Consider the following 137,374-nt stretch of genomic DNA (forward strand, 5'->3'; position numbering starts at 1 on the left):
TGGAGATGGGAGGATGAAAAATTGCAAAGGGAAGAGGCGGCAGCAGGGAACGGAGCAGGGAGCTCAGCCGTGTCACATGTATCACATCCCCGGAGAGCCACCGGCCACCCCGACAGCCCACCGAGGCCACCCGGGACGATGCAGGGAACCTACAGGGGGCCAGTCTCTCGTGGGCCGGGGCTCTGCGGGGAGAGGAGACAAGGGCTCGGCTCCTCAGGACATGACTCCTGCCTCCCAGAGTGCTCCCCACTCGAGTGGGCTCTCCCCCAGGCTCCCCCGGCCCCACCAAGGTGGCCACAGCAGTGACCGCTGGGGAAATGGGGGGGCCACAACGAGCGGCCGAGGGGTCCCCCGGAGGTGTCCCTTCCCCGGATCCACCTGCCGCCAGGCAGCCGGCGCCCGACCCACGCCCACGCCAGCCCCTGGCACCCCCCGGCCTCGCTCTCCGTGGGCACCCGAGAAACCCCATCACCCCGAGCGGTCCCCAGGACCACCGATCCTCCATCCCGGAGCCTTTCCGCCCCGGCCGGCCAGACAGCCGCCTCCCTCCCGGCAGGATCCAACGCCGGCTCCGGCCCAGCGCCCCCGGGCAGCGGCAGCAGCGGGGACACCCCCGCGCCGGGCTCGCCGCTCCCATCCCCGGGGCCGGTACCGGCCGGGCAGGACCCGGCGCCGCTCCCCGCCGGTGCAGCCGAGCCGAGGCTGGCGCACCTGCCCCGCCGCCCGCTGCCGCCCCGCACCGAGCTCCCCCGGGACCGGCCGCGCTGCCGGTGCCGCTGCCGGTGTCGGTCCTACCTGCGCGGCGCCGCCGTCCCCGTCTGCAGCCGCCGCCGACTCGCGCTGCCGCGGGGGCGGGCAGCGGGAAGGGGGGGCGAGCGCCCCCTCCCCGCCCCCGGCCCTGCCCGGCACCGGCCCCCAGTCCGGCCGGGGCTCCCCGCCCCCTCCGCAGCCTCCCCTGGCCCCCTCGCCCCCCCCCCCTGCACCGCCCGACATCCCCTCGGGACCCCCCACTCCCGAGGCCGCTCTGAGCACAGGAGGAGCCCGGCCCGGCATGGGGACACAGCCCAGATGTGGGCCCGGCAGGGAGAGGCACAAGGGGCCCGGGACAGGGATGCCCACCCTGGGAGACAGACCAAAACATCTCAGGGAGGATGGAGCACCGTCACCGTCCTCTTTCCCGTGTGCTTCCCACTGAGCAGTGGCAGGTCCAGGGAAGGGGCTGTGACTGTCCCCACACTCAGGGCAATGGGGTGCTGCAGGGGCATGCTGCACTGGTGATGCAGCTCTGGGCCCTGAGGTGCACTCAGGTCCCACAAACCACACACACATGAACACCCCTCCGTGTCCTCCAGCTGGGTACTGCCACCTCTGCCAAATACTCCCAGGCAAGTTGGCTGTCACCCACCATCCTGGGTGATACCAGCTCAGAGGGGACGTTGGCATTGGTGTTGCACCCCATCCACATACACACGTCCCCCTTTGATGCCTCACAGCTGATCTGGCTCCCTTTTCGTATCTGAGGGCTGGCACCAAGGTGGCAGAAAAACCCAAGGGAAAGCGCAGATGGCACCCAGGCTTGGTCCCATTCATCCCCTGCTCACTCCCAGCCCCACAGTGCTGCTGTGCCAGGAGTGTGGCACAGATGCCAGGCTCTGAGCCATGGTGGCAGAGGTGGCCTTGGGGCTTGCCCTGGAAAAGGATGGGGACGGCAGTGTGTGGGAGCTGTGTCCCACAGTACCAACCCCCCGGGACAGCTTCGAGCTCCACCTTAGCACCCTGGATTCACTCAAGCTCCCCTGCCCCTCATGTCCCCAGTCCGAACCCATGCCATTCCTCTAGCATTAATTAAGCCATTAATTAATAGATTGGAGATATGGCTCAGAAATGCCCCTCTGGAGCGAGCTGGAAGTGCTGCAATTGGGATCACAGCGATAAGCAGGTTCAAGGAGGAAGAAGATAAGTTAATGCCAGGGCCACTGTTTAATACAGGCGATTCCTCCCCAGGCCGCTTCTGGAGCCCCGTGCACACCGAGCACAGGCCCGCAAAGAAAAGCGGTGCGAGAGATGAGCCGGGTCTCCCGGGAGAGGAGCCGGAGCGGGGAGAGCGGAGCCGCGGCTGCCGCGCCGCACAGAGCCGCCTTTCATTACAAAGGGCCGGGAAGCGGCTTGGAGCTGCCAGCAGCACTGACACGATGCAAGAGGGGATTTTTTCAGGCTGATGCAGCAACAAAGGCAGTTAAATCTAGCCAGGTAAGAGGCTTTCGAGGTTAGCCGGCTGTTCCCACAGCACAGGCTTTCTTTTCTTTTCTTCCTTCTTTTTTTTCTTTTTCTTCTTCCCCCTCCTCCTTTTCTAGGGGGAATTATTTTTGGTAATCCATGTGTTGCTGCTCGTTGGGCGCTGGAGCAGAAGTAAGCAGGTAAGCGGCACTTTTATCCCCAACCCAGCTTCCCACCACGGCCGGGACTCCAGTGAGAGGCTCTGAGCCTCAAAGGGAAGCGGTGAGGCTGGGCCAAGGCAGCTGGAGCGGCACTAAGCTCACAGCAGCTGGGAATTCCTTCTCTTTTTTTGATTGAAATGATGGCAGTGGGGGGCTACCTGGAGAGGAGCAGCTTCCACAACAAGCACCTGCTGCACCAGCGGAGGCTGGGTGCGCTGAGGCAGCACTGGGTGGTTCGGGGTGCTGGCACCCACCTGGAGTCACTCGCTGCCTGGCCCTGCTGGCAGAACAGAGGGGTGCTGGGCCTGGGAAAGCCACCCATGATGCCCACGTCCATCACCCTGCAAGGAGCCCAGCACCCTGTGCTCCTAGGGCAGGAGGATGCTCCCATCACTGGCTCTGCAGTGAGTCCAGGTGGTTCAGGCATCTCGGTGGGATATTGTGGAGATAGACCAGGATGAAGCCCAGATGCTAGAGCCTGTTGAAGGCCAGGAGAGTGTTTCTGAAAGGGATTTGTGTTCCTGGAGACCTGCATGCCAGCCCCAGTGCTCCCTAGGAAACACCCTGGGCTGCCCTGAGCAACTGTCTTCCCAAAGTCCTGCCAGGTGGAGGATGTGCCAGTGGCCCATGACTCAACACCTCCTCCCAGTGCTTCACATCAGCAGGTGGGATGTGACACGACCCCGGAGGCTGCAATGAGCCGTGCTGGCAGAGGCAGTGCCAGCTCAGTGAGCTGTGCTGCTGTGCAGGGACCCACGGCCCCTCACCATCCCAGGCTCACAGCCGTGACAGGGGGTGGCCACAACTCATCTCCCTGGTGCAGCTTGTCATCTCGTCCTTCTTCTGGTGGCAGCTCCTCAGACATTGCCCTGCTGAGCCCAGAAGACCCTGTGTTGATCCAGCTGGTGCAATGATGTTGTTGCTCCATTCCCTCACGATGCCTTTGCATCACCCTGGGCCATGTGCCACGATGGTGCCATGCAGTGCCGGCTGCTTCCTGTAGCTTGTGCCCACACCGTGCTCTGCTTAATGGTGCAGCCACCACCACCGAGGTGCCCAGCACCCTGCTCAGGGACCTGAACCCTGCCTTGGTGTGGGGTGAAGGCAGCTGAAAATCCCTCTTTCTTCCCATCCTCCTCCTCTTCTCCCTGCCCAGCCAGCATCCACCACTGCAACAAGATTAAACCAATTGCACCGTTATTTGTTTCATATTTAATAAGGGTTTGAGGAGCAGATCTCCCAGCAAGCCCCTGCTATCAATCAAACCCGCACAGAGTCCCCCTTTGCGCCCGCCTTTCCAAGAAGAAAGAAAACAAAATTGGTCTAATTTATTATTCATTTGTTCATTAAGTCTGTATTAACCAGATATATTATAAAGGAAAACAGGATTGCGCGTTTTGATCAGCAAATCCTCTGCTCATGAATATCCATGAGGCTCCCCCCTATCCCAGCACCTCTCCTGTGTGTGGAGCCAGCCGATGGAGGGTGTCAGTGGTGGGTGCTGGCACCGGGCTGTGTCCTGGCACACCACAGGGCTGGAAAGCTGCTCTCAGCTCTCTCTGCTTGCACAGCATTGGGGATCAGCTGTGCCATGCCACAGCGCTCCAGAGCTCGGGCCACCCATGGATGCCCACAGCTGGGAGGGAGAGGCCAAGCCCTGCTGGGTGCAGGGGGCTGTGGGGACATGCTGGGGGACACTGGGGCGATGGGCTCCCCTCCCTTCCTGCCTGGGGCTGAGCAGGAAGCTGAGCAGGTGGTGTTTCCGCGGCGTGAAAAAGCAGCATATGTCCCTGGATCCCTGGCGCGTGGCGGCGCCGGCGATGCCCGCGACTCCCCCGATGCTGCGGGGAGGCACAGAGGGACCCCGAGGTGCCAGTGATGCCCTGCAGGACCAGCACAGGACTGGAGCAGCATGTATCCCTGCTCCCCGGGGCATAGTCCATGAACCCCTTGGTCCATCCTAGGGAGGACGGGACAGGGCAGGATTGGGTCCCAGGATGTGTTGCAGGGACTGGCTGGCACCAGGTCATAAACTCGTGGTGACATTCACCCAGCCAGCAGCACCTCTGGCAGCAGCAGAGTGTGGAGAGCCATGTCCCAGCCCAGCAGGATGGTGGATCCCAGCCCTGCCCAGGAGCTGTTGCATCCTGCAGCAACAGTGGGCATACACGGAGAAATGCCACATCTGCATGGATGTCCATGCACCCATGCAGTCCAGCCAGACCTGAAAATAGGTTGGTTTAAAAAATGCATCACTTTGAAGTTATGTAAATGAAAGGCAGCGGCAAACAGAGCATGCTGGCAAAAGGGTTTCCAATTTTTTTTCCTCCTCGCCAGCTTCCTCCGGTTAAAATTGGGTTGCAATTCATTAATAAAGGAACAGTTGTACTGAATAAGCTCCCGTGCTTAAATCAGGACAGAGAAGCGTAATTAACCCAGCTCCAGTCTGATGTGATGGAAGAGGAAAATGCTCTTCTGTTTTGGTCCCTTCTCTTAAAAGCCCGCTGCGTTCTCCCGGCCTCTTGGGAACGGAGCTGAGCTTCTTATTTAAAAATGAAGCTCGCAGCCTGACAGAGCGGGTTCATGTATATATATAAAAAAGCTGTCATGATGATATTTTATTCATACCCCTCTTCCCCTTCCCTTTGCTTGGAAAATCCAGGAGCAGCCAGCAGGCAGTGTGGAGAGAGAGAAAGCAAGAATCCCCTTTTAAAAGTAAATTACAGATGCAAGTCACATTAGTTGAAGCCCCACGAGGCGGCAGATTCCTGAGTACCAGGGCTGGCCCCGGCGGCTTGGCCAGCCCAGACCTGGCACACCAGCTTCCCACCCCGAACGCCACCCGTGAGAGGGCAGGAGGGGACAGGCGGGGGGTGGCACCGGCTTTACACCACTGGTCTGTACAAGCTGAAGGTTTGTCCTCACTCCACCTAAATTAAAGCCTAATTAAGGGTCACAAAGGGCTCCCGCTGGCAGGTCCTAGAGGTGGGATTCAGCCCATTGTCCTGGGCTCGATGTGAGGGGCTTCCTTCTCCACCATTATTTCCGGGGCTGAATTTCCACCTTTCCCCGCAGCAGTTTGTCTGGATGAGCCAGACGCTGTCCGGCCACCGTCGAAGTGGCACGTGGCTCTGCATGTTGATGGAGCATCCCTGCGGCTCGGCTCGGCTCTGCCTGGCCGTGCTCCCCCCTTCCTCCACCGCCGCTTCCTCACCTGCTGTAAAAAAGAGCTGGCTGATGGCACGGGAAGGCAAACTGTATTTTGGGTGATCTTTGGGTGGGCAAGAGCTGCCCACAAGGGTGTTGGATTTGCTGTGCGGGACAAGGAGTCTGGTGAGGCAGAGCAGGGCAGCGCAGTCCATTAAAGCTGGGAGTGCTGCAGGACTGGCTTGATGCGAGAGACAGACGCTGAATTCCACATGGGACCAGCCATAGACCCATCAACATCTCCTGTGCTCCTGCTGAAGCTACACCGTGTCACCTGTCGCTCTCCCTGTGTCACCTGGGGTGAGCTGAGGTGAATGCCCTCAGGGACGCAGCCGGCCAGCACCAGCGCTGTGGGAGCGCTCCCACAGCGGGGTCGGGCAGGGGCAGCCCTGAGATGGGGACACGCACAAGGACCTCTGCAATGGGGAAGTGCAGCAGTACCCCTGTGCCACAGGGCTGCCCAGTTACCCCCGAGTATGGAGCTGGAGCAGGGGTGGCATTGCTCCATGGCACCACCGCCCCCACTCCCTCAGGGACCTCCCTGCGGACCTTCTCCCTATTTCTTCTGCTTCACTCCCAATGCCTGTCCATGTCCACTCCTTGTAGCTCTACCCCAGGGGATTTTGAGGCTTTATTCATTTTATTAAAACTAACAGGTTGGTTCGCAGAGCACAGGGATGCTGGACCCTGCCAGGAACCCATCACACACCCCATGAGTGGCTGGGCTGGCACCGCTGGGTACTGGCATGTAGGAACAGGGGCATTGCCAGGGCTCACCCTGCCCTGCCACACACCAGTGAGCCTGGAAATCCTTGGTGGGGCAAACTGAATCCCTGGGGCTGGAGGAGATGTTGGTGAGGGCAGCCAGCCCTTTTGTACCAGAGATGTTTCTGGTGAGGAGAAAAAAAAAGAAAAATCAGTGTTTGTTTCTTTCGGAGAAGATTGCTCTCTGCGCGCTCCTTGTATTTAGTTATTATTAAAGGGTTGTTTTGCTGTCAGTGAAAGCCTGCAATTACAGGCTCTCGCTTTTTTTCCTGGCTGTCACTATTCCCCATGAAAGCATTGCCCACAATTTTAGCATTTCTGCATTTCAATGTAAAGAAAAAGAAATTGAGATTTGGGCTGACGCTTTCCATGTGCGCGCGGCTGATTTCAAACTCCTCTGATTGTCCCCCCGCCAAAAAACATCATTTTGGGGGCTCAGACCAGAGCAGAATGTAGCTGTGCACTAGCAGAGGCTGTTTGGTCTTTACCCTCTTGCGTGTTCAACTCATATCCAGGCAAAAACTTTGCAGGAATCCCATCAGTGCCAACGCTGTGGTCAGGAAACCAGCACCACCTCACCCTGCTCCCATAAGCATGCTGTGCAGAAAAAAATAAACTATTTTCATTGAAGATCCTTATAAATTTCCCTTGGTCAAATAATTCACGGCTGATGGCTGGAAACACACTTTGTGTCCTGTATCTGTCTGTGCCAGCTCCGCACTGTGCCTCCCACACCACAAATCCCTTCCCTGACCTCATGAAACACGGGATATCCCCAGCCAGAACCAGCATCCCTCGTGGAGCCAGGGATGCAGCAGATGGGGCAGACTTGGCTCCGCTGGACCCCAGATCCTCAACATTCCTAGAGGAATTCCCCCAAAGTTAATGGGGACATTTCTCCTCCCTCCGAACCCTCCTCCCCGGCTGTATCACCGCTAATCTAATGTGGCTAATTTTAAACGAAGCTGCCCTCCCTTGACATGCATCTCCCCGTGGCATTGAAATTAAATGTAGGCTGTAATTTGGCATTTGAGAAGCGAAAGGGATGGTGGCCCTAAGGGAAAAGATAACAGCTTGGCTGTTTGTGTTAAATAGCTGTCTGCGAGCTTCAAACTGCAGCCGGAGATTCAGCTCACCGCGGGCAGGCTGCCAGGCCCCGGCCTGCTTTTTGGCTACAGCTCCTTCACAGCAGGAAGCTCAGAGGGGGGATCTCAGCCCCGACCCCCCCACTGCATCTCACAGGGCATCTGCTTGTTCCCCACCCTCTGTGGCTCCTGCTAAAACTGTCTCGCAGGCTCCTTGCTCCAGCGCCGTGGCCACCAGGAAAGCGCCAGGGAGGGATGCACAGCCACGGGGAAGGAGAAGCACAGTCCTTTGGGGCATTCTGAACCCAGCATGGGGCAACACAGTCTGGCAGGGGCATCCCAATTCCGTGCTGCACCTTGTGTGGTGGTGGCAGCCCATCAGGGACATCCCTGCCAAATGCTGCACCAGTGTGGATTTGCAGCTGGCGATGTTGGGATTTGGCCTCAGCACAGCACAGAGGTCTCTAGATTGGCTCCAGACCCCAGCTCTCCTTGCAGGGGAGAGCTGCCTGCCACCTGAGGACTTGGCTTTAAATAAAAGTCTGCTTTGCTCAAATCCAATGTTTCTCTTGGCCTGAAACAAAAATAAATTCTAATTTCAAGCTCGCTTTTTTTTCTATTTTAATGGATGCTGTTAATAAAAGGGAGACTTCGAGATAGCAATTTCCAGCAGCGGAACATGCCTGTTTTGGGGGCAGTTTGTTTTAAACTGGAAAAATTTGCCGAGGCAGTGGGAATTTGCCTGGGCTCCCAGGTTCCCCCCAGTCACCTGTGCAGGGGACACTGGGGCAGGCAGGGGATGGAAGAGGCAGATGTCCCCGTGGCCAGGGCCAGCTGCAGCACAGGGATGGGGCTCCCCGATGGGATGGTTACCTGGTGTACCCCACAGCCCTTCTCCTTGCCAGCCCACCCACCTCCATCCCTCTGCCCTCCTCCTCCTTACCCGCACCCAGTTACCATTTCCCAGGAGCTGCTCATCCCTCCCAGCCCTTTGTACCGCTTGTCTCCATCCTCCCCTTTGTTTAGCATTTTAATTATTTTAATTACCTTGTTTGCCAGCTTATCGCGGCGCTCAAACCCATCTGTGTGCGCGCAAGCAGACACAGACTTTTATCTGCAGCCCGCCGTCAGCCCCATTAGCATTTTTACTCCGGCTTTGGTGGAGGAAAGGAGAAATTAGCATTTCTGCCTGGGCCGGTGGGGCTGGCACGGTCGTCCCTCGCCTCGCAGGGTCACTTCATTCTTCCCAGAAGAATGGGACTAATTTATCTCTCCCCCCTCCTTGTATCCATTTCAAATGAGAGATTAATATAATGACAAACATGAAGCCCGAGTGGGGGCGATGCCTGAGCCCTGCCATGGGGTTTTCTCTCTCCAGGGAGGCAGGCAGTGGAGTTCAGGTGAGGTGGGTGCTGTCCCCAGGGAGCACCCTTGGGTTGCCAGGAGAAAGGTGTCTTTGGGAAAAAGCTTCTTTCTGTTGAATTTAGATGCCAAAATGCTGCTTGGTAGAGGCAGAGGTCAAAGGCAGGGATGCTGGACCCCACTGAGAGTGGGAGGGGATGGGGACAGGGCCGGGGGCTTTGGGCTGTGGTTAAAAGAGCCGTGCTGCTGCAGTGGCAAGGGCTTTCCAGGTGGGCTGCATGGCTGGAGCACCCCACTCTCCTTCAGGGACAAATGAGAGATTTCACTGCTGGAAACGCTCTCTCAGCATCCTCTTAGTGCTGCTTAAATGCCTCTCCCAAAAAGGCCCAACTACCAATAAATCTGTATCAGCTCACCTTCAAACGCACTTCAGTGCCCTATTTACTCTGCACAACAACAAATTAACAGCCCCAGTTTTGGGAATGGCCGCCAGCCCCCGCAGCAGGGCTCCCCTGAGTGACCCAAGACCCCTTTTTACTGCATCAAAGCATTGCTATAATCCTGCTGTGAGCTGCCTGTGGGGAGGGGGGTGTAGTGACGGCAAGGCTGGGTGAGCAGTGGTCCCCTGGGGAAAGCTGGGTCACCAGGGGTGTTCATGGATACCCAGTTGTGCCATGGTGTGAGCAGGGTGGAAAACATCCCACAGAGTTGGGCTGGGCAGCCAGGAGCTCCACCTCAGACAGGACATCTGTAGGGGCAGGACACCTCATGGAAAAGGAACATCCCGTGGGAGAAGATGTTCTGTGGAAACAGAAACCCTTTTGGAGAGAGGACATACATCCAGGTCAGCATAACCCCTGGGGACAGGATGTTCCTTAGGCATGGGACAACAATTTAGGACAAGGTGTTCTTTGGGAATAGGACCCCTGCCCATGACAGAACATCCATTGGGAACAGGATCCCCTGTTCCAGGATAAGAATGCCTCTTTGGGACAAGAGTCCCATCCAGGGCAGGATGTGCCTTTGGGACAGAAATCCCCTTAAGGACAGAATGCTCCAGAGGACAGGCCAGGCCCTTTGCTGACAGGGCAGCAGCCAGGACCCTCAGATCCCCCCCAATATCTGCTTCTAAACCCTCCTTTAAATACTCAACACACTTCAGTGTATAAATAAAGGGTTTCACACCTCTGATTCGAGTCACCAGGAAAAATGGAGCAAATTAACCAAATTCCAGAGCAGAAGAAATCTCCTAAAAGCCTGCACACCTTTCCTGCACACAGCAAAGCCCTTTAAGACCCAGAAAAGGCAATAAAGGCCAATTTGTTGGTCCCGAATCTGTTAAACAAATGAGTCAGAGACAAAAGGATCCATCAGTCCAGACAGTCTTGAGAGAGACTTGCAGGGACATGGGATGGTGTGCAGGGACAGTGACCCCAGCAGCCAGGGACCCACCATGTCTCTGCACCACAGCCTGCCCGGGGAAAGCAACAGGCCAGTGTTTTGCTGAGGTTTGGGCTGCAAAATTTAACAAGGAAGAAATTAGAAAGAGAAACTTCACTAAAATAGCTTTAGAAAATCATCCTACCAAAGGAATGGGACGAAGAACAAAGGAAGGAGGGGGGACCAAACCCAAGGGAAGGTAATACTGGGACATGGCACCGTTCATTGAATCTGTTACAGTGATGAGGAGGAGGGGAAGGAGGAAGGACTGCCCCAGCACAGCCCGGTGCCACTTGCTGGCAAGGCCATTGGTGGCATTGCCGTGTTGGTGGTGGCATTGCCGGGCAGGTGAGAGAAGAGCACCAAGCCCCCAGTGTCCAGCCATGCCATGCTGTGGGAGACAGCCGCTTCCTTCACAAGCACGTCACTGCTGCTGGAAAGCACGGGAGATTCAATCTATAATTTACAGGCATATCCATCTGGGAAGTGGCTCGACAAGCCTGGGAGAGCAGCACTGCCCTCCTGGCTCCTGCTCTTCTTCTAATTTAAGAATTCTTTACATTGAGGCATGGTATGAATAAGGGCCAGTGACAGGCGCCATCCCCTCCCTCCCTATCCTGTCACTGCCTCCTTGGCTGGCCACAGCAGGTTCTTGCATGCTGCTTTCAGCCTCCCCAGGACACAGTTTGGAGCTGTTGACTCCTGCACGTTTAACACAGATGCTCGGGACAGGCTTTCTTAGGAAGCCCCCAGAGATGCTGCAGCAACCAGGGCTGGGCTGGATGATGCTGGTTGCTGTGGAAACAGCAAGGCCAGATCCAGGGACCGCAGCATTTTCCCTGCACCTGGTACCAGCTCCTCTCACCTAGTTTGCAGCTGGAGAGCATAGGATGCTGGAGAGCTGTTCTGGTGGCATTGGGCTGTTCCCAGCCCCAGTCTGCTCCAGTCTCACCTTCCCCAGGGATCAATGGGCTTGCTCCCTCCCACCCTGTGTATGTCATGCACGGGGTGTTTCATTGCATGGGGCTCCCTGGGATGGGACACAGTACTTTGGACCAGGGCCACCACCTCTTCTCCAGCCACCTGGGGGCCAGATCCAGCCATCCCCCCAGGAACTGCATGGCACAGTCTGCCAGCACATCCCAGGAAAGCCTTTTGCACCAGCACCATGACTTCATTCAACCAGTGCACCACCACAGGCTGTCTTAAATGTCACCCAGACCTGCGGGAGGTGGGACACAGTGGGACAAGCCACACAGGGTCCTCCTTAAGTGTAGCCAAACCCTGCCATCGGCCAGGCAGGTGCCGCTGTGTGCCAGGCTGCCACCCATGCCAGGCTCATCCTCGCTCCACTCACAGGCAGCTCAGCTCATTACAGGGATGCCGGGATGATAGAGTATCCTGCCGGAGTAGAGGAAGCCAGGTAAACCTCTCCATCCATCAGGGCCCCCACTTTCTGCCAAGCACATTAGGGGATAATTAAGTAAAAATAGGCCTTCCGACCAGTGTAGCTCATTAAGGGCTAATTAAGTTAATTAGTGCCAGGTGTGGATTGCAGCGCTTGCGCGTGTGGCTGTTGTTTGCTGTAATTGCATTTTCTCAGCAGCTTCCTCCGCCAGGCTGGAGCTCTGCCAACAAGGAAGGGATTCAGTGCCCGCTGTTGGTGCAACACGGGGCAGCTGATGGGCACCCAGCAATGGCACCGCACCAGGGACAGTTAACCCTTCTGTCCCCATGCCCCCCAGGCGGCTCTCCCACCCCAAAGCCAGGGCCTGACCGTGGGGCAGCATGTGCTGCCCCTGCCTGTCCCTCTTGGTGTGCTCCTCCTGCCTGTAGACAGGGGAGGGACAAGAGCCTGTGCCATAGCAGTCCCCAAAAGCAGCCAGGAAGGCAGAGGACAGCCTCCCAGGGACCCAGCATTGAGGCCAAGACTTCTGAAGGTCTGTGAAGGTGAATATGGGCAGGGATGAAGCAGCAAACACAGCCATGTATGCTGGTCATATTGGTGCTGAAAGATGAAAGAGGGATGGTGGAGAAAAGGGTGGAGAGGAAGACAAAAAGGCGAGAAGGAAACATGAGAGGGTGAGGAGAGAGATGCCAGGCTCTGATCTGTGCTTCCCGCACCCGGGAGCAATTAGAGCTGCTCTGCCTGTGCCCCGCAGAGACACTGAAGGGATGAAGATGTGACAAAGACCAGGCTATTTTTTGCTGAGGTTACTGTCACTAATAAATGGAGACTCTCCCTTGACACGTGTTCCTGTTCCTTCCAGCGTCTGGGCATTTGGCATCCTCCTCCAAGCACAGCCTTGCCGGTAGCAGCCTCGCTTGGAACTGACCCACGGTCCCTCCAGGGAGGCTCGGCTCGTAAACAATTCTGTGAAATACGGCTGAAAGGCTTTGAGGGGATAGAGAGGCTGTGCAGGCACCCCATCCCTCTCCCCATGCCATGAATCAATTCCCAGTAAGGCAGGAGCAAGGCAGAGACCTCCATCCATATCCCGGGATGGAGGCCGGGGAGCACAGCCAGCATTCTGGGGGGCTGCCTTTCCTGCGGCCTCTATCCAATGGGAAGTTCCTGCTGCCTGCACCACTGTGGCGAGATGGGGAAAAGGGAGCTGAAGGGGAGGCAGGAGGAGAGATGGGTCCTTGCATCCCCACCGTGATCTCTCAGCACCGAGATAATTGCCTGCTGGTGACAGCTGAGGTCAGGCGTGACAGATACCTCGGGAAGAGCTCCCAGCTCCGAGACCTCCCTGCAGCAACCCAGTTCAATACTGGGGCTGAGAGGTAATTTTCCCAACCTCCCCTAGCACAGGCTCTCTCTGGGTGGATCCAGGTTCAGGCGATGATCCTTCCATCATCCTTCAAACAGCACTCAGCCCCCTCAAACAGCTCCACACGTGGGCTGTGATCCCTGGGGAGGGACAGGGAGTAGTAGGGTACTGAGCCCGAAGGCTTGGAGCTCCCATGGGGTGTGGCGAGAGCACCCAGGCAGGACCAGTGCCCACCTGGGAGCCAGTGGGGCGCAGATGGACCTGTCCATGGCCTCTATCCTCCCATGACCAAAGGAGGCTTTTTCACCTTGCTCTCGCTGCTCCTTGCCACCTCATCCTCACGCACCAGCGATGCGCAGAGCACCAGGCAACCCCACTTCCTCTGCCATGGGAAAGGGACTGGAGAGGGAGTGTCCTGTAGCCCCCTTGGATGGCCAGGAGGCCAATGAGCACATCCTGGGGCTGGTAATTCATCCTCCCTTCCCTCTGCACTGGGCTCACTGCAGTGGGACTTGGCTCATCTGTCCCCCTGCTGCAGTGCTGAGAGTGGGGCAGGGCACCAGAGCTGAATGTTGGGCATGGAGAGGCCAGGATGAGACGCCTGATGCCACCAACGTGGCCCCTACAGCAGAGAGCATGTGCCCAGGCAGGGAAGGAGGCAGGGAAGCAGGCAGGCAGCGCTCCGAGGAGGCTCTGCAGCACCCTTGGCTCCCCTCTCCCCGGCGCCGGGCGCGAGGCTGACAGGATCATTACAGCCGCTATCTGGGCTCACGGGCTCATCCCTCTCCCTTTCGCCTTTTGCATAATGGATAGGCTGTGAGTAATGGGAAATGGCAGCCCAGCCGCGCTTGCTGGCAGCCCCTTAATGAAGAATATGGAAATCTCATCAGTCTAATCAGGCCAGCAAATGAAACTGCTTTCCCCCGCCGATGTGAGCAGAAGGCTAACGACCCGCGCTCCCCGGCTCCATCCCGCTCCCAGGAAGCCCCCCCTTCCCTTTTCCATGTTGACAAGTGAGCTGTGAACTTCATTTTTTCTGGCAAGCAGAGCCCCAACTCATCTTCCCTGCTCCCCTTCCCCAGGCTTGGGCCAGCAGGTATTCCTGTGGGTCAGCCTTCCGCTTGTTCCTCAAGGGCATCGCGCCCCACTCATGGCGCAGTCATCAGCTGGGTAGCACCATCTGCAGGCGTCACCCATCCCCAGCTCCTGGTCCTCCCTTGTGTCCTCCTGCTGTGCCTGAGCCTCCCAGCATCAGCTTTGGCACAGCTGGAGGTGCAAGTCAGCATCCCACAGTGGGGATGTGGGACACGTGGTCCCCCAGCTGCAGTCACCTGAGACCACTTTGTCCCTGCAAGCACTGAGGTCTGTTGGGCTCATGTCCATAGAATCCCAGCGCAACTGAGTTTCGTGGACTTGTGTCTTCTCCTGCAGTGACACCTGCAAAGAGCTACAGTGTGGAGAAACTGCTGTTTCCTCTCTTGTCTCCCTTGTCCATCACCCACAGCCTTGCGCCTGGTATAGAGCACAGCTCCATCTCCACTCACCTCCTGCAGCGTGCACCATCGCCAAGCCAGACCTTCAGTCATGACACCTGCACAGTGACACCTCTAGTTGTGCCAGAATTGGAGCATCTTCCAAGAAACTATACCCCCCAGTCACACAGGGGCCACGCTGCTAGGAGCTGGCACCAGCATGCCCCACTCCAAACATATCCCACTTTGGTGTCATCTGCAAACTTGATGATGTACCTTTTGTCTCCTCCTCCCCATAAGCACTGTCCTGGCCCTGAGCAGCCTGGAAGTGCCTCCAGTTCAGGTCCCACAGGTTTTGCTGTTGCTCTGGGCTTCTGAGCTGTTGTGTCCATGGAGCTGTGAAGTGCTGTCTGTCAAATTGGCTACCATGGTGGCCTAGAACTTTGACTTGTGTATCTTGGTAAGATGTGTGGCTGAGAAAGCCTGACTTTGTCCCTAGCGGGGCACAAGACACGGTCAGTACTGGGATCTCAGTCCACACTGGGATCTGTACAAGGATGGTCACCTTGGATAAAGACCTGAGGGATGCAGGTTCAGCCCTGCCTTGGACTCACCACACAGGCTGTTTGCCCCAAATCTGCACCAAGACTTCATAGCTGGACTTGCTGTGTCCAAAACGTGGCAAAAATTAGATGTTTGCACAGCAGCTCACATCAGCAGGTCCTGACCTCCATGGCAGCATCCTTTGGCCTTTGCAACAGCTCAGGCAGGGGAGAGCAGCAGCATCCTCCCCTGCATCTGTCTGCTCTGTGGGCAAAGGCAGGAGGCTGGCAGGGAAACGGCCGCTCGCTGGTTTGGGGGAATGTTTAATTACCGGCTTTCACAGCCACTGTGTAGCTCCTAAACTGATGGTGTGCCTCGGCTGTGAATTCATCAGAAGCACCGAGGTGGGCATAGGTTTCAATAAAATCCCCAGCTATGTGTACACCCAGGGCATTCAGCCACGCATAAATACACCCATAGCATATGCTCGTGCTACAGCAGAGGATGCTAACTCAGGGCAGAGGATGCTAACTCAGGGCTGGAGGAAACCATTTGTTTCCATGAGTTATAAGATCATATCTGGAAACACCTCTAACAAGCCAAGATCAGTGCGGCAGCGGAGCTGGCGCTGGTCCCCGGCGCGGGCTGTTTGCACACACCAGTAATGATGTGAACGAGCGGCTGTTCAAGGGGCTGATCAACATCAAACCATTGAAATTAAAGGCTGAGGAGAAGCAGAGCCATAAACATTTATTGCAACACTCTGCGTATCATCAGCTGCTGATTTGGAGGCAGTGGAAATGTGCAGCTGAAATAATAGGATTTATCGGAGTCTGAGATGAACTGTCCTTGATGGATGGTTGTAGAAGGGAAACAATGTGCCATCTCCAGCACAAGGCCATTCCTAAAATACAGCGAGGGGGTGGGGGGGGGCTGCTGCCTTTATTAACTCTAATCCCTCACCATTTTAGAGCCCACACCAGCCGTCAGACCCAACTGCAGCAGAATGAGGAAGCCAGCTTGAAGATGATGCCCTGGAATATCCCGGAGGACTGGAAATCAGTCTTGTGGTCTCTAAAAGCTGAGTGTGTAATTTGCTGGAAAGTTGACACCCTTTCTGCTTCGTCTTGATGCGTTTTCCATTTGTTTGATCCCCTTTACATTTTTATCTCTGTTCTTCAGACAGAAAAAGCAAATCTAGGAATTTCTTCAGCTGCTCTCTCTTTGCTTCCCAATTTTTTTCTGTTGCTTCGCTGACACAACTCAAGTTCATTAATGACACCGACAGTTTGCCTTTTAAAGCAAACTCCATCTTCTTTCACCCACCAAAGCTATGGAGCCCCACCTCTGGAGGGAAAATACAGCTGCTGTGCTCCCCCCAGCCAGCGGGTTAAGCAGGAACTGATGGCACTCAGAGCTCAGCTGCTGTAATCAAATCGTCTCCTGTCACCTTGAGCACCCTGTAATGCTCCTACATCTAACAGGCTGGGAGGAAGAGAGGGCTGAGAAAAGCAGTATCAGAAGAATGTGGGAAGAGAATAATTTGATAGATTTTTTAGTTTTTTTTTTTTTTTTTTACATTGATCTGAAAATTGAAGTTATGGATTGTTTTTTAAAAGGGAACTTCAGAAAAAATCTCTCTCCCTCTCTCTCTCTCTCTCTTTTAGAAGTGAACCCAGGGAAATATTTCCATGCAGAAGTCTCTGACTTACAGATCATCCAAGGTGTTTTATGCACATCAAAGTAACTAATATCTGAAACAGGAGAAAAACCCAACTTGACTTCATCAGATTTACAAACAAGTTAGCTTTGGCTGCATTGAACATCTGCTGCAGGCCCTATGGAGAGGAACTGTCTCGTACCTCTCCTGGGGACTTTTGGGCAAGGCTGGATGCAGAAAGGTTTCTGCTGTGACAAACTGGCTCTAATTTGCCCCCTAAAAAGAGGGGGGCAGCATCACAGCTAACGCCTTGTCAACACTCTGTGGCACTGACGGGACAAACCCATCTGGATCAAGGCAAGAGGAAATGCAATGTTGTCACTGTCCCATCTGAGACATCCCTGAGAGCCCCAAATTTAGTGCACCATTCATACTTCATTGGTCTCTATACTAGCCCTCAGCACCAGCATCTCTGATAAAACAAGCCTTGCCAGGAGCCTCTATCTCATTTTTCCTGCTCAAATGGGTTGCAGAAGGGACTTGCTTTTGTTTCCACCAACACAAAGCCGAAAAAAACCCTCCAAGCTACATCCGTATGGGATGTGGGTGGTTGGAGAAAAATGGGTTTCCTGCTGCTTTGTATGTCCTAAAGCCTATTAACTGGGACTCTGTCTCTACCACTTCTTGTTTTGCCTGACAGGTTAAGCCCGCGTTGGCTTGATGAGACATTAGTGGCAGAACTTTTCCTGTGCCAGCCTGACACAATTCCCACTCCCACAGTTCCGATGTCCCGGATTAGCTGCTCTTGAAGGCACCATTTGAAGATGTTGCACCACACCTTCTCACTGAGACCTTGAAGGGATCCTGTAACCCTCTCAAGATTGCATTGAACTATGTAGAAAAAAAACTGGTTTCTTCAGGGTTGATGCAGCGAGTGACGAAGGCGGAGTGGGGGAGCAGGGACACCTGAGCAGAGATTTTCTCCCTGTTCAGCTGCTTTGGGCATTTGGTTTCTTGCTGCCCAAGTTCCTCTATCATCAGCAGTGAGAACCACAGTCCTCATTGCTTCTTGTGGTCCACAAGCAGCTTTCTTCTGCTGCACCTCCTAACAGAGATGTTTGTAAGTGCACCTAAGCCTGCTTCCCCATACCTGCTCTGACCTCTTCTCTGTCCCACGACACAGAAACATGAAAAACATGAATGCTAACACTCCTGCAAATGCAAGAAAAGGGACACTTTCAGTGTGGCTTCACATCTTGAGGTTGCTGAGGAGCCATTTTCAGCACTTCAAGTTGAAGTACTTTCAGAAAGGAAAATCAATGCTGAGGCAGCCCGCCCAGAAATGAGGGGTCAGCAGGCTGGCGTGAGGGAGGTGCAGGTGACGGAGGAGCAATGGGAGAGTGCCTCCAGTGTGTGATCCCTCATTGTGGCTGAATCACTAACCCTAAACACATAAATCAAACCCAGCCTGGGGATCACGCCTGCAGGCACACTCTGTTTGATCCAGGAAGGCTCACTTCAGCCTCTTTTGGAAAGACCTTGCCAAGGCTGGACAATGGGAAGGGCTGCTGTGTGTTGCTGTTAGCATTGACACATTTGCCCCATTATTCATGGCTGGTGTGCATTTTGCTTCCTCTTGGTTCCCAGCCTAGTTTTTCACTGGGTTTTCATGCCTTTGAGGCAACCAGCACTGAAATGGTGCCAGTCCTTTGTCAAGAGCCAACTGGGCATACCCTGGGCTTCAGTTTTTGCTGGTGACAGTCCCAAGAGAAGCCGTCTTGTGGTCCTCCATCGTCTGTGTCGCCTCTCCTCTCTGCTGTCCAGCACACTAATCATTTTTTAAATCTATTAGCTGAATTTTAATTTTTTTTAGTGGACATGATGGAAGAGTAAGAGTCTCAAAGACAAGTGTTAGGAAAACTGGTGCCTGGATCTTTTTCCTCCATCCTCTTGCAGCGCCAGCTGAAGTGAAAGGCTATGATGCATGAGCTCACTTTTAATCAGGTAATCCAGCTGGGAGAGAGCAATACCATAACAATCCATTCAGGATTAAAGAAAAGCTTCTGGCAGTGTCTCTCACCATCCATAAGACACTCATTGTCTCTGCTATGAGTTGCAGGCTCTTCTCTGCTGGGCAGAGTCTCCCAGGATGTCCGAGCACTGGGACAGCACCCATAGTAGGAGCCACTCACTTCTCAACTCATCTACCCACTCAAACAACACCAGCTTGGGTTTTATCTTTTGTTTATGCCCCCAGCAGAACTGAAAAAAACCCAGTGCCCATCCTTCCCAGAATCCCATCTCTTCCCAGGCCTTTGGCTTTGCACAGGTGCTCCGAAAGCAGAGCAGTGTGGGGCAGGGTGAGTAGGAAACACAATTGTGTTGCCAGTAACAGGTCCTCAGAGTCTTCTGCCCAAACTGTGGATTTATTTGACTTCTCCCAAGACACTACAAAGTCTGAAGGCCAGGAAGAGAGTGGTGCTATGGGGTTCTCCTCTGAAATGAGCTACCTGAACCCAGGCACAGTCTGGTCAAGTCAGGCTAGAGTTTCTCCAGGGTGGTTTGGCCGCTGCTGGAGCTGCCAGCTGTGCAGGGGGACAAAAGGAAAGATCTGCTTGCTTTTCCTCCATAAAGGCACCACTTGGTCTGTGTCCACATTGCTTCTTCCCTGAAATGCAGTGCCAGGAAGGTGCTGCTTCTCTCCCAGTCGCTGGCACGAGGAAAGCAAACTGGCTGTCCTTGGCATTTGATATAAGGCTTTCCACAAACACCAGCTAATGGGAATTCCTCAGTGGTGTCCCTGGGAGCTTCAATATTGGATGTCAAGGCAGACTTTTGTCTTCTCAGCAGGCAGCTGGACCTGATGTGCTTAACCCTTTCCAGCCCGAACCAGAGGGTGAGGGACTGAGCATGGCAGGGCCTCAGAGTGGGCTGGGGTCCTGCTCCAGCTGCCTGCTGTGCTTGGCTACTCCATGCCCCGACCTCAGCTTCACACCACTCCTGCTCCTGCAAACTCAGTGCACGTCCAGCTTTGTTTTATTGTCAAGGTGCCTCGGAGCATAGGGATCCAGGAGGATTACTGAATGCCTTGCAACTTGGAGATGGCAGGCACACCGGGCACGCTGAAGGGTTTTGTTTGTGCCTGGTGAGAGCAGCTGTGGGCAGGAGTGGGTGAGTGGGGAAGTTACCAAAAGAGAAATAAGGAAACAAAAGGCAAGTTGGGGCAGGGGGGGTAATGTTTGCATGGGGGAGGGCAGGAATTTCTTTTCTTTGTCAGAAAGTCTAAAGTGCCTTTCTTTAGTGCCTTGGTCGCTGCATGGGGCCTTGGTCAATAACATTCCTCCCTCACCCTGCGGAAGGAGACGGGCCAAGCAAGACACGGCTGAATGAAATTCCTCTCACCTCACCCCGTAAACATCCCAAGAGTCTGGCCCCATTATGGCTGGGTACAAAAGTCTGGGTCCGAGGCCGAACAAAAGGATGGGGAAGAAAGTGCAGGTTGCCAGGGCAACGCTGTCCAGGCTGCCTGGTTTTATCAGCAAGGGGCCTGGGTTTTCTGCCTGAGTTACGGGAATCTGAGGCAATTTATTTCCACCGCAAGACAGAGGCTTTAGAGGGCAGCGTGGTGAGGCTCCGGCTTCGCTTTTGGTGTTCGCAGCAGGGCAGGTGAGGTGGGAGCAGCCGGGTACCCAGAGAGCCAGCAGCATCCTGGGAGGCACGGGGAGCACAGCAACGCCCAGGGAGTCCCCTGCAAAGGTTAACACAGAATGGTGACCCTCCAGGGAGTCTGTCCAATCTGCCCCTTACATGATTTGGGCTCTGTCCCGGCCTCCTCTACAACACATGAAGTCTGCTCGTCCGTCTGTTCAGAGTCCATTCATCTCTCTTGACTGAGGATGGACTTCTCTCTGCTTGGGGACCCCAGTACCCTGGCAGGCTGGATTAAATTGGGGAAAACCGGTTTTTTCAGTAGCCTGACAGAGACGGTTTTACAGTTTAATTCAGAGAGGCTTTTACAGTTTAATCCAGATGAAGGCTGGTTACTTCTAGGCCTAGTGTTGTCTGCACTAGAGATGATCTGGTCCACTCCCAGAGAGCATCAAAGTTGCCTCTGACAGGCCTGGATTGCAGTGGGAACATCTGGAACCCAGTGCCTGAGGGTCAAAAGAAGCAGGACTGCCAGGTCCCCTGGCACAGCATTTAGCAAAGCTAATGCAAAACCTTAAAGCTACCTGAGCCCGGAGGACTGGATCTGGGATGTGTTGGCCTCACATTGAAAAGGACGAGGTCAGCTATGGGAAATTAAGTTCCAACTGGATAAATATCCTTCCCCACCAGTTTTTGGTGACAAGAGACAGAATACTCCAGAGACCTGGAAGCAGTAAAGACAACATGGGAAACCAAGCTGACACCAATCTTACAAAGGGTGTTACAACACTGGGGAAAGTATCATTCAGGCATCCACTCAGCACAGTGGCTCTATTGGGCAGCAAAGATGTTCATGATGTGGCTCCCTGTCAGTCTGAAGAGGATGATAACGCTGGGTGTAGGGTCAACATGCAAGATAGAGAATGAAAAAAAGCCTGAATGGTATAACAAAATAAGGTACAAAAGTCAGACATGCTGATGTGTTAAAGCCAGGACAAGCAGGCATTTTTGGTTTCCAAACAAACCAAAATACCAAAATGCAGGTGGGATGGCAAGGTTTCCAGAGGCAGAACCTCTTGCAGAAGAGAAAGAACCACACTGAAGGTTGTGAATGTAGTACCCACTCCTTGTTTGTTTTATGTTTTTCCTGTGGGATGTGGGGAGTTTGTAGGATGGGTCAGTAGCATGCAAAGACCCGGAACAAAATTTGCAGGCCAGCTCGGTTAAACAGCTGGAGCAGAACCAGCTCAGCAGGCCATGGAAAGCATTCGGCCGAGACAGCCTGCTCATCTCAATTCATCTAGACAAATTTCTAGACAAATGCGCCAAGCTGTGCTCAATGGAGTGACAGGGAAATTACTAATTAAAGTGAAGATGGTGGGATTAGTGGGAAGAAATAGCAGTCGGGTACAGAAGCTGTACCTCTGGACAGAGGCAGTAGCAGGCTAGACAGGGTTCACCACTGGAGTTTCTCTGGAATTGATCCTGGGATTGATCTTGTTTATTCTCTCCATGAATGATGTTGTCATAAGAAGTGGAAGCGCTTAGGTTAAGCCAGCTGATGACGCAGAAGGGAGAGGCATTGTGAATGCAGAGGAGACAGGAGATCAAACAGAAAGCAGCAGACAACCTTGAGCACGGAGACGCAGGAACGAGTTGAAATTCAAGAGCACGAAATGCAAGACTAATCACAGGGTTGGGGTTTTTTGTGCTAGACAGGGAGTGTGTCAGTTGGACATGACTGAGGAGGAGGTGAACTTCGTTGTAGCAGTCATGGGTGATTATGAACCACCAATGAGCTAAAGGCACAAAAAGGCGAACGAGACCCGAGGGGTTTGGGATATTGCCAGCAGAAGCAGGAAATTATTAATAGCATTTGCGAAGTACTGACAAGACCTCATCTAGCATTGGGTAGGAGTCCTGGACAGGTAGGCTGAATTCTTGCCAGAAGCAGTGCAGAAAAATTCTCTGAATATGATCAAGAGACTGGAGATTCTGTTTCACGAATAAAACAAAAGATGGAAGGAGTTATCTTCTCCATTGGTTTGCAAGTGATAGCCAAGCACAGCAGAAAAACTCACAAATTAGAAAGCAAGGATGCTGACAACCCCAGACCCTGTGTCCCTGTGCCTCCCTCCCACCTGAAACTACCTGAGCTCTTGCCCTCCACAGGATCTCTTCTGCAGAGAGACCATTTGCACCCTCCTCCTTCCTCCTCCTCGCCTTCGTGCCTGGAAACTGATCCCCACTTCAACTCTAAACAGGCAAAAAGAAAAGGAAAGCCAGTAGACTGGGTCTTTTGTACAGCAAAGCAGATTAGGGGCCTCCCAGGGACTTGCAGCTTGTAAGAGGGAAGGGCTGGGAGATGGAGGGAGGTAGGGGGGTGGCTCTGCTCTCCTCCACAAACAGTGAAACTCAGACCTGCCTTTGGTCTGCTCCTTGCAAAGTCTTTTTTGTCCCCCTTCCTTCCTGTCCCCCCCCCCGCTTGACATTGTGGACCAGCTTTTGGGGGCTAGGATCTTTTCAGTTCCTGCAATGGATTTAATTCCTGAAACGTGTGTCCTGTTCCCCGCTCCCGTGCTGAATCAGGAAAGCATTCACCCAAACAAAAGCCAAATCTCCCTCCTAGGGGCAATCAGGAAAAGGGGTCCCTGCAGTGGTCTCTGGTTTGAAGACAAAAGGTTGCTTGAACTATAGACAAGCGGGTTAGTGCCACCATGGATTATAGAAACAGCTGTGGAAGCAGGGATTAGCCACCACCTGTGTGACAAAGGCTACAGGTCTCCAGTCCGAGGGCCAGCAGAACACATGGCAGAGGCTTTGTGCTACCTGTCTGCCTGAGCTTGACTCTTCAGGTGCTTTCTTTATTCTCAACTTGCCCTCACCAAATGCAAAGTGCTTAGGCTAGGATGAGCCAGACTTGCCTAGACCCAGGTTTGGGCAATCTTGGCCTCTTTTAATTTGAGTTGACTGATTCCCTCTGTCCTACAGCCCAACTCCTCTGTCCTACAGCCCAACTCCTCTTTGGCTGTGAGTTGCAGGAAATGACTTGGTGTGGTGAGCACACTAAGGCAGAGCAATGCCTGGGTACAGGGGAAGCACAGACCCTGCCACTGCCACTGGCACTGAGCTGCTCCTCGTGCAGCAGCTTGGTCTGCCATGGGGGACTGGCTTTCTTAAAGCCTCTTGACCTGAAGGGAAGCTGCTACACCTTTTTAAGTGCTCTGTAATGTCCTACTTGTTGGTGTGTCCATGCAGCACCCCATCCCTTTAGCCCTTCTAGGCTCAAGCTTTGTCCTCTGTAAAACAGCCATGGCATAGACCCATCCTCTGGCAGGGGACTTGCAAAGCTAAAATCATTACTAGTTTTGAAACATTCAGCTATTTTAGTGAACTCAACTGAAAAGCTTTTTAGGAGACTAATAATCCTACCTCCCTAGCAGAGATTGAATAATGTGCAGTAAATCCTGCCTCAGGCTTCATGCACTGAACAACACACTGGAAAAGCCTTGTGAGATTTTTTGCTAACGGTGCAAAGTCTGTCCTCTGTGTGGCATGAAGGAGGGTCCCCCAGAAAATAGCTTAGCTGTGGAATTAACTCTAAATGTGCTGCAACCAGATTGTTTTGGGCAACTTCATGTGTACATGCATGTTTTGTTCTGTAACAGTTGGTTATACAGTCCTTTTTGTCAACAGGTTTTCGAGTTAAACTTTAAACAAAAAACCTCACCAGAAGGGTAATCCAACACTGGAATTGTCTGCCCAGGGAGGTTGTGGGGTCTCCATCCTTGGAGATACTCAAAACCTGATGAGATGTGGTACAAATCAACCTGCTTGAGATGGATCTTCTTTGAGCCAGGCAGTCGGACTACATGGTCTCCAGTGGCTCCTGCCAACTTCAATTGTTCTTTAATTTTTAAAAAGCTGTAGAAGGATGAGTTAGCCTCTAAATTTCAGGACACAAGATTTGCCATGGGAACTGACCATCCAGATGCAAAAGCACTGAGCCTGCAATCCCTTGAGCTGAGGGCAAGGAGACACCCTGCTACCCACAGAGCATGAAAAGCCTTTTCTCTTTGCTTCTTCCATTCAGCCAAGAGAAAAAGACAGTAGTGGGGGCCTGAATTATGGCACTTGTGGGTTCTTCCTGTTGCTGACAATAACGAGGGGCAGCATTAGTTTCCAGGCAACTGATTTGGTGTCTTTCCAAGGGCCTCTGGCAGTGGGGTTTCTCACTGAGGACCCTGGTTTCTTCCCTTCCCTTTGTAAGCATTACACTCTCACCTAAATTGCAGACTCCACTCTGCTGGTTGCAGGTTTTTTGACATCCTTGCCTTTGATTTTCAGATCCTCACAGTTTTTTTTAAACATGGGTTCTCCTCAGGGAAACTCCCAAAGATGGTGGATCTGCAGGTGCAGCAACACCAAGTGAGTGTGGTCGAGATTAAAAGCTGGGCTGGTGAGGGTGGCAGAAGGCACAGAGGTAAGGTACAGCCCCAGAGAACATGAACTTGGTGCTTCAGATTGGGAAACTGGGATCAGCACACAGCTTTGACAGACCTTCATGTCTACAAACCTACAAATGCTACAAAGCCACTCAAAACAGAGCTATCTGAACTTCACCAAGTCCCCACCTTGAATCGTGGTGCTACTGCAGCAGGACCTAAGGCAAGAGACACCCATGATGCTGCTAAATGCCACAGCATATTCCCTGCTAAAAGTGGGGCTGCCTCACTGCTGAGTCTGTGGCTTCTGAAGGAGAATAAAAACACTGGTCTTTACCTGATAAAGCTCAATAAAGCTGGGTAATTCCAAGAACAAAGGAAATTAAATTCTCCAGACTGCACTGTAGAAGTGACCCACAATGTTCTGTGGTCCAAACCCGTGTAGAATTATGATTCTTTTAGGCATAGAGACCTGACTTTTTAGAATGATGGACTTTTTTTCCTGGAACTTTACTTTTAGTCTTTAAAATGGAAAGTTCCAGAAGAGAAGGAGAAATTACAGGTTCCTAGGAACATCAAGGATCAACTGTTTCCTAGCAGAAGGCAAGACAAGAGCCAAAGGCGACCCCAGTACAGGCTCAGCCCTCACTAGTCAGGGCCCTCTTGTGTTACACTCGCAGCCTGGGAAGAGGGGGAACTGGAGCTGGGAATCAGAATGTTCAGATCAACCCCAGGGAAGCAGCAAACATACCATTTCATACAACATGAAATGAGATCTAACAGGGAAGAGGAGAGGGAAGGTGGAGGGGGATCCATTATTCATGAAGGCAACAGTAGTACAACAGAGCTTGCACAGACCCAGGCAGCGCTGGATAAGGTTACTGCAGAAACAAGGGTTGGTAATGGTATGCCAAAGCTCTGCTTCTTGGGTGTAGAAAGCAGAGAGGCATTGAGTCCTTCCTTTTCCTTTCTTTTCCCTTTCTTTCCCTTCCCTTCCTTTCCCAGCACAACACTCTCCTGGGGCATATGACATCAGAAACAAGCTTCCTTGGAAAGCTCTACTCATGGTCTGTTGAGGAAGATTTCAGAAGTTAGAAACCTGTAGAACACAGGAGGAGGGAGAAGCAGACCCCAGAGAGATAGCAGACAAGTGAGATCAAGGTTCTCCACCTCTCACCAAGGCTGATTCTGATTTCCTCAACAGGGAAACCTATCAGGGCTTGGCACTTGTCTCAAATGACAGCACGTGTTTGCTATGGTTCTGTGGTTTCTCACAAAGCAATGGTTTTTTGTTTTGTTTTTTTTTTCAGTTTGCTGCTTTCTCTTTTTTCTCCTTGCAAACAGAGCTGCTGGCTCCTCTCTGGCAGGCTGGCTGTGGGACACCATTTACAGATGGATGGGTGAGCAGGTACCTGTGTAGCACTGACTGTTGCAACATGGAGGACATATCTCAGCAGTTGTCCTGAGGAATTAAACATCCCTGGATGTTTGGACAGGAAACTGGGCTCTGGCTTTGCACTGCTTGGCTTGGAAATATCCTGAGAGTAAAAAAGAGGGTGAGACACAGAGCTGGGTTGATGTGCAGAGGAAGGGTTGTAGCCCTTATAGCTCTTGATGGCATCACCTGCAGTGGTTTCTGGGGCTACTTAAACTCTGTGTGATGGGCTAACTCTAGTCCTTCTTTCAGGCAACAGTGGTGGCTGTTACCTGCATCACTGTTACTGCTGGAACTCAGTCAGGGGTGTGGGGCAAGGAAGGGATTGTTTCCTGGGCACTTGGTGGTGTGTATTTACAACACAGGTGGTGGGTAGCACAAACAGTGAGGCATTTTGCTTAAACTGGTACGTTCCTGCTCACCTTTTGGTTGATGTGTAGGGGAGAGGCAATGGGGGGACAATTATCTACTAAAAACACAATCAGATGTTGAATGTGAATATGGACTGTGGGCTACTATCCAGGGGGAAAAAATCCACCACTCAGTGCAATGCCTTTGTTTTGCCTTGAACAGAAGCAGATCTGTAATCCTGGAGGTGGTGGAAAATGAACTATTTCCTACCCTGGACAGCTTGCGCAAGGCAGAAATGTGTGCAGGCTTGTGCAGTGAAGGTGATCCCTCCACTCAGCAGCTGAGGAGGCCCTGGGATTGTGACACTCTTGTGTAGGGGCCACTTTGATGGACTAGAACATGTGCTGAATCACGCCCTTGTGCAAAAAGAGCTCTTCCTCAGCTGAGGGACGCTTTGCAGGATCAGACTCTGCTGGTGCTGCAGGAAGTGCTGACATCAAATCAGTGCATGTCATTGCCAGGCTGTGCCTGGAGGGATGTATGGCTTGAGCACACTGGCTTGGATCATGTCCCATGTGTAGTACTAGGGCTGCCAGGCACTGCAGCCAGAACATTTAGTGCTCACCTGGAATACATTGCACGATATATTTAGAATGCCTTTTTTTTTAATTTCCCATTGCTTTTAATTGCATTCAGCTATTTTGATATTTCTGCCGGTGGTCGGCCACATGGTTTTGCAAAAAAAAGCCACCATTGAGCAGCGTGTGGGCCTCATGTCTGCCTGTGAGCCAGGTCCCATCTGGCTGTAATTACTAGCTTCACATCAGCAAAAGAGTGTAATATTTAAATACAAATGTTTGATGTTTGCATAGCAAACCTCAGGATGGAAAGCTCTTGATAATCAGCCTGCAGGGAGGAGGTGGGCTTGCTGCAGGTGAGCACTGAGGTGTGTGGGATGCAGCAAGACTTTGTGGGGTTTTATGGGGATAGAGAGAAGAGCAACACTGAATTCAGAAGCCCTTCATGCCTCGCTCTGGGCAGAAGCTCCACACAGCATTGTAATCCTCAGTCTTAGGCAGATGGGCTACGAGCAGGGCAGATGTGATGCAGGGCAGATGACCCTGCCAGGAATCTCCCATATCCTCGCATTCAGAACATGTGAGGAGGTCACTGAAGCTTGCAAAATGGTAGAAGAGCTCCTGAAATCAATACAGGCTCCCTGCCCTCAGTAGTAGCCATCAGGATGGATAACAACCCTTGTTAGGTTTCAGCAGCTCAGGCACCAGCCGTGCCTGGAGAGCAGGGAGCTGGAGCCAAACTCACAGAAACATGGACAATCTATTGCACCAGCCCCTAAACACTAAGCTTGGGACCACAGCAAGCATTAGCCACTTTGTCTGGCAGAGATAAGATCCAACCCATAGTACCCTTCCAAAGAACCTTCCCCTGCTTGTAGTGAACACAAGTGTGAGATCTCTTGTGTACGGCACTTTGCTTCCCTGCTCTTCAATCCCAGTCCTTTGGGGAAGAAAAACAACAAGCTTGTACTGCACCCTGCTCCAATTGGGACGACAAGTGAGAAAACGGCTTCATCTGCTCCCAGGCACGTCTGGAAGGTGACAGACACGTGTGCTGCCTGCAGCATCCTCTGTTTAGCATCAAGGTCCAAGCACAACCGTGCACACCCAGCCAAATGAGAGTCCTGGAGCTGCTGCCTGCTGTGCCACCTCCTGTAGGGTACACAGCACCCTTGTTTTGCTCCTGATGGAGAAGAAAAGCCATGCCTGGAGATGGCTTTCGTTCATAATGCCATCACAGGGCTAGCAGCTGGCTCTTCCTGAGCTTGTCCAGACAAGGTTCAACCTGTCACAACTCGTCATTTTATAAGTGCAGGAGGCTAGAGCCTAGGATAACAGGATACTAATAGGATAACAAATGCCTCCTCACTGTCTCAGGGGGTTTGGGGACCTATTCTCTGCAGCTTGCACACCCAAGGTGAGCCAGCCCTACTGTCGTCACTGCCTCCGAGGAGCATTGCTCATCTTGACAAACTTTAAAGCTGCATCCTGACAGACCAAAATAAATCAATCAATAAATAAATCGTCCGTCTCGTCTACTGGATTCTGCAGTTTATTTCCTTGGCGCTGATGAAAAATAGTTGGATGCTTAGTATCTTCATGAGACTAATTATGATAAACAGCCCCATCGCTGCTAATATCCGGACATTAATTCCCAGATGGAGCTGCAGAAAATGTCAGGAATGGAAATGTCAGCTCTCTAAAAGGACCTGGCAGGTATTGAAGTGGGGACTGGAACGTCAGCAGAGGAGGGAGTAGGGGGAGATCTGGGAATTAGCAGGATGTCGGTACACATTTGGAAGCTATAATTCTTCTCACTTGATTGCCCAGTTCCTCCCAGCAATGCCACAACCACAGCTTTCTTTGGATTTTGCTTTCTCTGAGCTCTGCTCCCTGTACCGAAGCAAAAGACTGGCACTCACTAAACACGTGATACTTTCTTTGGGCAGAAGAAGCTCAGCCTTAAGCTTCAGGAATCTCCTTCCTGCTGGGATTCCCAGAAATGTCACCCTGCTCTGCAGGATGGACACACCAGTAATTCCCTCTACACTGGGTGTGGGGCAGGCAGGCTGACAGGCAACAAAAGGTTACACCCAAACTCTGCTTCCATTCTCCTCTGGGTTTCACATCTGCATCCATATTTACATTGCTACAATTACCAGTTGAATACAAAAATATGACAGAAAATAGCAAAAAACCCACTCTCTTAGGGTTTCTGTTTTGGTTTTGTTTGTTTGTTTGTTTGTTTGTGGTTTGTTTGTTTCTGGTTTTTTGTTTGCTTTCTACGAGCAGTTTTAAAAAGTTTCTTGTATTTAGGAGGGCTATTTATGGATAATATTCCCTGCCAAGCGAGAAGGTACTTCAATAGTAGATGGACTAGCCAGACAAATGATATGAATGCCCAACTACTGACAACACTGTGTCGATGGCAGGAAGTCAGGCTGGCACCTGGCGCAATAAATCAGCTGATGAACAAGTCCAAGAAAGTCTGTTTTGAAGCCATTTGAAATCAAAAAATGGGTTGTCCTCTCATGGTGCAAAGACATGCACTGGTTTTGCTGCTCTGTTCAGCCTGCTGGCTCAGGCCCTGTTCTGTACAGCATCTGAAACAGTGGTGCTCAGACAATGATCTATTCCAGCTTTTGGCACATGCTTTCCAGTGGAAAAAATCTGAACAGGTTGGGGATTCCTTGATCAGATGCCAGTTGGTTGAGAGAAAGCCTTTTCACAGGAGTCTGTTACTGTTTGTCAGCAAAGGCTGGAATTTTTGCTCAAAGCCAGATCGTTTCGACATTTACCTGATGAGAGGAGATTTAAGCTTGAGCCTGATGGGTCTGGTTCAGACCGCAGACTTGAACCAGAACTCTCCAAGCCCCCCAGCAAGTCCTCTTGTGGTAGGGAGCCAAGATGCCTCTGTCTCTCATGAAAAGTTTGAAGTTCCTCTGGAAGCTTCAGGGAAAATTTCCAGCTTTTCTAGAAGCAGGCAAGAAAAGGGGAAGTAGCTGCCCCATATTTGCTGTGGAGCCACAGAGCTCCAAACCCCCTGTGGATATTCTGACAGATAACCTGTCATCTGCATAAAATCTGGCCATTGATCTGTTGGGACTTCTGAGGAATTTAAAGGTCTAGCTCCAGGGGATTTGGGAGCCAGAGGGTGGGATACTTGGGAGCACCTCTGCCACTAACCGTCTCTGGAAACAAAGTCCCTAAAAAGTACATATAGGCTCTTTTTGGAAAAATCTCCCAGCTTGCTGGGAACTTGCTGGCTGACGAGCTCTTTCTGTCTGCAGCCCCATGGAGAACATGGCAGCGTTGCATTTGAGGCAGTTCTGGCCAATCCAGCTGAACCAATTGTGTGAAAATGGCTACTGCAAGCTCCTCTGCCCACCGCTGCTGAGCTCTCATCACTGAGGCTTGTTTATTTTCTCCATCCCCACCACTCCCTGCCTGCTCAGGCTTGGCCCTGGTAATCCTCACTGTCATCTTCCTCCTTCTGGAGAGCCCCGCACATTTTGTCTGTCTTCCTTGGGGAAGTAACCTCTGCCTGCAAATTCCCCGGGGAAGCCTTCTGGCTGGGTTAATGGTGTGATCCCCAGTGTGAGAGAACACGCCCTGGGGAGATGATGTACTGTGGCACAGTGGTGGAGACTAACAAGAATGTCACCATCAGAGTCAAAGTCTCATTCGCTTTCTGAAGCAAAAGCTGGCTGGAAAGTACAGAACTTGCAGCTACAAACTGCTCACTGGTCCCAGCCTGACCGAATTCAAGGTAACAGCCTTGTGTCAAGAGAGCTTTTGAAAGCAGCAGGAATATAAAGAGAATCTGGCTTGATATCACCTCCCCAGAATCAACCTGCCCCTTCAAGAGAAGTGCTCAGGCAACAAGAAGCCAGACCTTGTCCTGACTCTCCCTGCTTTATGGCTTTCTCATGGCTTTGTGTCTCGGGGTTCAATCTGAGGACTTTGTCAAAAGTACTGGCAGCATCGTCAACGTGTGGTGTTTTACGCTAGATTAATGCTGTATCTTGTGTGTGGGAACACATGTAGGTGTGGAGACAGAGAAATCTAGGGCCTTATTCTCTAGTGGCCTTGTGCTTTAAGGATCATTTACACCTTCAGCAAAATGTGTGTGGGGTGGGTATGGAAACACTGCTAAATCTGATGGGGCCTGCCACCCACAGTAGGGGGTAGGTGCAAGTGATGGAACAAAACAACCGGCACATCATCTCCAAGGTCCACAGAAGCTGGGATTTTTGCTATTTTATTATTCCTCCCATAACTAAGGGAAGGCTGTTCTCTGTAGAAGCGAGTTGTGGTGTGATATATGGTTTCCTGGGCTACTGGATTGGGATAGATGCATGAGAGACAAATGTGTGAAAGTGCAGGGCATGAAAAGTAGCTCCAACAGCTCAGACCAAGTAGGAGAAAAGCTGGGCTCTTCAGTCAGAAAAGAGCCTCAGAGACAGAATGAGCCACTAGCATGTTTAACATATTTCTCCTTTCCAGTGCCAGCTCACACCCTAACATCTACTGAAAACGGTTTAATTCTCATGTCTGGTAGCTGTGTGAAAGGAGAGTTCTCTCCCCCCCTGTGAGTCCAGACTCTGCTAACCTTTGCTCATGCTTTCACTCCAGTCGTGTGACAGGAGACAGGGAGAGTAGTGTATTCCTTCTCCCAAAACAGCCTTGCACTAAGAAAAATACTGGGTAAGTCACTGACCAGTGTGTTTCAGCAGGGACTCAGGAACCTCTTCTTGGAGAACTGTTTTCTTGGGAAGTCAGCATCACCTGTAAGTATGGATGAATCTGTGGCCTCAAAAGAGCCCATGGTAGAAAAGGAGCACTAAGAAGAACTGTCAGAAAAAAGACACCACTAAACCTTTTGTGCTGGCCCAGCTGGGGACAGGATCTCAGCTCAGACTGATATACGAAGGTGAAAGCACAGAGATGGCTTGGCTGTGCCAACCACCACCACTGCCATTTTGGACCTGCCCTTTGCAAGTGGGTACCACATTCCCCTGCCCAGTCTTCCTGGGCTAAAGGAGCACCCATGGAAGCAGAACACACTGCCAGCAAATCCTGCTGCAACACCTGGGAGCAAGTCTCTGGAGAAGCAGAAAGGCCTTTTGAAAGCGGGTCAGGGAATGGATCAGACATGGCAGTACATGGGTGGAGAGCACATGGCTCACACACCTGTCCGCTTTCTGTTCTGGCCTGATGGGTTTGTGAAGGCCCAGACAGTCAAATCAGTGGGGCTTTCACCTCCTGACTTGCTGAAGCATTTTGTGGTGAACTTTGAAAGCCTGGTCAAAAATGAAGCCCAGCTGACCACAGAGAGAGCAAGACCTGCTGTGAATCCCAGCCCATGGCAGGGGGGATGAAGCCAGCATGAAACAGATGCATATTTTTCCCATGCAAAGGGCAACGGGGCTCCACCATTGTTTCCTCTCAATCAGAGAAGCCATCTGGGATGTGACTCCAGGGAACTCCAGCAAGAGCTGTAATTATATCAAACATAATTGAGGCAAGCCAACACCACTCCTTACTTAAGTAAAGCGATGAGGCCAGCAATATGACAGAGGACGTTCACCTGGGAGTTTCTCCAGCATCCGCTGCTTTCAGTGGGGCTGGGAGCAGCTCAGCCTGGAGTGAAAATCCACCCAGAGACCTCTTTGCTGCGTGGGACTGATCCTGTGAACACCTTGGCAGCAGCTGAGCATTGCTGGGAGGGAGCTTGCTTATCTGGAGAAGCTTGTGCTTCTTCTCTGAGGCTCTATCTGTCCCACCTTTCTCTGTCCAAACCTCCCATCTCCTTACATGCACAAATGCCTCACCACCCTTGACTACCAGGCCCTTTGCCCCTGGCAGGTACCCAGGCAGGGAGAGGAGCCAGTGCTCGTGGCCTGGGCTCTTCTGCCTCCCCACGGCATGCCCCCCATCCTGGTGCCTCTTTGTCTAATTCTCTGCCCACACACAAGGCCATGTGGGCATCCCTTGGGCCAGCTGTGTTGTCCTGCTCCTCTGGCCCTGCATTCTAGGACTTGCACCTCTCCCAGGTGCAGAGCTGGGAAGCAGCAGGACTTACTGTCAGCCTGGACAGGGCCAGCAGGGATTGGGGGTCTCAAAAGAGCTATGAACCAGCCCCTGCCCACCCACCTGCCACAGCTCTCCTCCTGCAGGAGCCTCCACTCATCTCCTGTTTCATCCTTTCCTCCTCCTCCTCTGCCCTTTGTACTCCTTCACAGTAGATCTCTTATCGCTTGGGTTTTTTTCCTCTTTAAATCTTTTCCTCTCTTCTCTTCCACCTCCTTCCTCTCCCCCACCATTCTCTCTGTGGGGGACCAGCTTGTTGGTCCCTGTTCAACAGGACTCAATGCCTCAGTGCCACTTCTCCTTCTGCAAGGATGACATGTTCTCCAGGGCCAGTAGTCCCCCATCCCCACCCAACACGGTCTTTTAGCTCAAGACCTTCACGAGTACACAAGGTTGACTTAGACAAGCCATCGTGCAGCTCTACATCAGCACCCTCCCCGCCTGCACTGGTTTTGGGGATGGGATGGAGGAAGGATCTGCTGGACCTTCCTGGACAGTGGCCGGCAGGGCTGGCAGTCAGCTGGTGCGGAAGGTGGCACTGGAACAGCAGTTACCCAGCCCCTCGCCTTCCTCGCATGGGGAACGGGGGCTGTCCCCAGTGGCACTCGGTGGCTCCTTGCTGGGATGGCCGAGCACCCGCACCCTGGGGCTGGCAGCCCTGGAAGGCACGGGTTGGTGGTGGCTCGGTGGCAGTGCTCCACAGCGGTAGCCTCTGGTGGCAGCTCTGCGTTGGCCCTAGTATGGTGACTCAGTGGGAGTCACCCACAGGGGAGGCTCTGTGGTGTCCCCGTTGCGGCAACTCAGAGACGCCAGTGGCAACTCCGTGGTGGTGATTCTTAGGTGGCTCCAGGTCTCTGCGACGTCCCTGCGGCAGCAGCTGAAGTGGCACCGGGAGCTTTGCGGTGTCCCTGCGGTGGCTCGGTGGCGGCTCTGGGCGGCACCGGGGGCTCTGCACAGCCCCACGCTGGCAGCTGCACCTTGGGGCAGACCCCGCCTTCCCAGGAGGGCGCTCCCCCCCGGCTCGGGCGTGGCGTTGCCCGGCCCGCGCTGCCCCGCGCCTCCTCCGGACCAGCCCAACGGCCCGCGCAGGGGGGGGAGCCGGAGTCTCCAGCCGGAGCTTTCTGCCCGCCCCTGCTCCCGTGGCAACGCGTGCGGCGTCGGGGCGGACTCGGGTCGCTCGGTGCGTACCGCCCGCAGGCAGGGCCGGGCAGGGCCCCGCCGGCCCCCGGAGCGGGCCTGGGGCTGCGGGCTCCGAGGAGGGGCTCGGGGGCTGCAGCGGGCCCCGCCGGGCTGGGCCGGGAGGGTGGGCGCGCAGGTGGCTCATGAGGGAGTCCCCTCGTGCTTCCAGGACACTGGAGGTGTCGGGCAGGCCAGGATTCCTCGGAGCATTGGGAGCGGGGTGTCCCCGCGGCTGGTGCACGGGCTGGGCGCCGGGAGCTGCTCCTGGCGCTGCCCCATCGCCACACGTCGCACGTTAACAGCCCCTGGGCTGCTCCTCCCGCAGCCGGGGTCTTTCGGAAATGGAACCAACAGCAGCGCTTGTTTGATCCGTGTTGTGCTTCGTAAATGACACCGACGTTGTTGGAGTCGCGGTGCAAATGCTCGGAGGGGTGTCCTGCAGCACCCACCGTGGCTGTAAGCCCAGGCCGTGCCGCCGAGCCCGGGCCGTGCCGAGCAGCGCTGGCCGCCGTCCGCCTCTGCTGCTCCCCCCGGTTCGGGCGGTGCTTGCGTGGTGCTTTCCCGTGGGGAAAAGAATGCACTTAAAAACCCAGAGGAAAATCCATTTTAAACCCTTGCAAATTGTTGGAGGGAATGGGCTGCTATAAAACTCGAAATTACTGTCAACTCGCTTTTTAAGGTAGAAGGGATTTGAAGTACAGGATAATGTTTAAAGCAGTTTGTTGAGAATGCATCACCTTGTCTGAGCTTACCTTGTGTGGCTTAAATTATAGCAAGAAGGAATTTCTGCATGTTGGTGTCCAGATGGTCTAGTAGCTGGGGTTCTGGCTATGCACAGATAAATAGATTTTAGATAAATACTAGATTTCCATCTGCGGTTTTGCTTAGGGGTTAGATGATATTTAAAGTACTATTCTCTTGCTCTGTTGCCATTTTTAGCCATTTTGAACCTGATTTGAAAGAAAAGAGTCCCATTTTGTCAAAGCTTTGCATCAAAGAATAGAAGTAGAGGCAACAGATCAAAAAGCTTGTACCAGACGTTGAGCAAGACATGTGGGAGTTTGACTTTGTGGATGTGTAAAGCCTGGATTTACCGAGAAATTGTAATTATAGTTTTGCCACAATGACACACAGACACTGTAGCTAATGTTGTGTCAGCAGTGCCATAAGAATATGCTCTCACTTTGAATAGTTCAATTTAGCATAAATAGTACCTGGTATGTCTAGGAAACATGCTTTTCAGGTGTGAGGGAGCATGACTGAACTAATGCACAGATAGGTGTTTCAGCAGTCGGGAAAAGGTTTTAGAGCTGAAGCTGGGACAGCTTGGTGCCAGGCAGATGTTAGCCAGCGAAGAACAGGGAGAGGCTCCCAGGTGTGCAGGGGCCGGGGGGAGAGAAGGGTTACTGAGGAGGGCAGAGAAGCTGCTTTAAGGAAGACATCTCACCTACTTGCAACGAGCTGGACTCCTGTTTCCTCCACCTTTGTACCTCTCCTTGTCAAAGGAAAGCTTCAGTCCTGAGGAAAGTGCTCCAAGTAGGAAGGGATTGAAGGCTGTGAATGTGGCAGGTATCCGGCCTCCTGTCCCGAGCTGGAGTGTGACGGGGCACTGGGCAGTTTCACTGCTCTTCCTCAGGATCCCTCGAACAACCAAGGAATTCTTGAGCAAAAGCTATGTGGTACCATCAGCAAGTGCTGTAGCAGAGCTGGCTGAAAGCTTGAACTGCCATTGTGTGCTCACTGCAGGATGGAAGGTGTTCTCTCCTGTAAGCCCTGGCAGTCCATGCCAAGCTCTGCTGCCCAGGGATAAGGATCTAGGGTCACCCCTGGATGGAGGGAGGGGAGGACAGCCCTAGGTCTGCATGCTGCTCATTCTTTTGGGGGGTGGAAAGGCTGTTGGCGTTGGAAGCTTGGAAAGAGGGAACTGCTCTGTAGTCAACTCCTTGACTCAGTAGCTAGGCTGAATAAAAGTGAGAGGGTCTCTCTTCTTGTCTTTGAAACCAGCCTGCAGACCATTCCTGAGAGGTGGATGGGACCAGCCAAACCACCTACTAGCTGGAGGCTGGCACTGAAGCGAGCTCGCCACCATGCTCTGGGAAACCTCCCTGCTGGAAAACCCAGACACATCCCAGTAGCTGGGGTGGCAGGAGAGTAGGATTCCCTTTGTGCTTAGCAGCTCTCCCATATCTGCATCAGCTTTAGTGCTCTCAGACAAGCTGTTTTACTGATTTGTTTGGGGAATTGCTGGGAAAACTTTGGATGCTTGGTTTTGTTCTTTATTTTAAGTGGTGTGTGTCAGGTTTTATTGCAGTTGCAAACACAGGACCTCCCCTCTGTGCAGCTGGGAGAACATGATGGATGTTTTTGATCTGGACACTGAGTAGGGGTTTGTTTTATTTTGACATAAGTGCTCAGGAAGGACTTTTACAGAAGTGTGAGTGAGTACACAGAGAGCAAAGTGGCAAAGAATTAGGCCTGCTGTGGGCTGGCTTGGTACACCTTTCCCCAGTCGTGGGAACTTGTCTGTCATGGGCAGCAGCCACATTATTTTGGTTCTAGGCAGAGATTGCCAGTCCTGCTAAACTGGTAGTGGATTCAGTCACTCACCCCTACTACAGGTTCAGATGAACCTTGTGTCCTGGAGCTAGCTTCTTTAATTGGATGGGTTTAGGATTCTGGTCCTAAGAGGCAAAAGTACATGTTACCATGTTGGCCCTGCTGCCAAGAAGAGGACGCTCAGGTGACACATCAGGAGAGGCACCACAGGGTCGTTCTGCCTTGCTGCTGTTCTCGGTGCCGGTGCAGCAGGCACGAAAGAGTCCAGCAGTGATTCATCAGGAATCCTTGGATCTTGGCTGATTCCAATCAGTCCTGCTGGGCTGCTAAAATAGATATGGCCAGAGCATAAAATAGCTAATAAAAACAAAATCCTCCATGGAAAATTCATTCTTCAGGGTGTGAGGTTCCAGTTGCCATGCCAAAGCAAAGCTGAGAGGAGAGAGATTTGAGATTTTCTAGCTTGAGGGAGGGGAGGGGGTATTATTGATCTCATCTCCCAGGTCTTTCCAATCTGTTCGTTTACTCCATTTCACTTAAAAGATTCGCATCATGGTAACCTTGATTTATTATCTGATTTCTTTTTTGATTCAACCTCTCAAAATTGTGCACTGGCTTGAACCTGCAGTAATAAACCAGCACAGTTATTCCCTCTTATCTCCGGCATGCATGTAATGCTTTCCCTGTTGCCTGTACCCGATTCATTCTCACAGACAGGCAGCAAGGTGAAATTGTGAAAAGATTGCCCTCTCTCATCAAGAGTATAGGGCGAGCTGAGTTTTCACTCCATTCAAGAGCAGAGCAGAGAGGGCATGGCAGGAAGGGGTTCCGTGGCGTTGTCTGCAGGTCAGGATGAGACTCCAGACAAGTACTGTGCCAGCTGTGGCCTGCAAGACCAGGCAAGGTCTTTGCAGTGCTTAGCTGTGGGAAGCTGGAAGACTCCTACTGCAGAGCTACCAGAAGTAAGAAAGGTCCTAGCAAGGGTTCAGGAGACAAACCACAAGTCAAGTAGGGCTGGATGAGGAGTCTGGGTCTAGCCCTGAGCAGGAATTGATCAGTAAGCTGTATTGGCCTTGGAGTACCTTTGAGAGACACCATGGAGAGCTTTGACTCATAATTTATAGGAATAAGCTACACAGGTATGTGTACATCATTATATCAGTGCATGTGTGCGCAGGCTGGAGGGGTTTGTGTCACTTTAGCTGTTCTAATTAGTTACAATAGTCATCTCTGTGTTTAGACAAGCCTAAAATCAAGGGTTGCATTATCCTCCTGCCAGAAGTCTGAGAGCTGTTCTTAACTGGTATCTCTCAGTGCACAAAGGTTTTTGTAAAATAAAGATGTACAGCTGTGATATTTGCCTGGACTTGCATCTCCCAAGGTGGAAGAGCAGAAATTATTTGTGAGCTGAGCAAAAATATCCCCTGCAGGAGGAGAAAGAGGGGAGCTTCTAGCTATATTTTGATATGTGTTAGGTGATGCTTAAATATCTGTTGTGAATTATTTAAATGGAAGAGGCAGACTTAGACCTGGAAGTAGCTGCATTGGTATCCTAGGCTACTCCCACTGGAGTCAAGTGTGACAATGTTTTTAAGGGATTTGGGTGCAGCAAAAGTAGTACTTCTTCTGTAGTCCCAGTTCACTCAAATTCTCCTGGCAGCCTTTTGAACGCTGCCACGGATCCGGGAAGCCCCTGCTGCTTAAGGAAAGCAGCTTTTCTTGTGTATGCTGCTGGTCTTCCCACTCCAAACCCCATCTGGAATAATAAAATGGTCTCTTTCTCCAGAGTTAGTGAGCCATTGAGGCAGCCACGTGAGTCTGATGGCCCCCAGGCTGTGAATGCAGTGGTTGGTATCGAATCAGGGGATCGAACCTTCCGTGTTACCCACTCATCGTAGCAAGTCAAGGATATCCAGCACTGTGGGAGGGTGTGGAGGCGTGCCAAAGATACAGTGTGTGACAGGCTCAATGTCTTTCCACTCGTAGCAAGCCCAGGGTTACGTCACAGCATTGTTCTCCTGAGAAGATGGAGAAAGCAAGGAAGGAATTGAGGAATTTTCTGAGTAGGAGCCGTCCCAGTACCAGCAATGAGGCTTCTGCTGGTGTCCCTACTCCAAGAACCTCCAGTAGCTCAGGGGTAAGTGAAAAGAGCAGTTCTTTTTCCAGCACTGTCCCAAAAGGGGAAGACTGATGGTACAGCTGGTGTGGACACATATAGGTTTCACCTCAGGTCCTAGCACTTCCTTTGCTCAGACGCCTTTGTGCCTTGACCTTTACAAAGTGAAGCCATGAGGCGTATCCTGCTCAGAGCTGTGCTGCCTTCCTCAGTAGCCAGTGACAGCACTGTCACGATTGCCTGGATTTAGGATGCCAGTACAGCAGGGCAGGCTTGTGGTTGTGACTGCAGGTGATATTTGGTAATAAAACCCTAATGACTGGCTGCCTAATGAGCCCCCAGTCAACATCTTAAGCTGACATCAGGCCACATGCTGCTGGCAGATCCCCTGCCCCTGTGCACTGGGCTGAACTTTTCAAGTATTTCTGTCTCTGAGCCTTTTCTGACCACTACTCACAGTCTCAGTTGTTCCTAAAGATTTGGTAAAGTCAGTCTTAGAGTCACACTTTCTCTCTGGACTTCTGTGACCCCCACTCACACTGTGTCATGACTGTGCTCTGACACTTCTCTCACATTCCAGGGTGCTTCTGCTGGCCCGTGTGTGTCCCAGTCTTTGGTGAGCCAGGCGGACCTGGAGCAGCACACCCCTAAAGGTAAATACACTGAGGGAACGGGTGGGGCAGGAAACTGGGCTATAACTGTTTAAGGTTGTCTACAGTGGTCATGCTGGGAATTAGGCTGCTGCCTCTGGGTTCATGCTCTGCTTTCATTTTCCTCTCAGTGCTCAGGAACGGTGCTGAGCTGCTTGAATATCCCATGAAAAGTGAATTTCGTTTAGAGGTGCAGCAAAGTGATCTAAGTGGGTGGTAAAACCATTCTTCCTTTTCTCCTGGATATATCCACTTACCCCAGAGTTCAGGGTGGACTGTGCTGGTGCCTGTGGGAGTTCTGGTCCTACTGCCAGGAGAACACTGAATTTGCATGTGTTCTTACTGTGCATGGAGCCAGCAATGTCCCTTTACTGTGAAAATCATAGAATATCCTGAGTTAGAAGGGACCCACAAGGATCATCAAGTTAAACTGCTGGCTCTGCACATGGCAACCCCAAAAAATGGGACCTGCCTGTGAGAGCTGTATTTGGGATTTAGGTACCCATAGCCAAAATCACGGTCTTCTCTCATTTATTTATTCTACACCCAGCTGCACCCCAGAGCAGATTGTTCTCTCTAGATGCAAGGGCTCTCTGTGTGTACAGAGCTGCTGGTGCCACCTGCTTACAAGCACTTGTGTCATGGATGCTCAAATATAGGAACAGAGAATGGTTGAAGGTTTGCCAGCACTCTCCTGGCCCCTAGAGCACTCCTGGGGATATGGATCATAGACTGGCAGCGGGTGGGAAGAAACTGTGTGTGTGAGAGGATTTTAGAGAAAGATGGGAACTGTATATACCACCCTCCTGTGCTTAGATGTGACATTTATTTTCATGAGTGAGGACAAATGACTGCTTCCTCAAGTGAATCTTGACAAGCTAGACTCATCTTTAACAAGTGGAGACAGAACTCTATTTATGATCTGCTGCTTCTTCAAGGGGGAAGAAGCCATCAGGTTGGAAATGTAAATGCAAATGAAACACTAAATATTGACATAAATAGTTGATAGTGCACAAAGTGCCATAATGGATGGTGCATGGATTTGGCAACAATGAAGTGACTAAATTGGAACAGCTGTGCTCCTTGACAACAAGTACAAATCAGGGCCAGTCTGTAAAGACCCCAAGCAAGAGATGCACACGAGGCTCAAGAGCTGCATTTTAGGGATTCCTCAAAACTATGTTGTGGACCATGCAAGTGTTTAAGAGCACATTCGTGCCAGGCTAGCTGCCCTTCCTGAGGGAGGGAAATAGAGAAAGTGGAGCCAGTTAGTGGCCATTTCCTTTAGTCTCTAAGCAGACAACATATAGCTACAAGGGTTGAGTCAGGGGCCATTTAAGGACAAGGAATGACCTCTTAGAAGAGCCTTGCTGTACCTAACCATCCTGAAATGCCTGGCTTTAGCATTATTGGCTGCTCTGCACAATTGCTTTTAAATCAAGGGTCACATCCATGACTCCAGAAGCACATGCAATACAGTGAACAATTGGGTTCAAAGCTTGACATTCAAAATACCCAATTACAAATCAGTACCTTAAGTTTCTCCATGATAGAGTGTGAAAGTTCATCAAAGGAAAATCTCTCACTCCACTAAAATCTATTTTTAGTTCAATGCTTAGCTCTGTCTAGGGAATAGTGCTTTTTAAAGCCTGCATGCAATTACTTAATTTAGGTTAAGCTTCAAATTCCCAGTTTGCTGCTGTTCTATTATTTGCAACTTGTTTAGCAATATAAACAGTTTGGTTTATTTATGGCGTAAATGACATGGTTTAATTTCTGCCAGTTATTGGAAATGTATACTTTTTGCTTAGTCCAAATTTCTGTTGAAAACTTCTGGCCAAATGGTGAGATTGTTGGCTGTTTAACTCATTTTTTTCTCACACCATTGCTGATGTGAGTGGGTGGTTTGCTTGAGCAAAAGCTGAGAAGATAGAGGTTTGTCCCAAGGTGTGAATAGGCACTTCAGCAGACAAAGATGACCTGAGCAACTTCTTTTGCCCTGCAATATTCATAAGCCCTTTATCACCACCTTGACCAAGCTCCTCCCAGCTATGACTGACTCTTGGTCTCAGGGCCCCCCAGAGAGGCAGGGGAATCTCATCCCTTTCCGAGGGTGATGGAAGCTGTGCACTGGAGACAGTAACTTGCCCACTATCATGTAGAGAGTCCATAGCAAAGCTGGGAACAAAACAGAGCTCCTTAGAGCCGGGTCAGTGCCTTGCCCCCTAAAAATCTGCATGACAGTAATCCTCAGTGGAGGTTTCTTCTATGCCATCATTTTGATACTGGAAAACCACAATCACATATTGTAGCCGGGGGAAAAAAGGTCTGTCTTTCTGTTTCTAATTTGATGTCTGCTTGATTTCTCTTATAAATCTAGTGAAGTGACTTCTGCAACCCAGTAGACAGCAGAGTCCTCGTTTGTGTGTGAATGTAAAGCAAAGCGATGCCTGGTGGTTTCAGACGTGTGTTTCTCTTTGTCTCTTAGTTACAAAATTGAAGCTGCCTGGGAACTTCAAAAGTCTCCTGGATCAGCAAATGGTTGGACCATCCACTGAGGATGTCACTGAGTCAGATTTCCCTGTACAATCATTTAAGCCCAAAGTGCACATGCCCTTCAAACGGATTCCAGGGCAAAACCCTCGGAAGGTTGAAGAAGAGAGGTAAGTAACCAGAAAATGGCTACAGGCATCATTGTGGAATGGATGCAGCAGGTTAGGGTGTTGGTTTTTGTTTTCAAGACATGACATATCAAAAATCCTTAAGAAAACCTTATCCTTAAAGGCAATGGTCTCCAAAGTGAGGCGTGCACACATTGCAGAGGGTGCAAAAGACAATTCACTGGGATGAGGGAAGAAAATAATGTTTTTATATAGTGTTTATGTCATCTTTTTGTCATTCTTTTTTTAATTTGTGGTTTTGTGTATGCTCTATAATGGGTATAATATTTTAGTACAGTAGTACACATATATAATTTATAGATTGGAGTAACTGATCATTCTAGGTCACTTCCACTGAATTATTTTGTGCTATAAATGAAGAAATAGACATGAATGCAATGTGTACTAAAAATATTTTTACTGATAGGGGTGCACAGTAAAAAAGTGGAGTCATAGGCATAGGAATGCTTATAGGCACATCAAATGGTTATTTCCCTTCTGATTTAAACCAGGAGGAGACGGCTGTATCTCACCTTTGATATTGCTGAGCTCTTAGCCAGCAAGGGGATAGACTCTAATCAGCTGATGCCAAGGCACTATGACCCTGACAATATTCCACCTATTGAGGAGACAAAAGATTCTGTCTTTCCCATTTATCTCCCATTAAAGGTAAGAGAGCATGCTTGGTACTTGTGATCTGTCTCCTTGCTTATACCACAGGAGGTTTCTAAGGATGGCAGGACACTTAGCCAGTATTGACGCAGCAAGCAACAAAACAAGGAAATGCTTTGGAACTGTCTTGGGCTCTGAAGGGTCTCTACAAGACGCTGACCATCTTCTGCAGGGTGCCCCCAACTTTTGTCAGAACTGATAGTCCTTGAGAGTGCTCCTCATTGTCCTTTGTGTGTCCAAAGGGAAGGTGCCTCATGTTTCCTACTGAGCACAGTAGTCAGCAGTATTGCTGCAGGAGACCTTTCCAGGTGTTGGTCTGTTCTCCCCAGGAAAGGGCTGGAAGTACAGATACTGCTGTTTGGGAGAAAACTGTGACTAAAGATCAGCACAGCTTTTGCACCTGGACTGGTTTCTGTATTTTGTAGCCCGTTTAGGAACTGAATTTGAATGTTTTCCTCTCATAAAATTTTTTATTTGGGTGTTTTCTTGTTTCTGAAGTAAAGCTTAATTTCACTCATGTCCTTGCTTTTTAGGTATTTGACAATGATGAATATGACTGTCGAACTCCAGAAGAGTGGATCTCACTAGGACTGGAGCCAGGATCTTCTGATAGAAAGCCAGTGCCTGGAAAAGCACTTTTACCTACAGATGATGTACTTGGACATGGTAAAACTTGAATCAGTTACTGCTCAAGCAGGGCAACACTAACAGTTACAGGCCCTTTCAGCAGAAGGGAACATGTAGATTCTGATGAGTGTAGCTCTGAATAGCAGAAAAGCCATATCTCATTTTGATCAGGCTCAGGCAGTCAGAGCAAGAGATGAGCGATCTCACTGACTGCCAGTCCTGCTCTGGACTGTTCCCACTTTTTAAAAGTAGCCTTTGCCTTTTGACTTCCCATCAGCACAGACAAAATTTCTCTTTATTGGTGCATAGCTATCTTCATGGAGTTAGGTACCTTCCACATAGTATGTTCTGCCAGGATTTCACTGCAAGTGCAGGATCAGAAGACAAGTTCAGACTACAGTGAGCATACAAATAGTAAACCTGGGCCAAATTAAGTGATGTGGACATTGTTTTCCCGTCATTTGGAGCCTTCTCAATGAGAAGACATTACTATGTACGGTTGTACTGATGTCCAGCCGTGGCTGCAGCTCATATTAACACATCTGCAATAGCTTTAAAGCATGGGAACTGGCATCTACAGCTCTGGAGCAGCCTCCAGAGGCTTGACTGACTGCAAAACTGAAGCATAAAACATAAGCTCTGTGTATCCTTGGGCAGCCAGCATGTGATGGCTGAGTTCTGCTTGCAGCTGTCCTGGGGAACACCACACCTGATCACTGACTCAACTCCTCAGGTTGAGTGGACAGCATAATGCTGTCCTGACTTGTATCCATATTGATACCAATATAGATGCATAGCTGTCTGGTGTGTGCAAAAAGTTGGGAATTCTAAGCTGTAAGACCTAAGTTCATTATTTAATTGGTCACAGCAGAAACTATGTGAGATTGACTGAGATTCAAATGAGCAAGTGGATTTGACTGTGGCATCACCGCTCTGATCTGGAAAGTCCATTTGCTGTAGCCTCCAGGAGAATGGACTAACCCTGTTTTAATCCTTGGCTCTCTCAGAGGACCCCAAAAGCCAGGACTTGATCTACGAGTGGATTGATGTTGGTGTTCTGGATTATGACAAGGAGACAGAGCTCTACTTGGTCCATAAAACAGACAAGAAAGGTCTGGTGCGTGATGAAGAAGGGAGACCCATCCTCAATGGAGGAATAACTCAAGAAGGTGTGTTTCAAATAAGGTCTTTTGGGAGCTGTCATATAGTCTGAGAGCCAGTTCATTATCCATGCTTTTCCTAGCTGGAGATGGGAAGGACACCAAGAAGTCATTTAAACCCTTTCACTGTTATCACTTGATATGTGTCTGTTTAATTTGTCTGAAAAAAACATCCAGGGAAGAGAACTCCACACCTTAATTTGACACCCTGTTTGAGGTTTTGCCTTTGGAGACACCTTTCCTTTTAATCCATCTCCCATCCTTCTGCCTTCAAGAAAAGTAAAATGTTGTCTTTCTGGGTCAATGCCATTTTGAAAGGGAATGTGGACAGATTAAAATGAAGTACTGTTCTCTTAAAAGGGAATGCCCCTTATCTCTTGCTGTCCTCAGCTTTGGTCCCTCATTTTGATCTCCTGCACGCAGCCCAATTATCCCGTCTATCGAAAAGCTGCTGTCAGCACTGCAAGCCATTCTGAGGTTTGTTTTCCTTGCAGACTCTTGTAAGCTGTACTTTCCTTTCCCAGGAAGAGCTCCATTGTTGCCGTGTCAGTACTGGGTGCCACGAGTTTGCCTGCAGTTCCTGGCCGAGGATCCCCAGGTGTTTGCGGAGCGCGTGGCCTCTGCCGACAGCACGCGCAAGAAGATGCAGGGGCTGCTCATGTACCACTTGTACGTGGACTGCATGGCCACAGAGGGCGTGGAGAGCATCAGTGAGAAAAGCCTGCAGAGGATGAGGTGCTTGGCTATGCAGACTCCCAAACTGAGGGATGAGACAAGGTAAAGCATCAGGTATCTGTCTGGGGGCTCAGCCTTTGGTCCATAAATGTTGTGGGACTCCATAGGGCTACAAAAGAAGTGTCAGTGGAGGCAGATCTTCAGCAGCCAACTCACAGACCATGGATCTCACCTGCCTTCCATTCTGCACACAAGCACACCACTCTGTTGCCCAGAGTGGCAGCAGAAGTAGGCAGATGGCAGCCCCAGGGACACGTGTGCAGGATGGGTGGTGTGTCAGGGTTCCCAGATAAAGTAGGTTCCGTATGCAGACCCACCAAGCCGTGCTTGCACCTGCAGTTAAGTGGCCTTCAACAGCAAGAAGGTTGACAAAAATGGCATGGCTGACCTTGCTGTCTCCCTGTGCTTTGGAGGAACAGAACATTGCTATACTGATCTGCAGACCACCCATTGTCTCCACAGACCTGGCTATTGTCTGCTGGTGACTCTTCTATCTATTAACAGCTGCTAAAACAAATCAAAAGAAGATCTGCACAGGGGGAGGCAAACAGAACAGGAGATCTCCACCTGGATATAATCGAGTATCTCTTTGTGATGCAGTTCATATCGGGGAGGCATTTTAATGTCCCTGGGCTGATGAATCATGAGCCATTGGTGGTGTTGCTGGGAATCAGCCGTGACTGATTGCCCTGCTCAGAAATAGGAAGGTGTGAAGGCCTGCATGATCTGCCAGCCCGAACTAGAGAGTAGGAGAGTAATTAGTCTCCCTGAGCAGAAATACAGGGATAAAGAAAAGTACTCTGCCTGCTTGAGGTAAAGGATGATGACTTCCTAAGGCAAACAGAGCAGGGTTTCAGCACTAATGTGAGTGTTCTGGCTGAGGAAATGGACAACAAGAGATGTTCAGAAGGAGGCAAATGGGAGGCCAGCTTGGATAGCCCAACTTTTCCTGAACTGCCAGCTGTTTTCTTTAGTTTGTGGTTATTTCTCCTTCCCTCTGTAATGTTCCTCCCCAGTGGAGATGTTGCTTTGAATTGAAAGACACTTAAGAAGGCTACAGTCCCAGTCCTCAATCCCCACTTGCCTCTGTCATTAAAAGTCCAGTTGATACTTTTGCTGGCTGCTTCATTGTCTGCACAAATCTCCCGATGTGTTCAGTGGTAGATGGGCTTCTGGGTTAGCAAATTTGGGAGGGAGGGAGTGAGGGAGGGGTGGAGTTTGCGGTAAAGCTACAGACATACTTGTGCTCAAACACCATGGGTTCTCAGTGTTTCTGTGTCTTGTAACAGCATGTTAGACTATATGAGCAGCCTGGAGAAAGAAGTGAAATTAGAGTATAAACACATCATGAACAGGATCAGCTTTGACAGAATCATTGCTTCCAAACCCCAGATGTTTTCTTATGTCACCCTGCCAGACAAAGAGGAGAAGGAAGCACCAGAGAAAGGTAGGGGTCACAGTGAAGCAGTTTGAATTCAGTGGAGTTACCTCTTGTCTTTGATAGCATTCGTGGTTTGCTGTAGGAACTCTCAGGTTCATGGTCATGATTAGAGCTCGTAAGGGGCAGCAGCAGGAGATTATGTGAGACTTTTGAGCATGTCTCCTCTTTTTTAGGGTATATTTGCATGTTCATGTTACCTCACTAAAATACATTTGAACTCATCAGCTAAGCTGCAGTAATTCTGCAAGTGTACCCTTAATGGCACCAAATGTTTGGCAGTGTGATTAGTTTAGCACTGTGCTGGGGCTGACTGCCTTGCCTTTGCTGTGCCCAGCTGGCAAATGCCTCAGGTGTGGAAGAGGGCTCAGGCTCTTTTAGAGTCCCAAACAGGAGGAAAATGGCCCCAGTGAAAGACTAGGTGGGGGGAGGCATATTTTGTGCACTTCAATCTTCCAAAGGCTGGAAGGCCTTGAGGTAGTTCACAAGTGGCCTCTCACAGATGAGATGACTCAGCTGTGCCTTGAAGCCTCAGTAGGAAGTTTCTTCAGTTCCAATTTTCTTTCTCATGGAAACTTCATGAGCCAAAGCCTTGGGAAGGTCAGGCACCAAGACAGCACCTCAGCCCCTAATGGGAGGCTGTAGAAGATCTCTGCTGCAGGGCAGAGACTCCCTCTTTCATCCAGCCCTCTGCTGAAGCTGCTACATGATAAGGCCTATGCATCAGAGCAGAGTCCTTTTCACAAGTGCTTCCCAAAGGGAGCTGTACTCTAAAAACAGAAGCTGGAATGGCTGTTGCACGCAATGACATTATTTTTTTTTTTTTTGATGCTAGGGCTCGTCTCTATCCCAGACTATCCTTTTCGTAAACAACAGAGAGAATTCAACTTTCTCTCACTCCTGACCAGTCCAGAAGTCATCCATCTCCTTGCACAGGTACAGGATGAGTGCAACAAGGCAGCTGTCATGTCTCTGTTTAACACAACCTTAACCAAAACTGTCACTCTGGAGGAATTTGAAAAGATCCAGACCGAGACCTTCACTCAGGTGAGCAGAAGAAGTGTGAGGGGTGACCGCATGGAGCAGCCAGCAGTGCTGTCAGTGTGTATTACACAGATGCAGCAGCTGCAGATTGATTTTCTGGAAACTGATGAGCTGTCGAAGGAGACATCATGTTTGGGGCAGGGAGGAATTTGCATGTGCCTGTCAAATTTATTGGGGTGTGGGGAGAATGGGCTGAAAGAGTCATAGTCTCCTGGTTAGGATCAGCCAGTGCTGACCATGCTCTTAAGTCATGTGTTAAACAAGTGGCCATAAAGGGCTGCAGCCCCTCTTTCCTCTACCTGGTTTATATGCAGATATGAGTCCTGGTTGGCATTCAAAAGTTTCTCTTTTTTCCCCTTTTATTTCTTTTTCTTTATTTCCCCATCCATCCAGTTGCAAGGCACAAGATCCTTGATTCCCCCTGAAACACTCACGGGGGTAATGTTTTTCTACACTCTGTGTTCTTTATGTACTTAATTAAATTACTCTGCTTGCAATGCCAGCAGATAGAGTAGGACAAAAATTTGCAACTCTGTGGTAATGCCCACCAGAGGATCTTCACATCCTCTGATTGAGGGCAGCACGTTGCGCCCTGGATGTGGCCACACAGAGTAGGTTGCACACTAAATCAGTGGCAGAGAATGTGCTGGTCCTTCCCAGTCCCATGCTGTTTCAGCTTGGCAGTGTTGTCATCCACTCAGTGACTAAGGTTCTTTTATTACACACAAACAGCAAACTGCCTGTGGAGCAGAAGTGACACTTGGTGGTATTTTTAATAAATTAAAATACTGCAAACTGCTGCTGCCCTTGGCTTCTTCTGCTCTTTCTTCTCACTTGTCAAGAGAAGACAGCATTCTGTCCTTTACGTGCTCATCCTACTGTCTACACAACTTTTTGTGAGGGACCCTGACACAGGCAGCTCCAGGGATACTGCTCTATAGAAAAGAGAACAAAAAGGAAACAGTGTGTATAAAACAGAGAATAGAGCACTCCCACTTTTTAATATCAGGCTTTCTTTTTGTGGGTCTTTTGTCAGTGAAGGAGATATATGACCAGGTTCAGATGCCACATGTGTGGGGAAGGGGGTTGAGAGCTACTTTTAGCTACCACAGCTCTGAGACAACAGTTTCCTTTCACAGCAGAGAAAGGTCCAGCAGCCCCAGTTAGCAGCTCACCTTGCCATAATGTTTTCCCATCAGCCCTCGGAGGATTACTCAGCGTGCTTTTTTCTTTGCCCTAGGTTCAGGAATTTCTTAAGGATACTTGGGTCAATACTGTAAAGATTGCGATTAAGAGCAGCCTTAGCAATGCAGGCAAATGGTTTGACCTGGAGCAGAGTGACTGGGATGCCTACCAGAGGTCCAAGCTGTGTAAGCTGATGGAGCGCATCAGATTCATGCTTCAGGACTCTCTGCGGTACCTGGTCCAGAGATCTCTCATCAGCTTCACCCAGTTTGTGCTGGATGCTTGCCAGAGTGTCCTGAATTGCTCAAAGGACATGAAATGGGGAAGTGACATCGCCATCAGTCCCTACATGTAAGAAAGAAAGAAAAATAAGGGATGGAAAGAGCAGAAAAGTATAGTGCTGTTGTCTTTTTAACTACTGTTTTGCAAGCAAGCTTTGCTCTGTATGGGGGCTTTAAGCTGGGCTGTTTTCCCTAATCCCCCACTTGACACGTTCACTGGAGTATGGAAGAAGGACAGGGAGCTGGCTGCTCTGTTAGTACAGCTTTCCAGCTGCAGCCCATCAGAACCAAGGTCTGCTGTTTTGATGTACTGTTCTAAAGACCAGCCACCTCCAACATTCTTGCGGGAGCAAATTGTTACTGCTAGATTCTTTCTGGATGCCAGGAGGAAGAATATCAGGAGCATGGCTGCTTAATTTCATTCTTAGATGAAACCTCAGAATTAGAATCTAACCTGGGATCTCTGAAAAATACCAAATTTAGGTTATCACAGTGCCTAAAATTTTATTCCACTGGGTATTGATTTAAGGATTTTTGCTTTTTGTGGTGTTAAAGAAGGAACATTTAGAAATGGAAAGGCAGAAGAAAAGAAAAAAAAAAGCCCTGCCACCCATGAGGCCTCTTACCTTTAAGGCAGTGGAAGTCTTGACACTGACTTCAGCTGATCCTGAGCTGTGCTGGTCACATGCAAGATTGGGAAAATCTAATATAACTTCCAGAAGGTGCATTTTAGGAGTATATTGGAGATACTGAATGCCTAGTTTGAAGAGCACATGCGATTTTTCTGTAAAGCAGCTCCAGTTCTCAAGATAAGGTTATGACTTTTGGGGATCCTGATATGTCATGGTTGATGGTTCCTTCACCTATGATAGAAAAAGGTTCTCAAAGTCTTTAATGGTAAATTCAGAACACAGTGTTTCATATTTTCATCTGCATGAGACAGTCCTCTTATCCTCTGCTTTCCTTTCCTGTCCCGGAGGCATTTTAGTATCAGCACCAGAGCAATACAGCTGTGTATTGTTGTCTCAAAAAGCATCCCTGTTCTTTCTTATCTCTGCCCACCACAGGCCTCAAGGGAATCCACTCTTTGTAACAAACATTAAGCTAGACAGCAGTGGCGTCCTCTACAGCCCCTCTGTGGAGAGCTTTGAGACATCCCTCATTGCTCTGTTCGACAGCGGAATCCTGGCGACTCACACTATCCCACAGCTGGAGCAGGTGAACACTTGTGCATCAACAGTGATACAGCTGTGCACGTGTCAGTGCAGCTCAGCACAGACACCCCTGAGCTCGTACTCAGGGAGAGGTGCAGAAGTGGGTACTTGGGAGTTCAGTTAAATTAATCTGGGTACAGCACTGTGCTCATGCAGTTCTGTTCTGATAGGATTTTGTCAGTCTCCCCAGCCTCATAGCTCTTTTGTCTGGTGGTTATTTCTGCTTTTGTATTGCAGGTTCTGTGGGCACATGGACACTCTGGTTGCCCTGAGTGCATGGTGGCTGGTAAAAGCGGACTCATAAAGGAAATAGTATTGTTTCCAATTCTGTCAGTTTGATGCAGGTCTCTTCTGCATATGCATCCTTCTGTCTGCTACTGTGAAAGCCCTGTCTCCCTAGATCCTCATTCTTTGGGGAGTGGGGCACATAAAACTGATAAAACAATTCCTGACACAATGTAGAAGTGTGGACTGCAGGAGTTCCCAAAGGTGCCACCAGGGATTGCCTTTCCCCTCTCCTGAGGAGGCACAGTTAGCTCTGTTAGTCCTGAAAGACCTCTCTTCTTCCCCTTCCAGTATGTGTTGGAGAACATGGATATCACAGGCACCCACATGCTGGAATCAGTGGGTTTGCAAGAGCCAGAAGTGGAAGAGCTACGGGAGGCTCTGCGCTCTGCCATTCAGAAGACTGGGATCCCACTCAAAGCCTACAGCAAGAAATATGAGAAGTTCTTAGAGATAAATAACAATGACATCAAGTACTTCCTAAAGTAAGTGGCTTCTGACAAAACCCCTGTGACCCCAGTGACAAGCCTTTGTGGAAGCTGTTGTGTGGATGTTCATGAGAGTGTGGGGCCTATTCTGAGACCACGTGCCTCAGATGAGACATCAGGCCCCTGTCAGAGGCTGCCTTCAGTCATGGGTGACAGTCCATGCTTTTAGAGGACACTGGTGGTGGCACTGGGAATTTCTTCCTGTCTCTGACAGCAGTCACATTCCTGTCATGCTTGTCAGTATAATTGGAGATATTAATGGCCCTAAAAATGAATCATCCTGTTTGAGAATCCAGTTAGCATACTTGACTCTGACCTCCTTCATATAGTGTCTGCTCAGGCTGATAGCATTCTGTAGAATGTTTTCTTTTGTTTCAACTTCATTGTTTTCACTGCCAAAACTCCTTGCACCTATTCTGTCCTTTAGCCTCTGTTACTTTAATGGACTTCTGTTTAGGTATTATGTTTTCTCCAAACAGTGGGAATGAAGCCCTTTTCTCTTTTCGTATTCCAGCTTAATCAATTTACAAATCCCATCTGAAAAAGTCCTGTCTCTCCCCAGAACACACTGAAGTGCCTATCCTCCCCTGAAGTGCCTCCTGATGCTGTCCTGTTTACACCAGTGCTTCTATTTTGTCTCTCCCTCTCTTGTTGCCGTATTTCCTCTTTCATCTCTTTTTTCTACTCCTTTTCTGCAGTTAAAATACTTCGTGCTCTTATTCCACTCCACATCTATTGTGTAAATGTATGCCTCATTAATTTCATGTCTTGATCCTTTGAGTGGACACAAACAGCCTGGATGCTCAAATATTCTCAAATATTAAGGTCTACACTGCCATTTTTTTGTTGGTGTTTTAATTTACAGAGACTATCAAGAGCAATTTCCACCTACCCAGGAGGTGATGAAGGTAGTAAGCACGTACTTGTCTGAAAAGGAGACCCTGGACCACCTTCTACCTAGTTCTATTATCATTGGCCCCTTTCAAGTCAGGATAGAACATATTAGGCATGATCTGTCTGACAAACACAAAGCACTTGCCACTGCCATGTTGGACATGCTGGCTAAAACCCTCCATTCTCAGGTGCAGAAAGTAAGTTACCTGGTTCAGTGGATTATCTGTCTGTGTCTTGTCTTGTCCTTCTGCTTTTGAAGTTGCTGTGTTTTTGTGAAATGGCCAAAAGGCCGCATTAATGAGGATATTTTAAAGATCTCACTGGGGTGATTATTTAAAATTAAAATTATAGGGGATATATGCAAACTCAACCAAATCAAGTATTAAATATACTTAAGAAATTACATGCCTGAAAGCTGTACCTCATGAGATGAATTCTTCAAGACCTTGCCATCTTACAAAAGTGTGTTGGTGGATTGAAAAGATCTGTCTAGTAGACAACTGGAAAGTCCTTTTGCTTGCTCTGAGGATAACTGGAATATAGGCAATTGCCTCTGCCAGCTGGTTGTCTAAATCTGTTATTATCATCATTTCCACTACATACCTGCAGTTCCTCTTCCTCGTTTTTTGGCAGTCTCGTTCAGTTTGAGCTCAAATGAGATGGATGGGAAAAGACTGTGAAAAGAAAAACCAGAACAGGGCTGTGTACTCATCACTTAGACCACCTTCAGAATGGGAAGTGGGTGGATCATGGCAGGTTTTCCAGTTTGCCTATTAGCAATTGGTGACTTTTTGATGGTCTTTGCTGGGTCCTGCTGCAGATCTGTGAGGCATATGAAACGGTCAGCGTCAAAATGCATGAGAAACCAAAGAACATCGAGGAGCTGACCGAGCTGCGGGACTGGCTGAAGGGAGTGCCGGAGCAGCTGGCAGTGCAGCAGGTAGGGCAGGCTCTCCTTTGGACAGGGACTTCAAGGGAAGTGAGGAGGAAATTTGTCAATGTAATGTGTGGTGTCTCAGAAGCAGAACTCCATTTTTTTTACTTGCACGTCTTTGCGTGCAATGCCACGAGATTCCTGGCTTTGTATTTTTATAATTCCTAAGATTTGTATTTTTAAATACACATATCACAAATTTAAATATCTTTGCAAAACAAAATAGAAGTTAAAAATCTTGCCTAAAATACTTACATGTGCATTTTGCTGCCTTCATGATCCATTCTGCATTTGTATACTGAACAGCTATCTTCTAAAAATGAATGCTGTTTTCCGGAAAATCTTTCTGTTACCCAGTGCTCAAATTGCTGTTAATATATTTTTTCTAATAGGACATTTCAGTACCGAGTTATTTCAAAGTTATTTGAAGTGTAAGTCTTTTCCTAGCTGAACAAATGGGGAACAAAGGCATCAAGCTGTAAGCTGACTTGTCTATGCCAATGAGGGAACCTGGAGGATAACCTAAAACACTCGATTTCTGTCCAGCACTTTATCCACTAGGTCACACTTCTTTTCATTCCCATAGAACAGAGGGTGATGATGGCACGATCATTCACAGAACAAGGGGTTGTAAATCCATTCCCACTGTTCACACAGCACAGAAGCAGCCCACATCACGTTAAGCTTGTGTGACTAACGCTCTTCAAAGGCACCTCATGAAAATGAGGTGTACACCAGAGACTTGGAATCAGCATGGTCTAAAGGTGTCTACTTTTTGTCTCTTTCTCTCACCCTGTGCAGCAACTGATTGAGGAAGTCATGGAAGATTACAAGGTCATGGACGACTTCCTTTACAATCTTACTGAAGAAGATTTCACCGACAAGTGAGCACAAGGCATTTCTCCCACCATCAAAGTGGGACTCTTTGCAGCAATTACCATTCTCAGTGCTTCAGGGGCCATGTGTCTATCAAGGGCTCCTGCAGAACTTCTAAGTGTCTCTCAGGCTATATGAGCACTGAATTCTTGAAATGAAGTTCGTAGACAAGAAGTGTGAGTTCATGCTGCCTTCTGGCCTGGGGCAAGGCAAACTGGTAGCTATTAACCTGTTTAACATAGTAAAGCCCTTTTCTCTGGGTGGTTTTTTTTTTTGGATTTTGGGGTTTTTTTGAGATACTTGCAAGGTCTCAAAGTGTGCGGTTTAGTCTGTGTCTGAAACTAAATGAACACTTCTAAGATAGAAACACTCCCAGGGTTTTCTTAGGACTAGGAAAGAATCTGAACCCTTATTATTACTGCAGTTCTTCTCCAAGCAGCCTTCTCTTAGTTTTATTATTCAGATTGTGGCCTGACTATGCCCCAATAGCAGAGTCAGCTCACAAACACAGCTACAAGGCTCTAAAGTTTGCTCAGCCCGGGAAGCACTTCTCTTATGACATGTACTTGGTCCAGCATGTCTGCAACCTGACTGAGTCTCTGCAGAGTGCTGCTGAAACTAGAAACGTGGGGTGCAAGGTGCAAAAACCCCACAGAAGCTGCAGGAAAGCAGCTCAGCCCCAGGCCAGGCTGGCTGGAGCAGGCGTGGCTGTATTCCTGCTGCCCAGATCTGCCGCAGGCAGGACCAGTAGGAGATGGCTGCATCCTCAGGTGCTGGGAGGGGTGTGACCTCCAGTGTAATGTGCAAACCTTGTACCTGGCATTGCACACAGGCTGAGGGTCCAAATGGAGGCAGTAATAGGTGGGCTATGGCTGTGCAAGAACTGAGAAACCTGCCTGGGCATGAGCAGCCACTTTGTGCAGCCTCTCCTGGATCTACAACGCTCTCCCAAGGGCACGCTGCAGAATCCTGGGCTTCCCTGCATCTGGGTTATGCTGGCCCCTCACTGCCCTGATTAACAGGAGACTGGCTTTTTTAGTAGCCCTGAAAAGCCATAAGCCAAGAGTCTGACCCCATTTTTTTTTCAGCTCCTTGCAAATACATTCAAAGACAGACATTCCCTCTGGATGCCAACTGTTATTTTGCTGTCTCCTGGCTTTTCAGCAATGTAGTGGATTTGTTCCTTTTAAAAAGGCCCTCCACTTCTCCCCAGCTCTCTCCAGCTGAATAGCCTAGTCACAAGGACTGCATATCAACAAGACAAGCTGGAAAAAAATGTTTTGTTGAAAGCACATGTGTTTCTGTTGTTGTAAAGCTTCCTTGTTTGGTGGGATTTCGCTTTCTCATTCTGTTATTTTCAGCATTTCAAACATATGCTCAAAAAGCTTGTCTCTTTCTCCTATTTTTTTTCCCTGTTTGTTTTCTTGTATCATGTGAATGCAGGTGGACTGCCAGTTACTGGCCAGTGAAAATGTCTATGGACTCAGAGGCCATTCGGCTCCAGCACATTGAGGATGAAGAAAGATTTCGCAAAATGCAGATTTTGGATCAGAAGGCATTTCAAGACAAAATGGATGAAATGCAGGTATTAAGCCCCTGACAATGAACTGTCCATAGAAGGGGGTCTTGAAGCTCTTGTGGTCAGCCAGGTGGGAAACTTTCAGATGAGATTTTACTCAGATGAATTTCAAGGTGAATGTGTTGTTAGACCAAATATTAACACACCCTCCCTTGGTTTTTTGTTGGCTTTTGATTAAGACTTTCCATTTTGTGTGAAAGACAATACTCTGCAGAAATACTCATTTTTCATTGAGAAGGTGTTTATACAGTGTTCCAATTCTTGGTGCTCGGGCAACGCTGGCACCTCCTTTTTCTTTCTTGTGTACTCAGTTCCCTGCAGAGCATGTCCTATGATGCGCTGCCATCAAGGGGGAAAATACAGCATTCAGCCATGGAACTCATCTTGTGGGAAAAGACCCTGAAATAATTGCAGAGTTTTGGAACTGAGATACATCTGGTGTCTGCTAAAACAGTCTGAATTTTATTTTTTCCTCAGAAACTCTTAAATTCAGGGGAAAAAAGCCATTTTAGAAAGGTGTAATCATTGACCTAGATTATCATGGAAACAGGTTCCCAAAATGATAATACCCCAACACTGGATCAAAAAACCCAAGCAAATAAAAACCAAACCCACACAAAATACCAGAACAAAATCCAAACCAAACAAACCAACCCAAGTCACCAAAACAAAACACAAAATTTATTAGAGAAGCTGTAGATATGTGTTGTTAAACAATTTTTGGAAACAAGCTGAGTGACTAGTAGAGCTATCATTTGCACTTTACTGACTCTGTAGCAAATAACAGTATAAATTCAGCATCAAATTTAAGCACAGATTATTGTTCCTATTCCTTGGGGGTTAACTATTGTCACAAAGAAGACAAGCAGCTGGTCATCACATTTGCAGTTTCCTCCACCTGACCAGTGGTTATTGCTCCTCCTCACCACTTTCACCATGGTCTGAACAGAAGTTGAATTGGTTTGGGGGGAGGGGAAATCGTGAGCATAAAAATCTTGCCTTTGAATGTAACAAAGAGCACACCAGGAAGCTGAGATCTCTAGAAGCAGCACTCAGCTTCAGAGTCCCAACTTAGGCTGCCTTTTCTCTTCCAGCTGACTGTAGGTGGATTTTCTGTCCAGTCAGACGTTAACCAAGCCCATGAGCTGGCTGACGATGCAAGGGGTGTCCGGAAGAAGCTGAAGGAGCTTCAGGAAATGGCAGTTCTCTACAACAACAGGGAAAGACTCTTTGGCATGAAAGTTAGTGATGTAAGTGTCAGGTCCTGTACCCACAGGACTCTGGTCTTTGTTGGGATTTCTAGGTGGTAGGTAGAGCAAATAATGAGATATAGTTCCTCAGGAAGGAATCCTTCATGCTGTTTTGGTTTATCTGGGGAACTGCTCCTCAGTCCTGTAGAATGACTACACTGCTTCATCACTCCACTGGGCTGCAGAGGAGCTGATCCCAGGTGAACGTGGAAGGATGCTCAGGGTCTGGTATTTCCACTTCTGTGAGAGACTTTGGATACCCACAGTGAGATCTGAGGGATGTTCGTGAGGAGGAATTGGTTGAGGGAGGTCTTGAAGCAGCAGCTAGGATGCATCCATTTCTCTAAGGCTGTTGCTGCAGGTCTATACGTGTGAATGCAAGTGGTTGCATAGTGAGTGCTGGCAGCTGGCGGGGCTTGGAGCATGGTGTTCTCCTAAGGCAACAGTTTATATAGTTGCAAACACTCATTTTGCTTGTAGCTGCTCAGCTGCCAATGAGTCATTGTCATCCACATCCAGCCAAGTCTGGCTGCAGACCAGAAGTGGAGTTCACATGATGATCCTTTCCTACCCTTCAGTCTGTGATTACTTCTCCTTCCCTGTAAGGAGCCAAGTTCTGATATGATGTGTGGTGTGAGCTTTCACTGATTGTCACACCTATTGTGTGGCCTGTCGGTCAAAATCTCCTCATTCTGCAGGAGAGCTTTGTAGAGGCAAGTGGAGAGTATGCTTCCCATGCCACATGCACGGTGCAGGCACAGTTCCACTGGATGTATGTTGGCCTGAATGTGTCAAGGCCAGCTCTGCTGGTTGCTGTCCCATGGAATACATATTGTTGGCCCTGGAGAAGGTAGTTTGATATATCCTCTTGGAATACGTGTTTTATCATTGCTGGCTTCTGATTCAAAGAAGAGGTGGGCTTTTTTGGCCTTTTGACATGTAAGCTGTCATTTGGAGGTGAATACGCTTGTTGCTTATGTTGTTTTTAATCTCTTTCCAAAGTACAGTGGGCTGTCCAAGATGCTTAAGGAGTTCCAGCCATACTATGATCTCTGGACTACGGTGTCAGACTGGATAAAGTGGAATGAGAGCTGGATGAATGATTCTCTCCTTAAAATTGAGGCAGAGGAGCTAGAAAAGAATGTCAATGACTCTGTTAAGACAATGCAGAGATGTGTGAAGCAGTTCAAGGATTCACCAGGTAGATGCACAGTCTGGGGAAAAGAAGTTCGTGCACATCAGCATTTTGATGTGAGGAATGTCACAGAGTGCTCTAAACAGGGATTGTCGGGATGTCACGTGTGTATTAGAGACAGCTGGGAAAATGCTAGCAAAGTTATTTTCCACTTTTTTTTTCCTGAGACTATGATGATTCACATCTAGATACTAGTTAGATGCTTGAAGTACCGGTTTGGCATGGAAACTACCAGGCTGCAAATCCCTTTTATGCCTAATTCCCACTGAAATAAAAGCCACCCTCTGATGCTGCAGTTCGTATTCACTCATATATATATATATATATATATATATATATATGTATAAATTGCAATAATCCAGGCTAGTCACAGAGAGTTACTATGTAGCCCACTGGCTAGACATGTGGGCTTGAGCCCTCATGTAAGTCAGGCAGCAAGGGAACTTGAATCTGGGTCTTGCAGGTGCTGTTTTCTTGGCCAGTCTTATTTTCTTTATTGGCCAATGCATTTAATGGAAAGCCAGAAGAGGTCTTGATTTTGTTATGAATAAAATGAAATTGCAAAATCTGGAAATGATCTCTGCAATATAATAACAATTTCCCTTCTTGCCTGAATGTGTATGAAATTTAGATGATTGCACTCAGCCCTTGCAATTCACATGAAGGTCTTTTGACCATTTCTCCTAATAAAGCTGAAATTGAGACTTCAGTTGTAGCTTAACTTGCCATTCCCTGATTCTCAGAGATGTGTTGGTCATTCTTTAAAGCTAATTCTAAAATCTCCTGCCAGATGGCTTAGATTGAAATACATTTTGCTGTGGGTGATTTTTGATTCATCCTTTTTAACTTGAACTTGCTCTTAAACAATGCCATGAATCAGCCCCAATGGAGGAGGTGATGAGTGGATGCATGAGTAACTATGAATCATTATGATAAACAGAAATACTAAGAATACCTGCTTATGTTCATTGCAATATTCTCTGGTACCTGGTAATACATTTGTTTTGTCCTTGAGTCTGATTTGCGTTTGCATATCCCCAGCAGGGAGCATGAGGTGGTCACATCCTTTCTTTGAGCAAGCAGTGCAACCATGCAGGGTGCAATAAAAGGAGGCACATGCTGTAGCCAGATTTTGGAAAGGAAGCAAGTCCCATGTTCTTGACCTACCTGTTGTTTTATTCACAGTAGCAGAAGCTGAAAAAAGAGTAGGATGTGAACAGTGCAGAGACTTTCTAGGATGTCTCCAGAGAAAAACGCCCTTTCCCTCACTTTGTCCTTCCTGTGAGGAAGAAGTACATTTGTTTCTAGCATGGCTGTAGGCTGGCAGGGCCTGTCCTGCACACTTTCCATTTCCAGAGCTGTCTGGGATCCCAGCCTGCTTCTAGCTCCTTAGTGTCCATCTTCAATTGAGGATGATGGGAGCTGTGGTGTGAGACAACTTTAACTGCAGTCTTGTTAAGGAGTGAATATCTTGAAATGATGACTGGAACTTCTGAAATATTCACTGGCAGATGATCATGCTTCAGTCCATGTCAAGGAGTTAAATTTGTCTGCTTCTCTTCTTCTGGTGAGCTCTAGCCTAAGCCACACTTCTGCTTAGCATGGGCTTGCCTGTAACAGGCTTTTGATAACAGACAGGTCTGCTTCTGGGAGCAGGCTTGAATCCTGGCTTAGTGGCCATATAGAGAGAGCCTTCATATCCTCCTTACTTCAACCAGCATTTCCCGGTGCTCTCTCCTGCTGCTTATCTACCCCATAGCACATGACTACATGCACATCAGGTTTAGACAGCACCTAGAAGTTCCTTAAGGCAACTTCCTCACACAGTGTTATCACTGATGTTGTTCTGTTTTCTCCCTGAAAGACTGCCAGAGTGTTGCCATGGAGTTTCGAGACAAGATGGACGATTTCAAACAATACGTGCCCTTAATTCAAGGGCTGCGCAATCCCGGGATGAGGAGCCGGCACTGGGAGATGCTGTCGAGCCAGATTAAGGCTGATGTCGAGCTGGAACCCAGCATGACATTTGGTCGCTGCTTGGAATTGAACCTGCAGGACCACATGGAGAGTATTCTCAAAGTAGCTGAGACAGCCAGCAAGGAATACGCCATCGAAAGCGTGAGCGGAGAGGGCTTGCTGTGTCTCTGCTTGCATCTCAAATAGGTTCCTGTTGAGCAGGCAGTCATTGCCTTGGGTGGTGTTCCTGTTGTCCCAGAGCATTAGACACATTGTGCAGCACAAATGAAAATGAGGAATGCTGTCCTTGCAGAAGGGAGCAATGGCCACACAACTGGGTTGACACTCTAGAAGAACTTATTCTATCTTGTGCAGAATTTCACTTGGGATTAACAGCACTGCTTTATGGTTACCTTGATTCACTGCTTGGGTCTCACTCCTCACTATGGGATTAGTGACTGGTTAAGTTAAAATAAATTGATTTTCTGCACTCTGCCATTCAAATGTTATGTCAGGGGGATTAGCTGTGACTGGAAACAGAGATGGCAAATCCTTTAAACCAGTAAACGTGCAGGGAAAACTTTCTAGCTCTGGAGATTCATAGGTTAGATGGTCTTTCAGCTTCAGTTCATCAGTTCAGATGTGATCTAAGATGGTCTTGACCTTCTGGCAGCTCTTGTTCTCTGAAATCTCAGGCAAGTTCCCGATGGATAGTTCCCCTTTTGACCAAGCTGTCATTAATCATAGTCATTAATAAGCCCTTTGCTGGCAGCCTCTGTGCATCTAGAGCATAAACAGGCCTGGAGGTAAAATTGCCATTTTTTTCCCTCAAGGTGTTTGTTTCAGCACTGGTGTTGAGGTGTTGAACCTGTGGGCAAGGCAGAGGAAATGTGCTGTTGCTGACTGTGTCATGCATAAAATACACAGCTGCAATTTCCAGTGGAATCTAAGAGCAAAATCTGTCATTTTCTAGAGAGTGGCATTAAGAGAGTTGTGGAAGCTGAGATAACCATTTGCACGGCTTGTATCTTGAAATTAAATTGTTTGTCCCTCTGTTCCAGGCACTCAACAAGGTAGAGAATGAATGGAAATCTGTTGCATTCATTGTGACGCTTTACAAAGACACAAATACCTATATTCTGAAAAGCACCGATGACATTTCTCAGCTCCTAGATGATCATATTGTCCTGGTTCAGAGCATGTCTTTCTCACCCTTCAAGAAACCTTTTGAGGAAAGGATGAACTTGTGGGAAAACAAGCTGAAGATGACACAGGTACTGGTTTTTACCCACCACACACGGGTGGTGAAGGCAGGCAGCTGGGCTGGGCTGCCATGCTTGAACATGGACTGTGCAGTTGCTGCTAGGGAGCTGGAAGGACAGTTATCAAGAGAGTATCAGTCTTTAGTGAAGAATAGGGCCTGTGAAAGCCCTTTGACTCTAGGAAAGTAATGCAGCCCTTTTGCTGCCTATTGTGACATGTTTTGGTGGGCCCAGAACTCGCCCATTGCTGTGAATAATGTTGCTGGTCTCTCTAATCATACTGTACTAAGTGGACCTCACAGATTCTTACATACCCTGTGAAATCCACACTAATCTTTCGCATCTCAGTGTAGGAAAGCACATGGAAGACTGCTGTTTAAGCAGAATCTGGCAGACTGTGCCAGCACTTGCTCATCAAACCAGGAACACCCAGCAGGACTCTGACAGCAAAATAGCAGTGCTGCAGGAGAAAAGTTCCAAAACTTTTGGAAAGGGGAGTGCTAGGAAGTTGTTAATTACTTGGAAAGGAAATTCCAGCTCCTGACCCTCTAGGTAGAGTTTTAAAGTGTGGAAGGTCTAAGTGCAGCATCACTTTTTTTTTTCCTTCCTCGTATTTTTAAACCCGTTCTGGTGCACAGTTTGAATGGTTTTGTTGAACAGGTTCATAGCATGGTGTCCTAATACGCTTTTCTTGCTTCCCACTAGGATGTCCTAGAGGAGTGGCTGAACTGTCAGCGCTCTTGGCTCTACTTGGAGCCAATCTTTAGATCAGAGGATATCAAAAGACAGCTCCCAGTGGAAAGCCAGCGCTACAACACCGTGGATAAGGATTGGAGGCATGTCATGAAGAATGCTAATGCAAACCCTGAGGTATGTGCCTTGATGAAAGCCAGTGCAGGTATCTCAAACACCTTGGAGCTGTGCTCACACAAGGATTGTGTCTTTGAGTCATTGTTTTCATAACGGTGTGGACATGAGCAGCACTGTATAAACCATGTAGCCTTGCCCAGGGCATTGTGCTGGCTTTCTTCTCTTGGAACTTGGCTTTTTGTTCTGGTGTCTGAAAGGACAGAGTAGTCACCCTGTAGTGCCTTCCACCCCACCAGGTGCCTCCTCCTCAACACACAGACTCCCTGCCTCCTATGACTTTTGTAACCTGCTGTGGTTGTAATCCATAAGGTAACTCCTTCAATTCCTCCTCAAGACTGACTCTCTGAGTTTTTTAGAACCATTGTTTTTGCCTATTTTTGTGTCCTGGTAGCAGTGCTCTGCTCTCTTCTGTTCTCCAGTCTCTACTTGCCTGGACTCCTTCACCACTTGTGTTCCATATTACAAATGTTGGTATTTAGGGGAACCCAGAAATGTGCTTGTCTCCATAAGGGCTGTTTACCCTCCTTGCCCACAAAGCTTACACCTCTCCAGATCCCTGAGAATTCCTGCAAATGAGTCATTTAAATCCTATCAGTAACATCACTGGGCGACCCAATTATCTCCATTGCCTTATCTCCCACATGCTCAGGATACTGATGCTACCTCTGGATTACACATTCTGTTTTAGGTGATTTCTTTGTGCCCTGATCCAGAGCTACTGGAGAAGCTGCAAAATTGTAATAAACTACTTGAACTTGTGCAGAAAGGGCTGAGTGAATATCTGGAGACAAAGAGAGCTGCTTTTCCCAGGTAACCCCAAATTTCACTGGGCGAGATCACACTCCCTGGTTCAGAAAATATGAAAGGGGAGGCTCACTGCAGTTCATTCTGCCAAGAAAGAGCAAAACCATCTAAGCTTAGGATTTATTCATGGCCTGCAAACATAAGCCAAGCTGTGCCTTTCAATGCTGCCATCTGATGGGGAGAAAACAGGCGCACACAAGTGTGGTGAGTTAAGGACAGTCTGGTAGCATCGTTGCATATCTGTGCCTCAGGATTTGTGTAGAAAGGGTGGGGTAAAATGAAAGCCTCCAAGTAACTTTGTCTCTAATTCCTGAAGGAAGATTTCTCTTTATTGACACTCATTTAAACCCTCTTTGCTTGGAAGTAACTGACTTCTGCAGAAGGAGAAGTCTGTCTCTGCAGAAAGGGAGATGGCTGGATGGTGGCTGCTCATCTACACAAATACAAAGAGATCAGTGAGCAGTCAGAAGCAGTGTCTTTAGCAAAAGGCTTGTTCCCCATCACACCAGAACTTAGCCCTTGCTGCTGCAATAAACAGAGCCTCCTCATGCTTCCCTCTGTGTTTGTAGGTTCTACTTCCTTTCGGATGATGAGCTGCTGGAAATCCTGTCTCAGACAAAAGACCCCACTGCTGTACAACCTCACCTCCACAAGTGCTTTGAGAACATTGCACGGGTAAGCAAAGCAAGCACATGAGTGGCTTGGCCCACCTTTGGAAAGCTGTGTCATGGGAACTTGGGGGCATTCTGAGGTCTGGAGGAATGTTCACATTCTGCTGTATGGAAATGTATCTCCTGGGAACCTGTAACTGTATGTAGGCATTGCAAGGTGCTGCCTGTCCTGAAGTGGGATTCCAGCAACCTCACTTTAGACATTTCAAAGCCAGGCATCTGCCCATGAACTGGGTACCCTTCATTATCCTTCAGACAGTGGTGGGGAAATAGGCATCTGAAAAGGGTGACTTAGGGAAATCCACTTAGATATACATCCTAGGAGGAGAGGACGCTCCCTCTGGAGATGTGTGTCCATCCGACCATGAAGGCCAAGAGAAATAGCTCTGACTTAGCTGTCTACTCACAGGCACCTGGTTAGGATGGAATCCCACTACTGCTGAGAGCCCCAGAAGGGGCAAGGATGGAGCAAGCCTGAGTTGAATTAAGTTTCTGCCTTCATCCCTACTTAGGAGCTGGAGTTAACCTGGCTATTCTTCCTCTTTTTTATTCCTAATAGACTTCAGACTCCATAGCTAGTCACAGCTCGAACCACCACAATACTCAGACAGTAAAACCAATCTCCTAGTCATTAGTTTGGAAAAATAGAAAGGAAATTGGACTGGAAACCTGGTGCAAAGCCATTGGAATAAATAAGGGGACTTCCAGTGATATGCTGGGGCATCAAAGAAGCTGTTAAAATTTTACTTTTAAAGCCAGGCACTGTGACATCAAGGGAAATGATTTGAATCTGAAGAATTGAGCGGGAGTCAAGGGTCTGAATCCTAGACAGGCGATGAGAAATGTTCATCCCAGCTATAATTTGATTTGCTTCACTCAATTCACACAAGCGATGCGAATCTCTTGTTTTCATACAATCATTTTCCATTATTTGGAGAGGTCATTTTGCACGTCTGTCGCACACTTTATTATCACTACTGGCAACCAAGTTTGGCACCAGGATTATAATGAGCAAACACTGGTATAGGTTGGCTGTCCCCCAGGGGCAGGAAGGCAGGGATAGAAAGGAAATCCTCCACTCACATCTCCTGTTGTGCTTCTTCCATTAGCTGATGTTCCAGGAAGACCTACAGATCACGCACATGTACTCTGGTGAAGGAGAAGAGGTGAAGCTGTTTACTCCCATCTATCCCAGTGAGAATGTGGAGGACTGGCTGCTGGAAGTGGAGAAATCCATGAAGGCCAGTGTTCGGGACAACATAGAAAAATCAATTGGTGTTTATCCAGAGGTAAGTTTTATCATAGACTGGCAGGTCTCTGGTGTGTTAGTTGCAGGCTTGCCATAGAGGTCACCAGAGATGGGGCTGATGAACTTGGGATGTATTCTACTAGAATAGTCTATTCTATTCTGCTTTCAAAATACAGCCTTTCATCCAGTTGTGTGCCTGTAAGTGCAGAATGGGCAGCTGAGCAAGAAGCAAATGGTCCAGCAGAATGCAAACCCTGCACACTCCCTCACAGTTTCCCTGTAGCAGAGAACAACCCTGTATGAATCCATATCTGTTCATCTCTCCAGACTACTTCCTCTTTGTAAGGATCTTCTGCCTCAGCTCTCATGTCTCACACAGTGTGCTAGGGGCTGGTGAAAGTAATCAAGGCACATGAACTGTTGGTTTCAGTCAGTGCATAGGGGATGCATCTTAGTTCTGGTTTCTGTATAAAAGCTATGCTGGTGTAAAATTGAAATTTCTAATCTAGGGAGGAAGAAAGGCTGAAAAAATAAAGAGGTCTTGGATATTTCTGTTACTTTTTTTAAATTCAGACTGAAAATTTGAAAATAGGAAAGTTAGAACAGGCCAGAGGAGGGGAAACATTCTTTTGGGTCTCACAGATTCCTGCTCTTCAGCTGCTACTGGCTATGTGTAACTGGTTACTGCAGGTGGCATACTGGAGAGAAGGTACCTGCTGTACTCCGTGGCCAGAGAACCTGTGCCTGAAGATTTCTTCTCAGCAAGTGGAGGGGGAAAAAAGGGAAAGCCTCTTGCATGAGAATTCTGTGCTTATTTGTTAATCATGCATCTCAGAGCAAGAGGACATAGAAATAAATAAATAAATAAATAAATAAATGTCTCACCACCTTTTTTCCACCCTTTCTCACACCTGTTTTTTTCTATTTTAAGACTCCACGTACCACATGGGTTTTGCAATGGCCTGGCCAAGTGGTCATTGCTGGCTGCCAGATTTTCTGGACAAAGGAAGTGTCTGAAGCTCTGGAAGCTGGAGATTTGTCCAGCAGGCTTTACCCACAGCTGAGTGCTCAGGTATGAAAATGAATGGAAGGGTGAGATTTTGCCAGATGGAGACTTTTCAGTCCTCAGACCTCAGACAGGTTATAAATACAGCCAGGACAATACTGGTGGGGAAACAGAGACACATTCTTGCATAGCACTGTTCAGGTGAAAAAACAGGTTATCTTCTTAATCATTAGGATATTTGTCATAATAAACCTCAAATATACAGGACTGATAATATGATCACCACCTGAACATTATAACAAGGTGAAAGATAACTTCTCCAGGGTTACCCAAGAAGCCAAAGGTGAAGAACTGAAGTGATGGACAGTGGCAGAAACTGCATCCTTCATATCAGTTCTGTGCATGAGATACTGATATGATACATACCTGATACCTGAGAGTTATTAGCTCGGGACTTCATGGTGGCTTAACTCTTTCCTTTCACCTGAACATGGTAGTGGTTTAGGCAAAACTCAGCTCTGAGCCAGTCATGAATAGGGTTTGCTTTCTGAGCAACCATTTGTACTTCTGACAAGAGAAGAGGCAGAAGTTGCCTGAGCACAGCCTGTCATCTGAGACTTAGCATGCCCTGAGTTTGATTGCATTGTGTTGGTATAGAATGGATTGCTTCAGGGTACTTTCCTTTCCTTCCCCAGCTGGGAGATTTGGTGGCCCTGGTCCGTGGGAGACTGTCCAAGATGCAGCGAGCAGTGTTGTCAGCTCTTATTGTGATCGAGGTCCATGCCAAGGATGTTGCAGCAAAGCTGGTTGAGGAGAATGTAACGAGCATGAACGATTTTGAGTGGATCTCCCAGCTCAGGTTAGAGAGCACAGCTGTTGAACCTCACCTGGCCTCCCTGGCCAGTCTCCATTCTCCTTGCCCGTCAGCTGTGTCCATGACAGATGGAAACGGGAGTTTGAGATGGATCTAGTTTTGATGGCATCTTCTTTGGCAATATGGACTAACCCATACAATGACGTTTCACTGTGAAAAGCCATGTTTCCTGCCCAAGGGGTGCAATGCTTGATCCCAGGTCCTGTGAGAACTCCTGTCCACCCTGCTGTGTTACCTTATCCTTTCTGCTCTTGAGAGGGAAATCCCTTAACATGCAGGTCTCCAAACCTGCAGGCTATAATCTCGTGAGCTGCTGTTTTGTCTGCCAGACAGTGTTTATCTTTCTGATGTCATGTTCACTCATCATTAGATACTACTGGACGAGGGGAGACCTGTACATCAGAGCAGTCAATGCTGAGTTTATCTATGGCTATGAGTATCTGGGGAACACTGGCCGTCTGGTTATCACTCCCCTCACTGACAGGTAAAGACATTGTTTTCTGGGTAATAAATGCACCTTTTTTCCCTTTATTTTTTTTTCTTCTGGATGAACAGGATTAAACCAAGGATCTGACCATGCAGGTCTTACAGCTTAATATATGTAAATAGAATCCATTTGTACAGTAAAGGACTACCTGAGACAAGTGCACAGGAGCACCCTGACATTGGTTGCTACTGTGTTCCTAGTGATCAGTGCTCAGACTGATTGCTTTCACTCTCCTAATTCTGAATGTAGTGCTCTGACTCATATAAAATGCCTACCTGATAGCTAAGGAGCTCTTCTAGAAACCAGAAGGTAGCAGCTAGTACTCTAGAATATGCAGCAGAAATAATAGTTTTACCCTTTTGTAACTGTCCTTTTTCCAGAAAATGAATGTGTAGCCAGTGGCAGAAGGATTTATCCATGCAGGCCCCCATGAATACTAATCAAGGCCACATAGCTCTAACTCCTTTGCAGAATGCTGCATATCTAAGCAGTTTTGTAGAATAATGAATGATGGATTCCTCCTTGTCTCCAGCTGGATAGATCATATGTCTCCTTGCTGAAATCAGTAGTACAAATGCTTTTTTTCATCATCTGGTCTCTTCTTTGTTGTAGGTGTTATCTGACACTTACAGGAGCTCTGCACCTGAAATTTGGAGGAGCACCTGCAGGACCAGCAGGAACAGGCAAAACAGAAACAACAAAAGACCTGGGCAAAGCACTGGCAATCCAAACTGTAGTATTCAACTGCTCTGACCAACTCGACTTCATGGCAATGGGCAAGTTTTTTAAGGGACTAGCCAGGTACAGTGAAATGCTGAGTGTCTTCGTTGAGGAGTGGGTAGGATACTGGGATGCTGCACACTGGGAATTGTTGAGTATATTTCATAGCAGCCCAAAAGAACAAGCCCTAGCAGAAGAACAAAGCCCTAGCAAGGGGGTTACTGAGTTCCAGAATGAGCAAGGTTACAAAATTCCAGCCAGAAAGGAAGGACAGTTGATCCAATTTTAAAAAGAGAGATAAAAGGAGATCCTTGTTCATTTAAGGCAAAATTAAAATGCTTTGAGCTAATCCACAATGCACTAATCCACCTGTGCAAATGTTTGCAGCTTTAGCCTTTATTTTAATATCATCCATGTTGGACTGAGATTCAGCCCACAAGCTGCTTAATCTTAAGAAGAAGAGAATCTGCTGAGAGTATTCAAAATTGAGCAGCCAAGAGAGACTGCTCTAAGCCCTGAGGGATCCTCTCAGAGAGGCTTCTCTCTTCTCTACATTTCAAACAGAGCTGGTCCAATTAGTCTGTTGCACACTGGTGAATCTGCATTAGTTACTCTGACAAAAGCTGATATTCTTTTCTCAGATGTTTTTTTTGTAAGTAATTTAACTTATTTCTTAAGCCATGTCTTGTGGGAAGATCACCTTCCTCATATGCATGCTTCCAGCTTTATAGTTTTTCAAACTCTGAAAAATGGACTTAAGAGTTACCTAAACTGTACCTGCTACACTTACAGCTCAGGTACAAACCAGGAATTCAACAGGACAACTCTTTAAAGCTCAAATCTGTACCATGCAGAATCTGTCCCAAGCTCTTGGATCAGTTTCTGCCATGGTCACTCATTGCATGGCCTGGAATGCACAGTCAGGGTGTCCACTGAGCCAGGACACTGTGGCTGTGTCCCTGTTTGCCATGGGACATCAGGGCCCTTTTGTGTTCGTTTCTAGTCTCTGTTATGCCTACCCAGTATGTGGATATATAATTTCAAGAGCTAGCTGAACTTTTGACTGCAAGTTTGCTCCTGTGTGGTGTTCCTGATTCCCTTCATTGTTCCTTCCTTGCCCAGCTCTGGTGCCTGGGCTTGCTTCGATGAGTTCAACCGCATCGATATCGAGGTGCTGTCTGTGGTGGCCCAGCAGATCACAACCATCCAGAAAGCACAGCAGCAGAGGGTATGTAAGGAACACGGGGATGCAAAGGCAGGCAAAAAAATCTCCACTGGAGCTAGCTCAGGCAAGTCCTTGTCTCTGCACACTCCTTCATGGAGGACAAGCTTCACTGCTCAGGGGTAACTCGAACAGGCATCCTTGAGGAGAGGTTTGAACGATGTCCTAACTGTGGCACATCGTATCAGTCCATTATGCAGTCAACATCCTCAGGGGAATTTTTAACTTCACCCCAGTCTGGGCTGCCAGAGTTGCCCCTACTCTCACAGCCTGAAGTACCTCTCAGCTTGAACTGTAGTGCCAGCAGACTTTGGTGTGAGAGACACTCTGATACAGATCCACTGAGCTGATAAAAATTGGAGGTGTGATAAAGGCAGCCAGTGTTCTGCCATGAGCTGCCCAGCACCAAATTTGTCAAAATGTGTTAACCAAGCTTTGGTGGATTCACAAAATCCAGTATGTGCAGAAAGAAGTATATTCATGCACACACAGAGTTGCATTGTAAAGTGAATTGTTGTGCATTGTTGGCTTTAATGGAGATTCAGCTGTCAGCCAGTCTAGCAGCCAGCCTCTGCTTTGTTCTCTGGAGGCCCAGAAGGGTTAAGACCTGAACCTCCTTGACTTTGGCTTGGAATTAGAAACTTGCTCTGTGTAAATTCTTCTGCATTACTTTATCCCCCATCTGAAATTACTACCTACACAGCTTTAAAAAGGATTTAGGTTTCTCTTTGCCCTCTTTGCCATGAATTAATGCAGCTCTGATCTCTAGTGCAAAATAAATGGAAAGACATTTGTTTACAGCTGGAGGGATAGAAGTCTGTTCAAGAGTAAAAAACCGAAAAATAATAATTAACCTATAAATAAATCTTCAACAAGCCCAGTTTTTTATACAAGGAAAAATATTGCTGGTAATACTGGGTTCCTGCAGTGGGACCAGATTGAGTCACTACAGTTGTGGGCAGCTGTGTTTGTGCTTTATAATTTAACAACTAAAAGCCATTGTTCTCCTCTGGGAAAATTTTGCTTCATTATTTAGTTTGCAGGTCAGGCTCTGTTCTTTGAGGATGATCATATTTTTAATTTTCCAGGTGGAAACCTTCATATTTGAAGGCACAGAGATCCCACTGGTGCCATCCTGTGCAGTCTTCATCACGATGAACCCAGGGTATGCTGGGCGCACTGAACTGCCCGATAACCTGAAGGTGAGGAGGGCAGGCTGCACAGACAGAAAGAAGAGGGGCAGTACAGGTGCTGGGTGCTGCCTGGACCCAGCAGTGTGTCTGTGACAAGGGTTAGGATGTGACACTTTTGGAAAGTCTCAAGGATAACTTTGAGATTGAAACACTTGTGTGAGGAAATGGCACCGTTCAGATTGCAGTCTGCAGGGATGCTGCAGTGAGAGCTGCCAGGCACACTCATGCTGTGTCCTCCAAACAGTCTGGGATGGATACTCAGCCTTTTCAGTTTGCTGGGAAAAAAGCAAGAAATGCCAGTGTTTTGATGTTGTGTTGGATGTGTATGTTCCAGGCTCTCTTTCGTCCTGTGGCTATGATGGTCCCAGATTACTCCATGATTGCTGAGATCTCACTCTACTCCTTTGGGTTTAATGAAGCCAAAGTCCTTGCAAAGAAGATCACCACAACATTCAAACTGTTGTCAGAACAGCTCAGCTCCCAGGTAGATGCCCTAACGTCCATGAATGTTTTTCGAATGTGAGACTTTCTCAGCCTAGGCATGAAGTACCTGGATGGTTTTCTTGGTACCTTGTGATAGCATATCTCAAAAAGGTCACCACACCCTTTCTTCATCTTCCTTCTTTCTTTCTAATTCTCGTTTCTGCTCCTGTGGCTGGACTTGGATTCACCTTAAAGAATATTTAGGGTTACAGTGGCAGGACAGTTGAGCCAAACAGCCCTACCTGCTTTTCGTTCTACCTAGGATTTTTCATCATGCACTTATTCACATCTTCCTCATTCGTAGACTGTACAGCTGAGGACTAATTAGTTATTTGAAGGATCCTGAGAGCAGACTTGAATGAAGGAGGAATTGTTCTGAAAGCATAACTCTCTCATTTTTCTTTTCTCACCTGTTAACTGAGTGCATGCATAAGTTTACTTTTTTAGGTGGTGCTCCTCTATCTGATGACATTGTTTCCTCTGTGCCTTTTTCAGGACCACTATGACTTTGGGATGAGAGCTGTGAAGACTGTCATCTCAACAGCTGGCAATCTCAAAAGAGAGAATCCTGATATGGATGAGGTAAATGTGCTTTTACTTCACACTGCCATGGACTTATGGGGCCTTTTCTGCATCCTCATATGAGAGGAAAGATCTCTGAAGTCCTGAGTCCTTAAATCCTTGCAGGAGCTGATCTGCCTGCGAGCTATTAGGGATGCCAACGTACCCAAATTCCTGCAGGATGACCTCAAGCTCTTCAATGGTATTGTCTCAGATTTATTTCCAAATATCAGAGAAACACCTGTTGATTATGGCATCCTGGAGGAAGCCATCCGCAAATCCTGCATCCAGGCGAATCTGAAAGATGTTGATGGTGAGGAAAAAGGCTCTCCACAAGCTCCCTCTGGCCCTGGGCTTTTAGTCCAGCATGCTGTCCTAGGAAAGAGACTGTTCCCAGACCCACTCTGCATCATCTTCCTGTACAGGTTTTGTTACGAAGTGCATCCAGCTGTACGAGACCACCGTGGTTCGTCACGGCCTGATGCTGGTGGGACCAACAGGTTCTGGGAAGACAAAGGTATGAGTGAGACAGTTTGCTGGCCCCAGCAAGCCATCACCTACCTAGTGATGCAGAGGGTTAAGTTTCACAGAAGACCCACACTGGCATTTGAAGCTGCTCTCAGATAGAAGTCAGGGCACAAAGATACTGCCTGTTAGTAAAAATTTATAGCCATGGGGAGGTATATTACTGGTTCACTCTTTTGAGCTGTGAGATTAGACTGAGGCTTATTAGTTCTGCTGCAGGTTTCTAAGGCTGAGACGTATTTTGACCTCTCGAGGTGCTTCAGGCCTCTTGCACAGATGATCTAACTTCCTCCTCCACTGCATGCAGAGTGCTTAATTGCTGCGCTTTTATTTCAGCCAGGTATCTCCTTACTATGATATTACGCTTCACTATGTCTCTTTTCTCACTGCCTTTTGAATGCAGTTGCTGTGAGAGCAAGTGGCTTTGTCGTTCTGGAGCCATGGCAGTTAACTCTCTGTCTGTGCTGCTTTTGCAGAGTTATGAAGTCCTGGCAGCTGCAATGACATCACTGAAAGGTCAGCCTGCAGCTAGCGGCGGGAATTACGAAGCAGTCCGCTACTTTGTACTGAATCCCAAATCCATCACAATGGGCCAGCTCTATGGAGAGTTCAACTTGCTAACGCATGAGTGGTAAAGTACAAAACCTTCTTTCCTTTCTTCCAGACAGAAAACACTTTTCTGGTCTTGAGCATCTTCTCTTCAAGGCTGAGAACCGTTTGGGGTGGTGGCATAAAACCAGAAGCGATCAAGTCCTTCTCCCCACCAAGCTACAATAGCCAGTCACGGCGATTTAAGCTGACATCCCTCATTGTGTGCTTGGCCTGTCTGCCAGCACATGCCCAGACAGTTCCTGCAGCTCAGCTCGCAGCATTAACTGCAGAACAATAATTCAATAGCTGTGGAGCACATGCCTCTGCTCCTAAGATACAGCAGCTTAAAAACATTTGTGTTGCTTCTGAAGAAAAGTGACCTCTGGACTGCGCACTTGAATTGTTCTGTATAAATACTCTGGTATCCTTGAGTGATGAGGAATGACTTTGAGGCATAAAGCGGCATTTCATTCCCGTTGCCAGGGCTCCTGCTTGCTTACATGGTTTGGAAACAAGAACCAATAGCCCACTTGCCCTCTTTACAGCCAGGTGCTACTGCTTATGTTTCCATATGTGACCCAAGGTTGACTTTGCAGCTCGCTTTATCCATAAGCTAGGATGTGAGAAGCAGTGTGACTCTCCCTTTGGCCCTGTCAGCCAGCACTTGTTTCAGGGCAAAGCTAAAGACTGTGTTCTGTAAAATGAGGGAAACTAAATATGTATGAAACTAACTACCTCTAGGAAAAGTGCAAGCAAGTAAACATTACTGATGCCGTGACCAGAACTTCCCAGCTTAGGATCTGGTATATATTTACTGAAGGACATTTTATAGGAGTTCCAGTTAAGCTCAACAGTTTATTTATGATGTGACTCTACCCAAGGGCAGCACACAGGCATGTCAATGTGACAAAAAGAAAAATACAGCAGTCATTAAAATATATTTACAGACAAATCCATCTGTTTTAATCAGCTGGGCCTTAGAACAGACTCTTTTCCCTTGATCTCAGTAACAATACTCTGGAATTCACTAGTACTAGAAAAATAACAAATAAATATTTAATAGTGGGAGTAGAGTCCAGGGTCTGAATGGAAACTACACTCCAGGTTTCCATGTACAGATTAAATTCTTGTTGTCAACAGCCAGCATTCCTTGTGTCTGCTCTCCTGGTCACCAGCTCCAGTGCCACCCGGGTTCACAGGCAGCAGGGGATGGGGAACTTCAGTTATAAAAAGGGTAGGGTCATGCTCTTTAGCCTGGATTTATCCCTGTAACCTAGAGAAAAAGAGAAAAAGACACACCTCCAGAGAGCAGATAACCTGCCTATGACCTGAACTGGATGCTAGCAAGGCCTCTTTACTCTTCACTGAGGACAGAGATGTTAAAGGGAAGGTTGACATGTTAGTTAAATGACATGAATTCCAGATTCTAATGCCCAAAAAAATTGTTTTGAAGTGTCACTCAGGCTGAAATGTGTCTCAGTAAAAAAAAGAATGAGGTGGACTTTTTTGCAGCTCATGGATAACGGAGACACATGAACCCAGATAAGATTGCCTTTTGTGGTGGGAACTTTGCCATTTATTTCAGCAAAACCAGAACAGGCCAAGCCCTGCCTTCCTCCTGCCTTTCAGGACAGATGGGATCTTTTCCACACTCATCCGTCGGGGAACCGTGGCCACTGACTCCAACAAGAAGTGGTACATGTTTGATGGGCCAGTGGATGCTTTGTGGATTGAGAACATGAACACAGTACTTGATGACAATAAGAAGCTGTGCCTCAGCTCAGGGGAGATCATCAAGATGACAGAGGTAACTCATCCCTCCCGCTTTTGCTGCCTGTTTTCTGTACTCCTTCCTCCCTGCGCTGAAATACATATCAAAACCAAGCAGGTCCTTATCCTCTCTTTTCTTCTATAATTTCCAGAGCATGACCATGATGTTTGAAGTCCAGGATCTGGCTGTTGCTTCCCCTGCCACAGTTTCCCGCTGTGGCATGGTTTACCTGGAACCCAGCATTTTGGGGCTGGAGCCCTTCATTGAATGCGGGCTGAAAAATATGCCAGACATCATGCAGCGCTTCTCACAGAAGCTGGAATCTCTCTTCAAGAGATTCCTCCAGGTGAGCTACCATTCTATTCCAGCCTTTCCATGTCAGCTTGGATATCAACCAGCCCAGACTTGTCAAGGCCTGGATTTAAATGCCATTGTGGGAACATTTCATACCAGCATAATACCTATCATAGGAACTTCTCTGTGAATTTTGTGGCTTTAATAGAGGTTACTCACCGATCTCTGTAGATGTGACTAAGTCTTATTGGTCATTATAGTTGGTTTTATTTCATTTTAAAATTATCTTCTGGACAAAGCAATCCCTAGTGCAGTTTCATAGCTTACAGTGGAGTACCTCCAGGGAGAAGGTTGTACAAACAAGTCTTGTTATTTCTACTCTGCTGATAAGCCATTATTTTAATGAAGAACCTGGAGCTGCAAAGGAAGGCTCTGAAGGGAGCAAACCCTTAAACAGCACAGATAGCACAAGATGAACGTAACTGTTGCACAGAACCAAAAGGGAGGCCCAGAGGTTTCTTGGTGTTAAGACTTGAACAAGGGGTTCAGCTTGCTTTTCTCCAGACAAAACAGTAGTACTTGGGATGCAGTTGGAAATGGCAGCATTCTCAGTCACACTCTCCCTGCTAAACATAACATGATGGAGGTGAGCAAGAAGATAAAACCATAGACAGCTGTGCTGGATGGTGACACTAAGCTGTCCCTACCTGTCTTTCCAGGAGGCCATCGACTTTATACGAAGCTCTGTGAAGGAGGTAATTGCCTCAACGGACAGTAACCTCACAAGGAGCCTCCTCGTGCTCTTGGAATGTTTGTATCAGCCTTTCGTTCCCATTAAGGTAGATTTTGCTACCTCTATCACTGTTACTTGTGCCTGTAACTCTTAAGGACACTAAGTCATGGAAAGGGTTAGTCACCAGAGAACAAGATGTTGGTGCAGAAAGGTCGTGCTGTAGCTCATCTATGTGGCAGAAGGTATTACAACATCCAGGAAAGCACAAGTAAACCTGGAAGGATTATGCTCTGCCCACTGAAGGAACACAAGATAAGCTCCATGCCTACCAGGCTGGAGGGTAGAGGTTCACTTTTATTTATAGCAGAGGGAATTGGAGAATGAGTGGAAAGCAGAGATCAGAGCTGAGCAGTGATGCACTTCAGATTGCAAGTCCTTTGAGAATTAGTATTGAAGAAGGCTGGGCAATTTTCAAATTAAAAACCTAAGACTAAATTCTTCTCCCAGCTCCTGTTGAGTGACGTTAGTTCAGCAAAGAGAGTCTCTCAAGTACACCAATGAAACAACAAATTTTAATCCACAGAATGTATTAACAAGGCCTGTGAAAAACTGGCTAGAAAAAACTACATAGAAGCTAAATAGAGTTATGAGCAAATTAAGGAGAGTCTGGGGTTTGTGCACCTCAATTACACTTGAGAATTTTTCTTCTGCTTGTCTCTGGTTCTAAGGGATTTAAGACGATTCCCCGGGAGAAGGTTGCTCGTATGGGAGAGCTGATCGAACCTTGGTTTATATTTGCCTTGATCTGGAGTGTGGGCGCTACTGGAGACTCCGCAGGTCGTGAGGCCTTCAGCTCATGGCTCAGGAATAAGATGGCAAAGGAAAGGGTGAGTAAAGGAAAAGCCGATCTTCTCTCGTTATAGAAGAATTAGTAGTGAGGAATGGGGATCAGAGCTGAATGCCTGGAGGCTTTGGATGGACTTCCTCTTGGCATCTGGTATGCCACTTTCTCATAGGGACCCCTGGAGCTGGAAGTTCTGGGAGAGACCTGAGCCCCCTGGCCTGGGTAGCATCCCATTAGTAAAGTCTTCCTTGAAGTAGTGCATATCCTCCTGAGAATTCAGCTGAGTGGCAGCCAGGTTCACCACAGCTTTATTCTCACAGATCCGGTTACTCTTCCCAGAAGAAGGACTGGTTTATGACTATAAACTGGATGATGCTGGACTTAGCAGTACTGAAGAAGATGTGGATGAGGAAGTAGTTAGAGAGGTAAAATATTTCATTTTTTATTCCAAGCTAGGTAATTTAGGAGGAGGGACCAGGAAGCAACACAGTCCTACAGGATTTGGTAGGATTTTCTCATCAAGGGCAAATAAGAAAGGCCTAAAGGAAGCAAACAAGAATGTTTAAATCAAAATTAAGCTTTTCATTGAATCAAGAAGGCAGTTTCTTGCCTTCAGAGTTGTGAACCAGATCTTTCAAAGCTGAGCCAAGAGCTGGTCAGTTGAGACCTGAGTGCCCATGTCAGTGCTCAGAAAAGTCAGAGGTGGCACAGGTGTGGCTGCTGGAGGACAGGGAGAAGCTCAGACGGATAGATCTGTCTGTGTTAGAAAGCAGTGAACAACAGCAGAAGAGCTGTGTGCAGCAGAGTCTGGAGTAGCAGCAAGGCAGACAAATATTCCTTTTCACAAGAGACAGCAGTGTAGGGCATGTCAGGGTCATCTTGACTGACAGTCACCAGACTCTGGGCTAAAATGAATTTAAAAAGGAGGGAAAATGCTTCCCCTTCCTGAAGTGAAAGAAAAGAACCCTACATGAGTGTCAGATGCTTAGCAGAAGGTGCCAGTGTGGTCTCAGTGGGAAGGCCACATGGGGTGGTCAGGAATGTAGATTTTCTCCTGTATTCTCCAGCACAGCCCTGGCAGAACCTCTGTCTCATTTGTACGGTGGCCTCTGGGAGGTTCATCTGCAGCTTCCATCTAGCACAAGGGATCCATGTCTTGTACAAGTAGAAAATCTCACGTGCCTCTGAGTGCAACGTGGGCGATGGCACGGAATGGGAAGACAGGATCCCAGATAAGCCCCCTTCGGCCCTCTGCCATGGGCAGAATTCCTGTTCTTGCAAATACCACAAGTGCTCCATCCCGCTTTGATCCCAATTCTCAGGAGGGAGGGCAGGTGTGTCGCTGCTGGGGTAATAACCTCTAACTCTTGGGCTCTGTCCCTCCCAAAAGTAACGAATCGAACACTCCCAGCATTGCCATACAGAAAGGTAAGGGTGGCAAGACTCAACAGAGGGGCTGGAAACCTGAATTTCTCATCAGAATCCAAGCTATTACACAGGGAGTGGTGACAGGGAAAAGAGCAGCAATAGTTTTCCTAGAAGGGATAGATGCAATTGCCCCCTCTAAGCAGACTCCAATCTTTCAGGTGCGCTGGGAGGTGTGGCTGGATGCTACAGCAAAGTTCACCATGGTTCCAGACACCAACTTCTGTGACATTATTGTGCCCACAATGAACACAGTCCGAATGGCCTATCTGCTGGAGCTGTTGCTCACCAACTATAAGCCAGTATGTGCCCAGCCTTGTCTTCGAATTTTTGATTCAGCCTCTTCCTCTCCCAGTGCAGTCAGAACTTAACAGCTACCTAATACTTTGAGATTATTTCCCACTCCCACAGATTTGTATTCCTCTGCTCCAATCTGTGTTTAAACACTAGGAGTTATCCATTCAGTCCCCAGGCACCATGGCAGCACCCCAAAGGAATATCAACACTCAGCTGTTCGATCAAAACACAGCAATTGCTAGATAGCCCATCACCATCCCTCTTTACCTGTTTCCTACAGTTCCATTTCATATTTCTCTGGTTGGATTCCATCCACACCAAGAGACGTTGGTGTTGGGCAGCTGACCTTACTGAAGAAGCAAGGCCAACAGTCCTCTCCCAACCTTTAAATGCCTAACAGAGCAGTAATCTGCATTTCCTCCAGCAAATGTCAGAGTGCTGGGAAACACAGACTGCTTGCCTGTGATTATGCTGCATTGCTGATTGTGCTTCTAGGTTCTCTGCATTGGTCCCACTGGCACAGGGAAAACTCTCACAGTTGCAGACAAGCTTTTGAAGAACTTGCCTAACAAATACATCACCCACTTCCTGATGTTTTCAGCACGCACCTCTGCTAACCAAACCCAGGATCTCATCGACAGCAAATTGGATAAGAGGCAAGATTCCTTTCTGTGTGTGCAAGGGCAGTATCCCTGAGCTCAGTGTTTCTATCAACTGGGCTATTTAGTTTCATCCCAAGACCTGAAGGGGCCCTGAGCATGTACAGCTGTGGATAACAAGTACTCCACACAGCACATCTGAGCTGGGATTGTGAGGGCCAATAATAGCTTGTTATAATGGCAGGAAAGTGAGAAGGATTAGTGAGGGTTGGTAAAAGTTGCTCCAATTCTAGTTATTCCAGAAATACTACATTTCACAGCACAGGTGTTTGCAAACCCTGGTGTGGGATCTTTACAGAAAGTGATGAAGGGAGAAAATGTGGCTGCCCACCCGCAGTCCTACTCCCCACAGTAAACAGCTTCCATTTCGCCTCCCTGGTCAGCCGCTGGTTGGAAGTTTCCAACAGGTTCGTGGGCTCAAGCTTTGCTTTTATATGCACCCATTTACTCCTTGGCATTTTGCATAAGTAGACAAGATTTCACCCGTGCTTGGAAAGAAGCTTGGAACATTGCTCCAGATCTTTTCCATGCAAAGGCCCTTACAAAGGAGTGTATCAAGTGTAAAAATAGCTGAAACTGTTGACTCAGGAAGCATCCAGAGGAAAAAAAGATGCTTTTGGATCAAGTTAGGAGTACCTTTGCAATAGGAGTTGTCCTGACACTGGTTCTGTCCTTGCAGGCGGAAGGGAGTGTTCGGGCCTCCAGTTGGTCGGTACTTCATCTTTTTTATCGACGACTTGAACATGCCCATGCTGGAGCAGTACGGAGCTCAGCCACCCATCGAGCTGCTGCGGCAGTGGATGGACCACCAGGGCTGGTACGACCGGAAACAGATCGGTATGAGCCAGATCCTGTGCCCAGAGCTCTTGGCAAGAGTTGGCCTGTTAGATACGTGTACCTGCTGTGGAGATTTCTGGCGAGGGTTTTTAGCTACAACTCAGCATTCATTCCTGATTTTGCACTCTCCAAGGTACTTTTAAGAGGCTGGTAGATATTAATTTTGTCTGTGCCATGGGACCTCCTGGAGGGGGAAGGAATCCTGTCACCCCACGCCTCACTCGCCATTTCAACTACCTCTCCTTCACCGAGATGGATGACAGCAGCAAGAAGAAGATCTTCTCCACCATCCTTGGCAGCTGGATGGGTAAGTCCTGCAGAAAACTGCCACCTTCTCCTCATGTTGCAAGTCGACCAGATGATAATGGAGTTTGGAACGGGAGGAATTAATATTGATGATCTGATCAAAGTGTTGAAAACTGGAACTTGGAGTAGTTGCTTGAAGATGCTTTAGGGAAAGTGTTTTATGAGGCTTAGCAAACAGAGAGCTCATACACTGTTTAGTCTCAGGGCCAAACTCAGCTGGTGCAAATCAGCAAACTTTAGCTTTGGCTTTCACTGTTGCTTATGTTATCCTATAGCCTGGGCCTTTCAAAGAGGATTTTTTTTTGTGATGGACAATGCTATTCTTAACCTCAATAGGTTAAGCTGGAACTCATTTTTTTGTCTTTTTCTAGATGGACTCCTAGGAGAAAAAAGTTACAGAAATCCAGTGCGTAAGTAAGAGCAGAAAGATGAGAGAGACTGTGAACAGAACAAGCTGGTGGGCACAGCATGGCACAACTTACCTGTGCTCTCAGCAGGCAGACACTTGCCCAGACAACAGCCTTCTGTGGAAGCAGAGCCTTCTGTTACTCTCCATCTGCTGCAGCCTGTAGACAGCTGAGTAGGGTGGATCTGAGCATGGTGCTACAGCCACCATGAAAAAAGGGTTCATTTGGAGTGAAATGAGTCCTCTTATACTTGACAGGGTGGGAATTTAGGATCATCTTTGCAAATATGCCCTCATCTGCAAATATGCCAGTAGAAAGGAGTGAGAATAGTCAGCTATGGGAGAAGCAAAGCAGAGCTTTCTGAGTGCTTGCAATATTCAGAAGCACCAGTACCTGACTGTGATTTCAGGGGCACACTGAAACATCTAGCTGCAGTTTAGAGAGAAACTAAAGGATTTTTGAAATAATGCAAAACAATGCAAAATGCTGGGGTGTCACAGGGCTCTACTTCTCCAGGAGTGTTTGTAATAAGCTTCATTGGGAGAAAAAAAATAATTATGCTCTAAAACTGGCAGCTGTGTTTAAACCTTGCCAGACTGTTGCATAAGAAATTATTCCTCAGTGGCTTTGCATTTGCTGGGCATAGTAAATTGCAGGGGGTTTAGCTAAGAGGGCATTCAAACCTTCTAGCTCAAAAGTAGCTGAGATTTCACAGCAGGAATGCAAGGAGGGAGAAGGAAAATCCGTCTGGAATATTTCAGGTAGGCATCACCTGTCTGGCAGTGCCTCCTCTGTTCCTGGGGGGCATGAAGTCTTCACACCACAGAATCATTGTGAAACATTCTTCCACTCCCAAATTTGATTCACATTAGTTGATAAACCCACTGGCAGCTGTCCACTGCAGTGAGCAGGTGCTTGGTCAGGTCCCTCAGTGTCTCTGCCGAAAAAAGCAGAAAAAAGTGCATTTCTGCCCAAGTCCTAGCCAGCACCTCTGACACTCAGAGCCACCTTCCTGCACTGCAAGGACCTTCTCAGCCCAGAGTCACTATCCTGACATCCTCTCCCACTATTTCTGTCTCTGCAGCAGGAGCAGATGCAGTAAAAGACTTGAATGAGCCCTTAGTAGATGCCACAATCTCCGTGTATTTGACCATCACATCCCAGCTGCTGCCCACGCCAGCAAAGTCACATTACACCTTCAACCTGAGAGACCTCTCAAAGGTGTTCCAGGGCATGCTCATGGCTGAGCCCAGCAAGGTCGAGGTGAGTCCTCCCATCAGCACAGCCCTGCCACCCAGGGCAAGACCAGAAATGTTCTAGTTGAGGCCTCACCCACAGGCCTGAAAACAGGCTTCAATTTCCCTTTGGAGATGCATTTTGATACTGCTCAATGGGTGTGGTGGCCTCCCCTTTGGCTATTGCTTAGTACCAGTAGAAGGCAGACCCCCCTTTCATCACAGGCCTTCCTTGGCATGGTGAAGCAGGTGAGTGGCCACAGGGAGTCAGTAGGACACAGCCCACCCATTCAGGGCTGGATGGAGCCATGGGGGATCAGACAGGGACCAAGCAGGGGCAGAAGTGTTGTTCTATTACCTGCTTCTGTCAGTGGAGGCTTCTGCCCCTTCAGCTCTCCTGAGGACCTTGCTCTGGCTCCAGCCTGGCCAGTAGAGATTGAATTATCACTGGAAGTACTTAAGGCCCTAAGTACTATAGGTTCTGTGCTATCAACCAAGTAAGAGGATCTTTCATAAAACACACAAGAAAACTGTAAAAATTAAATCAAACTGGGGAAAGATAAAAACAAAGAACATAAAATTTAAATCTCTCGAAGAAAGCCTGACATATGGACAAATAGAGGAGGATAAGCTGAAGCTGTAATGAGCTCTCTGCAAAGCAGCTGTTTTGACAAGAGTTGTTTTTGAGAGGAGAAGGGAAAGCAGCTTCCTCCGCCCAGTTCTTTCTCCGCTCCAGCTGCCTTCTAACAGGAGTGGAGCTGGCCACATGCTGGGCAGGAACCAGCTTTCCTGACAGCAATGCTCATAACACTTCTCTGCTTCTCTCACGGGGGCTGTTTTGCTGGGATTTCCTACCAGAACAAAGAGCACCTGCTGAGATTGTGGTACCATGAGAGCTGCCGAGTGTTCCGTGATCGCTTGGTCAGTGACGAGGACCGGAGCTGGTTTGACAACCTAATGACGAAGAAGATGGAGGAGTTTGGCACCACTTTTAAGGAGGTCATTCCCACGCTGCCAGTTCTGTTTGGAGACTTCATGGAGCCAGGTGCCAATGTCAAAGTATACCAAGCAATCGACAGCCAGGATAAGGTAAGGACCCTGGGAATCATGTTGTGAAGTACATTCGCATCTTCCCGGTCTTCTATAAACAATGGAAAACAGTAATAGTAACAATGGCAGTGTTTTAATTGGAGGTGTCTGAAACCACAAACCCTCCCAGGGGTCTCTTGAGAAATCCTACCCCATATATGAACAGTGGCTGCATGTGTTGTGATGGGCAGTTGAGGTGGAACAAGCTGTCTCTTCATTGCAATCCTGGAGGCAGCCTGCTATGCCAAATCTCCCAAATGAGCCACACATGGGAGAGAAAAGTGAAATTTGCTGGAAAGAAATGGCACATTACCCCCAAACAATACTACTTTTGCCATTAAAGACTTCACAATTGACCTTTACAAGTAATTAATGTTACTGCCAGACTCCCTGTTGGAGAAGATACTGGGAGTACTTGGGTAGTGGTAATTAAGCAAAGGCAATGAGTGGTGCCTTTTGCTCTCATTATCAGAAACAGATGATTATTCTGTCGTCTCTCCTCTTGTGATAGCTGTGTGACAAGGACTGGTAATTAACTGAGCTTTCCAATCCCTTTCACAAAGTAGGTAGGCCTGTCCTCCACCGAGACAGCCAGACTTAGAGGCAGCTGCACAGTCCCCACTGATGCACACAGCACTTAGGCATCTAGGCAGGGATCTCAGCACTGTATGAATTCCAGCTAGTGTTGCTTTCACAGTGAGATTGGTGAGGGGGTAGGATCAAATCCCAGATGTCTTCATGCTTCATCTCCTTCTCTGGCCTGAGGGTGCTGTTGAAGAGAGCCCTGGGAAGGGCAGGAGAAACTGCTTCTGCAGCTATTCCATGTGATGGCTGGACTGGGAGAGGAGTGTGTTACTGTACCCATCTACAGCCAGTGTTGTTTTCTTCCCCGGCACCTGTGCTTTCCAGCCAGGATCCTAACCACAGGATTCAGCAGCAGGCAGTGGTCAGCTATAGAGCAAGGGAGCTAACCCAGAGGGAAGCCTTGGAGCAGTATGGATCAGGCAGCCATAAGCTCTTTTATTTTGAACTACACCCTGCTGTTGCTCAAGGCAAACAGCACTGTTGGGAACAGCAGACTATAGTCACTTGCCTGAGTCAGTTTAAGGTCACCATTGAGCAGCTACTGCCACCACCACTAACTGAATTCAGCCCATCCAGTGGCAGTTCCTTATAGGAGCATGGAGGAGAGCTGCTCCCAGACCCTGTTAAGCACCAGGCTCTGCCCTCCCCTAGTCCTGGCTGTGCCGGCAGACAGTAACCCCCCCTCCACACACAATTGATTTTATCTGGTAGCCACAACTGAGCATTTCTACCCACAGCTGAAGCTTGTGATTGAAGACTACCTGGAGGAGTACAATCAAAGCAACACCCCAGAACTGAAGCTTGTGCTTTTCATGGATGCGATACAGCACATCTGCCGAATCAGCCGGATTCTGCGGCAGGCTCCGGGCAATGCTCTTCTCCTGGGTGTTGGGGGAAGTGGGAGACAGTCTCTCACCAGACTGGCATCTCACATGTAAGTAATGCACTCCCACCTATGCATGTAATGTGGAGCAGCTCCATTGGGGCTGCCTTCAGAGAATCTCTTTTTCTGTCCTTCCCACTGCCAGTTACATGTTTTTCTGGCTGCTGACTCCTCAAATGAGTCAAGAGCTAGGACTCAATTAACATGCACATCTGCACTGGGTTTCTAGCTAGCTCTGGTATCTCTGCTTTGTGTAAAACATGTTCCTGGGTTGGTGGCTGTCCTTGGTGCATAAGGACAAGCGTGTGCTCAGGACTCACTGTGGGAGAACAACTTGCTTGAGTCCTTTCCCCTTGAGTACACAACACATACTGGGAATTGACAGAAGAGGGTATTTTAATCTGATGTAACTCCACAGGCTTCTCTTTCCTTTAGGGCAGAAAATGAATGTTTCCAGATTGAACTGTCCAAAAATTACGGCATGACCGAATGGCGAGATGATGTGAGGAAGATCATGATGAAGGCAGGCCTTCAAAGTCTACCCAAGACTTTCCTATTTGTAGACACACAGGTACAGGAGTATTAGCATGGTGGATTCCATCTTAAAAGGAGTTAAAAACACATCTCCAAGCTCAATAAATTCCCCTGCAGAGTATTAAGGAGCTTGACACAAACCAGACACAACTTGTATATTTCTTCAGTAGCCTGTATTCATCATCTTATAAAAGAGCCTCGGGGAAACTGGAGGTGGTGCATTTATTGCTAGAGGGTCTGTAGAGCTGTGTGTGAGTGGGTGGATTTTTCTCTAGCTCAAGGAAGCTCCTTTCAGCTCCATCCAAGGGTTTGGTGGGTACACAGATTTTAGCTGTCTGAAGCTAAGCACTATGTTGGCCACTGATATCAGAAGTCCTAAGTAAAACGATTCTTTTCCTTTTCAAAAATAGAGTAGATTTAGGACCTTACTCCTGCTGGTTCCACAGGATAATGCTGGCTTGTAACTGTAAACTGTAACTTGCTAATGAGTAGGCCAATTTCCACTTCTGGAATCACAGTTATGTTCCCCATAGGCTTTTTTACTGCCTTCATTATCATAGGAACCATTCCCTTGTGGCGAAGCCCTAAGCAGGGAGATGAGCATCAGTCAAATGCTGCTTGTTCCTGCAGCCTTTTCCCTGCAGTGAGAAGCATATGTGGGAGCAAAGGGGCCCAGGAGGGTACATTTAGTCAAGGAGATGGATGCTGTGTATTTCTGATTTAGCAAAGGTGGAGAGGTGAGTGTAGTGCTGGAGGGAGATCGTCCCACAGCCTGTGACACATCCCTACAATTACTCTGTCTCCCACATTGATAAGCTTTATTTTAATAATGAAGAGTTCTGTGCTGGAGGAACGAAGACCCGGAGCAACCAGGTGTCTGAGGTCTCACTGCAGAGGCAGGGAGCAAGAGCCTGAGCTCAGTTGGTCTGTAAGGAGGCACGGAATGGGCAGAAGGAGGTTTGTTCTCAAACACACCCTCCCACACCTGAAATGGCTGAATATGGCTGTTTAATGGGAAGTGCTGGACAAGAATCAGGGTGTGCCTTTCTGGAGTCAAGTGATCACAGAAATGTTTCTTATTACAGAGGCTGAGGGCTGTATTTATGCAGAAATTATCTCCATGGCATGTGAGACATGACTGCCTTCTGACATAAGAAACTGCTTTTTTTTTTTACCTATCATCTACTTAGATTAAAAGTGAATCCTTCCTCGAAGATATCAACAACTTGCTCAACTCTGGTGACATTCCTAACATTTACAATCCTGAGGACCAAGACCAGATCCTGACAGCTATGAAGCCTATTGTTCGAGATCTAGGGCAGCAGCCCACCAAGGCCAATTTGATGGCTGCATACACAGCCCGGGTTCGCAGCAATATCCACATGGTCCTGTGCATGAGGTACACTTCAGGCCTACAGCTCCATGCTTTTAATGTTAATTATTCCCTCCTTATCCTTTGCCTTGCTTCACTGTGTAATGGGATCTTTATTTCCGAGCCCCAGACTTTGGAGTGGAGAAAGAATAGGAATATGGTATGCAGAACACCTTACCCTAGGACTAAATACTTTTTTTTTTTTTAAACACTTTGCTGGTCTCAAGACAAAGTTTGAAATTTTCAAGAGTATGATTATGTGTGATTCAGATGAAACACAAGGTACCTCTTCCTCCCTGCACCACTGAGCCATTTGTTACAGACATATCTTGAATTTGGGGCTCAGTTGCACCATGTTTGCTTATGAATCTAATGCACAGTCCATAAGCAGCTTGCTCCCTTGCAGGAGGGATACCAGAAGGTACAGGGCATTCCCAGTGCAAGAACAAGTAGAAAAATCAGGCCCATGATTCTGGTTTGGTGATGTGATCCCTGCACCCACCTGCTTGAAATAAACTTCAGAGCACATTTATTTCTTATCGCTTAAGTGTTCTCCCTAGGGAGGGACCCATAAACCATCTTAATACTTCCAGAATATCCCGAGGACTGCCAAGGAATGGGCTCAGACGTGTACCTTTGGGCATGCAGCTCACTGCCTGAACTTTCATTCCCCTTTTCCCTCCTTCCCTGGGTGTATTCCTGTCCCTCTTACTCTGCAAGGCTTCAGGGTGGTTCTGTAGAAGGAAAGCTGTTTTGTCCTTTTATTTGGAGCCAGTTGTAACACATCTCTGCATGCCTCGCCCTCAGCCCCATCGGAGAAGTGTTCCGCGCACGCTTGAGGCAGTTCCCTTCTCTTGTGAACTGCTGTACCATTGACTGGTTCAATGAGTGGCCTGCTGAAGCCCTGCAGACCGTTGCCTCCTCCTTCCTGAGTGAAATCCCACTTCTTGGTAGCGGTAATGAAGATATCAGCGGGATGGTAGGTGCATCCTCGGGAATAATCTGCTCCCGTCTGTTCAGTGTGCTGTGTCTCTGAATACACCAAGACAATGGATGCAGGGCACACCTTCAAAAGTGTCCTACCCCACAGCAGAAATGTGCCATGGCAGGATCATTCAAATGCAGAACTGCATAGCTTTTGTATGCCTTGAAACAGGCTTGGCCATTTGTTACCCCTCTAGGGCACTAAAGCCCACACACACACATGAGCTCTGCTGTAACTGTACAGTTTGGTTCTTCATAAGCCCCTTTTGCTCTCTCTGGGCATCACATGGATTTGCCTTTCACATGTTCAGTGCTGAATAAGATTGCTTCTTTCCTTTCTCCTTGTAGATTCAAGTATGTGTAGCAATCCACCAGAGTGTGGCAAAGAAGTGCCAGTTGTTCCTAGCAGAACTGGGCAGACACAATTATATCACTCCCAAAAGCTACCTGGAGTTCCTCAGCATATTCAGTTCCCTCATTGGAAAGAAGCAACAGGAACTGAAGACAGCCAAGAACAGGATGCAAAGTGGCCTGGACAAGGTTTGTCCCTCATACCCAGGAAAGTTTTGAGGCCACCCCTTATGCACTCTGAGCAGTGTATTTATAGCTGCAGAGATGCAGTGAGATGTCCTACACATCCTGTGTAACAGGAAAAAATTCAGGCTAAAGCAAGTGAGAACTATGCCTTCTGCCAGGGCCAGTCTTTCTGAAGGTCTGAGTCTGCAATGGCTCTGAAAGAATAATGATCCCCAGTCTTAGGCGACCACAGACCTCTGTGTAGCTCATCTCTCAGGATGTTCCTTACTGACCTTGTAATTGAAAGCCCTCTAACAGAAACATTGTTCTGCTGCCTCATTGCCATGAGCTTATGAAATGATGCCTAACGTGCAGGTAGCATTAGGCACTACTGTTTACAAGCTCACCACAGTGTCAGATTGTTGCTTTAGCAGGGACCAGGGCAAGAGCTGTGCCTTGCACAGCCCGATGCTCGGCAGGGAGCACCCTCCAGGGCAGCACAGCCCTTTCCTAGGGCTTTCCATGGCTGCTGGCCCTGCTCTTAACTCTGCTTTGCTCCCACAGCTCCTGCGAACAGCAGAGGATGTAGCGAAGATGCAGGAGGAGCTGGAGTCCTCCCGCCCTCTCCTGGCCCAGGCAGCCAAGGACACCGAGGCAACCATAGAACAGATAAAGGTACCGCTGCTGGGCAGCCCTGCACTTTCTAACTCTGACACTCAGACTGGACTCGACACAGGCTGGAGAGGCCTGGCAGGGATTGTGCAAAATCCTGCTTGATCAGAGGTAAAAACGCCTCAGATTGGCACAGCAGATATTTGTGCAGAGCTGCACTGACAGCAAAAACTGCCTCCTGCTGGGGTCCTGCTCTGCTGCAGGTGAGCACCACTTGTTGCAGAAGCGATGGCTCCCATGCCCCTGTCTGAAACCACCACCCAGGGGTCAGGCAGCCGAGCTCCCAGCTCCCATGCCCTTGCAAGCACAGTCTAGCAACACTAACACAATCCTCAGGTGGGCTGAGCAGCTCTAAGCCAGACTGTTGTTGAACAGGATCATTTCTTCACATCCCATTCCCAGGGAGCTGATCCAGCTGCAGCCTATCCCCCATCACTGTGTGATGATCCCATACCTCAGGGATCATCACACAGTCACTCATGCCACTTCAGAAAAGGGAACTGTTCTGTGTTGGCTGTCACTGCCTTCTCTCCTTGTGTTCCTCCCTGCCCATCTCCTACTGTGGGATGGCCACACTGGGCCAGAGTCAACAGGGACACTAACATCATACAGCTCTGCATGCAGAGGGGAAAGAATCTGCAATCTCCTAAATTTCCACATAGCAGATAAGCAGATATACCTCCTGGTAGTGTTTTAACCCTTGGGGTAGGCAGAAGTGGCAGTTTTAGAAACAAACCCCTAAGCATATCTTCCTATTCCTCCATCTCCCTACAAATTTGCGGCCCCCCCCCCCCCCCCCAATGCATCCTCTACTCATGCCAGTAGGAAGATGGGTAGAGCAGCTAATTCCTGCAAGACTAACATCATCCCAGGCACAGCCAGAGCTGGAGCTTGTGGATGGTTTATACAGGCTGACAAAAACCTTCTCCCAGTATGGTGCAGGAAGGGCATCCCCTGCAGCAGTTAGGTCCCTGAGGTCTGCTGGAAGAAGACACACAAGCTGCCAGGACAGCTGTGATCCTTTCCTAGCCAAGTCAAGCTCTGCCTCCAGCATGCTTCTGAGGTTGTCTATGGTGTTGCAGGTGGACACAGCTGTGGCTGAAGAGACAAGAAGTGCTGTGCAGGCTGAGGAGGCAAAGGCCAATGAGAAAGCTCAGAAAGCCCAAGCCATTGCAGATGATGCTCAGAAGGACTTGGATGAAGCCCTCCCAGCCCTGGATGCTGCTCTTGCCAGCCTCAAGAACCTCAACAGAAATGATGTTACAGAGGTAACTGTGTCAAGGGAGAGGGTGGCAAAGCTGGGTCTGCTCAAGGACAGCCTGTCCCTTTGCAGCAATTCCCCTTCAATAGGCTTGCAATGTCCCCAGCCTTTCCCTCCATCCATCCCCCTGGGCTCACTCTGGGCAGCTGCCCATGCAGCTTCTCACCTTCACTCCTTCCGAGGCAAAATGAAGGGCAGAAAGGCAGTAAGGGGCTCCTGGGTGTTTCCAGCATGTCCTGGAGAGGCTGTGGAGGAGGGCTGGCCCCATGTGCCTGTCCATGGGGGTAGGCAGCAGGGACCACCAAGCAACCCCAAGTGCTGACTGCAGCACAGGGACAGAGCTGGCAGCACCCTGAACCTGCAGGCTCTTTGGAAAGGGACCCACCACAGGCAGAGAGGAGGTAGCAGGCTGAATTCAAGGAATGCTGGCTTGAAATAGGCTAGTGAGAGAAAGAAGGGTGATTCTGAGCCTGCAAGCATCACAGCCCATAGCCAAGAGATCACACTCAGTGAGTAGATTTCACCACACAAGGGACAGGCTTATTGATTGCTCTGCAGTTGTGAGGAACAGACCTTTTTATTCTCCCAAAAACATACAAAACCCCTTTCCCCAGAAAGTGGGGAAAGGCACAGAGAGTGTTGATCCTCTTGCCCCCAGCACCCATCCTCTTGTCAAGATGGCATGAGAGGTGTCTTGTCTATCCAAGGCTTCCAATGCCACAAGATGCATCAATTTCTTACACATCATCTAAACCAGCCCCTGGAAACTGTTTAAGGAATAAGTTCCCAGTTTCTTTTAAACCTAGCTGCCAGGTCATGACCCAAGTAACCTGTCACCGGAGCAGAGACCACCAGAGTTCTCTCCCAGTCCAGAATTAAGGACCCAGCCCAACCAAGAGAGGACACCACTACTGTGGCAGGGAGCAAGGATCCCTTTGACCTACTCCTTTCCCCTCACGGGAGGGGAAGGAAGCCGATGCCTGCTTCTCCAGCTCCTCCACCACCTCTCTCAGCCGATCCTCATCGCAGTAAAACTGCACATAAAGGTTGCGCTCTGCCTGCAGGACGGGGTTCTCCAGAGCCCTGTGCTTCACCTCCAAGTCACCCAGGAAGTCTGTCAGCTTTTGGTGGAGGTCGTCCTGCATGATGATCAATTGCTGCGTCAGCTTGGTGATCTCCTAAGGGACAGAGCCCAAACTCATGTGAACATGGAGAAATAAAGGGATTTTCCTCAGACCTGTGGAACAGCTCAGCCCCCCAGAAACAAACTAACCACCCAGCTCTGGCCTCCAAACCCTCCCAGTCCAAGGAGCAGAGGTGGCTTACTGGGACACCTTGGCTAAGGCACCCCAATCTCGACACTGAACAGCACATGTGAGACACAGTGAGAATCACCTGTGTCCCATAGCCAGCCACTGCCTCACCGGATGGTTTTTGGGACAAGGCAAGGATCAGGCCAACCTGCCCTCCCTCTGTGGCTGAGAGGCAGCGAGGTCTCCCCCCTGCACCCAAGGAGGATGGCAGAGGGGTGCAGCAGTGCTTCCTTACCGGCGAGGAGAGCTGCAGCTGGTTGGAGCTGTTGTACAGCTGGTGATAGACCACCTCTATGGAGGACTCCAGGGCAGACACCTCGGGTACAGGAGCTTCCAGCTGGGCTTCCAGTGCCTTCTTGTCCTGAACCAGCTGGGAACACTTGGCTGCCAAGGCCTCGTAGCTGCGGAAGGGCTGCTTCTCCTGAACTTCCCCCATCAGCATGTCCCAGAGCCTGTGAGAGAGGACAGCCAGCCAGAGCTGTGAGTACAGCACCAGGGCTGAGGAAGATCAGGGCTCTGAGGTTGTTGTGCACTGTAAGACTGGGATGCAAGCAGATGTGGGTCAGCAATGAGAAGACAGCCACTCCTGATGAGCATCCCATGTCATGGAGCTCTGGGAAGAGCACCATAAAGGACCAGGCTGGCTCAAGAGCCAGTGTGTGATTTCTTTTCAACAGACACCAGCACCAGCTACTCCAGAACTGTGTGGGGAAGACTGAGAAGACCCAGTCAATGCAGGGCACCTAGTCAGAGAAAGGTCTTGCTCTAAGCAGCTTGTGCTTTCTTGTGGCCCAGCTCTCCTTCTCCATGGCTGAAGACTTGCCTCTACACTCTCTACCTGAGTATTCTAGAAAAACTTATGTTCTCTGTACTCATTCCACTCTCCAAGCCCGTACTTTGCTTCTTCAGTCCAAGCCAGCCAGAAAGAAGCAGATCTGGGGAATTTCACACCACCATGGAGTCACAGTGGCTGCACTGGCAGAAGAGCACTGCTAGTCTATCTGGTAGCTTGGGTGTGCTGCCTGCCTCGGCCATTCCCATGCCACTGCCCCCACATCCAGTTTGTTCTTCGTGCTCAGACCCCTCAGGCCCTTACCGTATAGCAGTGAGGTCCTTGGGGTCTATCCATTTGCGTGGATGACCCATTTGGGAGGACCTGGCACCTCTGAAGTAGTTCTGCTGCTCCTGCAGCCTAGTCTGGGATTTCCTCATGATGGTTTCGATCTTCTCCAACCAAGCAGCCTTCTGTTCCAGCTCCTTTCTCTCCCGTTTCAGCTGGAGCTCCAGCAGATCCAGGCGGCTGTGCTGGCTCGGCAGCCACGCAGCCGCTGCCTCCTGCCTCCTGGCAATGTTCTGGAGGCGAGCAGCCTCCCGGCTGAAGTGCTCGTGCAGGATGGGCAGGCGAAAGCGGCGCCGGGCCTCTGCCTTCAGCAGGGGCAGCAGCTGGTGTGTCAGAGTGTGCGTGATGTCGAAGCGCAGGGTGTGCAGCTGCCTCTGGAGCATGGCAGCCTGGCTCCGGAGCTCAGCCTCGACCGCCTGCTGCACAGGGGGACACAAGATAGGCTGGTGACACTGTGCTGCCTGGCTCTGCCGCCCCCTCCCAGCTTGTCAGCTGTGCTCCAGTGGTCAGCAGGAGGGACTGCCTCTGCCGCAGGCAGACCCTGCCACAAAGGATGGTGGAGGAATGGGGGCACTGGCCCTACCTGGTTATCCTCAAGAGCTTCCAGAGTCCTTTGGGCCCACTCCAGTGCAGCACAGGCACCTTCCACTTTTGCTGCCGTGACTATAACCTCCCTCTGGGCACAGATATATGCTGTCTCTATTTGGCCCAGCTCCTTCCAGAAGCTGTCTTGGTCCTCCAGTAGCTCATCTTCATCAGTCCCAAGGCTTTTCGGCATTGATGTTTTTTTGGTGTCCATTCTCTCTGTGAAATCCTGGCTACCATCTCTCTCCTCCTCACTCTCCATGCTCAACACATCTCTCTCATTCCCCACATCCAATAGCAGCTCTGCTTTTGAGCCTTGGGCCAATATTCCCCAGCTTGTTGGTGCCACCCCCCACGGTGTCTTTGTGCATTCTTGATAAGGAGCTCCTCTTCTCTCTTGTGGCATTTCACAGTATGAGTCCATCTGTGCCCCAGCCTTCAGCCCTTCCTTCAGGCTTCTCTCTCCCTGTGCACTTGCTTCCCAAGCATCTGGAGCCTGGACACTCTCTGGTAGGACCTGCTGGATGAACCTCTCAAATGCATTGGTGGCCTGTTGTTCTTGCTCCAGGTAAGGGCCGAGATCTATCTGGCACAGCAGTGTTGGCAGCTGGCCCATCCCCACCTGACACTCTGACACCTGCTTTGCAGCCTGGCTGACCTGGCTCAAGACAGCTCTGGTTTTGAAGATCTTTTCTTTCAGGTCCATATGAGCCATCCTCAAGTCCTGCTTCACCACATTCTCCTCCTCCTCCAAATACTTCTGCTCCTGCTGCAGCTTGTCTGTCCAGGCCAGCAGCTTCCTGTACCTCCAGAGCTGACAGTCACGATAGTCCTTCAGCTCCTGAAGCTCCTGCTGCAGGGCCTCTTGAGAGGGCCCCTCATCTGCTATCATGCTTGGGAGCTGCATGACTTGGCAGCACATCCGCAAGGCCTCCTCCAGGGCATCTCCTTCCAAGATGGGTTTGCCTGCAGCCAGCAGGGCCTCATAGGCCTCCACCTCAGCTGGGCTCAGTACATTCTCCTCACCCACCATGCTGCAGAACCACTCGAGGAATTGCTTTGTCTCAGGGCAGTCAAAGAGCCACTCAAAGTCCTTCTCACAGAGGGTGTCTGCGTGGGGGTAGATCAGCCTCAGCGTTGCCATAAAGTCCGCTGCTCTGCTGACAGTGTCCAGTGGGAAGGCCTGGGAATATCCCCAGCTGAACATGGCAAGGATGGTCGAGCACTAGAAGGGATAAAGCAGGAGTCATCCTCAGAGGTTCTGACACCACAGTCATCTCAAGGGTGCTGCAGCAGCACTCCACAAGTGCTGAAGACCAGCTCGTGGGGTGTGGCATTGCTGTGGTGGGGTACAAGACAAACAAGAGCCCATAGAACAAGGGGGAAAGCCTGCCCATGCCCCATTTCCATACAGCCTTTTCCCTGGGGCCATACAGATTTAGCTCCTTTGCTGAGATACATTCAGCCAATAGGGACAAACCTATCAGGGTATCACAGCAGGCTCTTTCAGCCTACATTTAGTTTGCTCCATGCCCTTTCTGATAACCAGCTTTCCCTTCAAATGCCTCTGTCCTTCCTGCCTGCGTATTGCATTCTCTAAGCGTCCTACCTCTCGTCCCAGTCTCCGCTGGCCCTGCTGAGGGAGGGATGAGCACCCCATCTCCCAGAGAATCAAGTTAACCCACTGTTTCCATTTGGGTTTTGCAGGTACGAGCCCTGCAGCGGCCTCCCCCTGGTGTGAAGATTGTGATTGAAGCTGTCTGCATTATGCATGGAAAAAAGCCCAAAAAGGTGGCAGGAGAAAAGATAGGCACCAAGGTGGATGATTACTGGGAGCCAGGCAGGGCCCTTCTCCAGGACCCAGTGCAGTTCCTGAACAGCCTGTATGATTATGATAAGGTAAGCAGTGGCAGAAGGAGGCTGTGAGTGGGATAAGGTATTGCCTCACAGACATCCTTCTCACAGCAGTAACAAATTGAGCTCCTTGTGGGCAACACTGAGGATGGGGGTGTATTTGGCCTGCAAGCCCTCATGTCAGTTGGGTGCACTTCATTGCCTTGGGCACTGGGACCCAGACACACAAATCTTCACATTCTGTCCCTCTGCTCTTTTGTGTGGAGGAGCTATGTAGAAGTGGTATGGGAAGGGATTTACCCAACCCCACAGCTGTGGCTCCCAGACCTCAGCGTGCAGCAATTCGATTCCTCTTGCTCCAGTGTGATGCCTTGACCACCCTGTCAGGTCCTGGGATGCTGCTGCCTCTGGGGGAAGCCCTTAGGAGTTGAGTGATGAGCATGCTAGAGATCTGCCTGAGGAGAAGTCTCTTTCTCTCCCACCATTCTTCACAGGACAATATTTCAGACAATGTGATCAAGGCCATCCAGCCCTACATTGACAATGAGGAGTTTCAGCCAGCTGCCATCGCCAAGGTGTCCAAAGCCTGTACCTCCATCTGCCAGTGGGTGCGTGCCATGCACAAGTACCACTTTGTGTCCAAGGTCGTGGAGCCCAAGCGGGTAAGAGACTGTTCAACCCAGTTGCTTTCGGTGTTCAGGAACACAGTACCAGCTGCTCCCTTCTGCTGGAGATGCTGGGAATCACCACGTTCTGCAGGTCAGGACGTAACATCTTTGTCATCCAGGGATTGGATTGACTGAGATATTGAGATATCAGTAGCTAGCACTTATCAGCAAGTGCTTTTATGGAAAACCAGCTCCTGCTCCAAGGTCTCTGGCTTTTGGGAAAGAGCCTGACCACATGCCCAACATATCCACCATTCCTTGTGCATCTCCCCAGCAAGCCCTGCGGGAGGCAGAGGAGGACCTGCGTGCCACTCAGGCGGTCCTTGATGAAGCCAAGCAACGCCTGAAGGAGGTTGAAGATGGCATTGCCATGCTGCAAGCCAAGTACGAGGCCTGCAAAGCCAATAAGGAGGAGTTGGAGATGAAGTGTGAGCAGTGTCTGCAGCGATTGGCCCGTGCTGATGTGGTAAGGGACAGAGCTGGGTTCTGCCTGCTTATATGAGGCAACTCAATTTCAGACCACGCACCACAGTGGTGAAAACATCCATGACAATCCTAGGCTGAAGCTGCCTGCCCTGATCTCAGCAGCTCAACAGGACTGGAAAGCTAAGCTAGCCAGGCACTGATGTGAAAAGCTGCTGTCCTCCTGTGCACAGCTTCCTCAACTAGTAATAGGTCTCCAGGACAGCTGAGAGCAGCTCAGTAATCCCAGAACTGGGTGCTCAAAGCCAGACACAGAATTCAGAATATGTCAGGGGCCACCCCAACCTCTGGTCACCAAAGTCACCTGCAGCATTACCCAGAGAGCAGCAGGTCCGGGACACAAAGTTAGACCACACAGCAGCTCTCACGTGTGCAACTTATCCCACAGCTCATCAACAGCTTGGCTGATGAGAAGGTGCGCTGGCAGGACACCGTGGAGAGCCTGGATGGCAAGATCAACAACAGCTCTGGGGACGTGCTGGTTGCAGCTGGCTTTGTGGCCTACCTGGGCCCTTTCACAGTAAGTGGGCAGTGCTCAGCACTCAGCTTGCAGCTCTGCTGTCCTGGCCATGGAGAAAGGAATAGGACACAAGGGTGTGAGATCCTTCCAGGATCTCTCTCCACTTGTGCCAAAGGCTGCATAGGGCCCATTTGAATGGGAACAGAAGGGTTTAGATACTCACAACAGACCAGCTGCAACTTAGAGAAAGGCTATGATGGTGTTTCTCGTGGCAGGGAGACTACCGTACAGCACTGTCCGAGGAGTGGATGAAGGAGCTGGCCAAAAACTACATTCCCCACAGCTGGGATGCAAGCCTCATCAACACCCTTGGAGACCCTGTGGAAATCCGCTCCTGGCAGGCAAGTTGCAAAAAAAAAAAAAAAAAAAACCCAAACCAAACAATACTTGAGGGAGAAGGGACCTCGGGTAAAGAATAAAACACTCAGCTCACCACTCACTAGGATCACCTGCACCAAAGGACGAGCCCCAAACCAAGCAGCTGGATAATGACCAAGCACCTCCACACTGCAGAGCTGGAATTGCTGCCAGGCTTGGGCAGCAGCAATGAAGGCATCAGCCTTGACCTGTAAGGCTTGTCCTTTACAGCTCCCAGGCCTAGAGCCTAGCTCTGGCCACAGCCTGCCCAAGCCTGACCCCACAGCACAGTTCCATCCCAGGGCTTGCCACCATCCCCTGTTCACCCACTGGGAGCACTCAGGGGCCAGGGCAGCAAGGGCTTCTCTCTGGTCACCTATGTGTGCTACCAGATGTCCCAACAACTTTTTCTACCCTGTTAGATTGCTGGTTTACCCAACGATGCCCTGTCTGTGGAGAATGGGGTAATAACCCGATTCTCCCTGCGCTGGACTCACTACATAGACCCACAAGGACAAGCAAACAAGTGGATCAAGAACCTGGTAAGAGCTGTGGGGAGGAAGGCCAGGCATGCCAGGATAGGGGTAACAGCTTTCTGTCAGGAGCTGTGCAGAGCTTTGGGCTCTAGAGCTCCAAAACCCCCACACTGTGCCAGCCCAACCTAGCCAGTACCAGACAGTCTCCACATCCACATTCATCCCAGGCGGGTTTCCCTTCTTGGGCAGGAGGAGCCCCCACGTAAGCAAGCATCAGATTCCCACTCTGGCTCTCCACTAACATTCTGGGAGCCTTCACCTCACAAAACACCACCAACATATCCCATAATGGTTTTCAGGTTTCTAGGACAGGGAGGGATCAGGGTGACACTACCTGGCTGTTCAGCACAGACCCTACTGCCAAAGAGCTGACAACACTGACCACCACATCTTCTCCAGAGACACACTTTACTGCCCTTTTGAAGGATCAGGCAGGAGGCTGAGGCAGCTGCTCCTGTTTTGCTCCCTGAGGGCTTTTCCCACCCACCTGCTCTCACTTTGCAGGCTGTGCCCTGAGTTAGCAGTGTGGGGCTCCAGAGGGGTATGGCTCTGTGAAGGAAATTCTCCCTATTTCCCCACTTTTCTCCTGCCTCATTGAGCTGCCTCTAGTAGCTGCTGATGGGGGATAAACTTGCCAAAATAGCCAAAGTCTAGCTGAGCAAGAAAAGATACTATTTCCACTGCAACAGGGAGCTAAATCAGTCCAGTGAGAGGTGTACTGTGCACTGGAGCTGGATGTGAAGGTGGCAGGACACCACAGAAACACTGTCCTCCCCTGCTGCCTTTCAGGAGAGAGAGAACAGCCTGGAGGTGGCCAAGCTGAGTGACCGGGACTTCCTCTCCACTCTGGAAAACACCATTACCTTTGGGAAGCCCTTCCTGCTAGAGAATGTCGGCGAGGAGCTGGATCCAGTCCTTGAGCCTGTCCTGCTGAAAGAGGTCCTATGTCTTACCTTGGCAAGGAGAGCAGTGGGTACCTGGCTGAGCTGTAAGGGGCCATCTGGCCAGGGTGCCATGGGGTGTGGTGCATCCATAGGTCTCCGTGGGTGTGGGCAGGCAGAACTCACATGGATGAGTGAGTCCCATGCCTTGGCCAGGGCTCCAGCACTTTGACAGCCTCCTGCACACACTGGTCTTCTGCCAGCAGGCATCCTTGCCTGGGAGGCAGAGCCATGAAATACAACTGCTCTCTTCAGGTTCAGGCCTTCAGTTCTGCAGGAAAGCTTGGAGCTCATCTGTCCTGAGAGCCTTCAGAGCCCAGGGCACAGCAGGATGCCTTCTCTCACAAGGGATAGCCATCCCAGTCTTTCTGTATTTGTCCTTCTCTGGTACAGACCTTCAAACAGCAAGGCAACACCGTGCTGAAGGTGGGGGATACAGTGATCCCCTACCACGATGATTTCAAGATGTACATCACCACCAAGCTGCCCAACCCTCACTACAGCCCTGAGGTCTCCACAAAGCTCACCCTCATCAACTTCACCCTCTCACCCAGGTACCTGCTTTTACCCCATTAGTTGCCCATGCTGCTCAGCCTCAGACTTCCTTGCAGTCCTCAGATCCTCGGGCCTGTTGCCCCCTCACCTGCCACCCTCACTTCCATGGCTTTCGTTGTAGTGGCTTGGAAGACCAACTGTTGGGAGAAGTGGTGGCTGCGGAGCGGCCTGACTTAGAAGAAGATAGAAACCAGCTAATTATTAGCAATGCCCAGATGCGCCAGGAGCTAAAGGAGATAGAAGATCAGATCTTGTATCGGCTCAGCACTTCTGAAGGAAACCCTGTGGATGACTTGGAGCTCATCAAAGTGTTGGAGGCATCCAAGCTGAAGGCAGGAGAGATCCAGGTCAGAGGTGAAAGGTGCTCTCCCCTTGCAGCTGTGCATCCCCTGCCAGCACTCCACTAACCGGGACATCACTTCTGTCCTCCAGGCCAAGGTGGCGGTCGCAGAGCAGACAGAGAAGGACGTCAACATCACCCGCATGCAGTACGTGCCTGTGGCTGTCCGCTCGCAGATCCTCTACTTCTGTGTCTCAGACCTGTCCAACGTGGACCCCATGTACCAGTATTCACTCGAGTGGTTCCTCAACATCTTCCTCTTGGGGATCCGTAACTCCGAGAAAGCAGGTGCCTTCCCAGAACAGCCCCCTCCTGTATCCTCTCCCTCGCCCCACATCTTGCACCAGGTCTGCGTGTGAGAGCAGCATCTGTCCTTCCCGGGCAGGGTGTGGGTGTGCCTCTGTGACCAGGAACCCAGAGCTGACGTGGAGAACACCCTCCACTTCCCCTGAGGCACCCACCACCCTTGTCTGGTTGTTGCCTTTTTTTCAGAGGCGCTGACAGAGCGGGTGGAGAACATCAACAACTACATCACCTTCAGTCTCTACTGCAACGTGTGCTGCAGCCTCTTCGAGAAGCACAAGCTCATGTTTGCCTTCCTGGTCAGCGCCCGGATTCTGATGAATGAGGGGCAGATCGATATGGTGAGCAAGTCACCTTAGTCCTTGAAGGGATCCCATCAAGGCAGCTCAAGCACAGCCTGTTCAGCCCCTAGAACTGTGTGCTGGGTGGAAAAGGAGCCTTGTTCCCTGGGGTTAGGGACAGGCTTGACAGCCTGCTGGGCAAACACAGGGCCTCTGTCCTTATTCGGCTTTCAAACTGTTCTCTGTGTCTACATGCAGAGCTGCCTAGCCTGAATCACCTGCAGCTTTTGCCAGCTTGCTGCCAGACTGCTGCAAAGGTTAATGAGTTCAGAGGGAGCAGACAGGGGTTAGCAGAGAGTGGCAGCTGAGCAGTCACTATGTTGTTCTCACCAGACCCTCCAGCTCACTTACTGCTTGACACACACACCTGGCAGGAGAGCAGCCAGAAAGATACTACGGGATTTTAATTGGATATGGCACCACATGCCTTGGGCTCAGGTGTGTAGGCTGTTATCCATGACCAAATTGTGTCCTGTTCCCAGGATGAGTGGCGGTACCTGCTGTCAGGAGGGGCCATAAAGGAGATGAAGGACAACCCAGCTCCAGCCTGGCTGAACGAGAGAGCGTGGGGAGACATCCTGGCCCTGAGCAGCCTGAAGAATTTCTCTGACTTTGACAACGATTTTGCAGCCAACCTTGAAGGGTTCAGGGCCATTTTTGACAGCCACAAGCCTCACAGGCAAGTGTCCCCTGCTTAGCTCTACTGCACATGACATCCCTGGGAGAGCAGGAGGAGCTGATACAGCCACAGTGCCAGCTCTGCTACCGGTGCAGTGCCACACAAGGGAAAGGGTGAGGCACTGCCTTTTTCTCTTCAGGGGTGACCATTCCTTGCCCAAGACAGAGCCACACAATGCCTTATCCTAGCAGTATTTGCTGCTTCCCCAGTGGAAGCAGTTCTGGCTTGCCCACTGGTGGTTTCAGAGCTACAGACAACAACTTCAGCCAAGGGACTAGAAGGTCCTTGTCCCTTATGAAGCCCTAATGGCTGCCTGCAGGCAACTTGGGTACTTCTTGTGGAGTGTAGGATCTGGCACATCCCCCCAAAATGCACCCAATTTCTTTGCAGAGAGCCTCTGCCTGGGAAGTGGGAAGATGGGCTCGATGCCTTCCAGAAGCTGCTGGTTCTGCGGTGTCTGCGTGGAGACAAGATCACTAACGCCATGCAGGACTTCGTGGTGCTGAACCTGGATCAGCGCTTCATCGAGCCACAGGTAACCAGCCAAGAGCAGGTGCTGGTGGGAGGGGAGCAGGAGGCCTCAAGCTTGTGATAAATGGGCAGTGAGGGTGATGGTGTCCCTCTGCAGCCACAGTGTTCCTCCCACAGCTGGGGAAATACCTGTGCCTTAGACAAGGGATAGCCTTTCTGATGTCCACCAGTTAAACCACACTGGGAGGGGCAGATACTGCAGGTGTACAAGATAAGGGTTCGAATGACAAATGGGAAAGTGGTTCATGCCCTGACCCTAATGCAGCCAGAGGAGAGCTGTACGTGGTCCTCACTGAACGTGTTCCTGACCTTGGCACCCAAGAGGACGCCGGTGCCTTGGAGGGGAGCTGGAGGCCAGGAAGGCTGAGGAGGTGCTGTATGGTTCCACTACGGGCTCTCCACTCTGACCAACTCTCTATTGCAGACCGCTGACCTCTCAGTCGTGTTTAAGGAGTCCACTGCCACCACCCCCCTGGTGTTCGTGCTGTCCCCGGGCACTGACCCCGCTGCCGACCTCTACAAGTTTGCTGAAGAAATGAAGTTCACACAGAAGCTCACTGCCATTTCTCTGGGCCAAGGACAGGTAAGCTGTCAGCGCATACCTGGAACAGCAGTGTCCTGGCACTCGTCAGGACACTCACCAAGCTCCAAGTAGGTCAAACACTTGCAGCGCTGTGAAAACACCCTCGTGCCCCAGGGCCCTTACCAACCTTCTGCTTCTGCCCCGTTGGTGTGGGAGCTGCAGCAGCTCCCACTACAGTGCCCTCTGCCTTCCTGAATCCATCTGCAGTTCTTCCATTCCCTCCGCCCTTCCTCACAGGCTTGTAAAAGCTGTAAAAGTCCTTTGCTGTGCCATCAAACAGCAAAGATCCGGCTGAGCCATAGGGGCAAAGCCAGGCCATAGCTCTGGACAGTGGTCCTTCCACCCAGCTCCAGGGAGCTGCCTCCCAGTCCAGCTCAGCAGGACACAGCGTGCCATGGGACAGGGTCTCTGAGCTCTCTCTCTCTGCCTCTGCAGGGCCCCCGTGCTGAAGCCATGTTGCACAGTGCCATGGAGCAGGGCAACTGGGTCTTCTTCCAGAACTGCCACCTGGCTCCCAGCTGGATGCCCTCACTGGAGAGACTCATCGAGGGCATTGACCCCAGCAAGGTGAGATGTGTTACTGAACAGGTGCCCACTCTGAGGATAACAGGCAGGAGGCTGGAGCCTGGGAGGACCCCAGCTCTAGTTCAGTCCCATCCATAGGTTCCTCACAGAACAGAGGGTCAGTGCAGGAGCTGCAGGGGCTGTGCCTGCACCCTCTGAGCACTTGCTGCCTTCTGGACTTCAGGTGCATCCGGACTTTCGCCTCTGGCTCACCAGTCTACCAAGCAACCACTTCCCTGTGTCCATTCTCCAGAATGGCTCCAAGATGACCATCGAGCCCCCCCGTGGGGTCAAGGCCAACCTGCTCAAGTCCTACGTTAGTTTCAGTGATGACTTCTTGAATTCTTGCTCCAAGGTAAGACCCAGATTGTGCTTTGGATTGCTGTCCCCATTCCATGCCTGCTCCACTGTATGCTTTCCACCTGGATGTTGCTCCTCTCCAGGCATAGATCTTCCTCCCCATTAGAGAATCCATGTGCTAGAGAAGGAGGTATTTCTCATAAACTCACGCCTGTGAAGAGCAACTTGGACGTTTTACTTTGAGAAACAGAAACAACACTATTTTGGAAGCCGGGCATAAGGCACTTGCTGCAGCTCTCTTTAAGCCAGGAGTGGGCCATGGCCTTTCCCAGCACAGCAGCCTGACTGAGGTTTCCCCCTCTCCAAGCTCCAGCTGGCACTCCTGAATTGGCACTATTAATCTGCCAGGTCCCAGCAGAACCTGACTCCCTCCAAGGGTGCCTCCTCCCAAGCTGAGCAACTCCTCTCCTTGCTTCCCACAGGTCACAGAGTTTAAATCCTTGTTGCTCTCACTTTGCTTCTTCCATGGGAACATGCTGGAGAGGAGAAAGTTTGGGCCTCTGGGGTTCAACATCCCCTATGAGTTCACAGACGGAGACCTCCGCATCTGCATCAGTCAGCTGCAGATGTTCTTGAACGAATATGCAGAAATTCCCTACAAGGTGAGAGCTGCCCCTCCTGCGAGGGAACAGGCTCACGGTGCAGACATGGATCAGAACCGTGGTGGGGTCTCTTGCAGGTTCTGAAATACACAGCTGGGGAGATCAACTACGGCGGCCGCGTGACCGACGACTGGGACCGGCGCTGCATCATGAGCATTTTGGAGGATTTCTACAAACCTGAGGTTTTAAGTCCTGACTTTTCCTATTCCGAATCAGGTATCTACAAGCAGATCAGTACCTCTTCTGACCTCAATGTAAGTACTCAAGTCACAAATTTCAGCTCATAGATCCAGGGGGATTGTCACAGTGCAAAGGGGATCTCTCCTCCCTGAAACCCACTGCATTTTCAGGTCCCTGGGGGAATATAAGTTTGTAAGAACCTGGGGATCTTTGGCTGCTCTTGCCCTCAGAGTCTGTGTGGATTCCTCTCCAGGGCTACCTCCAATACGTCAAGGGCCTGCCTCTCAACGACAGCCCGGAGCTCTTTGGTTTACACGACAATGCCGACATCACCTTCGCTCAGAACGAGACCTTTGCTCTGCTGGGGGCCATTTCGCTGCTGCAGCCCAAGACCATCACGCTGGGAGGCCGCAGCAGGGAAGAGGTGGGTGCCCCAGTCCTGTCGGTGCTCTGGCAGCCAGTGCCCAGTGTGGGCAGTGACCACAAGCACCGGCTCTCAGCAGGTGCCACCCTGCCTGCTGGGTGCCAGCAGTGGCACTGCCATCCCAGCGTTAGCTCTGCCCCTTCTCAGCAGCCATTGGGCTGGATTAGAAGGGTGCTGCCACGTGCTGCCTTCCTTGCAGATTGTGGAGGAGACCTCCAATGACATCCTGGCAAAGCTGCCTGACCCCATGAACCTGCAGGAGGTGATCCAAAAATACCCACTGCTCTACGAAGAATCCATGAACACAGTGCTGGTGCAGGAAGTGATCAGGTAAAACTCCTGTGGGATCACATCCTGCGGAACAGCAGAGAGGTGCAGGCCCCTACTGCCACCCACCTTTGGGGAACCTCAGTACTGAGCACAGCAGTGGGGTTGGCAGTCACACTAACAACTGTGTTGTCCCAGCCAGGACCTTTGGCTGATCCTGTCTCCATCTGCTACAGTCAGCAGTTTAGGGCTGGAGAAGCAGCTGTGAGACCCTGTTGAAGAGGATTGGGGCTGGGGGTTACATGGAGGAGCTTCGCTCTTGTATAAAGATCCACACCCTCTCTGGGCAGGCAATGGGCAATAAACCACTGCAGAGAGTCACTCTGCTTCCTCTGCCCTTTCTCTGTAGGTACAACAAGCTCCTGGAGGAGGTTGCTCAAAGTCTGAAGGATTTGCTGAAAGCTCTCAAGGGTCTGGTTGTGATGTCCTCTCGGCTGGAGCTGATGGCCACCAGTTTGTACAACAACAGTGTTCCTGAAATATGGAATGCCAAGGTACATGCCCCAGCCAGCCCAGCTGCCTGCCAGAGCTCACCCAAACCAGGGGAATGGGTCATCAACTGCCACTGGACTGGGCTGTCTCATGTGGAGCTGGCTCTTGGTCCCCTGACATGGAGATGTCTCCTGCCTAGTGCAGCTCCCAGTTGTTCCCAGCCCCTGGGCTCTGGGCAGCCTCAGCAGCTGAGGCACAAGGTCTGGGCTGTCCTTGGCTGCATTCAGCACCTCCCTCTGTGGGTGCCCCACAGGCCTATCCGTCGCTGAAGCCGTTGGCATCGTGGGTGAACGACCTGGTGCAGCGGATTGAATTCCTGCAGAACTGGATCAGCCATGGGATCCCCTCTGTGTTCTGGATCAGTGGGTTCTTCTTCCCCCAGGCCTTCCTCACCGGGACACTGCAGAACTTCGCCAGGAAGTCTGTCATCTCCATCGACACCATTTCATTTAACTTCAAGGTAAGTAAATCAGGTGGAGGCTCTGAATTTATTTGGAATCTCCTGCTAGAAGGCCACAAAGGCCCTGGTCTGCCCAAGAGGTGAAGGCACCAGGCTACACAGCAGCCTATGGCCCCATCATCCTCTTTGTGCTTGGATACACCCACCCACCCACCGTGCCAGACACCTCCCCAAGGCTGGCAGAGGCTTCTGCTTCCAGAGCTGCTCACATCCCCCTCCACCAGCTCTGTCACAGGCTGCCCGACATGATGTGAGCTGCCAAAAAATGCAGCCCAGCCCCTCCGAGAGCTGGGGCAGGCTCTCCTTTGGCAACGCTGGCTTAACTAAGAGCTGCTTAAGAGGTTTTTTGGGGCTGAGCAGCCAGGGACAGGCCTTGAGCAAGGGCCCGACGCCCCTCCCTGGGCAGGTCATGAAGGAGTCGGTGAAGGAGCTGACACACCAGCCCGACGTGGGCTGCTACATCCACGGCTTGTTCCTGGAGGGTGCCCGCTGGGACGCGGCTGCGGGTCAGCTGGCAGAGTCACGCCCCAAGGAGCTCTACACAGAGATGGCTGTCATCTGGCTAGTGCCTGTTCCCAACCGCAAGCCTCCAGAATCCGGCTCCTACCTGTGCCCCATCTATAAGACTCTCACTCGAGCAGGTAGGTGCCCTAAAGGCAGATTTCCAGAAGCACGGGAGCTGCAGGAGCAGCTAGGAGGGCTAGCCCGGGAGAGGCAGTAGGGAGTTCCTCCTGCCATACATGGGCACGGAGCAAGGTACTGTTGGCAGTGGCCAGCCAGGGAGAAAAGATTTCTCCTGCTGTGGTTGAGGAGATGGAGCAGGCAGGCACCCTGGCTCTGTAGCAGTGCCCCTCAAGCCCACAAGTCTGTTTCCCCCAGCCCTGCTCAGCCTGTCACCTGGATTAGGGTGGAAACAAGGGCTCATGGATGGGGTCACTTGTCTGGGACTCCCCAGTGTGCAGCAGCACCACGCTCTTGCCCTTGCTTCCCCCATTACAGGCACGTTGTCAACAACGGGCCACTCCACCAACTACGTGATTGCTGTGGAGATCCCTACGGACAAGCCAGAGAAGCACTGGATCAAACGTGGCACAGCCTTGATTTGTGCCCTGGACTTTTAGCCAGGAAACACAGCCAGGCAGCCCAGGAACCCACTGCAGCTGAGGGCCTGAGCCGGGCTGCTGCCCCCCTCTCCTCCTGCCCTCCTACTGTTGAGGTGAGTCCTGCCTTGCTCCTGTTGAGGTGTCAATAAATTGAGCCTGGTGTTGTTGTACCATCCCCCCCCAATTACTTCAAATCTCTACACCACAGAGGAGCTGCCAGGAGGGATAACAGGGCCTGGAGCTGCCACATGGTGTTTCCCGCCCCACCGCCCCCCCCCCCCCCTTCCCTCACACACCTCTTCCCTGGCTGGCCATTACAGGATAGCTTTATTCCTTCAGACAGATCCATTATTTACAGCACTTGATATTAGACACAGCAAGAGACAGAAGGATTTTCTTTCCTTCAACAAATACCAAAAGAACTGTTTCATTCCATAGTCAAGATCTGTACACATATTGAAAAAATTCAGTCCTCTCCTGTGGACTCCTGCCCCAGGACATCTGTGGAAAGCTGTGCTCACCTCTGATACCTCAGATTTCTGCCAGGCTCCTGGGGGCTGGCAGGAGGCAGCGGGCAAGAGGCAGCCAGGCTGCACCAGCAACCTCGGGTTAGCAGGCAGCTAGGGGAGCTCCCTCCACTGCTGCCCCCATCCCATCTCCACCACTGCAGCAACCAGCCACCTCTCCCCCTGCCCCGAGGCTGCACCAAGCCACAGCCACACCCTTGGGCCGTGCCCAGCACCACCGAGGCCCCCATATGCACCTGGTCTGTTCATAATTCACGGGGTTTCTCTGGGGACTGGGCCTGGTGCAATGCTGTGTGACCCACAGGCACTGCCAGGGCCACAGAGCTGGTCCTGAGGAGAGCAGCAGGAGGCACAGGCCACCCCAGCACCACCACAGAGGGCTGGGCACAGATGAGCCTCCCCACCCTCATCCAGCAACAGAGCTGCCATGGCCCACTGGGGAGCCAAGCTACACTGGGAAGGTGATGCCATGCCCAGGAGCTCAGCCAGCACTGGGCATTGCAGCGGCGGGTGGGTGCAGAAGCAGCTCTGTCCTGGAGCCACCTTCCTCAGAATGGCCAAAGCCTGGGTTAGGACCAAAACTGAGTTTGGGGAAGGGAGAAGGATAGAAAACACAGACATGAAGATCCCAGGGAAGCACAAAGCTGAAGGCCCAGACACAGGAGGACACAAGCCACAGCCAGCTGCGGCCAGCACAACCTCACATGGGCATTGCCAGCGTTCCCACAACGCCAGACCCATCCCCAGCTGGGTGGGCTCCTTCCCTCCTGTCACAGTCCTCAGCCAGGGCGCTGAGACAGAGGCCATGGCATCTGGGTGCTGCCATGGCATGATTAGGCAGCTGAGCACTCCAGACTCCCTTCTGCTGCAGGAACTCCTCCAGACAGGTTCTTGCCTTTCACAGCTCAGGCACAGAGAAAAACCCAATTTCCCTTTGTCCCCAGGCTCCACCTGGGCTGAGGGCTCGTCACTGTGGTCCCTCTTCCTTGGGCAAAGGGTAACATAGATCCAAGTGCCAGTGCCCAAAGCCACAAAGCCCAGCTGCTGTTTCTCAGTCTTGGCTCCCTGGCTACTGGCGCTTGGCTTTGTAGGGGCGGGAGCGTTTCCGGCGGTCCGGCTTCCTCTGCTTGTGCAGGCGGCCGATGCTGACTCCCTGCCGCCGGCGCACGGAGATGTTTTGCTCCACAAGGCTGGCCAGCATGCCTGCAGGGAGAGCACACACATGGGCCTGGAGTGCTGGGATTACCCATGCCAGAGGGCAGCCCTGCCTCTCTCGCTCAAAAGCCATCAGTGGGCACCTCCTGGGACTATAAAAGCAGAGATCTGTGGCTCCCCAGACTGAGCATCACCCTGTGCCTCAGGCCTGGCATAAACAGGGAGCCGGGCAGGGTGAAGCTTCCCAGGCTCACAGCTGCTGCTCCATCATGCTCAGTGCAGCTGCCCCAGCTGAACGCAAACCCTCTGCCCCATGAGCACAGCTCACCTTCCTGGGCCAGCATGGATATGAAGGTACAGATGAACTCATCGTAGTTGTGGGTTCTCCTCTGGTCATCAATCTACAGAGAGACAAATCCACAAATAATCCACAAGCCGGGGGCAGGGAGAAGGGAGAGTTCAAGGTTAACAAGGGACAAAGAACTGGCATGCCTGGCCCAGCCCACAGACTAAGGAGACAAGCAGGAAGGGACCCACCTCCCAGCCTATCCTGGGCCAGGGCACAAGTAGGACTGTCTCCATCCCCGTTCAGATGCTGGCATGTTCCACAAAGGGCAGCTAGGAAGATGTGAGGGTGGGCAGGGAGGCATCTCTGCAGACTCTCCCCTGCCTCCTATCAGTGCTGATGTTCATCCCAGAGCTGTATCACCCTCCCCCAGGATGTCGGGGCTGTGGTCCGCCCCACTGAGAGCTCTGCCCCGCTGAGCTGTTTGGTAACAGGGAAGGGACTCCTGAATGCTCCTCATCGCCATTCTCAGCTGAACCGCTCTCCCTCCATTTGTGCATAAAACCACCCCAGAAAAAAGCCTTTGGGCAGCTAAATCAGCAATACAAACAAGCCACCAACACACCTTGAATTTTTTCCTCTTCTCTACCTCCTCCTTCAGGCAGGCCTCGTAGTTTGCAATCTCTGCTTCCACACACTTGAGCAGCGCCAGCAGCTCCTACCAGGATCAAGCAGACCAAACGTGAGCACAGACCCAGCCACAGCCCAGGAGCCAGCAGGGTGAGCTGGCAGGTGTTCCTCTCTGTGCTAGGAAAGGGAGGATCCAAAGGAAAAACACTTGCTGGGGGAAAGCAAGGAGATCAGTTCATTGTAGGGAATTCACTGCGGCCAGCCCCAGGGGAGGTGGGCTCTGCCCCAGCCCCATATACCTGGTTTTAGGACAGGGGGAGGGGCTGCCTGTGTGCCAGAACCACCCCCCCCAGGACCTGCTTCCCCTCAAAAAAGAAATCTGAAGACTTCCCTTTGGAATATCAGTTTCTATCCAGCTCTCCTCCAGGGAGCCCTTGGTGCTGCCTGAGCCTGGTCCTGTCCCCTGGCTAGAGGGCACAGACAGGCTGTGAAACCACCAGCGGGCTGGGGCTTGGGGATGCAGGGTCTCACCAGCCCCTGGCCCAGAGGAGAGTACAGCAGGCTGAACATCTCAGCTGCAGAGACAGGGGCTGCGCCCACTACCAAGGCAAAGGTCCCCGAGATGACGCAAGGCACAAAACCTGCACTGCCCTGTGCCTCGAGGCGCGGCTGCGACGACACGCGAGGGGACAGCGTGCACATGCGGTTCAGTCACTGCCAGCGCTGCTGCGCCTCCGGGTGAGCTCCGCGCTCCCAGGGCTGTCGCAGCACAAAACTCACCTTGGGAGAATACTTTTCCCCCCCAGGGTGATCACTGGTCCTGCCAAGTCCCACCTTCTCTTTGCTGTCACTGGCCTCACTGCCCTCCTTCTCCTCCAGTTTGATCGCAACTGGGGCCTCTTCACCGGGTTTGATGGAAGAGGGGGAGTTTTTCCCATCTACACACAGGGGAAGGAAGCATTAGGAGCTATTGCAGAGGACTGGCATCCACTCCCACAATCAAAGGACAACTGTCCTGTCACCCTAGGTGAGATTACCACCCCCTACAAGCTGTAAGGCACTTACCTGCAGCAGCCAGCGGGCAGAACACGCCGTCCTCAGTGAGGTGCAGCAGCCCGGAGCTGACGATGGGCCCCAGGTCCCTGACAGCCCGGTTGTAGCGCATGCAGTCGACGCGCAGCAGCCCGTCCTCCTCGCCGAACAGCACCTTGGAGATGTGGGAGGTGACGGGGCTGGAGGGGCGTGTGGGGTTGGCCGAGCGGATGGGAGAGCGCAGCGGGGAGTTGAAGGCGCTGCCGATCTCGGAGGCGGTGTCCGTGCTCTCGTTGCTGGGCGTGGGGGAGGGCTGGGAGTGGGTGACCACTGCCACGGCGGCACCCCCGCTGCTCGTCCTGATGGACAGGGGAATGGAAAGATCCTTTTGAGATTCCTTCAGCTTCTCAGCCAGGACATTGATGGTGTTAGGCTGCAGGACAGAGAGCTGGCCATCTGCGGCCCCTGCCACATGCTCTTGCTTCACTTGCCCTTTCCTCTTGTACCTGCCCAGGAACACAGCAGGGAAGGTGAGTAGCTGGTGGAAGGAGGTAGAGGCCCAGCACAGACACTGCCAGCTCTGTGCTCAGCAGTCCAGGCTGCCTGCTGGGATGAAACAAGGTCTGAAACACTTCCAGGTCACCCCCAGTGCCATCAGCTTCTCTTGCAGCACCCGAGCACCACTGAACCACTCAGTCCCAGGGATCCCTACACTGCTGGGAGGCACAGGGTGCTGTGTACCCCCTGCTCTTCTTCCAAAGCACCCTTGCTGTGACTGCAACCTCCTGGCCTTAGCAGCAGTCCAAGCACATTAACAACTGTCACCAGGAGCTGAACTGGCAATTGGCACTGTGAACCAAGGTTCCTCAAAGCCCCAAAGCCTGCTGCCAATACACAGTTACTCTCAGGGCAGCTGAAATTCAGAGTTGGCTGTGAAGAGCTACAGAAAGACTTCACAAAATCCAGTGAGTGAAAAGTAAAAGGGCAGGTGAAGAGATGAACAGAACTATCGGAGAGCTAAGGAAAGAGGTATGGGAAGTCCTCACTGACGGTTCTGCAAATGTCAGCTCCCGGCCCCCCACCCTCAGCTCAAGCTGTCACCTGATGGCTGAGTTGGTGTTACGAACTTCCTCCTCATCATCATCATCATAGTCATCCTCATCGTCCGAGTACTGCTGGTGCTGTCGGACTGGGACCCGGTTGCGACCCACTCCTGCCGCAAGGTCTTCCTCTTCCTGCAACACACCATTGCTGAAGGCAGGCTGGCAGCAGGGCAAGGAGGAAGAGCCCAGTGGACTCATCCTTGGTCCAGCTTAACACCAGGACTTGTGTCTTTTGAGAGGAAACAGGGACCCTTCCCCATTTTTGCTCAGTTTACCCACATTAAGGTTAACCTCCTTTGTCAGGTCAGTCTTTATTTACGCTCCTCCCTCCCAGCCTGGGTTAGTGCTGGGCCAGGCTGGCTGCAAGGCAGGGCTGGGCTTAGGCCAGCTGACAGCCATGCTCCCACAGAGGTGAGGGACTGGAGGCAAAGAGCTCAGCTTGATTCAGGCGTGCTGCTGGCCTGGCGCTCCAGCCTACCTGCATGGGGGACTTGGCATAGTTGTGGTTATCCAGGAAGGCTGGCAGTCTCTGCACAATGGGGTTGGGGTTTGCTGGAGGGGCCCCATTGATACCGCTCGCTGTCGTCTTTGGCACCGGTTTGGATTTGCTGGGGGGGCTCTGCGTGGCCGGGGGGTGTCCCTGGCTGGTGGGTTCATCAGTGCCATCTGCCACACAAGCACAGCATTCCATTCATCACCAGCACTGTCACCTTTTACTCCATGTCCTCTACCACCTCTTACTCACCCAGGTGAGAGAGGAGCTCTTACACTCCTCCAGACCACCACACCCACCTCCAGCTGTCACTGGTGTCCCCAAGCTCCAGCCCTCCTACTTTGAAGCTTCGCATCCCTCTGACTACCCCCCAGGCACAGAGGCATCACCCACACCCCAGCACAGTGCACATGGAGCAGGGCTCACAGAAAAGGAAGTGAAGATCACAATGAAACTGTCCAAGCTCCAGGTCAGGCAGCTGTTGTCACCACCCTGGGTTCATTCCATGGCAGGCCAGGCTGGCAACACTGCTGGTACAAGGTCCTACCTGGATGGGTGCTCTCTGGAGTCACAGTCTTGCTGCTGGCTGGCTTTGCCTCTTCAGCAGGCTGAGACTCCTGAGACTTCTGGGTCTGGATCAGCTCAGGCTGAGTTACTCGGATAAGCTTGAAAGCAAATGACATAGAAACTGCATGCTGGACCAGCAATGACCCAAACCACATCCTTCCCACTCAAGCACTGCAGAGCTCATGAGGGTGAGCCAACACCAAGTGCCCAGGCACACAACCGACACAGGTGAGTCACCTCCCAGGAGAGCAGCAACAGCCAAGCAGCAAGGCTGGTTATCTCCTCTTCCCACGAGACTTTTCCCAAGACCAAACAAAACCCTCAAAGCCAGGGCCCTGGCAGCACAGGTAGATGCCCTGAAAACAGCCTCTTCCCCTCACCAGGCCTGGGCTGTCCTACCTGCTGCAAGGCCTCCAGCACAGTCTGGCGGTTCATCTTCAGGATGTGCAGTTTGGACTCGTACTTCATCCTCCGGTCAGGCACCACGGCCATCAGGTTGAAGCGGATGTCGTGATACGGCTCCCTGCAGGAAGGGCAGCAGGCCTCAGCCATGGGATTGTGGTGACAGCCCCTATCCCCACCTCCTGCCCGGGTGTTTTAACACCAACACACCCAAGGCTTCTCCCCAAAACCGAGTCAACCTCACAGTGGCTGGTGAAGCAGTGCAAGGTTGCTTCAGCTACCACACAAAACACTCCTGACAGTCACAGGTTGGTTGAGGTGGGAAGGGACCTGTGAGAGTCATCTGCTCCAACAGTAACACCCAGAGCTGGTCATCCTGACAACATCCAGACAGCTTTTGAATATCTCCAGAGATGGAGATTCCACAACATCTTTGGGCAAACTGTTCCAGTGCTGTCACCCTTACGCCCAAGCATTCAAGAGGCCCAGCTCAAGACCAGAAGCACCAATCCTTCTCCTATGGACTTGAGCTAACGGGGACCTAACCAGGCCACTCTTAACACTGTGCAGCATTTGCAGGGACTCTGCATCGCACAGGGAATGCAGCTTCTCCGCATGCTCTGCAGGCAAGAGAAGGCAAGGGGCAGAGCAGAGCGCCTGCACCTCTCTATAGGCAACCTTCTCCACCCCCACTTCCACAACCTGCCACTCAGAAACCATAATACAAATAATCCAGGGCAATATGGCAAGGGGCCAGTGCTTGCCCCATGGCCCAGGACATTACCCTGCAGTGGCCAGGCCAATGCGCTCCATGATCACTCTCCTGGCTTTGTCTGTCCATTCCTCGTCGTCTGCCCACGGCCCTGTGATAACAAGACACAGCTGGACTTAAAGCAGGCCATGCTTAAGTGAACCAAGTACATGAAGTGGGTACCTTACCAAAGGGGCTGACAGACAGAAACCTGGCAGGGATAAATAACTGTCTGAAAGACAGAACTGAGTGGTCAAGTTGTAAGAGAAGGGAGTAACCTGGGCAGCCCACTGGATCTGCTGGGACCTGGTGCCTCAACCAACACACAGTGGTTATGTGGCACAAGGAGAGAGTGAGGACATAAATTCTCCTTGCTATATGCAGTTATTTCAGAGCTGAAGGACCTCGTGGTCCTGAGCAACTGGGGAGGAAAATGGCAAGGCTGGCAAAACAACAGCAATACATTTAGAAATAACTGCTTTCTAGGCACAGTACCCAGCACACAAGCTCCAAAATGAACTGTCAAAACTCAGGACAAATCTGGGAGCCACTGGAGTGATTCTTCACTAACACCAGTTAACGCTAAGAGGCAATGGAAAACAATACATTTGAACACACCAGGGTGCTATTCACCTGTGTCAACGAGCAGGGACAGGTGGGCTCTTACCGTGATCAATGGGATAGACCTTCAGCCCATCCAGCTCAAAGAGCCGTCCCTTGATGGGGACATAACTGACAAAATGAAAAGCCTCCATGGTCCGCACCGCGCTGATCCCGTTCTGCTTTTCTGGCAAGTGCCGTGGCTCCGGCCTGCGAGGGTGAGAGGTCATGGAGAGTCTGCCTCCTCCTCTGAGAGAGGGAGCTGCAGACACCCCTCACTCACCTGGCATGGCTGTTGTGGGCCTTGGCCAGTTCCGGGGCATTGCCGATGGCATAGCCTTTGCTCTGCAGCCAACAACAAGAGAGGAGAACAACTCAGAAGTGACAGGGAACAAACAAAATGCTTCACCCACCACCTTCCCACTCCCTCTGTCCATCTACCCAGAGGACCAGGACAGAAACCCTCAGGCACACCCTGTACTCTTCTGAGTTACAGGTAAAGCCCAAGATGCAAAGAGCACACGATTTCTACTGAATAAATTACAGCTGGAGAAAAACGGACTTCACAATAGGTCTGAAGGGAGGAGAGAGGACTTTTGATTACAGGGAGTAACATGACAGAAGGCTCAGAGCTGTGCCCAGCCTAAAGGGAACCAAGGCTCTGAGCAAGGCAAGGCAGGAACATGAGAGAGAAGAGGCAATCCTGCTGCAGTGTGCAGCCATGGAGGGCATGGAAGGAGCCAGCTCATTAAGAGCATCACCCCAAGAGAGGAGCGAGAGGCAGGGCCACGTGTGCCACTCCTGCACAGCCCTGCCTGACCCTGCCCCTACCTCAGGGCTAAAGCCTTTGGTGAAATCCTTCATGCGGCTCAACGTGGGGCCCAGGTCGACATTGTTGCAGTTGAGGAGGACGCTCAGCAGGGCATGGGTGGCACAGGAATTGGGGATGAGCTGGAGAGTAACACAAGGACCAACTTAACCAGCAGGAACAAGGCAGCCTTTCAAAAACTCCTCCGTGCTGACAACAATCAGTTGAAAGCACTGATGCAAGAACCAGCAGTGCTTGTGAGAGCAATGACCTGACCTCAGCTCTCACAGGAAGGAAGGAAGTCAGGATCACTTAGTGAGCCTCACCGTGCCCCATCTGCTCACAGTGCAGGCCACAGTCTCCCAGCCCTCACTGGATTCCCTCCAACCTGGAGCTCAGGGAAGACACTCCCAGGAAAGAGGAGCTGCCCTCATGACCAGCAAGATCAGTGCAGCCTCTCAGTACCACACTGCTTCCCTGAGGTGTCACAGGAGACACCCCACACACACTTTCCCCCCTCCTGGAGCCTACCTGGTGAGCAAAGAACATGTTATTGACGATGTCATCGTCGATCACCGACGTCTCATCCACCAGCGTGGAGACCTTCCGGCGGGAGCGGCGCTCCTCAATCCACTTGAACAGGAAGATGAACCCATACACAGGGCTGCAGAGAGAAAGCAGCAGCTCCAGCACTTTGGACCAACCACACCAGTGGGGCTGCTCTGCCCAGCACCAGAAACCTTCTGTTTCAAACCATGGGCAAAGCAAAGAAAGAGAGGAAAAGCAGAACGACCAGTGCCATCTTTCTGGCGGTGACCATCCCTGCCACAATCCCCCCAGCCCAACATTACTGAGGACACTCCTGCACTGATGCTCCAGGCTCAGCCAACAAGCAAGCTTGAAAACTCTGGGGTTTGACAAGTCTTAAGAGGCTGAAGACAGAGAAATGGGAAATTCCCCTCTGGACACTCACTGACCTGCAGAACAGTGCCTGGCCACTGAATGACCCTCCTTTTACACTTACCTTGGATTCATTCTTGAGAGGAGTTCAGCAATGGCTTTTAAGAAGTGACAGCCTCAAAGCCTTTTCACAGCACCAGGACAGGGAGAAAGCTCACACTGCAAGCACACCACCTCTCCACGGTGAGAGGGAGATGAATCCCTTGAAGTATGTCCCTCACCTGCCCCAAACCTGCTGAAGCCATCACTTACAGCACTGACCTCCATGACAGACAAGCTCACAGGGGCCCCTCTGAATGCCTGGTGATGAGTTCCCAGGCCCACAGACCATTCTGCTTAACAAAACTCACACTCTCAGGCCTCTGACTCACCCTTGGCATTTACTCTGCAGATCATAAATCTCCTCAACCTGCACTCCCTTGACCCCTGCAGACAAAGGAGAGAAGCTGGTGTAAGGCCCACCAGAAAGGACAAGGTAATGTCAGGCATAAAACCGACTTCCCAGGAAAGTTTCTTGGACTTACCAAAATCTTCAACCAGGAGTGTGAAAAGACCTGAAAGGAACAAAACCAACAGGTTACTTCTGGCTGAAGAGAGCAGAGAGAAAATCTGCTGTCATCATCCCCCGAGAGCCCCAGAGGGTCTCAGGCCAAGGTACAGCCAGAAAACCCACAGCAGAGCGGCACCAGGATCACAGAGAGTCCCAGCAGTGGGGCTGCTGAGCTCAGAGCTCCAACTCCCTTCACCCTTCCATCCCCAGTGATCATCCTCTTCCTCAAGAGGACCTGAACCAGCTCTTTCCTGCCAGAGCCCAATGCATCCTGACCCACTGCAGGTGACCTGCCAAGTGAGCAGCAGCAGCAGGGAGCACCTAAATGACACACATACACTTGTAGCCAGAGAGAAAAATGGCTGAAGAGGTCACAGGATATTTTAAAAAAAGATCATTTTGCTCCTGGTTAGTGAAAGCCAGTGAGGGGAAATCCAGATCACAGCAACAGGGCTGCGGGGAACTCCGAGGGCTGAAAGGCTCGTCTTCATCTCCCTGTCTCTTTGGGGGAACCAAATCCAACAGCCTGTCTCCAGTGACTACCAAATGCAGGAGGACATAGCCAGGGATACAGAGACAACAGCAAGAAAACAAGGATTATCAGATATCAGCAACTGAGCAGCAGCTGCCACTATGATGCCGAAGCAAAGGCAGTCAGCCCAATTTTCAGGCAGTCAGTCTGCACATGGAGTTAGCGAGTTCAAGACTGGAATAACAAATCTGCTTTTTTATCTCCCTAATAAAGGCTGCTGAAAGCCTGGGAGGGAGTCCAGGGAATACCAATAAGAAGGATTAAATCCTGAGAAACATCCCTGTAAGCAATGGATTGAAGGACTCTGATGCATGTGGCTCAATTAAGAAGAGCCCAAGGGGCTTCCACACCAAAGTTAAAATTATTAAAACAGGGAGGAAACTCCTGGGAGCAAAAAAGTCTTCATTGATTTATCAGAAAACATTGTATTTCTTACAAAATTGCCAGTGAGAAGAAATATGCTGTGGAAATAAGATGCTTCAAACCAGTGGGAGCCTGCTCACTGTGCCAGGCCATTACACCAAACCCCAGCACTTTCCTGGTCCTTTCCAACCCCACTGATTTCTGATATATTTCAATCTTTTGTATTACCTCAGCATCTACAAAAGGCACACTCCTGCTACTGACACCTCTCCTGGAACACTCAGACACCCATTCCAAATGATATGGGCTGGCTGGGACACGTTCTGGTGTCCACAAGCACACACAACACTATGCCAGCAGCCGGGATGTCCCCAGGGCTCTCTTCCCCACCCAGCAGCCAGCCCAAACCTGGACCTACCAAGCCTTCCTGACCAATAAAACACTCAGAGATTTCAGCACAAGCCCCACAGTAGGAGCCAGTGGGACGATATTCAGCTCATGGGATGTGCTGAAAGCTGAGAGCAGCACACGGGTCACTCCTAATATCTGTCCCAGCTGCCACAGATCCAAAAAACCTGCCTCTGCCCAGACAGATTATCTCCCAGGCAAACAACCTTCCCTCCCAGCTGTGAGAATCCACACCATGTCCTGTGACTTTGGACAGGATGGGAATGATTTCAGCATTTTTCAAGTACCAGTAAAGAGGATAAAGAGCAGCAAAACTGGGGGTGACTGGGACACCGACAGCAGACAGAATCCTTTGCTGAGAAGACAATTGCAGAGGTCAAGTTTCCTCACCCCCAGCCTCAAAAACTCACCGCCCCATCCTAGAGAGCAGCTCCCAGCCTTCCACAGGACAACCCCATTCCACCCTACAGCGACTCACAGGGTTAAAACAACATTCAGACAATGCACCAGCCAACACCAGCGCTGGCCCTCAAATCCCAACCCGTGGAACAACTCCGGGACTCCGCCACAGACTCCACCTCCAAGGCAGCGGGAAGGAGGCACCTGTGGCCGTCCTGCTGCCGGTTTCTCCATGCCGGGCTCTCCAGCACCTTCCTGCCCTCCTGCACCCTCCTACTCTAGGCCTGCACCCTACATCTCACACCCCAAACTTCACCTGTACATCTCAGCCCCCACAAAACTCCGCTTGTACACCCCACACCCCCAAAACTTCACCTGCACACCCCACAGCCCCAGCCCCCAAAACTTCACCGCAGCCCCCCCAAACTTCACCTGTACACCTCCCAGCCCCAGCCCCGCCCAAAACTCCACTTATGCACCACACACCTCACCCCCCAAAACTCCACTCGTACACCCCACACTCCCAGCCTGCCCCTTGCAGCCTCCCTGACCTGTCCCCCATGTTCCCCCCCAGCCCAGGCCCCGCTACCCGTGTGTCCCTCAGAGCCCCCCCGCCGCCCCGACCTGTGCCTCGGCCCGCCCCCAGCCCCGCCCCCTGCGCGGTGCCGCGGCCCCGCTCACCGGGATCGCTCTCCAGCTCCAGCCAGCCCTTATTCATCTTCCCGCGGGCCGGGCCGCGCCGCCATGTCCGGCCCCGACTACGGGATCCGCCGTCGCTCGCCCCTGTGCGTCATCGCCGCGCGCGGTGACGTCACGCGGGCGCGACACGTGGCCAGGCACAGGCACGTGGGGCCCGAGGGGCGGGGGCGCCGGGAAGGGCGCGGGATTCCCTGGAAAGCGGATCCTCTGAAAAATGCCCGTCTGTCCTTCTTTCTGGCGTGGCGTGTGCAGGGAGCATGGGTGTCGAGAGTGTGTTGCCTCTAAAACAATGGGGTCTGTCACATCTCACTCCTCTGTGTTTTCTGGTGACTTGACTTCCAGCCCCTCCTCTCTGCCTTTCCTCACTGCATGCTGCTACTTCCCGCTATTGTCTAGGGAATTTAGCTAATGGCACATGCTCGTGAGCTTTATGCTTATGATTCTCTAGACGTTGTGATACTTGAGTGCTTTTTTAGCTCTGCCCCTTTGCCTTCAAGGAGGCTCTGCTCGCCTCACAGCACTGCTGAGGGTAGAGGCCTCTGCCAGAATTTGCAGCATCCAGGACTGTTGGATAGACCCCATCCCTGCCTTGTGATCGTAACAAAGCGTCTGAAAATGTGCATGTTGGGCAGAAGGAATAGCAAGAATAATAATGTGTAATAATAATAATATGCATCCATCTGGTGGGTTTGGGGTTCTGTCGTCGTTTTGTTTGTCTGTAGGGTTGTTTGGGGTGATGATGATGATGATGGGGCTCAGGCACAGCAGCCTGGGCTGCCCTGTTGCTGAGGGGCTGCAGTGAGGGGCTGTGCTGCCCAGCCTCTCCTCCCAAGCAGCTAAAGACAGGATGAGAGGGACACAGTCTCAAGCTGCACCAGGGGAGGATCATGCTGGACATTAGGAAGAATTTCTTTATGGAAAGGGGGCTTAGACATTGGAGTGGGCTGGCCAGGGAGGTGGGGGAGTCACCGTCCCTGGAGGTGTTTAAGGAAAGGCTGGATGTGGCGCTCGGTGCCGTGGTGGTGTCGGGTTGTAGGTTGGACTTGATGATCTCAGGGGTCTCTTCCAACCTGATCGATTCTGTGCTTGTGTGTGGAGGTGTGAGAGCTGCTGGCGAGGCTAGGGACGGGCTGACCTGGCCAGCAGCTCCACTTTTGCCACCTCAGAGGCTGGAAAGCTCCCAGGGCGAGCGTGCGCCCCTACGCTGCGCTTCCTTAGGAAGTGGGATAAAAATAGGAGTGGGATGGGCGGCTGTGCCTGTCCCCCCCCATGGCTTTGTTCTGTGGCCGTTCCCACACACACCCCGGCCCCCAGCACTCCCCTCACCCCACTCCTGCCCCCCCTGGGACAGGGCCAAGCCCAGGTAGGGCTCATCCCCCTCTGCAGAGACCCAGGTGCGCAGTGCTGGGTCTGCCCAGGGACGGTGTCTCCTTCCACCCCCCAGGTGCATGAGGGTGTGGTCGTAGTTGTTCAGTCTCTGGAAGTTTCTAGGGACGCAGGTTGCCTCAGTTGGCTGCTGATCTGCTGGAAGCCTGCAGAATGCTGTGAGGCAGCCCTGACAAAATCTCTCCTCCTCCAGCCTTAGTGGTAAATCTACCCAGGAGGACCAGGTCCCCAAAAGGGGGCTGGCTGTTTGGGGGACTGTTTGCTCCTGGTCTCTTTTCCTGCTCAATTTGAAGCACTGCTGGCCCTGGTGCCATCTCCAGCTTCTCACAGTTCACCTCAGGGCCAGGTCCCATACACAGCAGAGCCCTCGGGCCCCCTCTTGCTGTGTCCCCCACAATGGGCAGCCCAGCCCCTGCTCTGCAGAGCGCAGGCATCGCTCGGAGGCAGAAGGGTGTGGGCGTTCCACACAGGTCAGTGCAGGCACTGCAGAGCTGTTTAATCGGGGCCCTGAGGAATCAGACTCCTGTCTCTCATTTCTGGCTTTGCACCCAGCTCCCTCCTTGTCTCTTGCTGGCTGTTGTTCTCCTGTGCCACTCAGGCCTGCCATTACCCAAATCCACGTGCTTGGCTCCCGCCCGGCCCCATAAATCAGCGCTACCAGCGCTACTCCCCTCCCTGCAGGACATGTCCCAGCCTGCCAGCCCCACCACAGCTCTCCCAGCCCAGGAGACACATGGAGTTTGCAGGAGAGGTGGGACAGAGAGCTGGAGAAGGGGGCCAGGACCCCCAACCTGTCTCTGTGGGATGGGGCAGTGCTGTCGAGGGACTTTGCTCCCGGGGAGCCACTGCTACAGCAGAAACACAAACACACACACACACACATAGGGAGGAGAGATGGTATCAGGACCTGGCTTTGTGTGAGCTATTTAGGGCCTTTTAATTATTATTATTATTTTTCTTTCCCGTTCCTCCAGCTCTGAACAATGCCCGTCCCGGCGGGGCTGCGGTTCACACCATTGTGTGGGGCTGCCCTGCCTCAGGAAGGGGCAGATCTTTATCACCCCAGGCTGACCGTGAGTGAGCTCATGTCGGGTGAGGAAAGCAAGAACACCTCGCTGGCAGCCTGGAGGTGCCCTCCAGGCACCTACTCCCAACCCCTGCATTTGGGGGAGGCCCTGGCTGCTGGTTTAGCTCCCCCAGGCAGCAGGAGCTCACCCAAACCAGCCACATCCCACCCATGCCCCTGCAGGACCACCAACCAGCAGAAACCACCCCAGCTGTGGTACAGCCCCCCAGACTGTGCTGGGGCTGCCTTCTGCCTGTCCCTGCTCCCACCTGGGCACAGTGACTGCAGTGGCATTAGTGCCTCTCCCAGTGTTTACCCAGGAACAGGTCTAACCTGCCGCAGCCATTTGCTGTTCTCCCCAACCCTGTCCAGCCCTAAAACTGTGGCTGTGAGGCGGACAGAGGAGAAGTGGGGAGCTGCACCCAGGAACAGGCTGGCCCTGCTGAGTGTGTCCCAGTGCCAAGAGAAGGGAGGAAGGAGCCCTGTCCCCCAGGGTATGCCCTGGGTGACACAGCACAGCTGCAGCTCCGCAGGCACAGCGAGTGACAGGGCTCCTCGTGCACACAGAGGCTTTTTGGGATGATGCTGGTTTTGCCCCCATACGAGCAGGCATCATCTTTCCCAGGCTCTGTGCTGGTGTGGAAAGAGCCTGGAGCCATCAACCGCTCCCCACGGCACCACACTCGGCCCCATTATTCACGGAGGGATCCAGCCAGCATCTGGGTGATAGCATGGCCCGGGTGGCACCATGCCACCATGCCCCACCCCACCCAGGGACTACAGCCCCCACCTGCTAAGTCACCTGCGAGAGCAAGGAGGGGCCAACGAGTCCCACCTCACCGCCTGTTTGTGAGGTGACCCTGCAGCCACTGAGGGTAACAGGGACCCGTCCATCCACTCCGGCCATGGGGACTACGCTGGCAGCACTGCAAGCCACCCACCAGGGCAAGATGCCCCCGGGGCCACCAGCAGCACGGGGAGCTGGTACTTGCCTGTGGCTGCCCCACATCCATTACCCTGCCCTCTCTAAGCGGCCGGTGCTTGCCGGGGCACACGGTTCCTCTCGCTGTGGGGTTTGGCCGTCCGTCCCTTCTTGGCCACGTCCACACCAGCCAGCACCAGCTTGGCCTGGGCCAGTTTGCTCTTGCGGTGGTGGGGGCGGCTGCTGCACCAGAGGCGGGCACAGTACTCCTCCACCCGCCATGGGTTTTGGGAGCTGATGAGGTGCATGATATCCTTGAACCAGGTTTTGGGAGCCTGTGGCACCAGCCAGGGCTCGGGGCAGAGCAGGTGCGGGAGCTCGTCCCCTCGCCCTCGGGGGACGGTGTGTGCCAGCTGCTCGCTGGCGATCACCTCCAGGGCGGTCTTGGACACGGTCCGGGTGAAGCCGTGCTCCAGCGTTTTGCAGTAGTAGGTGCCGGCATCGTGCCGGTGCAGCTTGCGGAAAAGCAGCCCGTGCTCCGTCTGCAGGATGCGCTCGTCCGTCTTCACCTGTCGGCCACCGCGAGGTTGGGGGTGTCCAGGTCTGGCCCCACACCCCTCCCGTGTGCCCGCAAGGGGAGCAGGTGCAGGGGAGCCTCACCTCATCCCGCTGCTCATCGGGGGGCCTCTGGACAAACCACTGCACGCTGGCCTGCGGGGACCGGGGCACGCACTCCAGGAACGTGCTGTTGTCCTCTGCCCCATAAAGCACCTTCTCCTCAACGCTCTCAAAATCACCCACTGGGGCAAAGACAGGCACAGACTCACAGGGAGGGCAGAGCCAGGCTTCCACTTGCCCAGGCGTCAGCCCCCCTTGGCCACCGTGTGACTTCATCCCCTTCTCTCCCAGAGGACAGCCCCAGCCCCAGCAGCACCCACCTTCTCTTGGTCTGGTCTATGAGATGGGCAGGTGAGAGTGCCCACATGGAATGGCCACAAGCCCCTCTGTGTGCTAGGGGTGTGGATGTCAGGACATCTTGGGGCACCTGGAGGAGCCCCTCAGCCCTGCAGGCCCCCAGTCTCTCACCGGTCAGGTTCTGGTCCAGACACTGGTGTGCAGGGTGGCTGTGGCGGGCATCCTGGCGGCGCTGGCGGCGCTTGCCGGAGGGCTGGTAGTGGGTGCAGGTGGTGCCATCCCAGGCGCAGTAGGGATCCCTGGCCAGGCAGCACTCGGCACAACCAGTGCCGTAGGACTCACACTGGTGCAGCCGCACCTGGGCCACCCCCAGGCTGGAGCCCACGTAGAGCGTTTGCTGGGGGAACAGCACCAAGGTGGTGATGTTGGCAACCCCCATGGGCTCAGCACCTGGGGGCCCAACCAGGACACCCCAGGGCAAGCACCACACAGCTTTGAGAGGCTAGTGACCACAGCTGGTCACCTGCCTGGTCCCCAGCCCCGTGGCCAAGCCGTGTCTGTACTCACACGCTTGACGGAGATCTCCATCTGTGTGATGGGCACAGGCACCTGTAGGAGATGGGAGTGGTCATCAGGCTGGCATAATCCTCACCACGGACAGCCCAGCTCATTCAGAGCCACCAGGGCTTGGCAGAGAATCAGCAATGTTTTGTGGAGGGTGAAAATACCCCCAGCCACCCTCTTCCCTCACAGCCTCAAGACCTTCCAGTGACCAACAACTCAGTGACAGCCCCGAGCCTCCATCCCCACGTGTGTCCCCAACCTGAGCCCACCCCACTGCCCCCTCCCTTACACATGGGGCAGTAAATGTCACCTTAAAAACCTGCAGCTCCTCCAAGATGACTTCCTCAGTTGTGGCTGAGCTTGTCTTCTGCAGGACCACCACCTTCAGCACTGAGCCAGCATCTGGGGGCCGAGGAGGATGGAGGTGTGAGCACCCTGCATCACACAGCCCTGGGAGCCCCAGCTCCGGGGCTCCTTCCTGCACTGCTCCTGCTGCTCACCTGTCCCAAGGAAGAGGATGTCGTGCTGCCCGTCCTCGGCCTCCACCCTGTCCACCACGAGCTGGCGCAGCCGGTGGGGCAGGTCGGTGTTCACGAGGAGGGGCCGGCGGTGCCGGGGGTACACGGCCTTGTACATGAGGGGGTGGGCGCGGGCGAAGTGCAGCACCTCGTCGGGGAAGTCCTTGGTGGTGCTGTACTGCCGCCGGGGCTGGTTGGTGGTCTTGCTGGGACACTGAGGGGACAAGAGGGGACCAGCTCAGCCCAGCCACCCCAGCACCCATCCCTCCTTCCCCCTTCATTGCTCCTGAGAGCTGGTTTGGGTCCCTCTCTGCCTTCCAGTTTGGAATCCATCTTTTCCACCCCTTTGCCAGACCTTGGCAAACCACCGGCTGACCTCTCCAGGAGGTGAGAAGATGGGGGATGGCCCCACCACCATCCCAAAAGAGCAGAGGGGACCTGGAGCTCCAGGGAGTCACTCACCACGCCTGGCCGTGGGTAGGGCACCCTGCCCTCGTAGGCACCCCACCGGTGGTGGGGGCTCTCCCGGTGGGCAAAGGGCCCGTTGAAGACCTCCCGGATGTCGGCCATGCGGTACACACAGACAGCAGAGCCCCGGAAAATGTGGCTGAAAGGGGATGGAGAATGGGTTGAGCAGAGCCATGCTTGGCACTGCTGGCAGCGGGAGCACCGACATCCCTGTGCAGACCAGGGGAGTGGCCAGCAACCCTTGGTGACAGTGACAGGGCAGGTCATGGGCAGCTGCAGCTGGATATCCCCAGAGACGAGCTGGACCACTCACCTGACGGTGCTGAAGAGGGCATAGATCTCTGGGCTCTTCCCATCCTTTGTCCTCAGCAAGAAGACATCCTCTGGAAATGAGAGCATGTTTTTTTTCCTGGATTCCAACTAAGTGACCAGCCACCAACTAAGTGACTAGCCCCGGTGCAGTACAGCTCCACGCACCCCTTACCCAGCTCATCAAAGTAGGTATCGATGCCACCAGGGCCGGGGACAGAGCACACCAGCCGGGCTTTGTTGAAGGTACTCCACTTGTTGACCAGCACTCTCTGACCACCAGCATCATTCTGCAGGGACAGGGAGCATCAGGGCCACTGCTGTGACTTGGTGCATCCCTGTCCCCCGCAGTCCCCACCAGCATCTCACCACGCAGACACGCCCCACACGGCTGACGATGGCGTGCTCCTTGCTGTCTGCCTCCACCACCTTCTCGGTGAAGAAGAAATAGGCTTTGTCATTGTCCCGGTCATCATTGTCTGGGATCAAGTGGGCTGCCACAAATTTCGGATCTACAAGCAAGAGCCAGCCATGTCAGGTGGGGAGAGAGGGAACAGCCACCACCTCCAGACCCCACACCATGCTGGGGCCGGATGCCAGCCAGGAGCACCCCCAGACCTTGCTGCCCTGGTGCCTTTCCCTGCTCTTAGCTGGCACGGGGGATGCTGCACCATGGCCACAGATGCTCTGGCCACCACAAGGTTCGTGGTCCCCGGCACTAGCCCTGCTGGGGGGAATGGAGGGGCAGAGGGAAGCTGTTACCGTTGAGTAAGCGCTGGTCCACCTCTGTGCGCAGGGCAGAGCGGGTCCCCATGCTGCGGAAAACACCGGGATCGCGTCCCAGGAAATCTGCGGTGAGGCCGGCGTACAGCTCCCCACCTGCAAAAACACCCAGCTGGCACAGGGACCATCCCTGGCCCAAACCCCAGAGGCTCCCAGATCGTGAGGAAGACAACCCACCGATGATGGTGCTGGCGAAAGCACGGCTGGGCTCATGCGGGCACCTGCCCCGGCCACTCTCCACACTGGCGGGGTCCAGGCTGAAGGTGTGCTGGGGAGAGCAGCAGCCAGGTGAGCCCCAGGCTGTGCCTGGGCATGCAGAGGCCAGCTCTGGTCCCTGCCTGACTTGCACCTCACTCAGTGCACCCAAAGATCATCTGGAAGCAGGATCCACGCTTTTTGAGGCAAGACTGATGCCATGAGGGTCCAAAGGGACCCACCAGCTCCACTGCTCGCCCGCCTGCCTAGTCGGAGTCATCACGGTACAGGCAGAGCTCCCGCTGCCCAGGCAGGGCCAGGCTGTGAGGAGGGCTCTGAGGGGTGTTCTGCCATCCCACCCCAGCCAGCTTGATTTATGAGCAGTTAGCTGGGAGAGGAGAAAATGCCACCCCCACCTCAGCCCCTGGGGACATGTCTGTAAAGGGAATGCCAGGCCAGACAGATGGGAAAGCTGGACAGGGGGCAGCAGAAGGACAAAGGGACTACAGGGAGCTGGTTCCTGACACACCCCCCCACCAGTATTCAGGGTAGAGCAAACTCCACATCTAGCATCCCCACGCAGTCCCAAGGCCCCTCAGGAGAGAGGCAGGCAATGGGGATCTACATCCCAGGGGTGTCCTGCTGGGGATGCTGCCCTACCTCGCCACGGTGCCCCACGTAGACAAAGGTGCACATGGGGTGGAAGGCGCCCGTCCCACAGGCCAGCAAGTGTGTCCGGTTGTAGGGATGCAGCACACGGACGTAGTTGGCACAGTCAGTCTGGGGGGACAGCAGGGGAGAGGAAGGGTCACAGGGTATTGGTGCCTTGCCCACCCCCAGCCCCCTGCCTCTGTCTAGGGCCCTACGACAGTGGGTGAGCCCCAGCCCTGGCTCCCTGCCTCCAGCCCGGTGCCAGGGATCTGGGGTGGCAGCTTGTACCCACTGACAGGGCTTGTATGGACTTCATCTGGGTGGTCCCCAGCCCACTGCAAAAGGACAGGGCTTTTTACTGGTCCTCCTGCTGCAAGAGCATCCCAGGGGACCCACACGGGATCCAGCTGCCACCTGGGCATCTCCTGCCTGCAGGCACCTGTGCACTCACCCTGTCACACAGCCCACGCTAGCCAGGGGAGCAACGTCACCTGCCCAGCAAGCTCCAAGCCCTGCCCCAAGCCCCTGGCGCCCAGGACGTGACCAGATGCAGGGACATCCTTCCCCGTCATGTTCCTGCTTACGCCAGGGATGAAACAAAAGGAGGAAACAGTGGAGACAGAGACCCACAGGCATCCTGGGCTGCCTCCAGAACAGCCCTGGTCGCTGCTGTCTGGAAGTGTCCCCTTCTCTGGGGGATGACAGCAATGACACCCCCAGGGCTGGAGACCTGCCACCTCTGACTTTGCACATTATCTCCTGGCAGTTCCCACTGGAAAAGGGCTCCCATCCTTCTCCACCATTAGCTTGGCAGCTCCCCCTGGCCAGCGCCAGCCCTGCCTGCCCTCCATTGTCCCCTCCACAGCGGGATGCGAGGCCCCTCATCTGCTGGGAACACCGCTGCCGAGCCGCCCCGGGGGTTCCCAGCTTCCTGCTGTTTATTTTCCCTTTGCAAAGAGCCTCTAAAATAGCAAGTGAAAAAAAATATATGTTCAAGGAAAATAAAAAGTTGAGCCTGCCCTGGCTTGGATCTGTCGGTGAGAGCTGGTAAAATAAACACCGAGAGCAGAACAGGGACTCCTGGGAGCAATTTGTCTGGGCCAGGGGAGCCTTGGGGACTTTCGCCCCGCCACAGTCCTGCTTCATATCAGGGCAGGGGGACACAAAGAGGGGTAAGGTTTAGGGAACAAGGTCACCAAACCTGAGCCAGTTACAGATTTCCCACCACTGGAGACAGCCAGGATGGGCCAGGCAGTGTTGCTGGGGTCTGGAGCACACCATGGGGATTTTTGTCCCTCCAAGCTTGGGTCCCAAAGCCCAGCTATCCCTGCCTGCTCATGCAGCCACATTGGGACACACTGACCACCACTCTGTGGCCATGGGGCTGAGCAGAGCCACCGAGACAGGATTTCCAGAGCCTGGAGCGAGCCTCTTGCATGGCCAGGATTGGCCACTGACTCCCTGCCTCAGTTTCCCTTGTGCACCAGGATTAAATGTCCCCTGAGCCCCAGGGGGCCATCCCTGGCAGGTGACAACAGCCCAAACATGGGGGGAGCCATCTGGCACAAGGGGACCCCCACATAGGGAGAGACTCACCCCTGGGTCCTTCCCCTTTCGAAAACACTCCTCCGTCTGCCCAGGGCGGGGTGGCCAATGGATCTGGAACACAAAGGGTCTGTTGGAGCAGGGAGGGGGGACAGCAGGGACCCAGCCATGCAAATCCACATCCCCAGGCTGCCAATGGCAAGGGGATGGAGAGAGGGACAGAGAAAGGGACCACAGCTCCCTGGAACCCACCCAGCCCAGGACTCCCACTCTATAACCCCGGGCAGGACCCTTCCTCCTGGGGAGATGCGTCCTGGCAGTAATAACCCACAGCTGGGCTGGATTGGGGTGGTCATGCTGGGGATAGCTGGAGCTGGACTGGAAGGGGGTAGGCCTGTGGGTGGCCTGGGGAAAGGGTGCCCAGGGGACAGCAGGAGTGATGGAGTCCATGTCCCCCACAGCCTTTAGCGGCTCTCAGACCAAGGGCAGCTTGGGTACACAAGCCCTTGACCCCACCGCAGTGACCCAGCACACCGAAGGGCACTTCATTTCCTCCTCCTCTTTCTTCAGCTAGAAACTGCCCAGAGCTGTGTTTGAAAAACAAAAAGTCAAAGTGGAGAGGGTGAAAGAGGAGGGGAGCCACCACCCGCACCATCACTTTGGTCCACCACCTCTCCCACCAAGGAAGCAGGAGAGATCTGGGGGCTTTGCCGGCTGAACCCTGCCACAACTTCTTGCAATGATGGATCCCTTTAGCTCCGTGTCTCTGCAGGCTTTCAGCTGAATATTTGGCCCGTGAAGGGGATGCCCAGATGGTGATGGGCAGCACTCAACCTCCCAATGACAGTTTTTTAGAAGAGTGGGGTCCAAAACAATGCTCAATACCCAGAAATCACTGGTGGGCTGCACCATCAGTCTCTGAGGCTGATGATCGTGACTAATTGCCAGCTAATTGCCCTCCAGACACCACAGCCAGCCTGCCCTTGCCAGGCTCTACAAGTTTATGGAATAATTTTGAGGCACTTGAGATGAGGCCATCCCCAGGGCAGGTCTTGTTTCAGAGTGACTTTGCCTGGCTCAGTTGGGCACTGACAGGTCCACAGCGGCCAGGGTGGGGACAGAGACTCCAGGGTGCTCAGCAGGACCCAGCTCACCTCCTTGGCATCTGCACTGGTCCTGTCCAGGAGCAGGGAGTAGAGCACATCCTTCCCCCCGATGAAGAGCCGGTCGCGATACTCATCCAGGTAGAGGGAGCGGAAACCCAGGAAACCGCGGTGACCAAAGAAGAGGACGGAGCGGTTGGTGCCTAAAAGCTCTGCCAGGAAGAGATGAAAACATCAGCAGGAGCCATCCCAGCCCCAAGGGTTCCTCCGAGCTGCTGCTTCTGAGTATCATGCAGTTGTCCTGGAGTCAGCAGAGCCGCTCACAGCCACTCTGGACTGCAGCATGTCGCCATCCCTTCCCAGAGGCATGGACATCCCAGCCTCAACCTGGCTGGAGTGCTCTTCTCCCTGTCAGCCAAGGATGAAGCTGCAGAGCCAAAAAGCAGCAAGGTCCCAAGCAGGGTTGCCACCCCCAGCAAGGTTTGGCTGAACCACCCCGGACTCCTGCTGAGGCCGTGCCACCGCAAGCTGGGCTGTGCCATCAGCCCCGGGCTGGGCTCACACAGGGCTGGGATGGTGGCGAGACCGGACATGGCGTGGGCAGAAAGCAAGGCCTGTCCCTGCTGGGTGCCAGCCAAGGACACAATAGCAGGCACACAGCCAGTGCCATGGGGAAACTGCCACACAAAGCCCGCCACTGCCACCACCACCAGAACTCACTGACAGGGACGCTTCCTCCCCAGGCACCTGGAGAGAGACACCAGCATGGGGGTACTGCATCCCTAGGATGGACATCACATCTCAAAGCAACTGGGTCTGACAGTCAAAGCCCCCAGAGCAGGCCCAAGCCTGAATCTCGTGCGATGCCAAGGGGACCCTCACAGTGACGATGAGGCGGGAGCAGTGGCTCGACTGGTTTCCGGTGGGAAATGACTTCCAGGGTCACCAAGCTGGCACAGTGGCGCCCACACAGCTGCCACAGCTGCCAGAGGGAGAGGGCCAGAGGGAATGGCTCAGCTCCATGGGGCTCTGAAAACCATCCCGACCCCAGGCCAGGCCACTGTGACTGCCAGACGGAGAAGGAGGAGGAGGACAAAGCGCCATTGATGAGCACAGCTCTGTCCCCAAACACCCTCCGGCCCGGAAGACTGCCAGCCACTGCTGCTGACCCCAGGGAAACACCCAGCCCGAGCATCTCCCACATGTCCCCGTGAGAAGGGAGGTGGTGCTGGGACAAGCCCAATTGGCACAGCTCAGGACACTGGGGTGCCAAGTCCTGCTCTTGCTGGGGGGACATTTGTCACTTCCAGCCAGGAGGTGGCCAGCGATACAATGCCACATCCTGGTGGGAAATGTGTCTTCTAGGCCCTGCAAGGGAGACAAGGTCCATCCCCAGCAGGGGACAATAGACACCTTCACCCCATCACACACCCCATCCCTGCTCAAGGGCAGTCCCAGTGCCCGAACTGGTGATGCCAGTGGCACAGAGGATACAGCTCCAGTGGCTCCATTCTCATCGGGAAGACCCCTGTGCCTGCAAGCAGAGCTGGCTCCCGGCACTGTTGGCCCCTCCACCCAGTCTGGTACCCTCCTCCCTGTGCCCTCCCAGCATCAGGTCCTCCCGTATCACCGGGTACAGCCCAGGAAAATGCTGTCATCTCCTTCTATTCTTGCCCAGCAGTAATATTTTCCCAGCTCAGAACAACATTGGCCAAGTCGTCGGGCTCCTTTTATTGTTTCAGGCAAGGCTTCCCCTTCTCCCCCAGACCTGGCGAATTCCTCCTGTGCCTCGGGTTACACTGGCTCAGGGCGCCTTCCTCTTCACCTCCCCAGGGAACAGCCCCTTGCCATGCCCCATCCATTCCTGGGACACCTTTACCCCAGGGTGGGGCTCCCGCGAGAGCCACCCCACAAGCGGGGGTCCCTCGGGAGGGACAGCAAAGAGCACAGGGCAATGCTTCCACTCCACACAACAGCAAAATGCTCTGTCCCGTCTCACATGAGCCACTGTTGGAAGTCGAAACAAAAGGAAAAAAGTGGCTTGAAGTGTGAGGCTGGGTACATGGCCATCCCTGCACCCACAGCACTGTCCTTGTCACCCCCCAAAGTCACCTCACAGCCACGCAGAGCCCAGGTCGAGGAGCTCTGCAGAAACAGCTTCAGCTCACCACGGGTTTAATTTCCGAGGCTCTAATGTTTTTAATTGAAATTTTCTTTTTTTTTTTTTTTTTTCTTCCCCCGGGGAGAAGGCGGTGGCAGAATTTGTTTCATGGGAAATTTCAGTTTCTGTTTCCAATTTGGAAGACGAATGGAATAATCAGCTTAAGGAAAAAAAAAAAAATCTTCCAAAGGTGGCTCATTCCCTGTGGGAGGCTGAGAGGAGCTTCCACCCCGCCCCGGGGCAGCTCCTCGCACCTGGGAAACGGCCGCGCACGGCTGGACTTTGCGCTGGAGTGGATCAGACACTGAGCCAGACCCTGAGCCCCACGATTCACCCCTGCTGAGACCTCAAATCTCCTCGCTCTGCTGCCAAACCCAACCTGAGGACACCGGATCGCATCACGGGGCAGAGCCATGAGCCATCCCGGACTCTCAGGATAAGGGGGTGGGGGGCACTGCATGCCTCAGTTTCCCGTTCAACAGAGAGGCAGCCCCTGGGGTCACCTGCTGTGCCCCAGGACAGAGCAGAGGATGCAGCCAGACCCGGGAACCCCCAGCCCAGGCAGCAGAGGAGCAAATTTTCCCCTGGCACTGCAGCCCCCGGGGCTCTGAAGTGCTGGGTTGCCCAGGCCTTTCCCCCTTCTGGGAAGGGGGAAGATACACATTATGTAATTTATGTTAATTTTTTTAGAGCAGGTTCATTGCTTTGAGGCCAGGAGGAGATTGGGGCGCCCCAGGCTCCGTCAAGTTTGGCAGGAGCAGCCCGTGGATTAGGTTGGCAGGGCGGGGGATGCGGCGAGCCAGAGCAGGATCACAAGAAGAGTTTTAATTAAAACCAAGCACTGCCCCCGCAGCCCCCCGAGGGGCCCCGGCACCCCAGCACCCGCACCCCAGCGCCACGGGGCTCGGAGGGTGCAGCCCGGGGACCCACCCACCCACCCAGCCGAGGGCAGGATGCTGAGCGCCCACCACGCCGGGGGACCACCCGCGCACCGCAGCCCCCCCCCCAACACACAAGAGAAAGCGTGCCGGGGCCAGAACACCGCCGTGCCTCAGTTTCCCCGCACCCCACGTGGGAGACGATCCCCCAGGGGCAGCAGCGGGGCTGGCGCGGAGCCCGGCGGCACAATCCCTGTCCCCGTCACCCTGCTCCCCTCTTCCTCCTCCTTCTCCTCGGGGGTCCCCACGTCCCGCGTGGGGAGCGGAGAGTGCCGGGCAGCCACCCACCGAAACCCCGGCCCAACCCGAGCCCCCAGCACAATTTGCCCACCAACCGCACCAAAAAAACCCCGTACTCCGGGCGCGGCGCCCGCAGCTGAGGCTCCCCAAGCCCCCAGGGCCCCGGAGGGGGGACCCTGAGGACACCCCTCCGTGGACAGCCCCCCCCGTCCCGCAGCAGGTGCCCTCGGCCCGGCTCACCGCGGTAGGACAGGCGGAGCCGGGGCAGGCTGTGCCCCGCCGCCCAGAGCCAGCACAGCGACAGCGACACCGCCACGGCCGCCCGCATCCCTCCGCCGCGCCCGCGGCCGCCGGTGGCACCGAGCTTTTATGGGGCCGACATCCGACCGCCCCCGGCCCGCCCCGGCCCGCCCCGGCCCGGCCCCGCCATACCCCGTCCCTGGGCGGCGGGGATGCGCGGGGGGACGGCCCCATCTCCCGGGAGGACCCCGAGAACTCCGCACATCCCCAGAAGTGTCCCCTGCCAGCGGCGCTTTAGCCGTTACTGCAGTTCCCTTCCCAAGAAGTGACCCTGCCAACACCTCTGGCTCTCCCCTGAGGTTGGGGAGCAAGGGAGGGAAGCTGGGGTCCTCCAGCCTCGCACTCCTGAGGTAGGAGAGGGCACACAGACCTGCCCCGCGAGAAGGATGCTCAGCGTGGTGTGTTCTCCAAGCACCAGCAAGCACACAGCTGCCAGGTCCCATCTCAGTGCCAGGCAAGCTGGGGACAGCAGGCCAGCTGGGGCAGGGAACTGAGCAGGGTCGAGGGGGGCACAGGGTGCCACACGTAGCCCTAGCACACCCACAGGGCAGGGGATGCGCTGCTGTCTGCCTGCAAAGGCGCAAAGGTGCCAACACCCTGGGCAAGGACTCCACGGTGCCCACACCACTCCCATGCCATCCTCCCCCAGGGCTGCGAGGTCAGGGGATGTGGTCGTATGAGACATCAGAGAATCCACGCCGGCCTCCCTTGGGAGCCTCATCACACAGGCAGGTGTGTCCCGCATCCAGAAACCTTGGACTTCCCCCTGCACTGAATGGAGGGGAAGGAGCTGAGGAGCTGGTGGTTTCTCCCTCAGTGCTTCATCACCACCAGCCTCATCTCTTCTCCCAGCCCGGCATGGGGCAGCCTCATTATCCCCAGCCCCCCAAGGGTTCCAGCAGCTTTCTTAATTAAAACAGAGGTCAGGAGGCTGGGAGATCCCTGGCTTCCCCCCAACCTTTTTAATGGAGCAGCTCTGCAAGTCTCCCGAGCAGTGTAAAACCACCCCAATTCACTCAGTGGGCCCTTGGTTTCCCTAAGGAACAGCATGGCTGGGACAGATCCCACACCCTGGGGTGCTGGGGAGCCACACAGAACAAGCAAGGAGGAGATGCAGCTGATGGCAGCTCTGGCAGGTAAGCGGAGCTGCCTGCCCAGACCCGCACACTGCCTGCCCTGACCAGAGGGTCTGCAGGAGCGGCACTGCAGCAGAAGCTCTGGAGAGAGGGAGGGAAGGAGAAGGATGAACCCCAGCACCAGTCCCCTGAGGCTGATCGGGAGCAGAGGCCCCTCAGCGTGCCCGGGCAGGATCCTGCCCGCTCTGCTGTCATGCAGGCAATGAGCCCAGGGGAGGAGAAGCACCCCAGCAAACTGCACCATGCGAGGAAATCGGCAGCGCCTGGGCGAGACCCTGCGGGCAGCGCCATCGTGGACAGACAGACAGACTGCTCCGCTCCAGGCTGTGCTTAGCAAGATTTATTGACAGGGAGGGTGGGCAGCACTGGCCCCAGCTCCCCCAGCAAGTGAGCAGGGAGGCAGGACGAGGCATGGGCAGGCAGAGTGGGGCACTGGCCAGCCCCTCACCACCCAGCCAGTGCAGCCAGAGATGGCACAGGGACAGAGGGAGGCACTGAAAACACCAGGAAAGGCTGGAGGCACCTGGGCATGAGGCTCTGCTGGCACTTGGCCAAGGGGGACATAACCCCCTGGGTGTCACCATCAGGCCAGCCCTGAACACAGCCAATGTGGCATGATGCCATCTGCATCCCCAGCACACTAGCAGGTATTTGCTGTGCCCAGCCCCTGCCCCTCTTTTTAAAGCCTTGGCTGTCTCTGCTTGGCACCCCCTTCCTGCCCCTTGCCAGGCACTCAGCCCTCAGCAGGCAGCGGGGGCACTGAAGCCAGGGCAGTCAGGAGGCGGGCGTAGATCTCGATGCCCCGCAGGAAGACTTGCTCATTCAGGAACTCGTTGTGGTCGTGCAGCAGCACCGGGGTGCGGTTCATGGGCGAAAAGCCAATAGCAGGGTGTCCTGCCTGGAGATGGGGAGGCACAGGGTGAGGTCAGAGCTGGCAGGGGCACCACGTGCCCCCCTTCACCTGGACACAGCTCCTGCTTGGGGCTGCAGGTCTGCTGGCATCGCACTCACCGCTCGGATGTAGCGGCTGTCAGTGGCAGCCGGGAAGATCTCGAGCTTGAGCTGCAGCTTCCTGTCAAGTGAGACCCTGTGTCAGCATGGGTGCAGGGCCAGCCAAGTCCCCTGTCCCCCTCATACCCCATGGGCAAAGAGACTGTGCCAGGACATCCCTCAGCCCTGAGGGACACTCAGTCCCATCCCTTTTGGGGGGCAACGGGGAGATGCTTTGGCACATCACAGGGCTCCCCATCCCAGCCTCTGACATGACCCCAGAGACCCCCAGGGACCACCTGGCTTCCACCAAAGGATGTCCCTCCCAGGCTTCCACCCTTCCTGGGGACACTACTTACATGTCCCTACAGACCCCGCTGAAGGCCTTCCACCACGGGTCCGACTCCTCGGTGGATGTGATGTGTTGGTCCATGCATTTCTGACAGAGGGAGAGGGCAGATGAAGGGGCAAGGAGGTGGCACTTGGCAGGGGAGGGACAGGCACGATATGCCCAGGTGGCTGAGACCCCTCACCTGGTGAAACTCATAGGTGACACCATCCCCAGCACCGCGGCACCACATGGCCACCTGCTCCTCGAAGGCCTGGGGCAGAGACCAGAGGAGGAGTGTGAGCAGGGTATCCTCATCCCACTCTCCTGGGTGGGGCTGGCAAGGTGCCCACCTTCAGGTCCACGGTGGGTGGGATGCGGATGTCGAAGCTGGCGGCCATCTCGGAGGGCACCACGTTGAAGGAGACGCCCCCCTCCAGCATGGTCATGTTGAGCGAGGTGACGTCCCCTAAGGTCAGGCTTGAGTCGGACTTGAGCCTTGGGGGATGCAAGGGAGAGTCACTATCTGCCCCCGTGGGGAGGAGTGCTTCCCCACCCTGCCATCATGCAAAACGGGAAACTGAGGCACAGGGCAGCAGCGCCAGATCACAGCCTGGCTTGGGATCCCAAGGACCCCCTTCATGGACTGAACTAAGCCACTGCCATCCCACTGCCCATCTCCTCCTACCTCTGCTTCTCGCTCTCCCTGAAGGCCAGGAAGGAGTTGATGACTTTGTGCTGGGGAGGGAAGGGCAGCGGGTGAGGACCAGCCCCATGGGCAGGGGCCTGGCAGCCCAGGGCAGCACGGGGGGAGCACAGGGTGTACCCCCTCTCTTACCATCTTCTCAGCCGCCGTGTTGCTGATGAAGCGGGACCCATGCCCGGGGCTACCCATGCACTTCACCTTTATCCCTGCAGCAGTAGGCGTAGAGGGAAGGGTGGAGCAGAAAGCCTAGGATAGCACCAGTGCCCCAGTGCCCAGGAGAGCCAGGGACAGGGCAGTGGACACACAGATACTCACACCACGGGCTCCTCTCGCCATAGAAGACACTGAAGGTGTCAGATGGGCTGGCCAGGCCTGTGGTGGACACAGACAGGGGGTCAGTGGGGCATGGGGGTGCCATGATGTGCCCCCTCTGCTCTGTCCTGGCAGCATTTTCCCTCCAGACTGGCACCATGTGGGTCACTGCCCAGGGGAAGGATCCCCTAAGGGGGTCCCTGGAAGCATGTGGGATGCTGGTGCCTGGGGAGTGATGCCAACAGGCAGAGGAGTGTGTGCCAAGAGGAGACACATCCCTGTGCCAGCCCTATCACCACTCACCCTCATCCATGGCAAAGCCCACGTTGAGCACTTTGAACTCAGGGCGCTGCACGAACATCTCCATGCCCTTGTGTCCGCCCACCTCCTCATCTGTGGGGGAAAGCCTGGCATGGAGGAAGGCACTGGGGCATCCCCCAGCCCGCTACCCCCTAGGCCTCCTTCCATGCCAGCTTGGATGCCATCAGCACACCCGATGTCCTCAGACATGGAAACCTCTCCAGCCTTGAGCTAGGGGAGGTTGGAATCTGGAGAGCCTGGTGCCTGGCTGCCACGGGAGACTCCAGAGCACAACCCAGCTGCCAGCCCCTTCTGTACCTCCTGAGAGGGAACAGCCTGGGGACTCACCAGGCACAAAGGTGAGGTGGATGGTGCGGGCAAAAGACTTTCCCTCTGTCTTCAGCCTCCGGATGGCCTCAAGGTACCTGCAAGGGAAGGTAGTGTCTGGTCATCGTGGAGGAGAGGGGCTTGTGTGCTCTCAGCCACCTCAGGGCAGGTCAAGCGGTGGCACCTCTGGTCCCAGGGACCCTGAGGACAGTGGCATCCTGTCCTGCATCACTCAGAGACACCACCAGCACCGTGCCCACCCAGCGGGTGCAGAGCCCTCCACTCACTGGATGGAGACACACTTCATATCCTGGGCACCCCGCGCGTAGATGTTGCCTTGCGAGTCCTTAACTGCCTCGAAGGGTGGGTAGGTCCAGTGCTCCTGCAGGGAACAGCATCCATGATGGCAGAGGGGCACAGAGGGCACCAGCTCCCATCCACCCTGTCCTCCCCTCCGTGCCCTTCCCACCCCTCACCCTGTCCCAGCACCTCAAAGACAGGCACGACGTCGGTGTGGGAGTTGAGGAGGATGGAGCGTAGGCGGGGGTTTGTGCCCTGCCAGGTGAGGATCAGCACCACACGGCCCTGGCACACCTGTGGGACAAAGGTAGGATGTCACCAGGGTCCAGGATGGGGACAGAAAGGCTTGGACCAGCAGGCTGGAGCCAAAAAGCATCAGCTTAGGAAAAGTTTCTGGATGCCACCCGGCCAGTCACCCCTTTCTCCACTGGGAGAGGGAGCAGGCCTGCCTGAACCCGCACAGCCAGCCAGAGCCCGGCTGCAGGTGCCAAACCTGGCTGCAATTCAGAGGAGGGAAGACAAACCCAGCATCTTCCCCTGGTGCCCGGGAGTCTCCCAGGACAGCCAGTGCCCAGCAGGAAGGATGGCCCCAGCCAACGTGACCCTGCCAGGTCCCCAGCTAATCATAGCACAGGCAGCTGCAAAGGTCAGTGGGGAGCAGCCAGAATACTGGCTTAAGGAAGGGCTCAGGTCAGCAGAGGATTACAGGCAGAGGGGATTCACTCCTGTCCAGCTCTGGGTGCAGGCAGAGGAACATCTTGGTCACTAAGGACCCAAACACAGGTGGATAGATGGGTGGACAGACTGGAGGCTGCTCCTCAGCTTGCTCACCTCCACTTTTTGGCAGGCCAAGCCCAGGTCGGTGCCGACACGCTCCAGAAACCGGATGGCCGCATCTGGGGAAGAGTAGGGATGCTCAGAGTTACAGCGGGG

At 51.8% G+C, this 137,374-nt stretch overlaps 5 protein-coding genes and 1 long non-coding RNA gene across 10 annotated transcripts in view; 3 read left to right on the top strand and 3 right to left on the bottom strand.

Moving 5' to 3' along the window:
- Positions 1–220: 220 nt before the first annotated feature.
- LOC121659639 (basic proline-rich protein-like) lies at positions 221–1,195 on the top strand. The gene has a single exon (XM_042017922.1). It carries the CDS (start codon positions 221–223, stop codon positions 1,193–1,195), a length of 975 nt encoding a protein of 324 aa, XP_041873856.1.
- Positions 1,196–19,967: 18,772 nt separating this feature from the next.
- On the top strand, positions 19,968–28,741 carry LOC121660454. Its single transcript, XR_006014670.1, has 2 exons — positions 19,968–26,395; positions 26,848–28,741. It is a non-coding gene; the product is annotated as an uncharacterized LOC121660454 (long non-coding RNA).
- A 5,660-nt stretch (positions 28,742–34,401) lies between these two features.
- Positions 34,402–105,883, top strand: DNAH1 (dynein axonemal heavy chain 1). Its single transcript, XM_042019827.1, has 79 exons — positions 34,402–34,476; positions 39,018–39,168; positions 39,728–39,800; positions 42,286–42,460; positions 42,970–43,126; positions 43,663–43,795; positions 44,764–44,925; positions 45,441–45,693; positions 46,941–47,098; positions 47,925–48,136; positions 49,374–49,669; positions 50,667–50,817; positions 51,390–51,583; positions 52,452–52,677; positions 53,301–53,420; positions 54,216–54,298; positions 55,734–55,875; positions 56,964–57,119; positions 58,122–58,320; positions 60,179–60,432; positions 61,332–61,544; positions 62,238–62,402; positions 63,091–63,212; positions 63,776–63,881; positions 64,987–65,166; positions 66,058–66,198; positions 66,828–66,991; positions 67,377–67,490; positions 68,106–68,294; positions 69,336–69,441; positions 70,524–70,637; positions 70,963–71,112; positions 71,607–71,693; positions 71,799–71,985; positions 72,098–72,189; positions 72,674–72,828; positions 74,418–74,595; positions 74,711–74,905; positions 75,573–75,692; positions 76,315–76,473; positions 76,751–76,855; positions 78,017–78,157; positions 78,648–78,808; positions 79,491–79,648; positions 79,782–79,955; positions 80,326–80,364; positions 81,446–81,624; positions 82,455–82,685; positions 84,008–84,204; positions 84,589–84,724; positions 85,878–86,086; positions 86,867–87,038; positions 87,392–87,583; positions 88,124–88,234; positions 89,314–89,499; positions 94,218–94,409; positions 94,859–95,026; positions 95,307–95,498; positions 95,904–96,035; positions 96,251–96,376; positions 96,815–96,934; positions 97,718–97,867; positions 98,263–98,423; positions 98,546–98,771; positions 98,857–99,052; positions 99,257–99,408; positions 99,891–100,087; positions 100,478–100,622; positions 101,043–101,201; positions 101,637–101,768; positions 101,950–102,120; positions 102,548–102,727; positions 102,805–102,981; positions 103,161–103,331; positions 103,531–103,661; positions 104,008–104,152; positions 104,404–104,610; positions 105,017–105,251; positions 105,610–105,883. The coding sequence occupies exons 2-79, from the start codon at positions 39,058–39,060 to the stop codon at positions 105,729–105,731; spliced, it is 12,570 nt and encodes a 4,189-aa protein (XP_041875761.1). The 5' UTR covers positions 34,402–34,476; positions 39,018–39,057; the 3' UTR covers positions 105,732–105,883.
- Positions 105,884–106,021: 138 nt separating this feature from the next.
- On the bottom strand, positions 106,022–118,076 carry BAP1 (BRCA1 associated protein 1). Of its 3 annotated transcripts, none has more exons than XM_042019850.1 (17): positions 117,961–118,076; positions 115,552–115,581; positions 115,399–115,453; positions 114,599–114,731; positions 114,091–114,210; positions 113,543–113,604; positions 113,327–113,469; positions 112,693–112,771; positions 111,906–112,029; positions 111,487–111,604; positions 110,925–111,112; positions 110,445–110,578; positions 109,377–109,702; positions 109,092–109,249; positions 108,307–108,399; positions 107,724–107,796; positions 106,022–107,443 (listed from the first exon to the last, which is right to left on the bottom strand). In XM_042019850.1, the coding sequence occupies exons 1-17, from the start codon at positions 117,995–117,997 to the stop codon at positions 107,310–107,312; spliced, it is 2,007 nt and encodes a 668-aa protein (XP_041875784.1). In that variant the 5' UTR covers positions 117,998–118,076; the 3' UTR covers positions 106,022–107,309. The 3 variants fall into 3 exon arrangements, with proteins under 3 accessions (XP_041875784.1, XP_041875779.1, XP_041875771.1); XM_042019845.1 differs by having other exon boundaries at positions 109,146–109,249; positions 109,377–109,849; XM_042019837.1 differs by having other exon boundaries at positions 109,377–109,849.
- A 2,200-nt stretch (positions 118,077–120,276) lies between these two features.
- On the bottom strand, positions 120,277–132,100 carry SEMA3G (semaphorin 3G). The gene is made up of 16 exons (XM_042019859.1): positions 131,983–132,100; positions 128,455–128,615; positions 127,352–127,414; positions 125,765–125,884; positions 125,087–125,177; positions 124,889–125,005; positions 124,496–124,638; positions 124,302–124,416; positions 124,131–124,200; positions 123,812–123,956; positions 123,332–123,563; positions 123,142–123,233; positions 122,835–122,876; positions 122,439–122,664; positions 122,013–122,152; positions 120,277–121,921 (listed from the first exon to the last, which is right to left on the bottom strand). Exons 1-16 carry the CDS (start codon positions 132,068–132,070, stop codon positions 121,457–121,459), a joined length of 2,310 nt encoding a protein of 769 aa, XP_041875793.1. The 5' UTR covers positions 132,071–132,100; the 3' UTR covers positions 120,277–121,456.
- Positions 132,101–133,491: 1,391 nt separating this feature from the next.
- The window catches only part of LOC121660516 (aminoacylase-1-like), a 6,115-nt gene continuing 2,232 nt past the window's right edge, over positions 133,492–137,374 (bottom strand). For all 3 annotated transcript variants that reach the window (XM_042019897.1, XM_042019890.1, XM_042019903.1), the window contains exons 3-15: positions 137,273–137,337; positions 136,631–136,735; positions 136,429–136,523; positions 136,163–136,239; positions 135,818–135,907; positions 135,518–135,574; positions 135,335–135,408; positions 135,185–135,234; positions 134,850–134,994; positions 134,702–134,770; positions 134,528–134,607; positions 134,190–134,250; positions 133,492–134,076 (exon numbers count right to left, since the gene is read on the bottom strand). In XM_042019897.1, coding sequence (XP_041875831.1) covers positions 133,912–134,076; positions 134,190–134,250; positions 134,528–134,607; positions 134,702–134,770; positions 134,850–134,994; positions 135,185–135,234; positions 135,335–135,408; positions 135,518–135,574; positions 135,818–135,907; positions 136,163–136,239; positions 136,429–136,523; positions 136,631–136,735; positions 137,273–137,337 — 1,133 coding nt within the window. In that variant the 3' untranslated portion in view covers positions 133,492–133,911. The remainder of the gene's footprint in view (positions 134,077–134,189; positions 134,251–134,527; positions 134,608–134,701; positions 134,771–134,849; positions 134,995–135,184; positions 135,235–135,334; positions 135,409–135,517; positions 135,575–135,817; positions 135,908–136,162; positions 136,240–136,428; positions 136,524–136,630; positions 136,736–137,272; positions 137,338–137,374) is intronic.

The sequence above is a fragment of the Corvus kubaryi genome, unplaced genomic scaffold (genome assembly GCF_017639235.1).
Source record: "Corvus kubaryi isolate FWS band 111438036 unplaced genomic scaffold, C.kubaryi_AGA036_p1.0 124, whole genome shotgun sequence".
In the NCBI taxonomy this organism is placed as follows: domain Eukaryota; kingdom Metazoa; phylum Chordata; class Aves; order Passeriformes; family Corvidae; genus Corvus; species Corvus kubaryi.

What these genes read in the sequence shown, in the direction of transcription:
- BAP1 (XM_042019837.1), bottom strand. Translation starts at nt 117,997, where the DNA reads ATGAATAAGGGCTGGCTGGAGCTGGAGAGCGATCCCG. An exon ending in ACTCCTGGTTGAAGATTTTG is followed by an intron (nt 115,454 to 115,551) that starts GTAAGTCCAAGA and finishes CTTTGTCTGCAG; the next exon opens with GGGTCAAGGGAGTGCAGGTT. An exon ending in AGAAGAGGAAAAAATTCAAG is followed by an intron (nt 107,797 to 108,306) that starts GTGTGTTGGTGG and finishes GTCTCTCTGTAG; the next exon opens with ATTGATGACCAGAGGAGAAC.
- LOC121659639 (XM_042017922.1), top strand. Translation starts at nt 221, where the DNA reads ATGACTCCTGCCTCCCAGAGTGCTCCCCACTCGAGTGGGCTCTCCCCC.
- DNAH1 (XM_042019827.1), top strand. Translation starts at nt 39,058, where the DNA reads ATGGAGAAAGCAAGGAAGGAATTGAGGAATTTTCTGAGTAGGAGCCGT. An exon ending in GCTTTGAGAACATTGCACGG is followed by an intron (nt 63,882 to 64,986) that starts GTAAGCAAAGCA and finishes TTCTTCCATTAG; the next exon opens with CTGATGTTCCAGGAAGACCT. An exon ending in GTACCTCTTCTGACCTCAAT is followed by an intron (nt 102,982 to 103,160) that starts GTAAGTACTCAA and finishes ATTCCTCTCCAG; the next exon opens with GGCTACCTCCAATACGTCAA.
- SEMA3G (XM_042019859.1), bottom strand. Translation starts at nt 132,070, where the DNA reads ATGCGGGCGGCCGTGGCGGTGTCGCTGTCGCTGTGCTGGCTCTGGGCG. An exon ending in GTGTGGGGCGTGTCTGCGTG is followed by an intron (nt 124,417 to 124,495) that starts GTGAGATGCTGG and finishes CTGTCCCTGCAG; the next exon opens with AATGATGCTGGTGGTCAGAG. An exon ending in TACCTACTTTGATGAGCTGG is followed by an intron (nt 124,201 to 124,301) that starts GTAAGGGGTGCG and finishes TCTCATTTCCAG; the next exon opens with AGGATGTCTTCTTGCTGAGG.